At 47.1% G+C, this 143,164-nt stretch overlaps 3 protein-coding genes across 7 annotated transcripts; 1 reads left to right on the top strand and 2 right to left on the bottom strand.

Annotated features, from left to right (window-relative positions):
- Nucleotides 1-27,189: 27,189 nt before the first annotated feature.
- On the bottom strand, nt 27,190-44,787 carry METTL6 (methyltransferase 6, tRNA N3-cytidine). 4 transcript variants are annotated; one of them, XM_082654424.1, is made up of 7 exons: nt 44,610-44,787; nt 43,698-44,110; nt 42,681-42,812; nt 35,962-36,132; nt 29,735-29,876; nt 28,814-28,969; nt 27,190-27,538 (listed from the first exon to the last, which is right to left on the bottom strand). In XM_082654424.1, the coding sequence occupies exons 2-7, from the start codon at nt 43,920-43,922 to the stop codon at nt 27,357-27,359; spliced, it is 1,008 nt and encodes a 335-aa protein (XP_082510550.1). In that variant the 5' UTR covers nt 43,923-44,110; nt 44,610-44,787; the 3' UTR covers nt 27,190-27,356. The 4 variants fall into 4 exon arrangements, 3 of the variants coding, with proteins under 3 accessions (XP_082510550.1, XP_082510551.1, XP_082510552.1); XM_082654425.1 differs by lacking the exon at nt 28,814-28,969; XR_014296748.1 differs by lacking the exon at nt 27,190-27,538 and having other exon boundaries at nt 28,899-28,969; nt 29,386-29,876.
- A 133-nt stretch (nt 44,788-44,920) lies between these two features.
- On the top strand, nt 44,921-56,456 carry EAF1 (ELL associated factor 1). The gene is made up of 6 exons (XM_082655542.1): nt 44,921-45,123; nt 46,975-47,069; nt 48,885-49,021; nt 51,098-51,288; nt 52,968-53,201; nt 56,005-56,456. Exons 1-6 carry the CDS (start codon nt 45,021-45,023, stop codon nt 56,049-56,051), a joined length of 807 nt encoding a protein of 268 aa, XP_082511668.1. The 5' UTR covers nt 44,921-45,020; the 3' UTR covers nt 56,052-56,456.
- Nucleotides 56,457-64,210: 7,754 nt separating this feature from the next.
- Nucleotides 64,211-130,333, bottom strand: COLQ (collagen like tail subunit of asymmetric acetylcholinesterase). Of its 2 annotated transcripts, XM_082655707.1 has the most exons (17): nt 130,152-130,333; nt 96,972-97,084; nt 95,765-95,866; nt 91,056-91,100; nt 90,701-90,727; nt 88,865-88,936; nt 87,020-87,082; nt 86,490-86,516; nt 85,784-85,828; nt 84,254-84,289; nt 81,556-81,636; nt 76,599-76,704; nt 70,522-70,661; nt 69,191-69,310; nt 68,731-68,851; nt 67,266-67,368; nt 64,211-65,620 (listed from the first exon to the last, which is right to left on the bottom strand). In XM_082655707.1, exons 1-17 carry the CDS (start codon nt 130,255-130,257, stop codon nt 65,551-65,553), a joined length of 1,377 nt encoding a protein of 458 aa, XP_082511833.1. In that variant the 5' UTR covers nt 130,258-130,333; the 3' UTR covers nt 64,211-65,550. The 2 variants fall into 2 exon arrangements, with proteins under 2 accessions (XP_082511833.1, XP_082511834.1); XM_082655708.1 differs by lacking the exon at nt 64,211-65,620 and having other exon boundaries at nt 67,295-67,368; nt 68,731-68,882.
- Nucleotides 130,334-143,164: the final 12,831 nt, after the last annotated feature.

The following is a 143,164-nucleotide window of genomic DNA, read 5'->3' as shown; positions in this document are numbered from 1 at the left end:
CTAAGTGCACATAACTCTCTCCACATGCCTCTACCATAGCATAAGTAACACGTGATGTTATAGTGTCTGTGGGCATATATTCTGGCTTACTACATGAACAATACCTTGTTCATCTTAAACAGGACCCAGTGGAATATCTAGCCCAGGATGAGAATTCAGTTAATGTTGGTTAAAACTGATTTGAGGGTGGGACATGGGTAGTTGATTTGACACAGGTTTGAGATACCCATGAGGACTATCTCAGTATCTGCCAGCAAAGATGATGGATCATTAGGAGTCTGGGAACAAAGCTTGAAGTGATCCACACAGATCATGAAACTTCCTTGAAAATGTGTTATCTTCAAATTTCCTGTAAAACTGACTGTCTCTTTCATAATATATTAACATTTGTTATCAGAGTAATGTCATTGGTTTTGCTCAAATTTTTAAGAAAAATGGACATTCCTAAAAAAAAAAAATCTGTCCTCTTTCTCCTGTTTCTTCTTCTACCCCCTGGCCTGCCAATAATCCCGTGGGTGCAAGTACCCAGGCACCTAGGGCTCCTCTTCCTGACCCGGAGATGAGGGAACCATTTGGCTGACTTTAACCAGAAGTCCCAGGAGAGCTCTCCTCCCACCTCCTCAGGCAGCTGAATGCTAAATACACCGCATCTGGCAGGACTCTGCCTCGCAGTAAGTTCAAGTGAGTAATTATTCCCCAACCTATCCATTTTCTCATCTTCCTCCGAAGTCTTTCAGGGATGACTCACTCCGTGACATGAAACAGCTGGTTGGGCTCTTCCATGATGTCCCTTTGTGTTTGTTACTATTGTTTTCACAGTTCTTTGGTTGCTGTTGGGACTTTATTACCCCTGACTTCCTTGTCCTCAAACTCTTCTTTGACTCAGGAGGGCCTGAGCACGTGCTCAAGTTTTCCACTTTTATTTGAGTTTGATCTACTTCCTTACGTTTTAACTATGGTGAAGTGGAAAGAGCATGGGTTTTTCAGCCAAGTAAAGCTGGTTGCAGTCCTGGGTCTGCTACTCACTGGCTATATAACAGCATGCAGACAGTATCACCTCTTCTAGCTGCAATATACTCATCAGTAAACATGGGAACAATCAAACCTATTTTACAGGATGTCACAAGAGCTAAAGGTTAGGTGTGTAGATGCACCTTATACAGTATCTGGCGCAGAGTAAATGATAAATGAGAATTTTCATTTCCTTCCTTCTACTAGAGAGAGAGTCTAGTTCTGTGGTCTGAAAGTCTGGTTAGTGGTGGTGCCGAGTGAAGAGCCAGTGGCAGTGAAATCTGCAGGTGGCCATGCCCCTGGGGGGTTCGGTGCCCTTGCCTCAGTATCTCCAGCTCCTAGCCAGGTGGCATATAGTCGTGCTTCAACAAATACCTGTTGACTGAATGAATGAATAAATGGATAAAGGAACGAGTGGATACATTCCTCCAGAATGATAAAGGATTGGAGATGAATAACCAAGTTACGTCAAAGCAATCAAATAATTTGTAATATGTGACGCTTATTTCCAATAATCCGTCTGCTCCCCGCACCTCTGACACTGCACGATGGCAAGTCGGCAGTGGAGGTCCACCACGCTAGCAGGGGGAGAGGCGGGCAGAGGTGGCCGAGGCCTGGGGGGATCAAGCGGCCCATAAAGCCAGAGCAGGTGGGCCAAGCAGATCCCGCCCCTGCAGGAAGTAGGCTGTCAGGGCGATCAGGAGTCAGCAGGGATGGCTGAAGAGGCGCTGCCCTGTAATCACTATTGTTTCAGCATAAATACATGTTATTGTTGTTTTGTTCTGGCAGGTGACTGCTGTGTTTCTGGGCTGCAGCGACGGTTCTGACTGTGGAGGTGTCTTTGAGGAGCGAGCTCAGATGACTACGCTTGGCTTGGCGTCACCATGGCTTCCCGCGGCCGGCGTCCCTGGCCTCCCAGCCCGTGTCCTGCCTCTGGCTGCGCCATCCCAGTCCCTTCTCCACACCGCGGCCACAGCGACCTCTCCAGCCCCGATCAGATCTTATCAACCTCCCTGCCTCCCAGCCCCCACCCCTATTTCCATGAGAAGCCGAATCCCACCGCCTCAGTGCTCAGCACCCAGCCCCTTGGTGACCTAGGCCCTGCGCAACAACACTGCACACTGGCTCCCCAGACACTCCAAGCCCACGCCCCTCACGGCCTCTGCGGCTCCCTGGGTCTGCAGAGCTCTTCCCGCCCGTCCTCACAGGGCTGGTCCTTCCTCCTCACTCAGCTCTCAGATCGGTTCCTTCCCCACAATGCCCTTCCCTGACTTTCTGAGCTCTCTCCCGCCTCCTCTCTGTGCCTCTACATTCTTACTTTCTCAATACCCTTATGCCCACCGAAGATCACCTCATTTTTAAATTTTTTTAGTCTGTTTTTTGTTCACTTTCCCTTCCCCTGATGAAATACAGGGCTTAGGGGTTTACATCCAACTCATTCACTGCTCTGTCCCCAGCACAAAGTGGCCCTAATAGGTGCTCAATCATTCTTTGTTTGGTGATTAATAAATAAAACCTGTCCCACTGAGAATAAACAAGCTCATGTGGCAGAATCCCTGCCAGCTTCTCGCCATTGTTCCTGCAAGGTGGAGAGGGCAGTGTGTGGAGGAAGAGCTCACAGGCTGGCCAGCGTTCTCCCCGGAACATAAGAGGCAATGACTGCGCACAGCCCAGTGATTCCAGGAGCTCTTTAGGAATCCCTGAAACCACAAGGTGACCTGGAAGAGCTGGCAAACCCAGAAGCTGCTGATGATCCCACTGCCACGGAATCCTATTACAAGGCCCAGAAAATGACTTTGGTAATTGTCACCACAGCTGACATGAACACCAATAAGCATTCCCGCACTAGGCAGTCCTCTCAGTTAAGAGTGATGGTATTGTCCAGGAATAGTTCAGCAGCAATGAAAATGGACTCTGGGTGTCTCAATAAAATGGGAATTTACTAGAACGATATCAGAGGCTCATAGTTCCAGAAGGAGAAATGGACTGGCATGATTAAGCCAAGGAAGCAAGGAAACACAGGGCAGAATAGATGAACCACATGAAGACTAGCGGAGAACGCTGCAGGGGCAGGAAACCCATCCCGTTTCCCAGGGATACTAGGTGGGCCCTGCCTTCTCTCTTCCATTCGTTTCAGGGTTGGGAAAGGGCAACCTTGTCTGAAGCAGGATGTCTGAGGATTTAGGAAGCAGTGCACTTTCCCCTGCCAGATCTGCCCGTTGAAGAATAGAGGTGACGGTCACGTCTTCATCACCCACCTCCAAAGGACCTGATCAAGCCTGGGCCTTGCCAGGACCACAGGGGCATAGTGGCCCCAGCAAGTCTGGGCTAGGCCCATCCTGGCAGCCAAGCAGGTGTCAGAAAGTCACATGTCTTCAGGGACCAGTGGGTCGGGCACCCGAGTGAAGCCAGTTAGGTGAGAGACAACACAGGGATGCGGCCTGGGCCTGTGTGGAGATGGAGCCCACCCGAGACATCCCATCCTGAGCGCACTTGTGATGTGACATTCTTTAATGTCACGTGTTACTCTTCTCTAATGTACTGACAGAATGGATTCACTGGTGGATTTTCTCACTTTGAATCAACCTCTAGTGGTGTGAGGCAGCGAGCTCTCATCAGATTGTGAGAGCCAGTTGTTTAATTTTCAGGAATTTTCAAGCCAGTTGAGGTCATGGTGGTAGCTTAAAATTAACTACGCTTAAAATTAGTCTTAGTAGGAGTATTTACACCACAGGAATTGACAAATGCTACAAATCAGGCCTTTTTAATCTATCTTTCCCAGAGAGCTGGTTATTAAACCAGCATACTACTGTTTGTATTCCTGAAATAAACTCTGCTTGGTCTTACTGTATTTTTATCATTACTGGATTTTATTTTTAATCATAAATGAGATTTGTCTATAGTTTCATTTTGTTTTTTGCTTTGTGGGTACATTCTTTGTCAGCTTTATTTCTTAAAGCTTTCCATATTGTTCTATGGCCCAGTTTAAATCTCTGATTTTCAATCATCTGGGGAGTATTTTTAAATGCAGATGCCCAGGCAATGTACCTGATTAATTAAATCAGAATCTCTGGGGGTGGGATTCAAATGCCAGTATTTTTTTTTTTTTTTTTTTTTTTTTTGCGGTACACGGGCCTCTCACTGCCGTGGCCTCTCCCGTTGCAGAGCACAGGCTCCGGACACGCAGGCCCAGCAGCCATGGCTCGGGCCCAGCCACTCCGCGGCATGTGGGATCTTCCTGGACCGGGACACGAACCTGTGTCCCCTGCATCGGCGGGCGGACTCTCAACCACTGCGCCACCAGGGAAGCCCCAAATGCCAGTATTTTTAAAACTCCTCAGTTAATTCCAATATTCAGCCAGGGCTGAGAACCACTACCCTAGCCCAGTGCTTCTTTTTTTTTTTTTCCCAGTGCTTCTTAATCACTGATATACATGCCATCACCTCTCTAGGTGAGTGAACTCCTGTTAAAATGCAGAATTTAGGACTTCCCTGGTGGCGCAGTGGTTAAGAATCCGCCTGCCAATGCAGGGGACACGGGTTCGAGCCCTGGTCCAGGAAGATCCCACATGCCGCGGAGCAACTAAGCCCGTGAGCCACAACTGCTGAGCCTGTGCTCTACAGCCCGCGAGCCACACCTACTGAGCCCACGTGCCACAACTACTGAAGCTCGTGCACCTAGAGCCCGTGCTCCGCATCAAGAGAAGTCACCGCAATGAGAAGCCCGCGCACTGCAACAAAGAGTAGCCCCCGCTCATGGCAACTAGAGAAAGCCTGCGCGCAGCAGCGAAGACCCAACTCAGCCAAAAATAAATAAATAAATTTTTTTATTTAGAAAAAAAAATGCAGAATTTAGTTTAGTAGGTGGGAATGGGGGCAAACAAGCTCCCAGGGATGCTGATGCTGCTGGCCCATGGACCACACCTTGAGTAGCAAGGATTTAAATAACATGGTAATTATCTGTATTTTAAAGGTTAGATAAAATTCAGTTATGCAGCCATTTCATCCTGATGCCTTTTCAACATCAAATCTCATTACTTTTCTAATCTCTTCTATAATAACTGATTTATTTAAATTTTCCAACTTTTCCTATGTCAATTTTTGGTATTTTACATTTTGTGAGAAATCTTTTTTCTAGGTTTTCAAATTTGCTACCATAGAGTGACATTTAAGTCTCTTTTATGATTTTAAACTCTCCTGTATCCGTAATTACAGCAATTCAAAATCAATAGTTTAAAAAATATTCATTCAATCAGCTAAACATCTGTGGGCTGACTGATCCTTGAGTTTCCAATTTGAGACCCTGCCAAAGACTCCCAATTACTCCAATCATTTCTCCAGTTTTTGAGTTGAGCTTTTGACTCTGTTAAGGCATGCTACCAAAGAGGCAATCTCAGAAACAGTTTCCAAGCTCAATTATGTTTAACACTGTGTATTGATAATTCAATCACTTTATATACCGATGGGGAAACTGAGGCCCAGAGAGGCATATGACTTACACCTCTGATAGAAGCCCAATCAGAGGTAGAAGATATATCGCCTCTACGTCCTCAGCATAACTCCTACAGTTCAACAACTTAAGAACATCACCAAATGTGAATGATGTATAAGGCACCCAAGGCCTTTTATATCCAGACCGCTTTTGTGATGTTCACACCTTTTTCCCATGGCCCAAGGAGGAAGTGCTGTTATTAAGAAACCAATGACTGGAACTCATGTACCATCTGTGGGAATGTAAAATGGTACAGCCACTGTAAATATTGTAAAAAACAATATGGTTCCTCAAAAACTTGAAAATATACCGTATGATCCAGCAATCCACTTCTGGGTGTATACCCAAAAGATGTGAAAGCTGAGTCTCAAAGAGATATTTGCGAACCCATGCTCATAGCAGCATTATTTACAACAGCTAAAACGTGAAAGTAACACAAGTGTCCATCAACAGATGAATGGATAAGCAAGACATAGCATATACATATAATGGAATATTATCCAGCCTTAAAAAGGAAGGAAATTCTGACATACGTGCAACACAGAGGAAAGTGGGGAGAGTAGCTGTATGCAGAGCCCACAGGCACGCCCTCATTCGCCAATGACACATCAAAGTGTGGCTGCTGCTGCCCCGACCATTAAAATCACTTCTTCTCGGGAATTCCCTGGCAGTCCAGTGGTTAGGACTCCATGCTCCCACTGCCAAGGGCCTGGGTTGATCCCTGATTGGGGAACTAAGATCCTGCAAGCTGCACAGCACAGCCGAAAAAAAAAATCACTGCCTCTCCTGTTGAGTAAAAAGCCAAAGCCACCGGTTCATGCTACTGAAACTGCCACCAGAGTTGGGGAGCCTGTGGTCACCTAGCCCCCCACTGCTGCCCCACCCCAGCACCCACCAGTGCAGAGCCCACAACCCATTAGCACAGCTGCTGATGTCATAAACAGGGAGAACAAATGTTTCTTCCTTCCTCCTGCGTTCCAATCAACCTCACACTGGTGCCCTGCACTCGCAGAACCTAACTGGCAAGGAACCCAGCTGGCAAGGAAGTTCGGGAAATGCATTTTCCAGGCGGCCAGCCCCCGAGATACAGAGTAGAATGTGGAAAGGCAGGAACCAGGCTGAAGAGGCCCAGACAATATCCGGGTACAGGCACCGAGAGGAAGGGGTGAGGCAAGCATGTGGCAGCTGAAAGTCAAGTCTTAGGGTTCAAACGTGTCCCATCAAGAACCAACCAGCAGTGGAGGTATCACAAATTCCATCTGGCACAGTCTTTTTATCTGGTCTTCCGACAAAAATGACCTAGCCCAGAGGAGGTTCTCCTCTCCTGGTCTCTGGGACGGCTGAAAATTGCTGAGCACACCCAGAGGGAGATCTCTGTGGGCCGAAGTTCTCCTGTTAACGTAGAGGCAGTTGGCCTAGAAATGGAGGCTCGATTCATTCCAAGAGTCGTGTTCATCAGCTCAGGCTGCCAAAATGAAGCACCACAGACTGGGCAGCTTGAACAACAGGCATTTATCTTTTCACAGTCTGGAGGCTGGAAGTTCAAGATGAAGGTGCCGGCAGTTTGGTTTCTCCCGAGGCCTCTCCCTGGCTTGCAGACGGCCGCCTTCCTGCTTTTCTCTTCAAACATATCCCCAGCGTCTCTTCCTCTTCTTCTAAGGTCACCAGTCCTATTGGATTAGGGTCCCACCTTACGACCTTATTTAATCTTAATTAGCCCTTTCAAGGCCCTGTCTCCAAATATAGTCATATCAGGGGCTAGGGTTTCAGTTCATGAATTGGGGTGGGGGTGGGGTGGGGTGGGAGACACAATTCAGTTCATAACAGGAGACAAGTGGATATTTGCAATTCTGAGAATAAACAGAGACCTGGGTTTAAGGCCTGGTCAGGAATACGCTGAGTCACCCCCTGCCCCCAGTCGCCTTACCCCACCATTAAATTTATTTTGTCCTTCCATTCATTTATATCTCAAACATTAATTGAGTTTCAGCTGTGCCAGGCACTGTGCTGATACTGGAGACAGGGTTTTGCCATCCGGGAGACATCACAGTGCTGGGGGGTCAGAGGCACTGATGACAGAGATTCCAAGAAAGGCTTCCTGGAGGCGGTGACCCTGCCCAGCCCTGAAATATCATCCCATCAAGGAGGAGGAGGCTTGTTTAACCAGCAAGCCTCCAAAGGCTCCAAAGCATCCCTATTTGCCTAGACCCACCTGGGAGGGGAGCTTATGTTCAAAGTTTCTACTCAAACTGTGGGCCATGGTTCAGTACTGGAATCACCTGGGAGCTTCTTAAACAGCCACAGAATCTCAGAGCCGATCCCAGACTCACCGAATCAAAACCCACAGCTTAACAAGATCCCTAGGGGATCTGTGTGACCATTAAAAACTGGGAAACACTGATCAAACACAATGCTGTTGTTTCACAGCTGGAGAAACCAAGGCCCAGAGAGAGGAAGTGATCCTTCCATGATGATGACACAGCATTTAGAACAAAAAAAAAAAAAGTCCCAAATCTAAGCCCCCAATCTCCAGCTTGCAAACGCCATGGACTGGCATGTCTGAGACATTCATATCACATATTGATGCGATATTTCTATACAAAAAGCCCTGGAGGACTCACTAGGAGCTCTAACCAATCAGGTGAGCACTTGGGGACCCCAAAATTTTCCTCTGTTGACAGTGTTCTGCCTGCTGTTTGGGGCGGTTTGACTGATTTCTGGCAGGCTCCCACCATGTCCGTATTCTCCTGGGAGTTCACTATTCTCCCTGCCCTTGTTGACACAATTGCTGCTGCTACACAGAAGAAATTAAGTGCGTCCTATAGCCTGCAATCCCAGGGACAACCTCTGGCTGCAGCATGCTCTCATCTTCCATATTAAATGCGTGTGTGTTTCTCTCATTTCCTTGGTTCATTTCTTCATATGGTAGACACTGTTAATTGTCTGGGTCAGGGAATATCAATCCTTGAATTTGATTGAAGGTGATCTGAGACTCTTGGTGCCTATATACCTTGCAGGAGCAAATGCAAATACTTCTTGAAGGAAGGAACATTCAATATAAGCCTCAAATAATTCAACAAGGCAAGTTAACAAGGCAGGTTTGTTGATATCTTTGGGAATAGGAAACTCCATCATGTGACATAGTCTTCCCAGAGCTAAGTAGAACTTCTAACAAAAAAAAATGCAATAACCAAAATACCTACCTACATACATACATACTAACCTCAATGGAAGCTTCACAGCAAAATAAATACAACTGAAGAAGGAATTAGAGAATTGGAAGACAGATCTGAAGAAATGATCCAGAGTGTCATTACAAGAGACAAAAAGATGGAAAATATAGAAGACACATAGAAAACGTATTTTAAAGCCTAACCATACATTTTATCAGAGGCCTGAAAGGAGAAAGACGTAGTGAAGGTCTGACAAGGTGACCTTTATAGCACTGACTGAGCCAAGAGCCTGCTGAAAAGAAACAGGTAGTCTCCATGCTTGTGCCTATGGATGAATTCCTTCTCCTTGGAATCAGAGAAGCACATCAAAGGGCTGAGTTCCACCTCTAGTCTCATCCTTGGCTACAGCATTTCCCCTCCAGATGTCTTTTTATTTCTTTTTCATCTATTTCCAGTAGGTCCTTATTCTATGTGTGAAAATTTTTTTTAATCCAGTGTTTATTTTGGATTTTACACACATGGCAGACAAAGTTCCTAGGCAAAAAAATAAATATATAGTTCAGTGAATATGAAAGTGTTTTCTTTTTTCTGGCATTGCTGATGTTAGAGACATCTGGGACAGAAAACAAATCCTTTGGAGTCTGAGTGGCAGGCCTGCCCACCACCAATGGTTGTGTGGTTTGTGTACCACATGAAAATACCTGCTAAGAGGATGGGAGCCTGGAAAACAGCCACAGCTCTGCTTGCCAAGCTGTGTCCCCTAGCGAGGAGCTCTGTCTGCCAGAGGGCACCTTCTACACAAAGGTACTACCCCGAGCTACACTCTAGCTGCATTTGCCCAGATAAATACCTTTATCTATTTTGCATAAAAGTACTCATTCATTAATGGGGTTCCACCAAACTGTCCACTGGAGAAGTGTCTAATAAAAGATGAATTCATTCTCAGTTACCTCAAAGGCCTGCCAAAGCTAGGTAGCCATGTGTGTGTGTGTGTGTGTGTGTGTGTGTGTGTAAGAGTATGGCTTGTAGGGTAACTAATTGCCCAGATTACCTGGTACTGAGGGTCCTGTGATACAGGACTGTGATGCTAAAGCCAGGACAGTCCTGGCAAACTGGCATCGCTGGTCACCCTACTTTGGGGAATTTCCTCAAGTTGGGCACCTTTGGACTGTCATTACATGAAGGACTGAAATTCCTGGCATTTCCCCTTTCTCTTCCTCTGTGGTTCCCTTGCCTTGTGCCAACCCTTATGTTTAAAGGGCATAGACCATGTCACAGTGGGCAGAAGTCTTCCCCTTCAAAGTATGCCTCTAGTGGGGATGTTCCAGTGTCAACTCCTCAGACATCTTGGCTGACTTAGAAGGTCACTTCTTTTCTCCTCACCCCTCTGTCCCAAAGGTACTGGCTTGACTTCTACTCATTTCCTCTTATTCTTATTGCACCATTATGTTCTTTTCTCCTAACTCTACCCTGCATGCCCTCAGAGCACTATTTCTCTGCTCTTTGGATCACCGAAGAGTGACCCCCAAGTCTACCTCTGAGCTCCTGGTTGTTTTATTTAATTGCCTTCCTCCCCTCCCTTATTATAAAAGTATGTATATATATATATATATATATATATATATATATATATATATATATATATATTTGTTGTAAAATATTGAGAGTACAGAAAAGTAGTAACATTTTATGGTACTGAATTTCTTACCAGTATTTTTTCTATGAATATTTTTACATAGTTCAGAACAGACTGTATAATTTTATATTTGGATTTTCTTTTTTTAACTTAACATTACGACATGAACATTCTATTAAAATCCTAAAAACATTTTCCTATGAGAGTCACATCAGCAAGATAGCAGACTAGGAAGCTACAGGCCCTCCTTCCCTCACAGAGACACCTACAACATATGAAACAGAATACCTCTGTGAGAACTCTAGAGACCAGCTGAGAAGCTACAACACCCAGGCCACTGTAAAACCAAGAAGGGATTCCAGCAAAAGGGGATGCTAGAATATATAAAGAACTCCTATAATTCAACACAAAAAAGTCAAATAACCCAACTAAAATTGGGTAAAGACTAGAAGAGACATTTTCCCAAAAGTGATATATAAATGGCCAATAAGCATAGGAAAAAATATTCAACTTCACTAATCGTCAGAGAAATATAAATCAAAATCAAAATGAGATATCACCTCACATCCATTAGGATGGCTGCTATCAAAAATACACAAAATAACAAGTGTTGCCAAGAATATGGAGAAATTGGAATCCTTGTTCCAACTGGTGGGATTGTAAAATGTTTCAACTACTGAGTTCCAGATCAATATGCAAGAGTAGGAAGATTATGCGCTCAACTCCTCCCACAGACACACCAAAACTACAACTACATATAGAACAACTATCTCTGAGAATGACCCAAAGATGAGCAGAACAGATTTCCTATGACTAAGGATATAAAGAAAAGGCCACGCAGAGATGGGTAAGCAGAGCAGAGATGCAGTCTAGTCAGCACCCACACCCCCGGTGCAGCAACCTACAAGCAGGAGGTATATCACAACCATGGAGTTCCCTGCTGAGGAGCAAGGGATTCAAGCCCAACACTGGGCTGTTCAACCTGGGGGACCTACACTGGGAAGATGAGTCTCCATAATGTCTGGCTTTCAAAACCAGCAGGGCTTACATCTGGGACAGCAGAGGGCATTGGGAAATTGATACTCCACTCTTGAAAGACTCGTGTACAAACTCACTGGCCTTATGTCACAGTGCAGAGGCAGCAGCTTGAAAAGCGCCTGGGTCATACAAGAAGAAGATTCATTGACTGATCTTAGGATGTGTGTTGCTGAGGTAGGGATCTGGTGGAACTTTCTCTGGGGATGGAAGTGCTGGCAGACACCATTTTTTTAAACTGGTTTTCCATATAGCTGGGCCAGTGCTGGCAGGCGCCATATCTATCACTCTCCATCAGTCTAGCTAAAACCATGCACCTCACCCCAGTGATCCCGAGGACCTGTCCCACCTAAAGCAGCTCCCACCCCACCACACCTGGTGGGTGGCCCCAGCTGAAACCAGGCCCCTCCAAAGTGGCTTCTGTTCTGGGGGCCAGCCCTGCACACTAGCACGCTCACATCAATTGTGGCCCAACCACAACAGGAGGGCACATGTGGCCCACACAGGGAATACCACTGGAGCACCTGGCTCTGGTGACCGGAATGGCAGGGAGGAGGGTTGTGCCACTGAACTCCACAGGGCACTTTCTATGTAAAGCCATTCTTTCAAGACCAGGAGACACAGCTGATATACCTGATACATAGAAACAAACACAGAAAGTTAGGCAAAATGAGGAGATGAAAAATACCTTCTGAAAGAAAGAACAAGACAAAACCTCAGAAAAAGAGCTAAACGAAACAGAGATAAACAACTTACCAGATAGAGTTCAAAATAATAGTCACAAATATGCTTACCAAATTGGGAGAAGAATGGACGAACTCAGTGAGAACTTCAACAAAGAGATGAAAATATAAAAAAGAACTAGTCAGAACTGAAGCATACAATAACTGAAATGAAAAACACATGAGAGGGGCTTCCCTGGTGGCGCAGTGGTTGAGAGTCCGCCTGCCGATGCAGGGGACACGGGTTCTGCCCCGGTTTGGGAAGATCCCACATGCCGCGGAGTGGCTAGGCCCATGAGCCATGGCTGCTGAGCCTGCGCGTCCAGAGCCTGTGCTCCGCAACGGGAGAGGCCACAACAGTGAGAGGCCCACGTACCATAAAAAAAAAAACACATGAGAAGGAATCAACAGCAGTTTAGAGCAGCAGTCCCCAACCTTTTGGGCAGCAGGGAACAGTTTCATGGAAGACAATTTTTCCATGGACGGGGTGGGGAGGGATGGTTCAGGTGGTAATGCGAGCGATGGGGAGCAGCAGGTGAAGCTTTGCTCGCTCACCCGCCACTCACCTCCTGCTGTGTGGCCCAGTTCCTAACAGGCTATGGATGGCCCGGGGGTTGGGGACCCCTTGTTTAGAGGATGCAGAGGAATGAGTCAGCAATCTGGAAGACAGGGTAATGGAAATGACCCAACTGGAACAGAAAAAAGACTTTTTAAAAATGAGGATAGTTTAAGGGATCTCTGGGAAAACATCAAGCATACTAACATTCACAGTATAGGGATCCCAGAAGGAGAAGAGAGAGACAGAAAGGGACAGAAAACCTATCTGAAGAAATAATGGCTGAAAATTTCTCTAAACTGGGGAAGGAAACACATCCAAGTCCAGGGATGAAACAAAATGAACTGGTTCAAACAAAATGAACCGAAAGATCCACACCAAGACATATTATAATTAAAATATCAAAGGTTAAAAATAAAGAGAGAATCTTAAAAGCAGTAAGAGAAAAACTAGTTACATACAAGGGAATACCCAAAAGACTATCAACTAACTTTTCAGTAGAGACTTTATAGGCCAGAAGGGACTGGAATGATATATTTAAAGTGGTGAAAGGAAACATCTACAACCAAGAGTACTCTACCTGGCAAGGTTATGATTCAGATTTGAAGGAGAGATTTAGAGTTTCCCAGATGAGCAAAAGCTAAAGGAGTTCATCACCACTAAACTGGTCTTACAAAACAAATGTTAAAGGGACTTATTTAAACAGAAAACAAAGGCCAAAACTAGAAACAAGAAAATTATGAAAGAAAAAAAATCTCACTGGTAAAGGCAAACATATAGAAAAGGTGGTGGATCAACTACCTATAAAGCTAGTATGAAGGTTAAAGGACAAATGTAGTAAAATCATGTCTAAAATAATCAGTTAAGTGATATACAAAATAAAAAGATATAAGTATGACATTAAAACATAAAATGTGATGGGGAGGGTAGTAAAACTGTAGTGCTTTTAGGATGCACTCAAACTGAAGCGACCATCAACTTAAAAAAGACTGCTGTGTACACAGATTGTTATATATGAACCTCATGGTAACCACAAACCAAAAACGTATGACAGACATGTAGGAAAAGAGAAATGAATCCAAACATACCACTAAAGATAGTCATTAAATCACAAGAGAAGAGAGCAAAAGAAGAAAGGAACAAAAAATAGCTACAAAAACAACCCTAAAACAATGAATAAAATGACAAATGAGTACATACTTATCAATAGTAACTTTAAATGTAAATGGACTAAATGCTCCAATCAAAAGACATCAGGTAGCTGAATGAATAAAAAACAAAACCCATATACATGCTGCCTATAAAAGACTCACTTCAGATCTCACACAGAGACTGAAAATGAAGGGAAGGAAAAAGATATTCTATGCAAATAGAAACAAAAAGGCAGCTAGGGTAGCAATACTTACATCAGACAAAATAAACTCTAAAACAAAGACTTTAACAAGAGAAAAAGGAGGGCATTACAAAGTGATAAAACAATCAACCCAACAAGAGGCTATAACATTTGTAAATATCTATGCACCCAACATAGGAGCACCTAGATGCAAAAAGCAAATATTAATAGACATAAAGGGAGAAACAGAGAGCAATATAATAATAGTACGGAACTTTAACACCCCACTTAAATCAAAGAATAGATCATCCATATGGAAAATCAATAAGGAAACATTGGTCTTAAATGATGCATTAGACCAGATGGACTTAATAGATATCTACAGAACATTCCACCAGAATACAATAGAATACACATTCTTTTCAATACACATTCTTTTCTACACAATAGAATACACATTCTATTCAATAGAATACACATTATTTTCAAAGAATACACATTCTTTCCAAGATCTATCCTGGAAAGTTCTCCAGGATAGGTCACATGACAGGCTACAAAACAAGTTTCAGAGAATTTAAGAAACTGAAATCACATCAAGGATCTTTTCTGACCACAATGGTATGAAATTAGAAACCAACTACAAGGAAATAACTGCAACACGCCCAACACATGTAGGCTAAACAACATACTTCTGAACAACCAATGAGTCAACAAAAAACAAAGAGAAATCAAAAAATACCTTGAGGGCTTCCCTGGTGGCGCAGTGGTTGAGAGTCTGCCTGCCAATGCAGGGGACGTGGGTTCATGCCCCAGTCCAGGAAGATCCCACATGCCGTGGAGTGGCTGGGCCCGTGAACCACGGTCGTTGAGCCTGCACGTCCAGAGCCTGCACATCCAGAGCCTGTGCTCAACGGGAGAGGCCACAACAGTGAGAGGCCCGCGTACCGCAAAAAAAAAAAAAAAAAAAAAAACCTAGAGACAAATGAAAATGGAAACACAACGTTCCAAAATTTATGGGACACAGCAAAAGCAGTTCTAAGAGGGAGGTTTATAGTGATACAGATCTCCAACAGGAAACAAGAAAAACCTCAAATAAACAATCTAACCTTACACCTAAAGGAACTAGAAAAAGAAGAACAAACGAAGCCCAAAGTTAACAGATGGAAGGAAATAATAAAGATCAGAATGGAAATAAATGAAATAGAAACTAAAAAAGAAAATAAAAGATCAACGAAACTAAGAGCTGGTTCTTTGAGAAAATAAACAAAATTGATAAACCTTTGGCTAGACTTATCAAGAAAAAAAGAGAAAGGGCTCAAATAAATAAGATCAGCAATGAAAGAGAAGTTACAACTGACACCACAGAAATATTAAGGGTCATAGGAGGTTAATACAAACAATTACACCCCAACAAATTGGACAATCTAGAAGAAATGGATAAATTCCTAGAAACATACACTCTTCCAAGGCTGAATAAAGAAGAATTAGAAAATCTGAACAGACTGACCACTAGTAATGAAACTGAATCAGTAATTTAAAAATTCCCAAAAACAAAGGTCCAGGACCAGATAGCTTTACAGGTGAATTCTACCAAACTTTTAAAGGAGTTAATACCTATTCTTTGCAAACTACAGTTGACCCTTGAACAACACAGGTTTGAAATGCATGGGTCCACTTATATGAAGATATTTTTCAATAGTAAATACTACAGTACTACATGGCCTGTGTTTGGGTGAATCCACGTATGTGGAGGAGCCCTGAATATGGAGGGCCGACTATAAGTTATATGTGAATTAACCCCCATATTATTCAAGGGTCAACTGTATTCCAAAAAATTGAAGAGGAAGTAATGCTTCCAAACTCATGTTACAGGGCCAGCATTACCCTGATACCAAAACCAGATAGACACTACCAAAAGAAAATATAGGCCCAAATCCCTCATGAACATATATGCAAAAATTCTCAAGAAAATATTAGCAAATCAAATTCAACAATAAAGTAAAAGAATCATACACCATGATCAAGTAGGATTTATTCCAGAGATGCAAGGATGGTTCAATATCCACAAATCAATCAACATGATACCCACATTAACAAAATGAATGATAAAAATCACTTGATCGTCTCAATAGATGCAGAAAAAGCATGTGACAAAATTCAACACCCATTTATGGTAAAAACTCTCAACAAAGTGGGTATAGAGGGAACACACCTCAACATAATAAAGGCCATATATACAAATCTATGGCCAGCATCATACTCAACAGTGAAATGCTAAAAGCTTTTTCTCTGAGATCAGGAACAAGATAAGAATACCCGTTCTTGCCACTTTTATGCAACATAGTATTGGAAGTCCTAGCAAGAGCAATCAGATAAGAAAAAAAAAAAAAAAAGGATAAAAAGCATCCAAATTAGAAAAGAAATAAAACTGTCACTATACAGATGGCATGATACGATATATAGAAAACCCTAAAGACTCCACAAAAATACTATTAGAACTAATAAATGAATTCAGTAAAGCTGTAGGATATAAAATCAATGTACAGAAATCTGTTGTATTTCTATACACTAATAATGAAATGTCAGAGAAATTAAGAAAACAATCCCATTTATAACTGCATCAAAAAGAATAAAATACCTAAAATAAATTTAACCAAGGAGGTGAAGGACCTGTACTTGGAAAATGATAAGACATTGATGAAAGAAATTGAAGATGACACAAATAAATGGAAAGACATATTGTACTCATGGATTGGAAGAATTAATATTGTTAAAATGTCCAAACTACCCAAGTCAATCTACAGATTCAGTGCAATCCCTATCAATATACCAATGACATTTTCCACAGAAGTAGAACAAATAATCCTAAAATTTGCATGGAACTACAAAAGACTCCAAATAGCCAAAGCAATCTTAAGGATGAACAAAACTGGGTATATCATGCTCACTGATTTCAAACTATACTACAAAGCTATAGTAATCAAAACTATGGTACCAGCACAAAAAGACATAGATCAATTGAACACAATAGACAGCTCAGAAACAAACCCATGTGTACATGGTCAATTAATTTACAACAGAGGAGGGGGGAAGAGATGGTCTTTTTAATAAATGATGCTGGGAAAACTAGACAGCTACATGCAAAAAAGAAAAGAAAAAAACTGTACCACTCTCTTACACCATATACAAAAATAAACTCAAAATGGATTAAAGACTTAAATGTAAGACTTGAAACCATAAAACTCATGAAAGAAAACATAGCCAGTATGGTCTTTGACATTGGTGTTAGCAATATTTTTTTTGGATTTGTCTCCTCAGGCAAGGGGAACAAAAACAAAGATAAACAAATGGGACTACATCAAACTAAAAAGCTTTTGCACAAGAAGGCCAACAGACACATGAAAAGATGCTCAAAAGCACTAATCATCAAGGAAATGCAAATCAAAACCACAAGGAGATATCACCTCACACCTGTCAGAACGTTCTTATCTGTTATTCTATTATCAAAAAGACAAATATGTTTTGTCAAGGATGTGGAGAAAAGGGAAACCACATGCACTGTTGGTGGGAATGTAAATTGGTGCAGCCACTATGGAAGACAGTATGGAGGTTCCTCAAAAAACTAAAAATAGAACTACCATATACTCCAGCAGTTTCACTTCTGGGTACTTATCTGAAAAAAATGAAAATGCTAATTCAAAAAGATATATTCACTCCTTCATTCATTGCAGCATTATTTACAATAGCCAAGATATGGAAGCAACTTAAGTGTCCATCCACAGATGAATGGATAAAGAAGATGTGGTATATACAGTTGAACCTTGTAAAACATGGGTTTGAACTGCATGGGTCCACTTATACACAATTTTTTTTCAATAAATAACTACTATAGTACTACATAATATGCAGTTGGTTGAATCTATGGATTCACCTGTGGATTGAACTGTGGATACAGAGGGCCAACTCAAAAGTTATACATGGATTTTCAACCGCACAGAGGGGTGGTACCTGTAACCCCTGGGGTTGTTCAAGGGTCAACTCTATACACAAGGGTATATTACTCAGCCATAAAAAAGAATGAAATCTTGACATTTGTGACAACATGGATGGATTTAGTATTATTCTAAGTGAAATAAGTCAGACAGAGAAAGACAAATACTGTATGATTTCACTTATATGTGGAATCTAAAAAACAAAGGAAACAAACAAGCACAACAAAACAGAAACAGGCTCATAGATACAGAGAACAAACTGGTGGTGGCCAGAGGGGAGCAGGTGGGGAGTTGTGCAAAATTGGTGAAGGTGATTAAGAGGTACACACTTCTACTTATAAGATAAATAAGTTACAGGGATGTAATGTACAGCATAGGGAATACAGTCAATAATACTGTAATGACTTTTTAGGGTGGCAGACGGTTATTAGACTTATCGTGGTGATCAATTTGTATTGCATATAAATGTCAAACCACTATGCTGTCCACCTGGAACTAAAAATATTGTATGTCACCTATACTTCAATAAAAAGGTGGGGGGAATGGCACAATTACTATGGAAAATAGCAGTAAGGTTCCTCAAAAAATTAAAAATAGAACTACTGTATGATCCAGCCACGCTACACTTGGGTTTATAGCCAAAAGAATTGGAAGCAGGGTCTCACAGAAATATTTGTACACCCATGTTCCTAGCAGCATTATTCACAATAGCCAAAAGGCAGAAGCAACCCAAATACCTATTGATGGATGAACAAAGTGTGGTATATACGTAAAATGGAGTTTTATTCAGCCTTAAGAAGGAAGGAAATTCTGTCACATGCTACAACATGGATGAAGCTGGAGGACACTATGCTAAGTGAAATAAGCCAGTAACAAAAAGACAAAACTTGCATGATTCCACTCATCTGAGGCATCTAAAGTATTCAAATTCATAGAAACAGAAATTAGAATACCAGGCTGGGGAAAGGGAAATGTTATTTAATGGGTAGAGAGTTTCAGTTTTGCAAGATGAAGCTCTGTTTAACTACAATGTGAACATAGTTAACACTATTGAACTGTACACTTCAAAATGGTTAAGAAGGTAAATTTTATGTTATGTGGGTTTTTTTTACAGTAAGTATTTAGGCTTTGCTGGCCATAGTCTCTGCTGTTATAGCAGGAAAGGAGACATAAACGATATGTACTTGGGGGTGGCTGTGCTTGAGCACAACTCCATCTACAAAAGTAGGAGGAGGGCTGGATTTGACCAATGGGCCATCATTTGTTAAGCCCTGGTTTAGACTGTTTCTAATATTTGGTATTATAAAAATACTGCTAATGAACATCTTTGGGGAAAAGTCCATATATACACATATGTATACTTTCCTAAGAGAAGCTACTATATATATATATATATATATACATATATATATATATATATATATACACACACACTAATAAATATATATAAGCTTCTCTCTTAGGCAAGAATCCTAAGAATGAAGTTAATGGAAAAAAAGCATGGCTATTTCTAAGGTCCTTGATGCATACATTGGGATACGACTTGAAGCAGCTCTCTGAATAGTTACCCAATCCTGATTCAGCAACACCTTGGACTCTGTCAAGGCAATACCTGGAACGAACCTTTTTTAAGTTCGAAGCACATACCACCAGTTCAGCTCCCCTGAGTTGCCTCCGCCCCTCCAGATCTGTCAGGCCCTTTACCCTTGGCAACCATGCCAATCTACTCCCTGCTCAAATTGTCCACCAGTCTGTGTGCTACCTTTTCCTTCCCAACCCAACTGACTAATTAGTCTGCATGTACAGACTAAGCACATGTACTTATTTCAGCTCCTTCTGGAAACCCCACTAAAATAACAAAAGGATTCTTTACTGCACAAAACCATAAAGAGATGATAAAATGTGGGAGGCTTGAACACAGGAGGATGAATAGCAGCTGACTTGTAGATGAGAAGCTGAACCTTAAGCCCATAGTGAGGAAAAACAAAGAGCAACTCAGTTTGCATTGAGAACTCCCACAGGCTCTGTGGCCCAGGACTTGGCGGCACCAGCTATTTCTAGAAGTGTGGGTGCAGATGGGACTAAAAACAGGAGAACTGGTTGAAAATCATTAAAGAGCATCTATACTCCCAACCCCCTCCCAATGCACACAGAGCCAGACAACTGTATGTCCCCAACCCCACAACAAGACTAGTGGCTAAAAACAAAAGTCTCTGGATAACGGCACACCAGGCAACCTTAAGGACGGGGCACTGTTCTGAAGGTAGTACTAAAGATTTTCACAGTGAACTAGGAGAAAGCTTACATGCTGAACACTGAGATTTTCCCCACCCCCTCACTGGCTTGGCTCCCAGATCACGGGTAGCTAGGATGGCATCTTCCAGGCAGGGACTGGAAGATTATTTTCTGGAGAGATCTAAAGATAGCAAAATGTGGGTTATATAAAGCAACAGGCAGATTGCCATACAGAGAAGCCCACATTGACAACTCCTGATGCTCAGCGTTCTAACCAGCTTTTAGCTTCCCATTTAAAAATATGAATGGAGGGCTTCCCTGGTGGCGCAGTGGTTGAGAGTCCGCCTGCCGATGCAGGGGACACGGGTTCTTGCTCCAGTCCAGGAAGATCTCACATGCCGCGGAGTGGCTGGGTCCGTGAGCCATGGCCGCTGAGCCTGCGCGTCCGGAGCCTGTGCTCCGCAACGGGAGAGGCCACAACAGTAAGGGGCCCGCGTACCGCAAAAAAAAAAAAAAAAAAAAAAAGAATGGAAAACCAAGGATCACCACAAACCTGAGGACAGCCCCTAACAATAAAGGTTTAGACCAAAACAGGAAAGAAAGAAAAAAAAAAAAAAAGGAAATGGAGTGTGATGACTGGGCCTCAGAATACCCAGATAGGTTAAACATCATTTCTGACTGTGTCTGTGAGGCTGTTTCTGGATGAGGTTAATGTTTCAATCAGTAGACTGAGTAATGCAGGTTGCCCTCCCCAGTGTGGGTGGGCCTCATTCAATCTGTTAAAGGCCTGAATAGAATAAAAGGCTGAGTAAAAATGAATTTTCCTCTCTGCCTGTCTTTGACCTGGGACATTGGTCTTCTCCTGCTTTCAGACTCAGACTCAGACTTGAACTTAAACCATCAACAATCTTGCTTCTTAGGCCGTCAGACTTGGACTGGAACTATACTCTCTGCTCCCCTGAGCCTCCAGCTTGATAACTGTAGATCCTGGACTTCTCAGCCTCCATAACTGTGTAAGCCAATTCCTTATAGTAAACCAATCCTGTGTGAGCCAATTCCTTATAGTAAACCAGTCTCTCTCTCTCTCTCTCCTTATTTAGTTACTTATTTATTTTTAAATTACCCATCTCTTTGCTTTTTTTGTGAATTTCTCATTCCACTTGTTTTTCCCTCTCTAAATGTCAGACACTTATTGTTTTGCTATCAGTTTACATTATCCTTAATATACCCCCAAATCCATCCATTTGTCTGTCTATTAAATGTCTCCACTTGGTTGAGTGGATAAAGAACTTGAACATCTAACTGTGTGGATAAAATCAAATAACAAAATCATAATAAAAAGCTGACTAAGGAAAAAATATACAATTATGTATTTATGTTATGTAATTATATAATGTATACATATATTATTATACATACAATATATAATTATATATATTGGTTCTGTTTCTCTGGAGAATCTAGACTGATAGGGAGACTATATAGGGAGATGAAAACTAAACTACATCTCTAAGGAGAAAAATTAGAATCAAAACTTATTTTTTCCTAATGACAGAAATTAAATATTAAAGAATATGATTTTGTCAAATATGGTTGAGTTTTGGAGGGCCGCAATTTATTGTAATATCTAATATTGTAATATCTAATATTTTTTGCCAACCCCCAAAGAACCGATTTTTGCCCCTTTGGGGGACAACTTTGCCCCTGTGGAAAGTATATGCCTTAGATCAGAGAAGACTTCTTCATTGCTTCCATGAAACATGACTAAATTGCTATTTTAAAAATGGACAGGGCTTTCCTGGTGGCACAGTGGTTAAGAATCCGCCTGCAAATGCAGGGGACCCGGACGGGTTCATGCCCCGGTCCGGGAAGATTCCACATGCCATGGAGTAACTAAGCCCATACGCCACAACTACTGAGCCTGTGCTCTAGAGCCCATGAGCCACAACTACTGAGCCCACAAGCTGCAACTACTGAAGCCCGCGCACCTAGAGCCTGGGCTCCGCAACAAGTGAAGCCACTGCAATAAGGAGCCCGCACACTGCAACGAAGAGTAACCCCTGCTCGCCGCAACTAGAGAAAGCCCATGTGCAGCAATGAAGACCCAATGCAGCCAAAAATAAATAAATAAGTAAGTAAAATAAATTATAAAAACATTGTTAAAAAAAAAAAAAGGACATTGAGGGCTTCCTTGGTGGCACAGTGTTTAAGAACCTGCCTGCCAATGCAGGGGACACGGGTTCGAGCCCTGGTCTGGGAAGATCCCACATGCCACGGAGCAACTAAGTCCGTGCACCACAACTATGGAGCCTGCGCTCTAGGGCCCGTGAGCCACAACTAGTGAGATTGTGTGCCACAACTACTGAAGCCTGCATGCCTAGAGCCGTTGCTCTGCAACAAGAGAAGCCACCACAATGAGAAGCCCGCACACCGCAATGAAGAGCAGCCCCCGCTCGACACAACTAAAGAAAGCCCGCGTGCAGCAAAGAAGACCCAATGTACCCAAAATAAATAAATACATACATACATAAATACATAAATAAATTTATAAAATAAAATGGACACTGAAAGAATAAAAAAGGTTCTTGGAAATTAAAATTGTGAAAGCAGAAATTTAAAAACTCAATGAAAGGACTGTGAGCTAAATCTCCCAGAAAGCAAAATGTTAAGAAAGAGAGATGGCAGAGAAGGAGAGAACAGATTGTAAAATTATGGCATGAGTTCAGGAAGTGAAACATTTTAATAAGAGTTCCAGAAAGAGAGAAAATACATGTGGGGTGTTTGTATGTGTGTGTTGGTAGTGGTGAGGAATAACTAAATAAAAATTTCGAGTAAAATTCCCCAAGGAACTGAAGGATATGCATTTCCAAATTCAAAGCAGCCATGGAGGGCCCAGCCCAACAGATGAAAATCCCCCATCCAAGGCACCTCCCCATGAGTCCAGAGCACTGGGAACAAAAAGAATATCCTAAGATACCCATTCTCTTACTCCTGGGAGGTGTCTTCTAGTTCCTGGTGGGTAAGAATCTTAAAGGTTAAAAAGGTATTTCTAGCAGATTTGTCACAAGGATTTTAGTTCATTTAACTTACGAGGTTTTCAAAGGAGTTCTGAGGATGCTAGATTACTTTTTTTCTTAATGTAAAAGCAATATATGCTCATTACAGAAATCATGGAAACTTCAGAAAAGTATAAAGAAGAAAAAGTATCAGCTGTAGTTGAACAAATCTGAACATCTATTTCTTTACCAGCGTGGAGTATTGTTTTTTAAGCTTTATCCATTTGGTAGGAAAAAGGAGAGTCTCAGTTTAATTTGTGATTATTTCTAACTAGAGTTGACCATATTTTTAGCAGTTATAATTCCTCTGGGAATTGTCTCATTTTGCTAGTCTTGATGTTTTTCTAGATGTGCTTGGTAAGATACTCTAAAGGAGCCGTGTGTCACGTTCTCATCTTCACGGCTATGCCCCAGACCACAGCGTATGATGCCTCTACTGTGAAAATGTGGAAATATTCTTTCTAAATGATGACGGTTGTCACGCTCAGGTTTCCCATAGCCTTTCCTCCTGTTTCTCTTTCCTCTGGTGGTTGTGTTTGTATTTGGTTTCCTAGCTGTCTTGCTTTGGCTGAGTGAAGACTCGGCCAGGGCTACCTCTCAGTATGTGCCCGCACTGCCTCCCTTCCCAATCCTGTACTCCAGCCACAGTGACCCCACGGGACCCTGTGCCCAGCCGGTACCTACTGAATACTATCTAATGAAATGCCACACATCTGAGAAGGGCAGAAAGGAAAAGTGAAAACACAGCTAATTTTATTTTTGGTTTCATTAATGGAGCCTATTTAAGTTTCTGTTAAATATTTGCTCCCCAACAGCAAACCTGGTCCTGGAAAACACTCTCTTGGTAGACACGATTTACTTCACAATTTTCCCTCCCTTGATTGACAGCTGTGAAATAGAGAACCGAAGCCTGTCAAAGATAACTGAATAATGTGTGAGGCAAACAAGTGTCCACGCTGCAGTCCCTTCTCTTGCTTGAAACCCCGGTAACGTAAAAGCAAGTCCACAGAACCACCTGAGGATGAGGAGGGGTGAGGCCTTGTAGACACTTTCAGAGCCCATTGCCTAAAAATGTTGCCTTCACCAGGCAAAGTAGAATGAGTGCTGGAGAAGAGCACCCTTGCTTTCTTATCCCCACTGTGAGGCCAAAATTGATCTTATGAGCTAAAGTTGACCTAGAAAACACATTTGCAAGCATTTCCCTTCCTCTTCAAAGACAATAAAAATGGACACACTTTAACTGCAATTAAGATTGGGGCCCAGCTGAGGCTAGTGGGAATATCTGGCACCTAGCGCCACCTTGTGGTGGCTCATCCAAATCCTGGGCCCTTTCAAAGGGCCCTGTCAGATTAAATATGACCGCTTCGTGAAGAGGAGTATGGATTAAGTCATTTTCTTGGGGAATACAAACTAATAGAAATAACAAGCACTTGACTGTAACTCTATAGTAAATGAAGCACTCATTTAATCTGGTAGCAGTCCTGTGCTACAGATAACAGGATCTCAGTCTTAGAAATGGGAAGACTGAGGCTTGGAGAAGTTGACTACTTGTATGGGCCAAGTCCTGGACTTGAACCCAGATGTTTATATTCCAAATAGCGTTATTGTTGTATGTAGTATATATCAAAAACTCGAATGAAGTTAATAGTACCATATAGTATCGTATACAGTATACACTGAATAGTATAATATATATATTCTATACTATATATGGTATATATACCTTACTAAAGAGCACTATAGTACTTACGCTATTTTCTATAGCACTGTAAACCAGTACTCACTACCCTTCTGGGGCTATTTTCTGCCTGTGAAGACAAGGCAATACTGGTTGACTCTTGACAGTCTATGATTTAGCAAATGCTGTCACAGAGTTTTGCTACTAAACACACTGTGGCCTTGCTTTCCTGGATCTCCCGGGCACCCAACCAGCAGAAGATTCTGCTCCCCTGTCTTAATCTGGGGTGCAGTAATGGAAGTGTCCCAGGGAGAATGAACACGGGGGCACCGAGGCAAGAGAACTGAAGCCATGTTTTTATTATTTCTTACCCCAATCCACTGGCCCAAACCATGATAGACATGTCACTGCATTCATTTAACTAGAAGTATGTTTTACAACCACAGTTTAAAGTGGGGTTACTGAGAGGTTACCTGGCTGGGTGTCAGAGGTGTGCGTGTCATTAGGCCAGCTTTAAATATTCCAGGTGAAAAATCTGCAGCCTTTCCTTTATGGGGCAGGAATTTGGGGCCATCATGGCTCCTGAGGACAGAGACAACTCCAAGTTGTGCTTGGAGGAAACCGTGGGCCTCATTTACAGGCATCCCCTCAGGCAACTCCTGGCAAAGGTAGAGGGGCCTTTTCTTATGGCCAGGTCCTCGTCAGCCCGTGCGGCTTGCTTTAGAGTCACTCCCGTCTCCAGGGCATGTGGTCGGCCAGATCAGCCACCTCTGGTAGGTCTCAGGACCATTATCCATGTCTTACAAGTAAGGAATCTGAGGTTCAAACAGAGTGAGTGGTGAGGCCGCAACTGACTTCTGACAACAAAAGCCCACGCTTACACTACACCACACTGCTCCCCACTTTCTACTTTAAATATCCTGTTTTTATCCAGTTCAGCCACTAAAACCCAGGTGACATTGGTCAGACCTAGTGGAGGAAACAGGTGAAAGGACTTCCGAGGAGGGGGCATTTAGCAGCATTCTGGGGCTGAAGCTGGGTGTGGGATGCACTTGCTGGAGCCACTTGGAGGAAAGAGCTCTGGACTGGAGGCGGGGAGCCTGGGGCTGGTCGAGGCTCTCCCCCAACAAATTGCTCTGGGGGTGGGCTTGCCCCTTGCTCCATGAGGAAGCCCGTGAGTCCCCATCCCCCACCAGGTTCATCTTCTTTACAAGCTGATTTCAAAGGACAACTCTGTACTAGTCCTCATCAGTTCTGCTCTTACCCAGGATAGCCATCCTCCAGCCTTCAAAAGAAGGGGAGAGAACACATAAAGCAACAGACCAGCAACAGACAGGGGCGCCTCTTGCTTCCCCTGCCCCTTAGCGCCCTCCCAAGCAGTCAGGGACAGATGGCAGAGTGAGGACACCCAGCAAGCATGCCGCCTGAGCCTCACTGCCTGTCCCTCTTCTCTCCAGGAGCGGCAGGGCTGACTCTAATTGTATAGAACGGCTATGACTACTGGCCAGCCCCTCCCCACAGGGACCCCTCCCCTTCAAATGTGTTTGGCGTTGAAGGGCCCTAGCTGGCTGTGTGTGCGGTCCAGGCAGTACACTCAAGACAACCATTCTCATGAACAGGAAACATCATGGCCTACAGGATCAGCTTTGTTAGCAGGCCAAAAGAACTCTGATTTCATTTTAAAAGTGAAAGTCATTACACAGGAATGCTTGGGAAACAGGTCAGCAGACCAATCTGAGGATTTTCCCATATGCCACCTCAGCAACTAGCCATGGCAGTCATTGCCTCTTAGCTGCTGCCGCCTCATTTCCCAGTGGGGAGCTGGGACAGGGGATGGCCTTCCCGTCTCCCTCAGGGCACTGTGGCCAGGGACTGGCCCAATTACAGACGGTCTCAAGAACGAAGCAGGGAGCCATGGGGTGTTCCTGAGACCTCCAATGCAAAAGTGGCATTTGTGGACACTGGTCCTAAGGAGGCGCATAAAATGAACCAAAGCAGAGGGAAATGGGCAAACATGAGACACTGGAGAAAGAAGAGAAGAGAACAATCCTTCAAGCTAAAAATACACAGGGCTGGGTTATTTTAGTCTATTTGGCCTCATTTTTCCACAGGGTTGTCTGACATGCTGCCTAGAGACACATTTACAGACTTCAGGAGTAATGAATGACATGGGTCTCTTTAAGTGCTACAGGGCCCTCGTGCTTTCCTCTGTGGAATCTTAAGACAACATGGCTAAATCACTTTATACCATAAAACTTTCCTCTTCAGGTCTTGCAATTTTATTTACAATTCTGTAACACACACACACTTGCTACCTTTTAATATAAAAAGTATATATATTCATTTTAAAAAGTTAAAATATAAAAGTACACAAAATAAAGAGTGACTTTAAACTTTCCTCTTCAAGGGGAGGCACAGACATCAACCTCGTGAAAGGTCAGGACTCGTGGCCCAGGCGCGGGGTCACAGGAGTTGGGTTCTTCAGAGACTTTCGGAACTTGCTCTGAAGGAAAACCCTCGGTACACACAGGCCTTCTTTTTTATTCACCGTCTCACGAAACACATACTCGTTCACCTCTTCTTCGTAACCTGTGTCCATAAAGAGCCGTGCCAGGAATTCTAGAAGACAAGCAGATCGACAGCGCTCGCAGTCTGGACTCCACTGCACCGCTGAGCAGTGGTGAGGGGGGCGGGAGGCTGAGACAGGGCATCCTTAATGGAAGGAGAACCTCAACACTAAAAGGTAAAGGTTTTGTTCTGGAAAGTTAACAAACTCCTACTTCTCCCTGTCAAACAAAAACTCCCAAATAAACAATCAGCAAAAAAGTTTAAGAACAACCTGGAGTACATCCTCCTTGCCCTACTGTGATTCCCCAAGGACAAGAGTCTGAGTAAAAAGAAACACAATTCCAGACTGGCTGTACTCATGCAAAGTGCGTGTGTGCTCAATTTGTTTACATCAAGCACCTCATCTATGCTAACATGAAGGAGGAAAATCAGTGACCAAAGTGGGGAGAAAAAAAATCATCTGATAGTGACATACCTTAAGGAAAAGTTAATCCAAGTAATAATCACTACACATTAAGTGAAACAAACAGAATGGCTACGTAGCAAAAACAAAGACTCTTATCGAGGGCATTACTCCAAAGAATGTGCTCTGAAGCACTTTGCAGATATTATTGCATCTTCTCATTTATAATTGGTTTAATCAGATTTCATGAATCCAAAACATTAAAACAAATTTTTAATTTTCACCGTACATTTTTAATGGTTTTGTAGTTTTAATGGTAATCACTCATTTTTAGCTTTAAGAGAATATTTCACTTCAAGAAATACAAATGTTGTAAAAATTAGAGCTTAAGAAGGTAATTATCTTATGGTTCAGATTATAGGCATACCTCAGAGATATTGTGGGTTCGGTTCCAGACCACCACAATAAAGGCAAATACTGCAATAAAGCGAGCCACACGAATTTTCTGGTTTCTCAGTGCATGTGAAGTTATGTTTACAGTATACTGTAGTATATTAAGTGTGCAGTAGCACTGTGTCTAAAAAAACAATGTGTATACCTTAATTAAAAAATACTGTATTGCTAAAAACTGCTAACCATCATGTGAGCCTATAGTGAGTCTTAGTAGTAACGTCAAAGATCACTGATCACAGATCACCATAGGAAATATAATAATTTATAATAGTTCAAAATATTGCGAGAATTACCAAAATCTGACATAGAGGCATGAAGTGAGCAAATGCTGTGGGAAAAATGGTGCCAATAGACTTGTTCGACACAGGGTTGTCAGAAACATCCCATTTACGAAAAATGCAATATCCACGAAGCACAATAAAACGAGGTATACCTGTATTTAACAGGCTTAAAACTAACGTTCAAAATACCTAAAAGAGGGCTTCCCTGGTGGTGCAGTGGTTTAGAGTCCGCCTGCCGATGCAGGGGACACGGTTCGTGCCCTGGTCCGGGAAGATCCCACATGCCGCGGAGCGGCTGGGCCCATGAGCCACGGTCGCTGAGTCTGCGCATCCGAAGCCTGTGCTCTGCAACGGGAGAGGCCACGACAGTGAGAGGCCCGCATACCGCAAAAAAAAAAAAACTACCTAAAAGACTAAAATCATGTTCGGTGTTTGGATGGTTTTAAAATCATGTTCGGTGTCTGGATGGTTTTCTTATCAAAAATGACCTTTTAAAGACCCCTCTATAGCAACTTTGTGTAAAAAGTTTCAATCACTTTTTTCCTTAAAGATTTTTCTTGATGTGGACCATTTTTGAAATCTTTATTGAATTTGTACAATATTGCTTGTTTTTTGTTTTGATGTTTTGGCCTCGAGGCATGTGGGGTCTTAGCTCCCCAACCAGGGATCGAACCTGCACCCTCTGCATTGAAAGATAAAGTCTTAACCACTGGACCGCCAGGGAAGTCCCTCAATCACTTTTATAGAAAAAGATTTCTTACCTTTGTGAGACTCAAGTAATCTCAAGGCACTACCCTGTCCTATTTGCTTTATGCCTGAGTGAACGAAGTGAAGATTCTGGTTTGCTCTCCCCTCTTTCCAGCGCAGCTCCTGGCGTCATCCACATGGCGGCGCATCAGAGCCTGTCCACTGATCCGGCTCACTAACTGGACACCGTCACCAGAGGCGGCCGGTGAGCTCACAGCCAGGGCTGGTAAGTGGTGCATGTGAGCGGGCTTGTTCTGGGACCTTGTGCTTGTAAGGGGGGTACAGTCACCCCCACTCCAACTGGTACCATAGTGACAATGCAATCAAGGAAACAGCAGTCAAGACAGATTCCAGCAATCTTACCATCAGTGAAAAAATACGATCTGGTTCCATCTTGTCTAACATAAAAGTTTTCTGCAAGTTTGCTGCCGGCTTTAAACCTAAGCATGGCATGATCATACAGCCCATAGTCGCGAAACAAGACACTTTTGCCTGGTTTTAATACCTACGAAACAAAACAGGCTGCACGTAATTCAGGGACCCAGTCAAACAGAGCTTACTATAAAATAAAACCTGATTAATTTAGGGATTAAAATAACTTGCATTTGTGACAGTTATGAAAGGGGCCAGACTGCAATACCCATACTATGAAGAAAAAGGGCCTGATAAGCAAAGGTGTGCTAAGACTTGGCAGTGTCCTGTGCACTGGAGGGGTACTTCCTGAGCACTAATGAGAGCTCTGTGGAAGGTCCAGTGTCACACAATTAAAGTGTTAAAGACATTAGAAGAAACAATCATACCCTCACTAAAGCACGTTCTCCCACCATTTTATTAGCCATCTCCTAATCCATGACCCTGCAGTCAAATTGTTTCTTTAAAAAAATACTATGTCATTTTCACTTTTTACTGGTTTTTTGGGCTTCCTCATCCTGAGTCTCAGCTCTGGTCTCCCACGCTACAATTCTGTATGGCTTGCCCACCACGCTAACAGTGGACGGCCCTCTATAGCTTACCAGACATTTTCTCATTGGGTCTTCACACAATTCTGGGAGGAAGGAAGGAAGGAGTGTGATTATCCTCTGTGAGATAAGGAAACTGGTAGCAGAAGAGGGAAGTGATTTGCCCATGATCATACAAAAGCTACTAAGGAGGGGGGGCAGGACTCAAGCTGGGGTTAAAGGCATCACACTGCAGGATCAGGGATGTTTGTTAGCCCTGGGCAGAGTAGGGGCGGGGGGGTGTCATTCCAATTCTGTCCTCACTACTGACAAGACAAGAGAGGCTGTGAGGGCAGGGGTAACTTGAGTATTCTTCCCACACTGCTGCACTTCTTGATTTGAAGCGAAGCATCCTCACGCTAGTGCAGTGTGTAGAGAAGGGACCAGTGTCAGGCTCCGGTGGGAGTCCCTCACTACAGCCTTTCAGAAATAGCTGTCACAGAGCAGATGTCTCAAAAATTGGAAGGTAAAATTCGCCGGGAGTGGTATAACTGCCCCTCTCTTACACAGCAAATAGCCATATGCTTTTCAGAATGAAAAGAAAGTGGTACTCGCTGTGACACTTGCTTTTTATGCGGGGATTCTTTCAAACTGCGTAACTTTACCAAATAAGAGTGGACTTCCAAAGGGGGCATTGATTTTATTAAATATATTCTGCCCCATCACATCAACAAGATGATTTTTAAGACATGACATGTAGCACCTTTTATAGATTTTTGATGTAATTTGATGTTTCCTCTTCCTGAATAGAATAGGAAAGATTGCCCATAATACTTCCAAGTGTGCTGCAGATTTTCTCATTTAGCAAATTCTTTTGTTTTTGGCCACGCCCCATGGCTTGTGGGATCTTAGTTCCCCATCCAGGGAGCGAACCCGCGCCCTCGGAACTGAAAGCACGGAGTCCTAACCACTGGACTGCCAGGGAATTCCATCATTTAGCGAATTCTTATCAACGCTAGCATGCATTTAAAATATTGTCAGTAAAGTGCCTCTTCGATAAAAACATTCATACCTTGGTCAGAAATGCTAAATTTTAAAATGTGAATAATTGAGAAGGAAAAAGTCTGAAAATTTTAGTCTATGTGAGAAAGAAATCATTCTTAATTTCAGAGGGAAGGAAAGCCTGCATGGGACCCTTGCTCAGGAATTTGGGAAATCCTGGTCCATATCCCAGCTCTTCTGTTAACTGGTTGAATGACCATGGACAACATTTCATCCCTCTGAATGTATTTTCTCGTCCGTAAGACAGTAATTATGGTATAACATCTCCTTTGATGGCGGGGCTGTACAGCCACCGGCTTTCCTCACCCTCCCAACAGCTCCAGGAAGAAAGCAGGTGAGGTCGACCAGACCCACTCCACGTTGAGTGAGGCTCAGAGTACAAGTGACTCGCCTGGGCTTTCAAGGCAAGTCAGTGGCACAGGAAAACCAAAATCTCGTCTTCTGATGACAAATTTGGTCTATTTTTATTTTACCGTTCTATTCCAAAACTGAGGGAATTCAACTTTAAGGCTGCCTTTCAGTGTAAAATTATGTGGTTTTAAAATTTCTCAGGTGTTAACATCCTAGAGTAATTATCTCTACTGTACAACAGCTTATTACTGTAGCTGATCAAGCAAGACTGCAGAGCTGCCCAAAGGGTGCCTGATTGTCAGAGGCTGAGAGCTCGCTTCTTCCAGTAATTTCCTGATGAAGCACATGGTCTCAAATTAATGAACCAGTGACTGACTATGCATGACAGCATCACACTGCTGCCGTGAACTCATTCCAGTTCAGCTGAAAAAGGATTTCTATTGGGTGGTAAAAACAGGAAGACTGCTGAAATGGAATTTGTTACTATAAGAAAGGGGCCAGGTATGGACTGGGACAGCTCAAGTTAACTTTTCTTTTAATATAACACTTCATTATATACTAAATATAGATAACATGCTGTATGTTTCCATTTAAATCAAGAATAGGCATATCCTCATTAATACCCGGCTCTGTCAGACTTAACTTTATTAATCTAATTGTGTCTCATTATGGTTTTATTTTCCATTTCCTGGGTTATTGAGGTTATCTTTTCATATGTTAACTATGTGTGTGTTCTCTTCTGTAACATGACTGTTTGCTCATTTTTCTATTGTCATTCTTACTGTTACTCAGGAATTCCTTATACATTCTGGATACTAGGCCGACCAGGGATCGAAGCCATGCCCCCTACAGTGGAAGCTCGGAATCTTAACCACTAGACCGCCAAGGAAGTCCCTCAGTTGAGTAGATTTTAAGTTACTTTTCCCACCTTGTCTTTTCAATTTCTTTGTATTATACTGTCTTTTGAAGAACAGAAACTTAATTTTTTTTACCATCATCTTTATGCATAGAATGTTTCTGAATCTTTGAGAAAATTTTTCCCTACTCTGAAGTCAAAGATTTTCTCCTATATTTTCTTCTGAAAGGCTTAAACTTTTGTCTTTTCCATTTGTCTTTAAATCCACCTGGAATGACTCTTGTATAGGATGTGAAGTAGGAATACAATTTTGGTTTTCTCTCACGTGGCCTACCAACAGTCCCAGAATCATTTGCTGAGCAGTCCTTTTCCCAGGGATCTTCAATGTCACCTCTATCAACTATCAAATTTCCATATATATATGGATCTGCTTTTAAGCTATCACATTCCATTTGTCAATTTGTCTGTCCCTCTGCCAATACCACTGTGTCTTAATAATTGTAGTTGTAACAAGTCTTTATATCTGGTAGGGTACAAATCTCCCCATTGCCTTCTTCTTCAAGAGTGTTTTGACTCTTTGTTCCTTCATGTAAATTTAAAATCAGCTGTCAATTTCCTCAAAAAAAAAAAAAAGGTCTACCAAAAAACTCAAAATCAAACAAAGAAGTAAAACAAAACACGTAACATGAAGTGGAAAAGTAAGATTGCACAATGCATGTTATTCTCTTTTAAGTGTACAGTTCTGTGGCACTGAGTACATTCATCTTACACTTATGTAATTCTGTTAATATTTTCTCATTAGACAATCATATTATCTGCAAATAATGAGTTCTGTTTCTTTCTCATTCTAAAACCCTTTATTCCTTTTTCTGGTCTTTTCCAGCTGACTAGGACCTCCAGTATAATGATGGATAGAATATTGACAGTGGGCACTCTCGTCCCCAGCAAAGTTCCAGACACTCCTTACTCTGCCCCTATTACCTCCTACTCCTTCCTAATCCCCAAAACCCTCCATCAAATCACGGTATCCTGAACGTCCCCTTCATTCTTGTGCTAACAAAAACCTGACTGTCCCCTGAGGACGCAGTTTTCCCTGCAACCTCTCAAGTCAGGCTGTGTTTTCTCCCATGGTCCTTGTATCACTGGGCGTGGGAAAGGGTCTGGGGTTCTCCTTGCCCCACTGCTACTTTCTGTGCATTCCCCTTTCTCCTCCCCAAGCCTCATGTCTGAATCTCCTGTCATCAGATCACATCACCCACTATCCCTTATTGTTAGTCATCTATTAGTTCCAGGGTCATTTCCCTCCATTTCATGATGAATGCGTCTCCTGGTTTATGCTTTTATCCTCATACTACTCCATTCTTAATTCCCATCAATTTCAACATGCATGCGGATTATGCTTCCAAATATGCTGGCCTCAATGATTTGAGCTTCTCTCTTCCAAAGATCTCGTCCTCCACCCTACCTTAATCACTCGCTCCCACAGTAATGTCCTAAGGTCTTGTCAACACTGTAAAGTATAACCCCTTCATACTCTCAATGTCACACAAGTAACTCTCCGACCACCCCCTCCACCATTTTTCCAGCTCTTTCTCTAACTCCCCATCTTTCATAAACCTTCACCTTCACCTGAGTCATCAAATCAGGGATCCTCCCATCGGTCCCCTCTTCCCTCTTTACCTGGTTTAAGTCCCATGCCTATCTGTGGATATACGCTGGGTTCTCATCTGTTCATATGCCAGGGCAGGGAAAGGAGAGGTAAGGAGGAAAAAAACCTTACAAAACCTCACAAGCAGAGGGCTAAAACCATCTGAATTTTTTAAAAAATTGTTTTCAGTGAGAATAGTTATTCCCTAACAGGTTTCCAGCGTCTTGAAATTTCTACCTCGCTACTCTTTTAAAACCTCACGAACCAGGGTTAAATTTTAATGTACAGCTCTACATATACAGAGGCTCTCAGCTAATGTCCACTTCCTCAGCTTGCTGGACACTTTCCATTCTCTCTGTAAACTGACTGAAGCCACAACCCCCTGAGCAGGTGAGGCTCCCAGGCTCTCTAGATCATGCGCCATTACACTCCAGGGCCTCCCGGGGAGCTGGTGCTCCCATCAGTCACTGGTGTTCATTCCCAAGCTTGCTTGTGCTGTTGTTCTGAGATTTATCATTATATACAAGTATATAAACAATGCAATACGAACGTGAACAGAAGGCAGTTTTATTTCCTATGAAAAGTATGTTGACTACTTTGGAAAGACTTGTTAAACAAGCACTGAACAAACTCTGCTTAATTAAGCGTGGGAGAAGCAACAATGAAAGTCTGGGTAAAAATATAAAAGAATCTGCTCTCATATTACTTTTCAATTGTTTTTAAGTTCTTGCTATAAAGAAACCAAAACTCTATTACATGTGTGATTTATGTAAGATAAATGGCCCCATCCTCAAAGAAAAGGCCTTGGCTCTACATGAAAAGAATGATAAGTGAGTATTAACATATTTTAACTTATAATAAAATATTTACAGTAAGAAGGTACCATTTGTAAAAATCATTTCTCGACTTAGTTGATTTTAAGTTAATCAACATGGTTACCCACTGTTTGTACAGCTAAGAGAGCCTCTATTGTAGTTTACAAAGCACCTCGAACCTGATCTTACCTGCATCTCACAATAACCCCATGAGTGAAAGACACCCCCATTTTACAGACAAGAAAACTGAGGCCCAGAGAAGAATGAAAAGGTGGCCTGTTTTGAGTCACCTGACTTAGGAGTGATGCTTTACTCCCTGAGTGCTGCAGCAGCCTCCTGTTGGCCACAGCAGCTTGGGTTCTCCCCAGTCTAACAACAATGATGGCAGTGACAACAATGACGACCACAGCTGACATTTAAAGAGCACTCACCATTTCTAGGCACTGCACTAAGCACTTAAAACACATCTCATATAATCTCCCCCAAATCCTAAGATCTAGGAACTATTATCTCAACATTCCACAGGTAATGAAATGAAGGCTCAGAAAGGTAAAGGAAGTTGCCTACATTAGGGGAGCCAGATTTGATTCTAGGCACCCTGACTCCAGACTGTGTGCTCTTGTGCACTGAACTATGCTTCCTCTCACTTTACAGCAAGACTCCACATATCCTAGGCAGCTGCAAAATCATCCCTGCTCCAAGGCTGGCCAAGCTCTGAAGGGCAGCGATGGCCACCAGGCAAATGAGAATTTAGGGTGGATGTTTTATGCAGGAGAACTTTCTTCCCTACACTGACTACGCAGCCCACCTCGTGAGAACGGGGAGACTCTGTCAATCGAGACAGCACGTGAACCTCAGAGGGAAGGTAAGTGAAAAGATCAGGACATCTAACCCTCAAGTGCAGGCTCCCAATTACTAACCTTGTAAATGTTTTGTAAGACAAGGTGCATTTTATCAGGGTGAACCGTAGAGAGCACAAATATCAACATGACAACATCCACAGACTCCGGGGGCACGTGTTCCAGAAGGTCATCTTTAGTCAGATCACACTGGAATACCTTGCATCGTTCTGTGTCATATAAAGGATTTTGCTAGAGGGGAGAAAAACACAAAATAATTTTTACACCACATCCACGTTGATACATGGAGAAAAACACAGCATCAAAAGGAGATCCTACTTCTACGTGTACACTGCTGCACAGAAATCAATGATCACTTTGTAACTGTGTAAAACAGTAATGAACCATTTGCACATTAAAGCATGTAATGTTCAATACTGCTACAACAGACAAGATTTCATTTTAACAAATCATTTTTTTCCTTTTAAAAAATTTTATTTTATATTGGAGTATATTTGATTAACAATGTTGTTAGTTTCAGGTATACAGCAGAGTGATTCAGTTATACATATACATGTACCTATTCTTTTTCAAATTCTTTTCCCATTTAGGTTATTACAGAGTATTGAGCAGAGTTCCCTGTGCTATACAGCAGGTCCTTGTTGGTTACCTGTTTTCTATATATTAACCAATCATTTTTAACTGTGTACACAGCGTATCACATATTCCAAACTGAGCATTTTAGAAGCATGTAACTCTAGAGGGATGATAATCCAAAACCAGCCTCTGCTCCCTTAACCCTATGAGAATTCCTTCCAGCTTCCTTTACTGAGATGCTCCCACAGTTCTTCTGGGTATATTTTCCCTTGATGCAGCAAGCTAATAAAACCTAACTTTTTTTTTTTTTTTTAACTACAAGTGTGTTCCCGGTACATTTTGGTTCATTGTTTCAACACATGTATAAGAGCATTATGGAAAAAAATATCAAACTTTTCTTTAATGTAAATAAGGACTTTAATAAATTGAGAGATATACAAAGTTATTGGATGGGAAGGTTCAATGTTGAAAAGATGTCAGTTCTACCTCTTATAAATCCAATGCAATCTCAACTGAATCTCCACAGATTTCTAGAAACTTGACAAGGTAAATTTTATTCATCTGGAAGTGAAAATCTTGAGGAATAGCCAAGATGATTTTTTTTTTTTTTGATAGTGGCCATCCTAATGGCTGTGAGGTGATATCACATTGTGGGGTTTTGTTTTTTTGTTTGTTTTTAATTTATTTATTTTATTGATTTATTTTTTTTGGCTGTGTTGGGTCTTCATTGCTGTGCATGGGCTTTCTCTAGTTGCAGTGAGCGGGGGCTACTCTTCGTTGCGGTGCGCAGGCTTCTCATTGTGGTGGCTTCTCTTGTTGCAGAGTAAGGGCTCTAGGCGCATGGGCTTCAGTAGTTGAAGCATGCAGGCTCAGTAGTTGTGGCTCGCGGGCTCTAGAGCACAGGCTCAGTAGTTGTGGCACACGGGCTTAGCTGCTCTGCGGCATGTGGGATCTTCCCAGACCAGGGCTTGAACCTGTGTCCCCTGCATTGGCAGGTGGATTCTTAACCACTGTGCCAACAGAGAAGCCTGCCAAGACGATTTTTAAATGAAGAACAATGGAAGAGGAGGCACACTACTGGACATCAAAACACATTACAAAATGAAGCACTAAAACTGTGTGGTTTGAGAATGGGGACAAATAGATCACTGAGACAGAACAGAGTCCCCAAACAGACCCATGTATAAAGAGGGATCAGTAGTGTATATGACAGAAGAGAGATGACAAAAATGACAATTAGATTTAAAAAAAGGTAGATAATAGGGACTTCCCTGGTGGCGCAGTGGTTAAGAATCCACCTGCCAATGCAGGGGACATGGGTTCAAGCCCTGGTCCGGGAAGACCCCACAGGCTGTGGAGCAACTAAACTCGTGCACCAAAACTACTGAGACTGTGCTCTAGAGTCCACAAGCCATAGCTACTGAGCCCATGTGCCACAACTACTGAAGCCCGTGTGCCTAGAGCCCGTACTCCGCAACAAGAGAAGCCAGTGCAATGAGAAGCCTGTGCACCGCAACAAAGAGTAGCCCCCTCTCTCCACAACTAGAGAAAGCCTGCGCACAGCAACAAAGACCCAATGTGGCCAAAAGTAAATTTAAAAAAAAAAGGAGATAATACAGGTGACAATTATCAGGAATGGAAAACTAATTTCTCACTCAATTCACTGTTTGAACAGCTAGCTCTATCCACTTGTGTTAGAGGACAGCAGACCACTTGGAGTAATAAAAGACTTGCAGCTCCAGTGCAGAGATGTAGAGAGGTGGAGAGACGTAGCTCCCATCCTTATGGGAAACAAGCTGGACAGACAGCAACTTTATGTGAACCCATGAAAGAACAGAGGTCAAAGAACCACCAGCCATCCCCAAATCTGGAGAGGGAACAAGTGCCTTCAGGGAGATGCAGGACCCAAGCGTTTGCTTACCTGAGGCAGTAGCCTTCAGCCTGGAAAGAGAAAATTAGAAATGTGACAAACAGATGAAGCCATCGGGATGTTTCCACCCTTTGCAGGTGTTTCCACCAAGGACATCACCAGGCTCTCACAGAGACAATGGTGCTCTTTCTGGTGCTGGACTTTCTCACCTCCTTTAAGGGAGGAAAGGTTTAACCTGCAGGGGAAAAGTTATCTGAGGCCTGTATCCTTAGGGCACTGGTGGAGTACCACTACCACTGGGGGAGGGCCCTACTCTTCCCAGACCTAGTCTTAATCTGCAGAGAGAATGGCCTCAAGACCACAGAGGATGACAGAGGCGGGGAAGCGATGGGAGAGAAAAGCTCTATTCCTGGAGAAGCAGAAACACTTGTGAGGGCCACACCCCTAAGACACAGGTCCATTATGCAGTTCAAAAACTGAGAATCAGAACATTAGAGAACAGTCTCCTTCCCAACATACTACCAACAAATCTCCAGTAATAACAACAGTGGATTGCTGGGAAAGCTGCAAGAGACAGACTCTTCATGGTGAACAGCACAAAGGGAAGACCCAAAGCCAAGAGGAGCAACAAAAACAAAGTCACCAGAGGAGTTTGAAGTCTCTGAGGCCGATAGCAACAACAAACCTCACAGGTAACTATAGCAACAAGAGACTTCAAATAGAGCCCAACTTCTGTCTAGATTATTACAAATCCTTATTACCTCAGTATCCACTGCCCTATATAACATACCCGGCTTTCAACAAAAAAGAACAAGGCATACCAAAAGGCAAGAAAAAATATGGTCTGAAGAGACAATCAATCATGAGAACCAGACTCAAATATGACACATACGTTGGAACTACAGGTTTGGACATTTAAAATAACTGTGATTAACATATTAAAGGCTCTAAAGGAAAAGGTAGACAACATGCAAGATCAGATAGGTAATTTCACAGAGAGATAGAAACTACAAAACAAATCAACTGGAAATGCTAAAAACAAAAAACTTAGTTACAGAAATGAAGAATGCTTTTGACGGACTCATCAATAGGAATGCCTACTGCCTAAAGAGGAACCAATGAACTTGATGATAGGACAATAAATTACACAAACTGAAGAAAGGAAAAAAAAGTTAAAAACAAACAAAAAACCAGCATCCAAGAGCTGTGAGACAATACAAATGGTATAACATACAAGTAATTGGAATCCTAGAAAGAGAAGAGGAAACAGAGCTGAAGAAATACTTGAAGATATAATGGCCAAACTTTTTCCAGATTGATTAAAAACCATAACCAAAATTTAAAAAAGCATATCTATGTGATTACAGAACTTCTAAACAAGACATAAAACCTTCGTACCTTAAAAGGAAAAGATTATCAGATTGGTTCAAGATGGCAGAGTAGAAGGACGTGCACTCACTCCCTCTTGTGAGAGCACCGGAATCACAACTAACTGCTGAACAATCATCGACAGAAAATATTTGAAGAGATTAGAGTCGAAAACTTCACTAACATGAGAAAGGAAATAGCCACCCAAATCCAGGAAGGGCAGAGTCCCAGGCAGGATAAACCCAAGGAGAAACACACCGAGACACACAGTAATCAAATTGACAAAAATTAAAGACAAAGAAAAATTATTGAAAGCAACAAGGGAAAAAAGACAAATAACATACAAGGGAACTCCCACAAGGTTAACAACTGATTTCTCAGTAACTCTACAAGCCAGAAGGGAGTGGCATGATATATTTAAAGTGATCAAAGAGAAGAACCTACAACCAAGATTACTCTACCCAGCAAGGATCTCATTCAGATTTGACGGAGAAATCAAAAGCTTTACAAACAAGCAAAAGCTAAGAGAATTCAGCACCACCAAACCAGCTCTACAACAAATGCTAAAGGAACTTCTCTAAGTGGGAAACACAAGAGAAGAAAAAGACCTACAAAAACAAACCAATAACAATTAAGAAAATGGTAATAGGAACATATATACCGATAATTACCTTAAACGTGAATGGATTAAATGCTCCAACCAAAAGACACAGGCTCGCTGAATGGATACAAAAACAAGACCTATATATACGCTGTCTACAAGAGACCCACTTGAGACCTAGGGACACATACAGACTGAAAGTGAGGGGATGGAAAAAGATATGCCATGCAAATGGAAATCAAAAGAAAGCTGGAAAAAAAAAAAAAAAGAAAGCTGGAGTAGCAATACTCATATCAGATAAAATAGACTTTAAAATAAAGAATGTTACAAGAGACAAGGAAGGACACTACATAATGATGAAGGGATCAATCCAAGAAGAAGATATAACAATTATAAATATATATGCACCCAACATAGGAGCACCTCAATACATAAGGCAACTGCTAACAGCTATAAAAGAGGAAATTGACAGTAACACAATAATAGTGGGGGACTTCAACACCTCACTTACACCAATGGACAGATCATCCAAACAGAAAACTAATAAGGAAACACAGGCTTTAAATGACATAACAGACCAGATAGATTTAATTGATATTTATAGGACATTCCATCCAAAAACAGCAGATTACACTTTCTTCTCAAGTGCACATGGAACATTCTCCAGGATAGATCACATCCTGGGTCACAGATCAAGCAGGGGATGTGGGTTTGATCCCTGGTCAGGGAACTAAGATCCCACACGCCGTGGGGCAACTAAGCCCACACACCACAACTACCGCGCCCGAGCACCACAACTAGAGAGCCCGCACACCGCAACTACTGAGCCTGCGTGCTCTGGAGCCTGCGCACCACAACTACCGAGAAGCCTGTTCACTGCAACGAAGAGCCCGCATGCCACAACTAAGACGTGACACAGCCAAACATAAATAAATAAATAATTGGAGACAGTACTTTTTGCCCATAAGATTGGAAGATATAAAGAAGACTGATGTCAAATGTTAAGGGCATAGAGGAAAAAATATCTTTATACTATTGGTGAAATTATAAATTGGTATAATTTTCTGGATGGAAGCCTGGCATTATCTACTTAAATTTCAACATGTATCCTTTCTCCAAGGAATTCTATTCTATTATTCACCACAGAAATAAGTGTACACATGTGTTTTGGGGCATGTGTACAATTTTGATCACATTAACCCTACTTGTAAGAGCAAAAAATTAGAAACAATTCGAACAATTACCAACAAGGCAATTGTTACAGTATGGCATATCCGTTCTATGGAATACTACAACAGGTAAATGAAATGCAGTGGACCTACATGTACTAGGATGAAAAACTCGGCAAGATATAACATAGAGCGAAGAAAGCAGGTTATAGTACAATGTGATGACACTATTTAAAAAGTCTAATAGATGCTAAAACTGTGAAAGGTTGGTGGAAAACTACATATCTACATGTTGCCAAAGTATCCCCCACATATCTGTTAGTGACAAAAAGAAAATACCTGTGCAACAAAGGAATTAGGTAGTTACTACCTTAACCCAGCGATCAAAACTAGGATCACTTACAGCGAGATTACACTACTGCCTCCTGATAGGATGCAGTATGAAAGAAACAACATCAGCTATTAAAGTATTTTTGCCCAAAGTATTTTACCTGATTTAAATCTAACTTCTAGTTTACAGGAAATACAGAAACAAGTTAAACAATGATTAAAAGAAACAATCAGACCCAATTTGGCATGTGGGACCTCATTATAGAAAATGGCTTGCTCTCCGAAAATTCAATGTCAGTGGGGAAAAGGTCAAGGGGAAGGGAAGGAATGTTTTAGGCTAAGGAGATCTAAGGTACATAATAAAGTGTAAGATGTAGTCCTTAATTAAATATAGCTATTAAAGACACCTGGGACTATTGGGGGAAATCTGAATCCAGACTGGGTATTAATGACATTAGGGAATTACAGTTATTTTTGTCAGACATGATAAGTATATTGTAGTCATGTAGAAAAAGTCCTCATTTTTTTTTAAGATGTAGGCATACATATATACGAGTGAAGCGTGTCAACATTTGTAACTTACTTTAAAACAGTTCAGCAAGTCTATAAAGCAAAAATAGCAAAATGCTGGCAATCATTAAATCTGGATACAAGGATAAGGATGTTGTTTGGTATTTCTTTCTACTTTTCTGAATACTGCTATGTTTCTGTATGTATTATACATGCATGTAAACAGGAAAACTAGGTTCACAGGGATCATAGCTGGTTAGCTTCAGGGAGAGGACTGAAATTGGGCAAATGGGTGTAGAAGGCAGGTCCAACAAGTCCAGGAAAATATAACAAAACACACAGCTGGTGCACCAACCTTGACATATTCAACTGCTCTTGGAGAAAAATCACAGGCATAGGCAAAGATATTCGGATCTTCTAAAAGCGGGAATAAACAGTTCCCAACCCCACAACCAGCTTCAAGCATAGTCAATTTTTGATCTTCAAACTGAGGAAAGAGAACCCAAAGTTACAGTACACTACATCTACACAATGAAGAAAAAACTAAAAGGTCCAGAACACGAGACAAGGTCTCTGCCCCCATGGAGTAGACAATTAAGTGAACTGATAACCCAAAGCCACTGATACCTCGTCCAAAATTGGGAGTTTGGTGTGGAGAAAACAAAGCATAATGGTTAACAGAATAGGCTCTGAGGTTAAACCGCGTGCACTCAAATCTGGACTCCTCCCCTCGCCCCGGGTTCTATCACTGAACAAATCACTTAAACAGCTTTGTGCCTCAATTTCATCAGCAAGTGGGGATAATACTAACGCCAAACTTCACCATGTTATTATAAGGCTTAAGTTACAGAACACATGTAAAGTTCTAGAAAACGGGCATGATAAAGTGTTCATCATTATTATTATTATGAACCGGCCATTGAAATCATTCATCATGAATTTAATATTTACAACTTTCAGATTAGCTTTAAAAAACAGAAAATGCCCCCCTTTTTTTAAACTTACAAAAAAAGCATACATTTATCTACTTTTCCTTCTCTTGCCATAATACAGAAGCATGATGCTGATGGCCTGATATGTCGGTGTGAAGTGGTTGAAAGCCCCACCAGTCACTGATTTCAAAATTCTGTGACTGGCCTTTGTTAGACAACAGGACTGCAGTTACAGCGTCTTTTCTCCTCTGTATTATACAACTCAGCGACTGCTAAAACTACTTGAGACAAACAGTGTATATCTAAGGTACAAAAATTTATGAAGCCTCTGAGAGGTTTCATAAATTATCTCACACTCCCCCTGGGAATGCAATAAAGCACACCCTCTTCTACACATTCTAAATGAAGAACAGCTCAAATAAGGTGTAATATTAGTTTACCTCTCTACATGATCTGAGCTCCTCAAACTCTCTGGTGGTCCAGTGTCTATCTTTGAAGAAATTAGTGCTATTTCTTTTGTAAAAAAGGTCCCAGTTCTTCTGAGCCTCTTTTTCCAGTTTTTGCTGTTTATAATCAGACACTAAAGCTTGGTCTCTTGTCAGTTTCTCCTCTTCTTCAGAGCTGAGAATCCTCGCCTGAAGCCCTTTCCTTTGCAAAGCAGCCATCTCCTAAGTTGATGGTAATATATTTAACACTGCTGGAGATTCTCCATTCCTGAACAACCTGAGGAATTCAAGCGGATACTGCAGACACAGGCAGGGTTTTCTCAGATGTGGTCCCTCAGGTTGGGTCCAAGCCTCAGGCAGCATCGGGTGTTTCGCAGGAAAAAGAATGAGACTCCGGTTGGGGGGTTCTAGAACAGTTTTTTAAAGATGCTGAGTTAGTGGTCCTACAACAGTTCTTTCACCTAACAGTTCAACTCAGCAAACGTTTACTAGGTGCTGACCTTACACAAATCCCTGCTCCGCTATTGAATACGTCACAAAGACCAAGACACTGCCGCTGCCTTCAGAGGGCTGACATTCAGCGGCCAGGGCTCTCACGCACAGAACTGTAAGGAGAGTCACCGTTTCCAAGGACCGGAGACTCAGTGTTTTTCGGGGAAAACAGAGCTAAGCCCGGGTGGCCTGAGACTCTGAGTCTTACGAACCAGAGGGGGCGTCACTTCCCAGGGACTAAGGCCCTCGCGTCGCCGTCGGCACGCGAAGGGGAGGAAGATACTCAGAGACGCGTGGCGTGGGGTGCCCAGGATACTCGGGATAACCCAGGCCGCCCGGCCGCGAGGGCCTGAGAGGACGGCGTGAACCTAGTCCCTCGCGCGCTGGGGCCCCGTCATCAGTTCCTAGGTTCACCTGGAGGGTGGGGCCGGGCGCGCTGAGCCCTCAGCCAGACCAGCCTCGGAAGCAAAATTTGGGAGCCACAGCGGAATGACCCTTCGAACGGACAAACCGCCCCTGAAGACCTCGAATCGGGCTTCTCAGACGGAGTCCTTCTACCCTGACACTGCCCCCACCATTTCCGCTCCGGACCCAGAAGTCCCTCCTCGGCGCCGGAAGTTCCGGGGCCCCGCTTCCTCAGAGTCGCCCACCTTCCGGACGCGGAGGCCAGGATTTGCTTCCGGCCACGGGTGGTTTCCGGCTCTGTTCCCTGCGCGACCCGGAGCGCTGTCCCGGGAGCGCGGCTGCCCCGGACACCGGTACCGGCAGCTCGGGCCGCGGGCGCGCCAGGAGGGCACCGGTGCGGGCGCGAGGTCCGGGGGGGCCATGAACGGGACGGCCAACCCGCTGCTGGACCGCGAGGAGCACTGCCTGCGGCTCGGGGAGAGCTTCGAGAAGCGGCCGCGGACCTCTTTCCACACCATCCGCTGTGAGTCCGCGCCCCCACGGTCGCCCCTGGCCGCCCTTAGCCCCTCCGGTGTCCAGGGAGCCCTGCCAGCGTCAACTCCCTTCCTCTCAGCCCGGATCCGCCGGAACCTCGGGTTTTTCCCAGCTCACTCCCAAACCAGGACTTTACTACCTTCCCACACTATTTCTCTGCCTCGTGGTACCGAACTCTTATTCCGAAGACCATTGGACCCTTTTCCTGCCGCGTCCAGCCCTCCTGCGCACTGACGCTCCCCCTCTTATTTCTGAAAGGCTGCGACAGCACATCAGGCTCCAGCTCTCCTCTGTGGCCGCCTTTCCGCCATGACCCCACTGGGGGTCTCCACGCTTCAAGGAAACGCTTGTTGTTTTCTCGGGATCCGCGTCCACTCTCTCCTATTCCATTCTCTTCTTCCCTGTTTTCCTCACTTTTCTTCCCTCGTCCGTTTTGGTTCTGCCCTCCCTGACGCAGTGCTTCATCCCCTTTGCAGCCCCAGAATCCACATCCTCTCTGTGCCTCATCAGTCTCCCTCCTCAATGTCTCCATGCTAGCTTTTCGTGTGATTTTGATGTCTTTTGAGGTCACCTGGACTACCCCAACTTTTCCTCGGGACCAAGTCCCTTGTGGGTGAAGAATAAAATTAGGATTTGAGAGCCAGGAATAAGTTAGCGCTTGATCTATGTTTGGAAGCAGGAGCGAGCAGGCCTAAGGAATGTGGAGATAGTCATTATGCTGGACCTCCTTTTTCTCCATGATTACAGACCCTATTGAGAGAGGTCCCTTCCACTCTGTGTCCGGGGTGAAGAATTGGCTGACTGAGCATACCGCTGTGATTCACAGGCTCCTGGTTTCCCTTCCTGGTAGCCCCAATGCTGGTTAAGACTTGTTTTTGTCAGAGGAGCTCCTCCTACACGTGACTCAACACCTTGGAAGAGGGTGTGTTAGATAAATGCAGTTCTATTTTCCTGTGGTCACTTGCCAGGCCATTACTCTTCTTCCTACTGACAACAGGTCAGCCCTTTCAGAGGAAGGGTATTGGGAATATGATAAGAGCGTCATTTCCTGAGCAGTTTACTGATTTGATGTTTTAGCAGAGTGAAGGGCAATGTGGAATGTAAATAAGACACTTCACAGAAGCACCTGGCCTGCCGTTTGAGGCAGGTTTGTGTTAAAAGGGAGTAAGGTGGCTGTTCATGCTGTGCTCTAACTGCAATTCAGAAACATGGCCAGGATTAACCTTTGGAAATACAGTTCAGCCTTCTGCTCCAAACATCTACAGGAGTAATCCTTGTTAAAGCTATGGAACTGGAGTGTGGCAGATCCTAACTTTGCCAGTTCCTGTCAAAATGAAATCAGCTTATATTGTGCTATGGCCTTTCATTTTGGGTTTTACAGTCACAGGATTTTAAAAATATGCTCTGTTCCTTTTGATCCTTATAATAACCCTAGTAAAACACCTCATTGTGGATAATAAAACATTAATTTTTCATCTGTCACTTGGCAGAAGGGGATATCTTTGCTTAATAAAATGTTGTGTAAATTCTAGCCTTTTTTCTTCAAAATAATCCACTGGGAATGAGAAGAAAAGTATGTGGAGGTATAGATGAGACAAGATTGTCCCAGAGCTGGTAATTATTGAAGCTGAGCGATGGTACACACAGCTCATGGTATTATTCTGTCTGCTGTTGTATATGAGAAGCTGTCCACAATGAAATAGCTTTCTGAAAAATTCTAAATGGTGTGTATTTTCCATTTATTTGAGTTATAAAAAATTTCAGTTCTTACATGGGAATGCCCTGCAAACCCTTAGCAAAAGTAACCTGGTGGATAAATGCTTTTCTCCTTTCACTTTAGATGACTTTAAGCCGGCATCTATAGACACTTCCTGTGAAGGAGAGCTTCAGGTCGGCAAAGGAGATGAAGTCACAATTACGCTGCCGCATATCCCTGTAGGTTTTATCCCACTGTTGTTTTTTTTAATGTGGAATCACAGTGAATCCTCATATTCTATGTTATTGCAATTTGATTTTCCTCCTATTTAAATATGTCTAGATTTCTGAAGTGCCAGTATAAGGGAAAAAGGAATTTTGGGGGTAGGGCAGGGTAGAATTCATGCTTCCCAGGTACTTGAGTAAAAATAATTCTTTGTCATTTTCCCCAAGCTCCCTTTTCCCCCATTTGTCCCAAAGTAGACAAGGTTCCTGTGTGGACACCTGGCCCCTCCCTTAGACACACATAGCTTCCCCCCAGCAGCTACAGAGAGAAAGGCCCAGGTGCCCTACGGATGTAAAGCAGCAGCTTAGGAGTGCAGAGGGCAGGAGCAGGGTCGACACGGGTCGTGAGTCTGGCAAGGGGCGATGTGCAGGCTGGTGGTTTCAGCCAGAAACCAGAGGTGTAGAGCCTTCAGCCCATTTAGGGCTGAGGAACCCGGTTAAAAGCTGAATGGAGAAGCCTTGCCCGAGGTGGCGCTCTGATCACAAAGCCCAAAGGATCAGACAGAATACTCTTAATGACCATGGGTCAGTGCATGTCCCAGCCCTGTCCTGGAACATCAGTTCTGGGTAACCAGTGATAGAATGAAAAGGCTCTGGACAGGGAGACCTGGGAAGCTTTGTGCTGGGGAAAACTTATTGTCTGCTAGTTCAAACTGCTATCTCATTACTTGTTGCCTTTGGCAAGTTACATCATCTCCCTGTGGACCTTAGTTTCCCAAATGTAAAATGAAGAGGTTACATCAATGGTCCCTAAGGTCTCTTCCAACTCTTAATTTTTACTGTATGAATAAGGAGTCAAGCAGCCAAGCAGTTTCTGATTCCATACAGAGGATTAAACGCTGTATTTGGCAAATATTAATGACCACCTACTGGATGCTGGCTCACTACTAGGTACTGAGAATACAGTCTTGAACAAAACAAGCACGTTTCTTGCCCTTAGCGAGTTTAAATAAATATAAGAAAGTGTAGCACTTATTTTGGAAAATCTGGGAAGGCTTGCCTGAGGAAGTGACCTTTGAGCAGATTTGAATGTTGAATAATTAAAAGGGAAGGAGAGGGTGGGATGTTGCAGGCAGAAGCCCTGTTAAATCCCTGCAAGAAAGAGCTTGGGTCTGAGAGAAGGCCAGCTCCTTCTGCTCTGGAGCCTGCAGAGCCTGCGGCGAGTGGAGCCGGGCAAGGTGGAAGGGCCAGGTGGCTCGTTTAAAGATTTTCTTCTTTGGCCTTAGAGTGATGGGTAGTGATTCAAGGGCTTAAGCGGGTGAATGGAATGATGTACTTACTGTGAACCAGCCAGAATAACGAGCTGCTGTTGGAGAATGCTCTGTGGTTACTTGGCATGGGGGGAAGCCTGGACTCTCCTATTACAAGGAAGTACGGAGGTCACTCACTAGCTTTACTACTTACAGTGAGAGCTCTTCTCAGTGTCAGACACGTAATGCGTAATTTATGTTTCTCAGTTCACATTTTACCATTATTTGTAACATTTCCCAAATCCCTGGAAAAATGTACAGTAATTTAAAAATTTTATATTTATTTCTTGGTTACTTAGAGCCAGTTGCACAGTCACAGATTCTTGCCGTATTGTTATTTCCTCTTTATTTTTGCTTGGGAAGCCAGCAGGAGTTAAAATACAAATCGGTTCATTCTGTTCCTTTTTGAGTAGCTCTGATAAAAGATGTGATGAGGTAAAGCCACCTGTAAATTCAGTTTTGATGTGCATAACTGGTGTGTTTGGTTTGATTGTCTGAATTGTACTTTTGTGGCTTGTAGGGATCCACACCACCGATGACTGTGTTCAAGGGGAACAAGCGGCCTTACCAGAAGGACTGTGTGCTTATTATCAATCACGACACTGGAGAATATGTGCTGGAAAAGCTCAGCAGCAGCATCCAGGTCAAGAAAACAAGGTATGTGAAGAAGCAGATACAGATCAATGTGCCGTTTCTGTAGATTTACATTATCTATTCAGTTATTTTATAAGGATGTGAGAACCTGGGTGCTTCGTGTTGTTGGCAGTCTCAGCAGCTTCACCTCTCTCTTCTCAGATAAGTCAATAAAATATTTTTTCCTCAAAGGCAATAAAGAGAGATAATGCTTTTAAGACCTGAAACATAGAAAACATTGCGGAAAGGAGTGTACTGTATGATTAAATCAGTTTTATTAATTTCATGATGGTTGATATAGTACCACCAAAGGGATAAGGTTTAAATTTACAGACTCAAAGTTATGAAAGAATAATTTAATAATATATATTCTTGGGCTTCCCTGGTGGTGCAGTGGTTGAGAGTCCGCCTGCCGATGCAGGGGACACGGGTTTGTGCCCCGGTCCGGGAAGATCCCACATGCCGCGGAGCGGCTGGGCCCGTGAGCCATGGCCGCTAAGCCTGCGCGTCCGGAGCCTGTGCTCCGCAACGGGAGAGGCCACAGCAGTGAGAGGCCCGCGTACCGCAAAAAAAAAAAAAAAAAAAAAAAAAAAAAGCAGAAACTAACACACCATTGTAGAGCAATTATACTCCAATAAAGATGTTAAAAATAAATAAAAAAATAAAATAAATAAATTTCTCCAGTAGTAACAAACAAAATGGCCGCTGAGCCTGCGCGTCCGGAGCCTGTGTTCTGCAATGGGAGAGGCCACAACAGTGAGAGGCCCGCGTACAGCAAAAAAATAAATAAATAAAAATTAAAGAAATAATAATAATAATATACTTTATTAGAGTGAAAACATTAAATTTTTACAAGGTACATTTGAGGTCATTATTACACCAAAGTAAAGCTTTGTCTATTTTTTTTGAACAATGAGCTCTCTAATTTTTAATTCAACAGACATTACACGTGTCATGTGAAGCCAATTAGATTTTATTTTAAAGTCAAGTTTCATTCTGTAAATAGAAGTAACCCAGTGGTTCTATTTATATCGTGATACAATAATTATTGTCAATTATTTTAAAGAGAGTATTTAATGTTTTTTTGCTTATGCTTCCTCAAGCCATTTTTCTTTACTCATTCCACAAAAAGTAAAAGTACCTACCATTTATTGAGGGTACTTTATTTATTTATTACCACGTGCCAGGCACTGTGCTAGATGTTTTACGTGCATTATCTAATTTTTACAAATAACTTTTGAAAAGGTAGTGTTGTTACCCTTTCACTCACTCACTCTCTCTCAAACACACACACGCGCGCGCGAGACGAGACTGAGGATCAGTGAGATTGTGACTCACAGTGTGTTTGTGTTGATTACCTCCACCAGCCAGGTGCTGCTCTTAGGCCTGTGAGAGCTGATGATTGTGGGAGTTTGACTTACTACTCAGTGTCATCTGGGACTAGCAGTATTTTATCACTTAGGTGTTTGTTAGAAGTGCAGGATTTCAGGACATACTAAGTCAGAATCTGCACTTTAACAAGATCCCCAGGTGATCTGTGTGGACACCAAAGTTTGAAAAATGCTGAGCTAGTCCATTTACAAAAGAAATTGTTAATAGGTAGCATTTCCTTGGTCTGGGGTGGAGTGCTCTGCCTACCTGCCAGCAAGAGCTGGCCTGTGACAAAATGAGCAAGCAGTAAATAGGTAATGGAAAAAATTGCTAACAGGCCAGTATTTCAAGAGCTAGTTTAATAACTCACGTGTAATTGTAATTTTATACTGCACACAAGGTGAATAGTTACATTTTCCGTTATTAAAATGGGTTCTCGTAATTGCACTATATCCCACCTCTGTGTCTTACCTGCTGCTTGATATAAAATGTGAGCTCCGTGAGGGCAGCGAGTCTGTTTTATTCATCTCTGTGTCTCTGGTGCACGATGCAGAGCTGGAATGCAGTAGAATGAGTAGTTTGTGTGATAAAATTAACAAATATCAGTATTTTGAAGCTGTCTGTAAAGAGCCTGGGCTTCTGCAGAGACTTCCAGGTGCTTGGTAAACGAGGCAAACTTGAGAACCACTGTTCTTGCCCCTCCAGTTTAAAGTCCGTATCTCATTTCAGAGCTGAGGGGAGCAGTAGAATCCAAGCCCGAATGGAACAGCAGCCTGCACGTCCCCCACAGCCATCACAGCCACCACCGCCTCCGCCACCTGTGCCATTCAGAGCTCCAACAAAGCCTCCGGTTGGACCCAAAACCTCTCCCTTGAAGGATAACCCCTCACCTGAACCTCAGCTGGATGATATCAAAAGAGGTAGAGAGCATTTTCTGGAGCCATGGTAGCAACTTGGAGGAGGGTATTGATGTTTTTGTGGAGATCACGAGACCACGTACACGGCGGCGTGGGCATTCTCCGCCATCGTAACAGTTTCCACAGGGCCCGCCGTTCCACAGATGATGGCGGGCGGGGTGGGGCGGGCCGTGGAGGCGAGGTTTACCACTTGGCTCGTTTGACAAGGGAGAGTCCGGGACAGTGACCTGAGCTGTGGCTGTCTTTGCAGCTTTCTGCTTAGAGGCCTGAGGCTTAAACAAGCCTGCCTGCCATCTAAAGGTACATACGGCACACCTTTTAAGGCTTTGAAAGAAGAGAATTACAAGGTACTGGGGGTAAAAACCAAGTGTGCCAATGTTAGTATAGTGTCTAGGTTAAGTTCCACGACCACTGCTTTGTATTGACAAAAGTGCGTAAGTATGATAGCGCCTGGGACACTGGGGACGCTGGCCTAGAAGGACTTAGAGATCTGGTCGGGCTCTCCAAGGTAAAACCAAGACAGAGGCACTCACCTTGGCTCTCTCTCCAACACAGTGGATGGTTTTAGTTGTCCAGACACTTAGAAAGTTATGAAAGTAAGTGTTATATTTCATATTTGTGAAGTTCTGTGAAACAAAGTTAAACCCATAACAGTAGTAAACAGGAAAAGATAAAAAGTTGCCCTTGGGAAGTTTGCCTTTTCCACCCTGTGGAAATACTGTCTTTTCACAAACGAGATCACTCTCTGCGTGGTACACAGTTCTTAAGCCTCTGGATTTTTTTTTTTTTTTTCCTCATGGATATTGGAATGCTGTCTATGGAAGTTTTCACTTTAGTCGAATAGGAATTGGACCACGACAGGTTGTTGTTGCCAGTTATGCTTAAAGGAACCATAGTCATTTAAGGCCTCATGGTAGGTTTGGACAGGAAAATCTGGCATCTTCCTTGCTGTAGCCTATGGTGAATCGTTAATGTACTCACTCACATTAAAATTGTCAGGTAGAACATGTGTTTCCTTCTCTGCTTTACATTTATTAACATTGCGGTACCTGAAGGCATGCTGTAAGTCAAATGTGTATAGCACAGAGGAGGGGTGTCGTCCCGCCATCTTTCTTCAGCCACCGCGGCTCCTCCTGCGAGCCTTGTTTACCTGTGGAACGTGAACGCTGGAAAGGCCCCCAGAGGCTGTCTGCTGTGGCCCTTCCTTTTTCCGGAGCATCTTGGAAAATTCATTGCCTTCCACCTGGGTCTCCCTGCTGGTCAGAGGTGGATCCAGAGCAAGAGCTCAGACCTTCCAGTTCCTGGTCAGGTATTTTTGAGCCCATGAGCAGAATGTTGCTCTTCTCTTATTCGGTGTTTAATCCCATAATTCATAATTCTTTTTTTTAAAAGTAGATAAAGGCAAAATAGACTTAATTCATTTCTCAGAAGAATCATTATCCTGGAGCAGTCTGCTTTTTGGTTATTTTGGGTGAATTAAATGTTTCCATTGTCTCTCTGGAGGTGTGTTAGATGTTTTTGTTTGTTGGTTTTGCTTTGGGTCATTTTGTTTGTTTTTAAGGACTCAAGAAGCAGAAGTTCATTTTCAGTTATTCCTCGTTGCTCTTGGTTTTGCCAGCTTACTGTTTACAGAGGCTTACTGTTTACAGAGGCGCTGACCCCCGTCCCGTCATTTATTCCAGAGCTGAGGGCCGAGGTGGACATCATCGAACAGATGAGCAGCAGCAGTGCAAGCAGCTCCTCAGACTCCGAGAGCTCGTCAGGAAGCGATGACGACAGCTCCAGCAGTGGAGGCGAGGACAGCGGCCCCGTGTCCCCTCCGCAGCCGTCACACCAGCAGCCCTACAACAACAGGCCGGCCGTCGCCAACGGAACCGGCCGGCCGCAAGGAAGCAACCAGCTCATGTGCACCCTCAGTAAGTGCACGCTCCCGCTTCTGGGCGGAGGCGGGGGCTTGGGGTGGGGAGAGGGAATGTCAGGCCAGAGCTGGAACTTCTGTTCATCTTACACCAGAGTCTGTAAACCTGACGGTACTTAAGGCATAAGAAAGGGTCCTGACAAAGGCAATTTGAAGCAGAAAAGAGTAAGTTACCAAACAGTAAAAAAAGAAAAAGCACAAAACTGTTCCATCTCTTTTCTTTTCCTTATTGGCACAAATTAGGTTTTGTGAATTCTGGAAAGTGTTGAAACATGAGCCGCAGAGCTCTGTACTTTTGCATATACCAGGCTTTAGGGGTGCCGCCTGCCCCCACCCAGTCCCCCACCTCCAGGTTTTATACAGTCCTGAGAGCCCAGTGCCATCAGAGTGCGGTATCCCACAGCCCACAGAGTTGGGAACCTGTGCCCTTAGAAGGTGTTTGGCGACCAGCTAGCCTTCGCAGGAGGGAAGGAAGGGACATTATAGCGTCTGGTGGCTTTGAGTGCAGTTGGTGGTAAAGCAAAGCAGGGGAGAACAAAAACAAATGTCTTTGTCTTGGAGGTGGGGAGAGTGCAGGTTCTCTGCGCCCTCCTCTCTCCCGACTCCTGGAGTTGGATGTTCTCTTCCGGTCTGACTTCTGTGAGGAGGCTGGAAGGTCAGGAGGCAGTGGCGGGGAAGCTAGCCTAGGTAACCCTGCTCCTGTGGGCCGGGCAGAGGTCACTCTCAGCCCCACACTGTAGACGTCATGTAAACCCCTGAGGTGAGGCCCGGCCCCAGCCTTGTAGGGCGGTAAAGAGCATCCCTGGCCTCTACCCACTTAGGTGCCGGAGCACCTCCTGCTTTCCTCCAGTGTGTCAACCCAGAATGTCTCCCGGCATTTCCAAGTGCCCCTGTGGCGTTGGAATCAGTGCCAGTGGAGAACCACTGTGCTGGGCCTTGCTCTACTATCTGAGTGAGTTCAACACTTTTGTGACGTCAGTTAAGGCTGTTACCTGCTATCCTGTTAACACAGGCCCAGCTTCTGGATAGCAGGGTATACTTGATGCTCTTCTCAGTTGGCTTGGGAGAGTAAGTTTCACACTGCGAGTTTGGAATTCACAGTGGAGAACGACCAGACAGCTACTGTGGCTATAACTCAGCATCTTCATTTTGCCCAGTCAGTGCTAAACTATTCCTTAGAAAAAAAGAGCCAAAAATGGCTCAGTGCTTCTTACCTACCTACCAGCGCCTTAAACTTCTGTTAGCTCTTCATAGCTCCAAGTCCTCCTGGCCCGCAGCTCTTCCATGGCAAGACCTTAATCTTTGCATACCTCATATACAGTAAAGTACTGGAGTTATTTAAACCAGGATCGTCAACTGGAACCAATTTATAAGCCCTAAAATCACAGTAAATAGCGCAAATTTGGTAAACCCTAATGTGAAAACATACAGAGTAATGATAATATTGTTTTTCTGAATGGTAATGTGTATTGTATCTTCTCCCCCACAAAAAAACAAATGGATCAGTTTGAACCTGGGTCAAATTGATTGCATAAGAAATTTCAGAACTGAGATTTCAGCTCCATTACACTGACCTGTTTATGTGCATGTCACCTTTGTAAGTGATGGCGCTTAGCTCTGCTGATTGGAGGTTGTCAGCTGGTGTTGATCCCATCGCCTTCCCCACGTCTAGAGCAGCAGATGTCACCTTTTTTGGTCTCAGACTTCTTTATGTCGTAAAACTTTTGAGGACCCCAGAGAGCTTTTGTGTGTGTAGCTTATATCTATCAATATTTACCATATTAGAAATTAAAACTGAGAAATACTTAAAATAGTAATTCGTCTAAAAGAACAACAGTAAACCATCACCTGTTAAGAAAAATAACATTTTTATGAAAAATAAATTTTCGAAATAAAAAAAATATTTAATATGAAGAGTAACATTGCTTTAAAAGTTTGCCAATCTCTTTAACATCTGGCTTAGTACAAAGCTGGATTCTTACAACTGCTTCTGCATTCAATCTGTTGCCGTAAGTTGTTTAGGTTGAAGTATATGAAGAAAATGTGGCCTCACATAGATATGTAGTTAGAAAAGAGAGGCCTTCAGGTCGAATCCTTCTGAAAGGGTCTCAGGGACCCCAGGGTTCTCAGAACAAACTTTGAGGAGAGGTGGCCTAGAGATTAGTAATCCAGAAATACAGGAATTCACTTTTCTTCTTTTCCAAGTGGTATCAACTGGGGTCCTGTTATTCTTATCATATTAGATGGAAAAACTTACATTCTTCACTCCTAAAACCTAAATGTCACACACTGGACAAAACTTTGAGGCTTTATAGAGCTCATTAGTTGAGATTTGTGGTATAAGGTAATGGGAAGATTCTGGCCAGAGGGGTCTGGGGGTACTGGATTAGTATATGAGTGGTATGCACAGTATAAATAGTATTCAGCTTCCTTAACAGGAAGCCCAACTTGGTATTATTTTCACTTTTATAAAGCAACTTAATATGAACAATTCTACTAGACAGTGAGTCATTTATAAATATTTTTTGTCATTTATTGACACACGTATGTCTAGCCTATCCCTCCCCTGTTTTATCCCAGAGAGCAGTATTGCTGTGCTTTGCAGATACCAAAAATAGCAATTCCTTTAAAACGTTGACTGCACTAGTTCTGTCACTGAGCCAAATCGGTTTTCCTCCCTAATTAAATGGAACTGGCCTGGTTTTACTGTAGTGTGAGAGCCCAGGCAGTCAACCAAAGAACCGTGGGGAAGTCATTTTTAAATTGGGTACTTTGGGTTTGATTTTGTTTTCTCTTTATAGGAAATGACTTGCAGTTGAGTGAGTCTGGCAGTGACAGTGATGACTAGAGCCGGATCTTTTGAAAGCAACTTTTTGTGCACAGATCTGCTGCGAGACTGGACTGCTTTAGCGTGGAGTCCACGCCGAGAGGAAAACGTGGGGATCAGTGACTGTAGGAGGAGTTGGAGGCTCTGGAGCGCTCAGATGTGCATGTCTTTAACATAGCGGTGATGGGTGATTTTCTTGTGTAATTTTTGAACAATGTCACGTTTCAAAGTTTTAAGTAGATCTATAGCAGAACTAACAGAATTATATCTCTTATTTGGTTAACACTGTTAACGAAAAACAGACAAATGTGCCCTGGTTTAGGTTACTCAAAGGCCATTTCTTCACCTAGCCAGTGATGCAGTTGTAAACCTCAGCAGCCACCAGCTTGGCCAAATGGTCTGCACCAGTGAAATGAAACACAGTCTTTGAGGGGTGGGCAGGGAGGGAAACCTCAAACTGCAGCATAGATGCATGTTTAAACCACTTTCAATTATTGACACAAAGTGGTGAGGAAGTTCTGTCTCACCCAGCCTGAGAAGCCTGTGTAGAAACGGACTTCAGGATGGAGTCCGAGAGGGTCAGCTGGGGGGACCTCGGAGCTCTGCTGGCTCAGCCCCTCGTCTGCGCAGTGCTGGTTTAGGGCAGTGTCTTGCCCCCAGTCCGGGCTTTTCCCACTGCTCCCGCCCTGAATCTCACTTACTAGAACCAGAGATTCTAGTTAAGTACACATGGGACTTAACAGTTGTGCATTGGAGCTTTTATTGGATTCCAAAAGGAAGAAGTGTTGGCTACTTCTAGCTCCAGTTTAGATCCAAACAGTCCCTAAGTACATGAGGCTAGGGGAGCAGATGAAACCAGCAGCCGCTGTGCTGATGCATGTGACTCGATTAAATTGAGGCTTTTAGTTCCATGTGGATCCATAATGAGTGTGTTTCTTTCAGTAGGTTTCAGTGGGGGACTAGGAATGGTAGAGAGGTGAGGTGAAGAAGCCTCTTTGAGCAAATGAACTGGCAGCCGGTTTCCAGACCAGAATCTGGGTAGGAATCGTGCAGTGTGAAACGAGCACATGTTTTGATAAGGTTTTTCTGTTCATGCTTTTGTACCACTGTTTGTGCCTGACTCCCAGACTGATTTGTATTTATTATATGCAGCTAGAAGAAAGTCACAGGTTGCCGTCTGCAGTGTGCAGTTTCCAGATGAATCTGTTGTTGCAGGAAACTGGTGACTAGTAAATGTTCTGTATGCAGCAAATGTGTGATAAGTCGTCCCATAATTAGTATGGAGTAGCCCATTTCTCTAATTAGAATGACTGTGTCCTGAGAAATTTCTGTCTCCTTTGGTTCAGTGGTATAAAGAACATTAAGAGTGATTTTTCTTCCTCAAGGTGGCCTCTCCCTCCCCAGCTAGTGGAGGGAAGCAGTCTGGACCTAGAAAGAAATTAGATGATCCATGGTGGGGGCTTAGAGTTGAGCCTTGCAGAGTCACCTTTTAGACCCGCACAGTGACTCCAGTGAGCTGGAGAAGGGGGCCTGGCAGCACACTCACGCCACTCTGCCAGGTGCCACTCGGGTCCACGCCAGTGCCCTGTGCTGGGTTCTCAGCCTGTTAGGAGACTTCAGTGGATTTCATGGCACGTAGGAACTTACTTATAAGGAATTGATCATTACATTTTAATTCCTTGGTAATGAAAGCTCAGGGAAGCCAAAAGGTCATGGTTGGGAGACTTGAATTGCTACTGGATGTGAGAATTGTTTCACTGCTCTTAACTTGCTCGCTGGGGCAGGTTCCAGGAACTTGAACTATAAATACCTATTTAAGCCTCTCTCTTTCTTTTTTTTTCCCCTCCCAGAGTCTTGATATATGTAGACAAAACTGCGGTTTGGGGCCTGTTGGGTCAAGATGTTTGTTTCTATAGGAAGTGCTTGCAGGTGGCAGTGGGCTTGGCGAGTTAGGCTCGCTGAGCTCAGACCCTCTCCCCGGCATCCATCCTGCCCGGCCCTGCACAGTGGTAACATCTGCTAGCACAGCTCCCGTTTTGTTCTCTGCACAAAAGCTTTTGGAGGTTCCCTCCCCAAGCCCTCCGGCTTTACCCAGCAGAGTAAGGAATCTTTTCTTTTTGGAAATGAAGAATCTGGCCTCGTAAACTACTTCTCACGAGTGCCCTCCTGCCAGCCAAACTGGACTTGTTCTTCCTGCCTCCGTGCCTTGCCACTCTCCCCTCCACCAGCCCCACTCAGGGGTCTCTGTGGGTGCCCCCTTCATGGACTCCTCCTCTGTTGGTTTCACCAGCTGGAGTACTGTGTGCACACACGGACCTTCCTCTTGCTCGAGCTCTGGTTGGTGTGAACTCCTTCAAAGCAGGCACCGTCGTGGTCATCTCTGTTCCCTGGAGGATGCCCAGGAACAGACCTGTAGATGCTCACAGCCTGGTGGGAAGGGAGCAGAGCACCAGCCAGTGGAGCACAGAGGGCAGACGTAGAGGAAACATTCCAGGTGTTTGGAGACAGCTGGAAGCTATCCATGCTGATTTTCGTGGTTTTGAAGTCTCTAACTGAGTTGTTAAAATTGCCTTTTCTTTGTTCTGTGTAACGTCTGCCGCGCTGTGGTTCGAACGGCGAGGTGTGAAGACTTAAGTCCAAAGCACCTGAGGAGCCATGGCAAGCAAGCCACAGTAAAGATGTGATTTGGGGAAACTTAACAAGCTAGAGGTTTCTCATGATGCCACTCATTTCTGTAGCAGAGTCATATTTTTCTATGTGTGGTATTAATATGTATGTGCTTCAGTGGTGGGAAAACTTGAAAATTCCAAAATCCTTATTACTTCTCTATTTGAGAGGCTGGTTAAGTAGGGTGTGGTGCGGTGTGTGTGTGCGTGTGATGTATTTATTACATTATTTTGAGAGAGTAACCGTCTGTTATGTGGATATACATTGGGTACAGCCAAATTGAATATTTCCATTTGGCGAGGAAGGTAGGATTCATGAAACTCAGGCCTTAACCAGCAGGCTGGATGACAAGACCAATTGAAGCGTTATGAAATGTCTTTTTGTTGCTCCTGTTATCTTTGTCTTGGGTTCATTGTCTCATTCTTTAATGATTATTAAAATCATGTGCCTGAAAGTTTATTTTGCTTGATTATGAGGTAGACATGCACGTTTATATTTATGTAAAGTATTTGCTGTAAAGTGTTTTTGGTTTATTCTCTTAAAAGATCACTATATTTAAGTAAAAAATGAAGGTCAGCAATACACTTCATGTCTTGGTGGGTTTTATTTTCTTACTAGAAATCAATCTAGGAATCAGTGAAAAATGTAGGGTTCTTTTAAGAATCCTTTGTGCTTAAGCCTAATTACCTAAATTGATTCCCTTTTAATTTGGTGTTTATGATCGTTAGGATGTACACTTCAGTTTTAAAAGGTGTGAAGTTCAAAACTAAAGGGTGGCTTTAGCAAGGCACATGGCACCTGAGGCCTTTTTACTGGGTCTGGAAAGGTAGGCTTTTAGCTTTGGGTCTGGGAACCATGCAGGGGTATCCCTAGACATGTATCCTAGTCATTTTAGCTCGCTAGAGTCCTTCCATCTGGAATGCCACGCTGCACAGAAGGACACGTGTACACCTCTGACCCCCAGTCGACACTCACAGTCTGGAAATGGTCCTGCCTCCTGCTTGCCCTCCGCACCTTGGATACAGCGACGCCCACACCTATCTTGTGGTCTTGGCGCCCGGATAGCTGTAAATCCCTACGTGGGAAGTGACCATGTTCTTTTAAATTCTCTGTGGCGTCTTTTACCTATTGGGTGCTCAGTAGATTTGGATTGAAGACAATTACGCGTTCAGAGAACTAGGCCCGGAATCCTCTGCTGCTTATCCTATACCCGGCTCCCTTGTCTTCCGGTGGAAATGGGAGACTTGAGCCAGGACTCTCAGTGGGGAAGCGGTGGTGCATGTCCATCACCTAAGGGACTGTTGATCCTCAGGTAACTATTGCCACCACAACAGTGTGTAACAAACCATCCCAAAGCTTGAAGCTTAACAGAATAAGCGTTTATTCTGCAATTTAGGCTGGACGTGGCTGGACAGTTCTGGTCTTGACTGGGCTCCTTCCTGTGCCTGGGATTTGACAGGTTTAGCTGGTCTAGGATGACCTCAGCCCTCACAGCTAGGGCAGCTCAGGTGGACTCCATGTCTCTCATCCTCAGCAGCCTGGCCTGGGCATGTTGTCACAGCAGAAGCTGAGGAGCTAGATGAGAGGAGACTGCCCCTGTCACAATTGCTGACATCTCATTGGCCAAAGCGAGTCACAGGGCCAAGTTCAGAATCAAGGGGCTGGTGGGCAGGTACACTCCAGCAGTCGATGTGAGGAGTGGCAAAGTTCTTTGGATCCCGGGAGGTGTGGGAATTGGGGCAGTTACTGCAATCAATCTGCTGCCTCCATGGACCCCATGTCTCCACCTTGGTTGAGAACCCTGGGCTGCACGATCACTAAGGCCCCTCAGGGCTCTGGCTTTTCTCCTGGCCAGAGGGATAAAAGTGCGGAAGAGGTAAGAAAGACAGCTTTGTGTTCGTGGTTCCTGCAGAGGGCGCCAAGCCCAAGCCAGTGGCTCCTCTAGGCGGGCACTTCACTCTGTACACTGCGTGTAGTTTGCTAACCTACCCTTTCCAACCCAAAGCACCACTCTAGTTACCTATCGCTAAACGACAAACTGCCCCGAAACTTAGTGGCTTAAAACAACCACCATTTGATCTGATGGAATCTTTTGGTTAAGAATTAGGACAGAGCTTGGCTGGGCAATCCTGCTTCTTGTGACTTCAACTGAGTCACTCAGTTGGCAGATGGGCAGGCGTGGCGAGTCCAAGCTGGCCTCACTCACATGTCTGGCATGGTGGGTGGCTGGAAGCAGGCTCATTTGGGGCCATACATGGCCTCTGTAGCAAGGCCATCTCAGGGAGGCCATCTTACGCGCTGGCTGCCTCCCCCTAGGACAGGTGTTCTGAAAAGCTGCGTGGCCTTTTATGACCTAGCCCAGAAGGCACAGGCATCACCACCGCAGTGTTCTATTGGTCAAAAGCTCACCTAGATTCAAGAGGAAGGGACATAGACCTCCCCCCGGCTTTAATGACGAGTATAAAAAAGCCACCCACCCGAAGTCCCCAACTGTCTTCCCTGTGTTTTTTGCCTAGTCTTCTGCAGTTGTTCTCAGATGAGACATCTCCCCAGGGCAGGCTCTTAGGTCCCTGGTCTAGCAGCATCAGCATCCCCTGAGACCTTGTTAGAAACCCAGATTTTCAGGCCCCACCCCAGACCTGCTGAGTCAGAATGACAAGCCCTTCGAGTCATTCTGATGAACCCTAAAGCTTGAGAACCACTGCTCCAGGACACAGCACCCTTGGTGAGTGATGACCCATGACCACGATGACTGCCTTGAACTTCCCATCTAGGTAGGTGTTGGATGAGGGTGACTTGGGGTGGGGCACCCATGGAGTGTGGTTCTTTGTATGGGTTGGAACATCAAAGACAAAATTCATCGTTGCCTTTGAAGAAGTTACTGGGGGCAGAAGTTCACTGTGACGTGGGCCCCTTTACCTTCCTGTGAAGGGAGTGGGGCAGGGGGAAGAGAGGGCAGGGGAAATAGCTACTTCCTTCCTTTGGTGAGGTTTCTCGGAGACTTGTCTAAAAGTCCGCCGCCTGGGGCTGAAAGGAACTCAAATGAGCCACAAGAGAGAATGCCCCTCTGACACAGGCAGTGTGAGTCCTCTTGCTCTATTTCTTGGGCAGGCGGGTTGGATGAGGTGGGCTGGGGAATCCTTAACTCATCACTCTCGTGTGGTTTGCACCCCTCCCAGAATGGTTAAGAATGAATATGCGGGTGGGGGACCAGCCCACACCCTGGACCCTCTGTGCCCATGGTGGTAACTGGGCTGCTCTAGTATAATAATCTCCCTGGTGCATCGCCAGGGACCTCGAGCTGTGTGTGAGCCCATTGCTACCACACAAATGGAGGATCTGCGTTTCGTTGAAAATTTAAATTGAGGAGGGCTGGGGCAGACAACCCAAGTAAAGCAGTCACTGGGGTGTAAGCTGGCCCACTGATTATAATGAGGTTTGGAGAATCTTAAGCAATTTGACCCATGTGTGCCCTCCACACCCCTACCTATTAGGGTGATGGATGGACCCATGTGTCTGCCCCAAGACGCTCAGAAACTTTGTCCTACCATCTTCCCAGGCACTGGTTCCTATATCTCAGTTACCAAGTTCCCTTCAGAGACCTTACTTAGCTTACAAGTTTGTCACATTTGCCCCATTCCTGCTCCCCAATATATCCGGTCCAGCAGCCACCCCTTCCCCGCACAGCCTATATGCTTCTGGCGAATCCCCAGGGGGTGCGCTAAGGGCAATCTTAAAACCTTTGCCACCCTGGGTTCAGGAACCCAGCTGTGATCTGATCAGCAGGCAGCGTTCTGACAACAGGAACCGGTTCACGAATGGGCATGTGACCTAAAACATGCCAACAAGGCTCAAGGCAAGATTTGCTGGGGACTCCTGGGGGGAAAAAACTTCTTGAGAGCCACTGGAATAGATGTTCTCTCTTCCTGTGGACGTTACAAGGTCCAGATGTTAGCCTGAAACCGTAGTAGTCAGCTTGTGACCACCCTAAGGACTGAATTAACAGGAGAGATGCAAATAGCTGAGAGGCTAAATAAATCAAGCCGAGAAATGGAGTGGAAGCCTTGGTTGAACCTTGCCTGATCGCCACTCCACTCCTGGAACTTATGAGTTATGTGAGCCAATAAATTCTATGGTATGGTATGGTTTATATCATACTTAAGTTGGATTTTCTGCTACTTGCCAACAAAAGCATCTGGACTGACACTGCCTCCTTTGGTGACAATATCTGAAGGCCCTGTCATAGTCTCAGCCATGCCACGTGACAGCTTGAGAGTAGCCAACGGAATCCATCACCCCTCCAAGGACATACCCCGTCACAGCTGGAGGGCAGAATCCACACTCACCAGCGGTTAGAGTTGGAAAATTCAACCTCTGTCTCAAGTCTCTCAGGTGAGGAAACTGAGGCTGTGGGAAGTGATGACCCAAGTATGAACGGGTAAGGGGCCTCCCACCAGCAGATGATCCCAGGAGGTGTTTCTGCGGCTGCCTGGCCTGCTGACAGGTGTCCGTGCTCCTGGCAAAGCTGCTCCCTACGCCGCGGAGTTAATGTTTCAGGGGAGGCACGGGTCCACCTTCCCCGATCTTTCATCTTTTCATTTCAGAATGCTGAAGGGGGAGAATGACTATTACTATATATATTCTCAACACATCTGACCTTGAATCCTTTCATTTCCTGAGCCTTTCAGAACACTCCCTAGACATAGCTGGAGGCGGCCCCCCTCTAATACTGCAGGGTCCAGGGACAAGAGCACAGATGGTGGCTGCCACACGAAATGTCTGAGTATTCACATTAGGATCAAACTGACAAACTGTTACGCATTAAATAGGTTCTGCTAACACTTTCGTGAAGACTGGAATTTTTAGATTCCTCAAAGTTTTCTGTGGCAGCACCAGGAGAGCGGGCCTCCCTGCCCCTGGCCCGTCTCACGCCAGGATGTGCGGCCTGTGTCTCCAAGCTCCATCTACCACCCCTGCAAAACAGCTTGTCCCTGGCCACCCCTCACGCCTACAGGTGTATGCGAGCCACAGTCAGGAGGACAGGCGCGGAGAGAGGGCTGTGTGGCCCCGGAAGCAGGCTCAGGACCACTCGGGTGGAGAGTTAGGGTTTCCTGGGACCTGCAGCATGGCGTGTGCAAGTGTCACTGTGGCCCCGTGGGGAGGGTCATGGCCAGAGGAAGGCCAGAGTAGTGCCCTCCAAGGAGTGGGACCCAGGACTGGGCCACTCTTGGCCAGGTCCAAGGGCAGTACTGGACTTCCACTCTGTCCTATGCAAGATCATAAAGCAAGGCTGGGGGTGAGCAAGACCCGGCTTGGTGACCTTGGACCTCAGTTTCCTCCCTCGTCCCTGAGGGAGCAGGACTGCTTCCCATTCTAGAACCCTCTGTCGAGTCTGGAAGCAGATTGGATTTCAGAGCCCATATCCCATCCAGCAGTTCTGGGACACCAGCCCCAAACCCCCAGGGAAGAGAGCGCCACAGTAGGGAGGAACACCGCCTTTATTTCTTGATTTCCCATCCGGAGATGCCAGGAGGAAGGTGGTGGCTTCACATGGGACAGACGTGGGCCATGGAACATCAGTCCGGGACTTGCAGTAGAGGCGGAGGGAGCCAGACTGACCCATGTGTCCACCCACCCCGGGGCTGATTCGCCCACGACTGGCCACCAGCACAATGCCAAGTGCCCAAGACACAGGCCTTGTACACAGGCCCAGGAGTGTCCCTCCATCTGGTAGCAAATGGGCAAATCCCACCTGAGGTCTGCCGTGGGGAAGACGTCTTTCCCAAACAAAGCTAAGCCTCACTCAGGAAATATGGTGATGAAAGGCAGCTCACAGACACGCAGGGCTAACGATCCTGTAGAAACGGGGGCTCGGGCGCACGCACACGAGGACAAGACTATGCACCACGAAGACAGGGAGGGAGGTCACAGGGCTCACGGGAGTCAGCAGGCAGCCAGGAGCTGGCGCCCAGGACAGATGCCGTCTCTGCCCGGAGCATGTACTCAATCGTGGGGCCCAGACGGGAAACCAGGCGGCAGTTTCCAAAGGACTCAGGAAACACCAGTGGCCGGCCCGCTAGCCAATGTCCTGAAGGAGAAATGGACACGTGGGACATTCACAGGACGGAGGTCCAAGTGCGCAGAGCCAGGAGGTCAGGGTGGTACCGGGGATGGGGAGGCCCCGAGAGCAGCCCCTTCGGGAAACGTCGAAAAGAAGGCCACTGCTCTGCTTTCGTCTACACGGTGAGCACCCCAGCACCCCAGGGTTTGGCGGCGGTCTCGGTACTTATTCACAGTTGGGGCTCTGCCTGGGGAAGCTGCATCCACACGAGGCCGCGCTGGGCTGTGGTTAGCTGCGGGGTGGGGGGGCTCCATAGTTGGGCCGCCCCCAAAGAACAGGCCCACTTCCCTGCTCTGTGGTTCCCAGGCCCGGGGAGCCCCGGCCAGCTGCCAGGTGAGAATGCCCACGTTTCCAGAGGTCAGAGGAGACGAGAGGCCTGCGCCCCAGATGCCCCCAGCGGACGGGAGCAACCTCCAACAGTCTGTGTGCCTAACAGTGCAAAGCCAAGTCCACGATATTCGGAAGGGAGGGCCCCACAGGCCGTCGGCCTGGCCGGAGGGTCGCGATGGGCATGTGGAGGAGGCCCGGTACTCGGGGTTAAGACAGGATGCAGTGGTCCTAGGTTCTTCCAGTCGGACTGCGTTAAAAGCACATCTTAGCAGCAAGAGTTTGTCCTTGTTTCTGTTGCATGAAGGTGGTGGAAACCGGACCAGGACAGGGCGAGGTCAGTCTGCCGAGGGTGGAGAAGCTACTGCCAGTTCCGTGGGTGCAGCCGCCTCCTCCCGGTGGCCCTCAGGTGAAGTAGCGACAGGGCGTAGAGTCGATGTAGCAGTACAGGGTGCACCGCAGGTCTCCGTACGACCTGAGGGGGACAGACACGGGGCAGTGGGCAGGAGCCCCAAGGACACAGCCATGTTCTCAAAGGCCTCCTCTCGCGACTCTGGTCAAACCTCATCTGAGAGCTGCCCTACTGCCACCCTCCTAAGGGCGAGGGGCTCCAAGGTGAGGGGCTTGGGGCAGCTGAGTCCAGGCCTCTGGGGCTTCTCGCCTTGAGTCCATCTGAGGGATGTGGGGGAAAGGGGTTTGTAGGTAGCCTGGCTCTGAACGCAGCCTCTCAGAGAGAATCGGCCCTTTCTCCAGCGCTGTCCAGTAGACCACACTGCACTATTTCTGTGGCACCCACTGGCCATATGTGGCTATTGAACTCTTGAAATAAGGTTAGTGTGAATGAAGAATCGGATATTTAACTTTATTTAAATAGCTACGTGTGGCCGGGGGCTACCACATTGGAGAGCACAGCCTACACGTCTGTAAGCCCAAGCGCTAATTCCGAGGCTGTGTTGTATTGATACACCACGCCCACATTCGCAAGCATCCCCTGAGGCTTCTCGGGACTAAAGAGTAACCACAGAGAGCGGCGGGGTAAGCCCTGGGCCCCACGTGTCCCTGTACCCCAGGTCCGACTGTCTATACTCAGCGGTGTCCTTCCGTCAACTCTTTGGCAGGGGCCTGGCAGGAGCCTCCCTACTTCAGGGAGGGGCAGTGAACACAGACACACAGATGCAGTGGAGTTCTGGCCCAGCCTACAGTGCTTGGAGTTTGGGGTCTGAGCTCCCCCAGCCCGGTTTGATTTGTTGCCCTGCGTTTGGGGGTGGGCATTGAGGCGACCTCCTTGGAGGAGAGAGACAGGCCTTGGGTCCTGGGTCCAAGCCTACAGAGGAGTGGGGCTGGAGGGAACGGCTGGACAGATGGACTCCTGAGGAGCCAGGGATCCACTCTGGGGCCAAGGGAGAAGCAGGATGTGGACTGGAAGAGGAGCGGCCTCCCTACCTTCCCTACAAGCTACGCAACTCTGGTCCTGTGAGCACTGGGGGAACAGAGCCCAGGAGAGCCCATTCTGGGCATGGGATCATGCCTCACAGGGCAGAGGCCCTCAGCGGGCTTGGGAGATGTCCTCATGAAGGCCAGGACACTCAGGATACTGAGCCACGTGAACACCCACTGAGGGGTCTCAGAAACAACTGCAGGGGGTGCTTGAAGGGAAGACTCCATTCCTGGGGTTTTCTGGGAGGACTTTGGAGCCACCAAAGTTAGATACTAAGGCTGGTGGGATCTCATGTGTACCCACAGGCCTGCCCGGTGGTTCCAGAGAATTCAGGTTACAGATGCTTAGATTCTCTGAAATGCCCGGACACCTCCCCCCTCCACCGGCCCCCCCTCCCAGGCAGGCCCACTCCCAGGAGACCAGTGTGGTCACGGGAGCGACGGAGCTGCGGGCCCAGGCGGAGCTGGGGGCGGGCGACTGCTCTGAGTGGCATGTGGGTTTCTGTGTTTAGCACTGTCCCCCTGCCAGAGCAGGGACCATGCATGTGTTCCATGTCACCATACCTCAGAGTCCAGAAAGCCCCAGGAACACAGAGGCATTCAGGAATATTTGTGAAGGAGAGAGGAGTAGGCAGGAGGGAGGGAGGCCGGGGTGTGGTCACAGCCCTCGAGGTGGTCCCTACCCGGGGAGATAGGTCTCGCAGGTCAGGTGGCCGAAGTCAGAGCCGTCACAGTCCTCCACGCCCCTGTGCCGGTGACCATCTCCACAGTAGGCCCGGCGACAGCCTGAGGGGACACAGGAGGTGAAGCCCTGAGAGGGGGGCGGGGTGGGGGACAGCCTGGTAGGACCATGTGGCCTGAAGGAGCCCCCCCCATCCCACAGAGCCTGAACCCTCCTGCAGGGATGTCCACAAAGCTTCAGACCCCAATCCCACGGGAGGACACTGTTTCTGTCGCAGGACCACCACGGGGGGTTCCCGTGAGGTGAGGGTAGGGAGACGGGCACGTCACAGCCTTGGTGGCGCTTGTCTGTCTGCAGGGAGCTTCCTGTGTCCCTCGGGAGCCAGACCGTCTTCCACGGGGTCTCTGTTCTCACACCAGGGGAGGGGCCAGGAGTATGAACCCACCCTCATTTTTATAGGGCTTTGAGACTAGCTATTAGTTCCTTCCTGCTGTGTCATCTCCACGAGGGGCAGGGGGACTCCAGGCAGAGCCAGCATCCTAGGAATCACCGCCCAGGAACTGTCGCGGGAAGTGCAGCTACACGGAGAGAACCAGACACTTCGTCCTGCGCCTGCCCCTGCGCACTCTCAACCTCCTCTGAGCTCCTTGCTGGCGAGGAACCCACCTTTGCACCTACACGTCCCCAGCCCTGGCTTCTCATAGCAGGACTTTAAAAATAACGCAGTGAAGGGATGTCGAGCCTTCATGGCACCCAGACAATCCATGCGCACGTCAGCTCACAGAATCTCACAGAATCTAAAGGCTTGAGTGTTCGGTGCGGTCGTACCCATTTTTCAGTTGGGGAAAGTGAGGCCCTCCATCACCCCACTCACCGTGTAGCCTCCTCCCTGAGCCTGAGGGTGACTCAGTGGCTTCCAGAGCCTGTGTCCAAACTCTATCTGAATCTAAAGCTCACGCTTTCCACCTCACCTCCTGCTTTTGTCACTTGATTTTTTTTAAAAAAAAAGAAAAAACGACGCTTCAGCCCTATGCTGCCTGCCTGTCCCGGTAGCATCCATAAGCCTGAAGGTAGCCCAGGCGCCCAATCCCCAAAACAGAGCTCTGCTATGAGGACTCTGTCTGCTAAAAGTGAGTCCTGAGTCAGATTCTTGCCTTCTCCCGTCTGCCTCTCAGCCCTGCGTCACCTTTATCTTTTGATAAGAACTTGAATTAGAACGTGGGTTTTGCCAAGAAGTAAGATTCAAAAGAAAGGGAGGGCCCGGTGGCTTCTCTGGGGCCAAGATCCTTGACAGCAACCCCATCGCCATGCTTGGACGGTTGGGAGGGCTCACATTTGGCCTGAGTGGGGAGGGTCGTCCCCCCAGCAGCCCAGCTCTGGCTCTAGAACTGTCCCAAACCAGCACAGCTGGTGTCCAGGGCTTGGCCTGACCCCACCCGGCAGCGGTTCAAGCTGGGGCCACTCACGGATGCAGTCGTCACCCACATCGCCGTTCCCGTCATCACACTCCTCCCCCGGCTGCAGGACCCCGTCCCCGCAGGAGCCGCGGTGGTCTACGGGGTAGTCCACAGGGTAGAAAGGCGTCAGCTGGCCAGAGAAACACAGCACGCACGGTTACCTGTACGGTGGGACAGGTAGCCAGGCACCGGGGACGGAGGGTCTGGGCGGGGGCAGGGCAGTGGGGGAAGGGCACGCCTCCCCTGTAGCCAGAGCTCTGTGGTTGGCAGGAAGGCTGTGCGGGGCTGGGAGCCTGTCTGGAGCCTTGGCCCAGAGCAGAGCTCCACGTGGGGAGCCAGGGCATGGCAAGCTCTCAGAGGCGGGCTGAGGGAGGGCACTCAGACTTCCATGGAAAGCTGTGCGCCAGGCCTCTCCTTCCTTTGGAGATGCGTCCCTCTGCTGATGGGGTGGGTGCTGAGCGCCCCGTACCTGGATGGGGAGCCAGCCAAGGCTGTCCTTGAAGTACAGAGACCTCTGGTCTCTGCGGAAGGCAATGGCATGTTGGGTGTTCAATCTCTCAAGCTCCTCCTGGTTGTTGACCACAAATATCTGCCGGAGGAAACATTGGTGAGGATTCCAGGAAACACTTCTACGGAGGGCAGGGGAAGAGCCAGAGGAGGAAACAATCCCTGACCTTGGGCTGGTGATCAGTGGGAAGGGCAGTTTGCTTTTACACGCCTGCATCCCTCCTGAAGTGGTGACCAATGTCTTGATTCCCACACCTTCCCAATCCAGTTCCTAATGTCTGAGTTTGAAATAAAAATATCTACCATGGTTTAAAATTTATAACATTTAAAATGTTACAAAGACTTGGGGACTTCCCTGGTGGTCCAGTGGTTAAGAATCCGCCTTCCAAGGCAGGGGACGCACGTTGGATCACTGTTTGGGGAACTAGAATCCCACGTGCCGTGGGGCAACTAAGCCTGCGCGCCGCAACGAAGATCCCGCGTGCCGCAAATAAGACCCGACACGGCCAAATAAATAAATATTTTTAAAAAAATGTTACAAGGACGTAAATAAAAAGGTGATGTCATCTAATCAAGTAATTCAACACCTGGAAATGATTCTTAACAAAAATCCTATACTCAAAGTGTTCATTACAGTGTTATTTATATCAGGGAAAAGCTTGGGAGCACCTGATACCTATCTGACAATTGGGCTCTGGTTAAGTAAACCACAGCACAGCCACATGATGGACAGAGTATTACCTACCCATTCAAATTATGAATTGATGTCCGGGTTTACTTTAAAATAATCTAAGGTAGGTAGGCTGTCCTGAGTAAGTGTAAAAAGGAAACAAGATTAGCCGGGAGTTGATAATTGTTGAACTTGGGTAAAGAGTACAAAGAGGTTCCTTACGCTATTTGTTCTGCTTTTGTATTTATTTGCAGTTTTCTATAATTTTTTTTTTTCTTAGAAAAGACAAAGAAGGGAATTCCCTGGCAGTCCGGTGGTTAGGACTCTGCGCTCTCACTGCCAAGGCCTGGGTTCAATCCCTGGTCGGGGAACTAAGATCCTGCAAGACATACGGCACAGCCACACACACAAAAAAAAGACAAAGAAAATACTCCAAAATAGACCCACAACCTTGGTTTTCTTCTTTTGATTTTCCCTTATTTTCCAATTTCCTGTAACGAGCTTGTGCCCAGTATAACAGAGGAAATAAGTTTTACTAAAAGGCTTTTACAAAGCCCGGGGAGCATCAATCCCGGAGAGTCCTGAGGGATGACCACCCCAGATTCCGCCCAGAAGAGCCTTACCACAGGAACTCGTGGGGAACTGGGCCCATACGCAGACTCCCCATAGGAAGGGTTATTCACATTCATGGGAGGGCCACAAAGACATCTTCCTGGAGGCCCAGGAAATCCTCTTTCCCCTTTGGGTCCCATTACAAGGTGTCCTAGGAAGCAACAGACTGCTGTTACTAGCAAAGGAAGAGAAAACCAAACAGCCCAGGGAGGTGTCAGCAACCTTCATGACAGAAGTTTGAAGTCCACAGTGTGGACTTCAGGGAGGCCTGGAGGAGAGGTCCAGAGAGACATTTCTGGTTCAAGGTGTGGGTCCCTTAACCACACTGGGTGTGGCAACACCTTCCCCAACCCTCTTCCTCCCTTCCCTCTCTCTATACCTTGGAGACCAGACAGATGGGCATTCTACTTCCCAGACACCCTCGCTCCTGGAGGTGACTGTGTGCCACAGTGTCAGCCAATGTAAGATCCGTGGTGGGAGAAGGGTGAGTGTCTGGGGAAGTCTATCCTGATAAGGGAGAAGCATAGCTGGAGGGAGACACAGCTTCCTCCTTCTTCCTGTCTGGAAGACAGACAAGATATCTGGTGCTGCAGCAGCTGTGCTGCAGTAACAAGTGTGAGAAGAGAAGCCAGATCGCAGGGAAGACCAGGGCCTCATGGGGCCTGGGGCCCTGAGAGCGAGACCTAGAGGCTGAACTAAAGCCAGCCACTGTCCACCTCTGGATTTCTTTGTCGTAGGAGGGAAACAATCCCTATTTATATTTAGACCATTATTAATGGGGACGTCTTCCTGATGAGTGCACTGCTGGCTGATAACTTTCATCATTTTTTTACTCATTTTATTTTGTTCTTATATATAGGAATTTAACAAAGGGATTTCTGAATGTGGGTTTCTTTGATTTCTTCTGGAAGAAATGGAATGTTTGAAAACGCTCAGCCTATTTGTTCTTACCTGATTCTGAGAAAAGTGTCCGGAAAAGATATGATCAGGAAATTCACTCTTTGAAAGGCAGGAGGCCTACTAGGGTAGTAGTTCTCACCTTGACTTATAAAGGCCCTGATGCCCAGGCCACACTCCAGACCACTTCCATCAGGACTGCTGAGAATGGAGCACAGGCATCCGTGCTTTTCAAAGCTCTCACAAGTGAGCACCGAGGTTGAGAGCCGTTGGTCTCGGGAAATGGTCTTTGCACAAAACCCCCACCAGGCTATCTTCCTCTTCATCCACCATCCCTCCCTTCCCAGGCACCTCCTGGCTCACTCCTGATCTGGGTTCCTACATCACTTCCTCAGGGAAGCCTTTCTGAATCCTCACACTCCGTCCTGTTCACACTGAGTACAGTTTCTTAGTTCGCCAGGCCTTTTCTTCCTGGCACTTATCTCTGTGATTCTATTCACTGTGAGATTATCCAGGCCAGCTGGATCTCCCCCAGGAGAATGTCAGCTCCACAAAGGCAGGTGGATGCCTGTTTGCACTCATCAGGGCGTGGCACAAAGTAGGGGCACAGTACATGTTTGATAACTGAATGAATGAATGCAGACTAACTGGAAAGGGAAGGTCTTCAGAAAAGACTAGAGGTCCCATTCCAGCTGGCAGAAAAGTGCTAGAGCCAGAGCCACCAACAGGGAGAGAAGAAAGAGAGGAAAAGATGGGCACTGAAAACAGAAATAAGTAAGTACCCCTCCTGCTGGGAAAATAAGGGGGAGCTTGGAGATCAGCCAGTCATTGGTTTCAGGTTGTTTTACTGTATCGAGGGCAGTCAGCAATTGGGGACATGGTTTGCAGATCCCACAAGGGTGGGGAAAAAAATGACCCCAGGGGGAGAGGTCTGGTCAGAACCCCGAGGAAGCAGCTGCAACTGGAGGAGGAGACCCCAGCAGGAATGCCCACACCCTGAGCCTTCCTGAGCCGGTGGACAGATGTGTCCAAGATGGGGATGCTGCCAGCCCGCCGGGAAGGGAGGCTTGCCAGCATCTTACACCAAGTTATGGTCGCTCGTTCTAACAAGAAATACAAATACAATCTGGGAGGAACGCCAGTCTCATGCTTGGAGGGACAGAGACCCCACCAGCTCAGGAATGTCTTGGGGAGTTAACCAAGGATGGGAGAGCATGGGAGCCGCCTTCCAGCAGGCTCTGTGACCGCCAACTTCTCCTCCAGAACCACAGCCTCAGAGAGGCTCAGGAGTTTGTCCCATTATCCAGCTAATTAGTGGTGAGGCTGAGATTTGAGTTCATGTTTGACTTAACACTATGCCATTCAAAAGACACATGTCCAGGAATACTGATGCTCGCAGGAAGCTGGCAATTCCCAGGTACCACAGTGATTCACTTATGCCCTGTCTGGGGTCAGGAAGGACTCAGCCAAATTTGTAATCTGGTTATTGCAAATTACATCCTAAAGGCATTTTACTGTGGTTCCCTCCCCCGTCCCCAGGCCCTCTTTCTTGGTTAACTTGGGTAATGAGAAGCTCCTGCCCCCTCCATCTCCCCAGAACCATCCCGCCCCCGGGCACCAGGCACCAGAAGCAGAGGTGGCCTCCAGATAGGAAGACAGGATGTGGCAAGGAGCCTGCTTCCTGCCCCCCTCCCCCCCGCCATCATTTCCCTGCCGCTTCCTCCCAGCTGTCCAAGGGCATCCATTACCCCTGCCTGCTTCCTGCCAGGCTGCACTGAAGGGCACAGCAACCCAAACTTCCCCAACTCAGCCCCTCGGAGCTTGTCCAGCGGGCAGCCTCTCCCCCATCCCCGGCAGCCGGAGGACCCAGCTCTGCATCTTTGCTCAGGGAGCCTCCCATCTCCACTGGCCACTGCAGTGGGAGCAGGTCCGAGGGGTAACCTGGGAGAAGGCAGAGGAACAATGGAGTCGTCTCCATGTCACCCCCATCCCACTCTACCCCGGCAGAAGCTGCATGGCTACGTGGGAGGGTCTCGGGACCAGGAGTCACAAGCCAATTCTGGACCAGGAGTGGCCACCAGTCGGCTCTGTGACCTTGGGGAATCTCTGTGATCTCTGAGGCTCAAAGTTCTCATCTATAAAGAAAAGGATGGACCAGACCAGGCAGTTTAACCCGGGGTCCACAGAGCCTGAAGATATCCCAAGATGGATCGGGGGCAGGGCGTCTGGAGCTCTGGGAAGCAGTGAGCAGAATCTTGGGTGTAGGTGGACACATTTTTTTCCTGAGAGTGGAACTTTATCAGGCTCTCAAAGGTAGTCTCAGAAATCGCTATGGAGGCCTGTTCCAACTCCTGAGGATGACCCAGCTGGTCCTGGGCACAGGAAGGTCTCTTTTAAATTCCTCCCCCTCCTTCTCTACCCATCCCCCCAAAACCATTTCTAAAGAGCAGAATTCTTGCCCCATTTTCTTCAGCAGCCTCACTCTGGGAGGTTCCCCAGAGGGGAAATGACCCAAAGGAAGGCACAGGGAGGGGACATCAGTCAAAGAGCTGGCCCGCATCCTGCTTGCCTGCCGTGCAATAATCCAGGTGGGACAGTCCGAGAGTCAAAGTAGACCAGGTGTGTGAGCACCTGCAGGGGCCAGCCCCACGCACCCCACCTGCCCGGCGCCATGCGGATGCAAAGCTGACTTGGCCAAGACCCTACCTCAAGGACCTGCCATCTAGAAGAAAGAGGAAACACATCCTCAGAAAACAGTTAACAGTGGAGGGGCCATAGCAGATGCAATGTGGGACTGGGGCCCAAGGGAAGGAGACTCATCCCGTTAGGGACCAAGAAGGCCTTATTGAAGAGAGTGCTTTGAAGGAAGGAGAGGAGTTGGTGGGGTGGACCAGAGCAGCGGTCCCCAACGTTTTTGGCACCAGGGACCGGTTTCCTGGAAGACAATTTTTCCACGGACCCGGCGGGTAGGGGTAGGGGGATGCTCCAGGCGGTAATGCGAGTGATGGCGAGTGGCAGATGAAGCTTCACTAGCTCGCCACTCACCTCCTGGCTCCTAACAGGTCTGGGGGTTGGGGACTCCTGGACCAGAGGATGACGGGAACACTATTTCAGGCCACGTGGACCCAGAGGGACTGTAGGAATATGCTCCAGCTCAACAGACAGCAGAGTCCACTGGAGGGCAGAGGGCACTGAGGCTGGGATCCGGCAGAGGACGGGGTGGTAGAGAGAGAAGAGGGTGGGCATACCAGGCTGAAAGACAAGGTGCCAGAGGACCAAGGAGAGAAAATAGGATTACGTTGGCCCTGCTACAGGGATGGGGCTGGCAACACAAAAAGCGGGCATCTGAGGGAGCTGCTGAGGGTCTCCAGGCCCTGCCCTTCTCACCCCACCCCAGGCCCTAGGAGGGAAACGGGATTCAAGTCAGATACACACAGTGAGACCAGTAAGGTCTTAGTTTGCTGAGGACACCCCCCCAACCGCATACCTCCTGGCTATTCCTCAGTTTTACGAGCTCCTAAATACCCCCAAGGGTCAAGAGCATCCCTTCCAAAGGCAAAACCCGGGCTTCAGGCCACGCTCCCAGCCTCTGGGGTCGGCAGCTCAGGGTCATGGGCTCAAGTGGAACGTTATGCGTCCGAACGGAGGAGGGAAAGGACTGGCTGGAAGAACCTTCATCCAGATCATCGATTCAATGCAGGGAAACAGGGTCTGGGCATGGACACAGGGCCTGAGGTGCATCTCAATTCAGCTCCCCTAACAGTTAGAAATAAGGGTGGCAGGATAACTCGTCACAGTAATTGATGTTTGTTCTTCCATTATTTTTTCGTTCCTGACTTCAAGGAGGTGGCAAGACTTTGTGCTTTCTTGCTTTTGCTGAGAAACAGGTACTGTTTGAAGACTTCTGCCTTCTGTTCTCAAAAGAGAAAAGCTCCTAAGGGGGCGGCGCTGTATGAGGAGTGTGAGGAGGGAGGGGCTGGAGGACAGAAAAGGAAGGATCACCCCAGATGTGGGAGCACAGGGACCCCCAAATCCTGGAGGAGAGCCAAGGTCTCAGGAGGGACAGCTGTGGGGCCTTCCTGGGAAGGTTGAGCCTTGGGGAGCAGGATTCTCAGGCTTGGAGATGATCTGATAGCCAAGCCTGGCGTGAGGAAGGTGGTCACGTGTCTGACCGTGTGGCCTTGGGCAACAGGCATTTCAGAGGTGAATGGGGCAGATCAAGGGCTGGTCACCTCCCGTGATGTCTATCTGCCATAACTCCCCAGGATCTTTGCCCCACGGTTCTGTGGCAGTTGAAGAAGTGGAGAGAACCCCATTAATGCCTGAGACTGAATTTCCCTGGCATCCTAGCAGGTTGGAGTCTCAGAGCCAGTTTTCATTTGGTTTTAAGGATTAACAAAATGACATTTCTTGACCTTCCCATGATGTGGTTGTAAACACTTCCCCACAGTGGGGAAAAGTGCACTTTGGGATTTTTAAATGCCTTCATTTTCTTAAGAAAAGAATTAGAATAAAAATTTTGATTCCTTTCATATAACTGAGGACAAAGAATCTTGCACAGTCAGTAAACAGTATTCTTGGACCTAGAGCTGCTGTGCTTATATAGATGGTGTGCTATGAAGGCCTTCCTCTGAGCTGACAAACTAAATAAAAGGCTTAGCTCCTCAAATTAAGCAAGGTAAAACAAGGTAGCAGTGTACCTGTACCCTCTTCAATGGTAGACTTTTATTCCTTTATAGTGGTTTCTTTCTATATTCGATGCACATCTGTAAGGACTCTTTTATAACACTGTGTAAGACAGAAAAATTTGCAATGTCATCTTTACTTCTAGGTTTAAGAGCATTGCTTGGAGCCATGAAACGTTCTTCTAGAAAAGGGTGTTAGTTGATGCAATACTTGCCTGTTATTTTTCACTTAAAGTGTAAATGACATCACCAATGTGATTTTTTTTTTCTTTTTCACTCCTCTATTTGTTCTCCCAAATCCCAAAACAAAGCCAGAATAGTGTTTATCTCTCTCATGTAAAATTTGACTGGGTCTAATTGTGGATAAATTAGAAATATATTGAAATGCTTCAGGCATTTTCCAACTCAGAACACAAGGCAGGCCTCTGCTGACATCTCCCCGTGCTCTCTGGGAGGCTGGCCAGGAGGGCAACAGCGTGGATCAGGTGAAGCAGTGTAGCTCTTACCTGCAGACGGGGGACCCGGGGGTCCTGGGGCGCCCGGACGGCCAGGTTGACCAGAAGGCCCAGGTTTGCCTGGTGGGCCCATAACTCCACTATCTCCCTTCTGCCCCTGACAGAGAGAAAGGCAGAGCCCGTTATAAGAGCAGGACATGGCAAACCTCCTCCCCCGTTCATCTCTAAATTGCACTTTGGAGCAAGTACCAGGGGGAGGATGCAGTCGCAGAGGTCCCAGAGGGAACAGCAAGCTCCTAAAAACCTCAGGGCAAGTGACATTTGAGACAGTGATGGATGCATGTTTATAGACATTACTTTTTTTTAAAAAAATGAAGTATAGTTGATTTACAATATTGTGTTAGTTTCAGGTGTACATCGTAGTGATTTGGTGGGGTTTTCTTGGAGATTATATTCCATTATAGGTCATTAAAAAATATTGAGTATAGCTCCCTGTGCTACACGGTAAATCCTCGCTGCTTATCTATTTTATGTATAGTAGTGTGTATCTGTTAATCCCATACCCCTAATATGCCCCTCCCCCACCCCTCCCCTCGGGTAACAGTCAGTTTGTTTTCTACAGACATCACTTCTTGCTCTGTCCTAGACACATAGGAACCAATCCAAACCACACTCCTCACTGGGCAGGTGAGGAAAGAAAGGCTCAGGAAAGAGCAGGGATTTAGGCCAGTCACCTGGCATCAGGCTCTGCCTGCTCATCAGCAGGCTCTGCCTGCTCATCAGGACAATTTCTTGTCTCAGCACAAGAGCTGTTCCCACTCCGTGGCCTCTTGCTGCTATCAGGATAAAGACCCAGCTCCTTACTGGAGCCTCCACAGCCCTGCACGGCCAGGCTTTCCACGCGTGGCCCAGGCTTTTGGCGTTCTTGGTCTTCAACAGCACCATTCCTTTTCTTTCCCTTCTCCAGACTCTTCTCTCGGCCCCGAACCCCTCTTCCCACCCTTCTGCCTAGCTAACTCCCTCCCATCCTTCAGCTCCCAGCTAAAATACAGTTGCGGCAAAGCCTTCCTTGACCTTGCCTGACCAAGTCAGTTCTCCCTATCATGGGCCCTTTTCCTTCACGGCCTTTATCCCTGATCATAACTACCATTGTTCGTGTGGTCATTTCCTCTGTGTCTCTCCAGGAGACAGAAGCTCCCTGCGGGCCAGAATCTGTTTTGTTCACCTCCTTTCCCCAGACCAAATGGGGAAGGAGGAGAAGCTGAACACACAAAGCGGATGTAGTTTGTTGGCTCTAGGTCGAGAGATCTAGGTTTTCATCTTGGCCATGAGACCCTGGGTAACTCATGTTGTTGCTCTGTGCCTCAGTTTTCTCATCTGTGAAATGGGGCCAGGCAATATACACCTGCACAGGCTTGCTGTGAGGCTAACAGAGATCTCAAAGGTGAAAAAGTGGTTTGCACAGAATCAAGGGCTTTGTGGGCCAAGCTGATTATCATAGCAACTGGCTCGGTTTCATCTTTTTCCCACAGTTAGAAAAGTCCTGATTCTTAATGAAAGGCACACCTGCAGGTATAGTCTTTCCACACAGCATGTCCTCTTTGCTGTCTGCTCTGAGAGGGTTAAGAGCACACATCTCCCCCCAGAGCTGCCCTTAGGCATGACCCCAGAAACCAAGGATGGCACACCTGTAGATCCTTCCCCTAAGCCATTTGCTAACTGTCCACTCGTGCCCGGGGCCCGACCAGGACAGTGACTGATGCCTGATGGCTTTGGCCTGGTCCCCTTCATACCCTTGTGCTGTGGCTACCTCGCCCACCTAATGAAACATAACCTTCGCCAAGCCTGGGGAACAGGCAGGCCGGGCACGCCTTTCACCACCATGTGATGTGTGACCTGCTGCCTTGTCTACATGGCCCTGGGGGCTCTCTCGGCAATGTCCAAGGAGTTCTTAAACACTTAATGCGGGATCGTGAGGTCAGAGTTTGTCTCCAGTTCCACCCTCATGGAGGGAGTCTTAAGCCTTGCCTTAGCATTCCGTGGGGCAACCAAGATGGGTCCCAGATGGCAAAGGAAGTCACACCGTCTTAATATAGCCACAGCGAAGGCCTGCTCTTCTAAGAGCCACATCAGCTGGCTCTGAGCACAGGAAGTGCCACAGCTTGAAGGAGCTGGGAACGCTCCTTGTTCTGACCTCAGCGGTAATCAGATATTCTGCTGCTCAGTCATCTATTCAGAACAGCCTCGTCCCTGTGAGCGGGACTCACTGAGCAGTGCTTTCCAGGAAAAGCATTCTTTTTTTTTTTTTTTTGCGGTACGCGAGCCTCTCACTGTTGTGGCCTCTGCCATTGCGGAGCACAGGCTCCGGACGCGCAGGCTCAGCAGCCACGGCTCACTGGCCCAGCCGCTCCGCGGCATGTGGGATCTTCCCGGACCGGGGCACGAACCCGTGTCCCCTGCATCGGCAGGCGGACTCTCAATCACTGCGCCACCAGGGAAGCCCGAAAAGCATTCTTTATTCCTTTACTGCCACCAAGTCTGGTGATTCCCGTCAAGGAAGTTGTGTCTCCGTGACTGAAGATTTGTGTGATAAAGTCAAGAGCTGCTGTCCTGGGTCTGCCCAGAGGCCAGGCCTGAAGCAGGAGGGTGATGTGAAGATTGCTGTGGAGAAGCTGGTCTCAGATCTCCAGGTTCTAACCCTGCTTGGAAGCTGGCTTGGCTGGGGGTCCTGGGTGGTCAGGCCACTTCCCTGGCCCCCGGTTTTCTGGTGACTACATGCAGGGAATTGGGTCGGTGGTCTCTAAAGTCCTTCTGGATCTGCAGTTCTTACTCCTGGATCCCCTTCCAGATTTCTGATTCCAGGATTTGGGTTGACTTTCCATAACCTCCAGAGACTCTTAGCATCATGGCTCAACAAACACCCTGTATGTAAGACTCTACTAGGCAATTAATTCATGACAAAAGAAAGTATCATGGTCCGCTCCCAAGGCTGACGAGTCCAGTCCAGGCTGGAGCACACTCGGGTGTCTGTAATGTCTCTGGAGGAAGATGGGCTCATTTCCCTAACTTCTCTGTTTCTGGTGTCGTTTTTAAGATTGCCCCAACGAAATCATTCTCAACAGGGTCAAGAAAGAGCCTTGGCTTCGGCCCTAACCAGGACAAGACAAACACTGCCCAAGGAAAGAACTAGATGACAGAAGCCAACCGGCTTCTCAAACCCCAAGCATAACACATTCTGGATGGAATGCAGCAGTAGTGGAGAAAACGATTTTTTTGAAAAGATTTTTCCTTTTTTCTTCTTTTTCTGAACCTAGTTTTTAGGAAATTAGTATCTGTGGCATCATTGTGAAGCCACCCATGGCCATGCCACCAACTGTAAATCTTTAAAAATTAAACTGGAACATTGTGACTTCAAAAGTCATCATGGGGGCTTCCCTGGTGGCACAGTGGTTGAGAGTCCGCCTGCCGATGCAGGGGACACGGGTTCGTGCCCCGGTCCAGGAGGATCCCACATGCCACGGAGCGGCTGGGCCCGTGAGCCATGGCTGCTGGGCCTGCGCGTCCGGAGCCTGTGCTCCACAACAGGAGAGGCCACAACAGTGAGAGGCCCGCGTAATGCAAAAAAAAAAAAAAAAAAAAGTCATCATGGAAGCTGATTCATCAGGTTGGAGTCTATGTCTTTCCTAAGTTCATTTCGAAAAGACCAGAATTGGCTTTGTAGTGTTACCGTGGTTCTGAATCCCGGTGCACATTAGATTCATGTGGGGCTTTAAAAACAACAACAACCCATGCCGCAGCCCCAGTTGTATCAGAGTCTTTGGGAAGTAAGGTCTCGACATTGGGGAAGAGGAGAGGCACACTTGGGACCACCACCAGTGCACCAGGGGAAGGGAATCTGTATTTAATCGGCCCCCAAGATGATTCTGATGGAAGCCAGAGTCTGAAAGCCACAGATCTAGCCTAAGGAAAGAATGGAAATGTGCCCAAACACGTTCACTTCTCAGCATTATTTATAATTTGGTTAGGCTTCTCTTGTCCAAGCTATCTACTCTGGTTACTTATTTACCAAAATCGATGCAGAGATTTAAAAAAAATGTTTAAGAGTAAGAGTGCTTAATGAAGGCAGTAACAAGTTAAAATGTGTGTGTTGTGATTTTTAAGTTAAAAATTTAGGATACAATAAGTATATATCAGATATAAAAGGAACAAATGACTAGAAAGCCCACGGAAGCAATAATACTGGAAGGAAGTGTACATACATGGTAACATAGTTGTACCTGGGTGTTAGGTCTTTAGATGATTTCCTTACTAGTTTTCTGAATTTTCTGTTTTCTGTGATGATCATATATTACATGTATAATGGGAAAGGAGGTAAAAAGCCAACAGACTGGCAAACAAAAGAGTAGGGGTCACACACGTCTCATTCGAGCAAAAGGGAGAGGTTCTCTGAGGCCCTGGGGACAGCTCACATCACATGGTTTGACACAAGAGCCTGCTGACCAGGGGAATTCAGAATGAAAACTTTCCCTAAACCCTGAATAGTACCAATAAAGGGGTCATTTACAAATGGGGATCTTGAGTGAGGAGAAAGCACCCTATTGTTGAGACCCAGCAGATCCTTGAACAGCAGGGAAATATCTGGGCTGATTCCAGAACTCCGTCTGCATCTGGGGCACTGAGGCAAAAAGCAGATTTTTCTGGGCGAACGAGCAGACCTGATTTCCACTCCCAGTTGCCTTGGATAAGACAGACCTGTTCTTATGAACCGAAGACCCACTCCTGCCTCTAGCCTTGACACAGCTGGACGGACGTCCTACCCCATCCGCCTCGCACTCCCGCCTCGGTGGAGAGCCCAGGCGCCCCGGAAGGGGTGCTGCTACTGCCCCCCAGCCCAGAGGATGCTGGAGACTGTGTGCCCGCAACGTCCCTGACCTGTCCGCCCCGCCCTGCCCACCTCCCTACACCCGCACCCCAGCTCAGGAGGTCCGGTGAGCCCTGGGATCCATACCTGCTTGCCTCGTTTTCCTGGTCTTCCTGTGGGCCCCCGGTGGCCTGCTATCCCGGGCTCGCCCTTTGGTCCCATTTCACCCTGGAAAGAAGAAAGAGAAGCAAGAGAGGAACGAGGAAACAAGGAGCAATCTCAGCTCCAGGTCGATCCAATCTCCGGCCACGGGGCCTCTCCTTGCTCACTCCCAGTCTTTTCCAGGCGGGCTGCTCTGGGAGGTTGGGAGAGCGATGAGGTCGTGTGAAGGGAGAGAAGTTTTTCAAGGAAGAGGACAGGAAGGAGAATGTTACCGTGGGTGGGGAGGTCACTATCTGAGAGAGACAGCTGCCGGGCAGCACACATTTTGGTCCCTAAATCCCCATCCAGAGAGGCTAGGGTGGGAGGCGCCTGCATTTCAGTCCCCTGTGCCTGGGACACCAATGGGGGAAATGCCTTCTCTCTTAGTTGAAATTGTATGCTGTGCTTTGCTTTGTTTTTAGCACAAATTCAGATCTATGGGTTTTTGAATGATTGGACACAGTTTTGACGACTATCATCTTTGGGAAGTTTCTGCTCATGTTATATAATTCCCCACTCTTCAGTAAAAAGCTGGTTTGAGTTCCACCTCACTCCCATTTGATTCAGATAAAAACTCTTAGTGGGAGAGATGTTCCAGACACATGTTCACATACTCAATCTAGTTATTGTAAAAGGCACGGAAAGCAGCGTAAGCAACAGTCCTAATTGAAAAGCTCTCTTTGGAACCATCGGAACCACATGTACCAACTGCAGAGTTCCAGAGTTTAAGGCCAGCCTTTTGTAAAACCTGTCTCTCCATTTTGGTTCATCCCTCCTTCCCCGTGCTCTTCCAGGATTCCAGGCCCACTGGTGGCTTCTTCGGCTCATGAACCCACCCCACAGGGCATCCTTCCTACCCCCAGTAACCCCTCCATAGCCCAGAAGGCACCACACCAGCTAAGCTTAGCAACAGCAGCCATGAGAGTTTCTGTTAGGCCACAGCTGGTGCCCGTGAAGAGCTGACCGGGCCACTCAGACGAGGATAAACGCCCGGATGACTTCTCCCAGGGAGGCCAGAGGAGGTACAACACAATGGAAAATTCCAGGGAACACCAATACACAGTAAGGACCTGAAATTACCTGTTGGCTCAGCCAGTATAATGAATTTGTCAAGCTACCAGCATTTCGCCTCACCGAGAATTGTCCCTAAACCTACGATTTCTTTCCCGTCCATCACGTCCTTCGGCCTGCTAGGATAGGGTGGATTCTCTGTGGCCATGGAGATGTTTGCATAATTTTCCTTGGCTGTTTACAGGGGGCTGAGAGGTATCTTGTTCGGCTGGGAGAAAACAGCAGCATAAACAGCATAATTTTTTGGAAAAGATCATCTGAAGAAAGTGTGGTCCTTCTCTTCACCAGCTGGAAGCAGCCAGTAATGTCTTGATCTAATTTCTCTCCAAAGACCTAATTATGGTCATCACATCAGCTCTGTCTTAAACAGGCTGCCCTGAGAGGGAGAGAGAACTCTGTATGGCAAGTCTAGTAAATGGTGCAGAGACCAGAGAAGCTGTCATACTTAATTTTACAGGAATGTATGTCCACTGTTGCACTGAATGAAAACCTAGACTAAGTGTTTTAAAATAAAATTATTTGTCTCTCTTAATGTTTCCTTTCACTTGCTTATATAATGAATCTATTTATTTTTAACCCAACACTCTATGTAGGTAGCAGAGACAGAGGTTTTGACAGCTTTAGGCAGTGATAAATTATAATCATGTCGGATGATTGAAATTATTTAAATATGATCTACTGACAAGAGAAAGTCAGATAAAAACTGTTCATTCAGGTTTGGAAAATAAAATTTTAAGGCGAACTTGAAAACAATTTAGAGTTCTAAGAAAGCATCCCATTTGCCTGTTTGAAGAATATCATGCTCTGAGGCTTAGGCAAAAATAAATTTCCAATGTCAGTGCCTTACAGCATGAGGAACCATCATTGTGATGGTGGTTGTCCTAAGTGATCATTCAAGCACCCTTTCTCTGACACTCCCCTCGCCCCCCCATACCTCTTCCTTAACCTTAAGTAAAAGTTAAAAAAATGTCTGTCACTAGTTGCCACTTTCACAGTTTTTATCACATCTGCACACCATTCTATTGTTATTCACTGAATATTTTTTCTTTAAGTCAACCAAACTAACTCCTTTTTTATTAAGCCTTGTCCCAAGCAAATCCCACTAAATACTTAAATAGATAATAAATTTACCTATCAAATAAAAAATGTTTTAGCTGTCACCCACTAAAATAACTCTGTGGGCCTCCAGCAGTGCATGTGCCCCCTTGAAGGAGCGCTGAGCTGGGTGCAGGCAGAGTGGTCTCAAACCCACGCCAGGGCCCTTGAGCACTGCTGCTCCAGTCTGAGTGCCCGGGCACAAAGCTTTCTGATTTTGAACAGTCCCATAGCCCTCTGACAGACAGAAGATGCAGGGAACGCCTCTCTGCCCTCAGACGGGGAATCCCTTCCCCCCACTGAGCTGGAGGGAGGTCCCACTGATGCATTCAACAACTTGCTCCCCTTTCAAACCAGAAACTTCCACAGTGAAACCCGCTTTTCATGCCTGATGAATGGAGAGGCAGACCTCTTTTTGCTGTGCTTGGAAGGTCTAATTTGTTACTGAGACCTATTTTTACTACTTCTAGTTACTTACTTTCTGCCCCAACATTCCAGGAAGTCCTGGGAAACCCTGTGAAGAGAACAACAAACACAGTGACTGCCTCTGAAATAATGCTTGAAAGGGCTGAGGAAGGGTTTGGTCAGCTCTTCAAGATAAAGTCCTGTCAGTCAGCCAGCCAGCCGGTTAGCCAGTCGGTCAGTCAGCCAGTCAGTCAGCCAGCCAGCCAGCCAGCCAGTCAGTCAGTCAGACAGTCAGACAGTCAGACAGTCAGTCAGTCAGCCAGCCAGCCAGCCAGCCAGCCAGTCAGTCAGTCAGACAGTCAGACAGTCAGACAGTCAGTCAGTCAGCCAGCCAGCCAGTCAGTCAGTCAGCCAGCCAGCCATCCAGTCAGCCAGTCAGTCAGTCAGTCAGTCAGCCAGTCGGTCAGTCAGCCAGCCAGCCAGCCAGTCAGACAGTCAGCCAGTCAGTCAGTCAGTCAGTCAGCCAGTCGGTCAGTCAGCCAGTCGGTCAGTCAGCCAGTCAGTCAGTCAGCCAGTCGGCCAGTTGGTCAGTCAGCCAGTCAGTCAGTCAGCCAGCCAGCCAGCCAGTCAGACAGTCAGACAGTCAGTCAGCCAGCCAGCCAGCCAGCCAGTCAGCCAGTCAGTCAGCCAGCCAGTCAGCCAGTCAGTCAGTCAGCCAGTCAGACAGTCAATCAGTCAGCCAGCCAGCCAGCCAGTCAGACAGTCAGACAGTCAGTCAGTCAGCCAGCCAGTCAGTCAGCCAGCCAGCCAGTCAGTCAGTCAGTCAGTCAGCCAGTCGGTCAGTCAGCCAGTCGGTCAGTCAGCCAGTCAGTCAGTCAGCCAGTCGGCCAGTTGGTCAGTCAGCCAGTCAGTCAGTCAGCCAGCCAGCCAGCCAGTCAGACAGTCAGACAGTCAGTCAGTCAGCCAGCCAGCCAGCCAGTCAGCCAGTCAGTCAGCCAGCCAGTCAGCCAGTCAGTCAGTCAGCCAGTCAGACAGTCAATCAGTCAGCCAGCCAGCCAGCCAGTCAGACAGTCAGACAGTCAGCCAGCCAGTCAGCCAGTCAGTCAGTCAGACAGTCGGTCAGTCAGCCAGCCAGCCAGCCAGTCAGTCAGTCAGACAGTCAGACATTCAGACAGTTGGTCAGTCAGTCAGTCAGTCAGATAGCCAGTCAGTCAGACAGACAACCAGTCAGTCAGCCAGCCAGTCAGACAGCCAGCCAGCCAGCCAGCCAGCCATCAGCCAGTTGGTCAGTCAGCCAGTCAGCTAGCCAGTGAGTCGGACAGACAGACAGACAGTCAGCCAGTCGGTCAGTCAGTCAATGTCAGTCAGTTAGCCACTCAGTCAGTTGGTCAATCAGTCAGTCAGTCAGTCAGACAAACAGCCAGTCAGCCAGTCAGCCAGCCAGCTAGTCAGTCAGAGAGTCAGTTGGTTAGTCATTCTGACAGTCAGTCAGTCAGTCAGCCATTCATTCATTCATTCATTCAGCCAGTCAGCCTGCAAGGTGGGGGTGGGCAGGGGCTGCCACTTCTGTTGAAGTTTATCATTTTTATGCAATGCCCATTACCTTTTCTCCTTTGGGACCCAAGTCACCCCTTTCACCTCTGGATCCCTAGGAGGAAACCACAGGAGAGAGTCAATGAGTTAACTCCATTGGGGGGGAGGGGGAACTGGAGCATTTCAAACTGAAAGCTCCATAGGTCAGCACCCTCACTTCCCAGGCAAAGAAACAGGCTCAGAGGTTAGGAGACTGGCCCAGGGAAGGCATGCTTTGTGAGATAAACTTCTATTTTGACCTCAAAGACCTCTACACTAATAAAGGACAACCCACAGAAAATTCCGGGTCCCAGATTTTCTCTTATCCTCTAGGAAATTTGTCCCCAGGGTCTGGCTGGGTTTTCTGGATTTTGCTCCGTTTTTGACAGACAAGAAGGTTGTGTGGTAGAAGCTTGTTCTAAGAACACATCTGCCATTTTTGTGCAGCACCCCATGTCAGCTGTGTTCACGCTGCACCTGGCACAACTTTCAGCTCTCACTGCCCCGCCTGAGGGGCTTCCACCTCCTCCGGGAGCTCCTCCCTAACCCACTTGCCCTGGCTAGGAGGCCCCTCACTCCTGTCTCGCAGCCCCCTGACAAAGGACAGGGTAATATCTAGGAGTGGTGGCTGCAGTCGCTGACTAAAGAGACCCCTGGGCCCATCCTCTGCTCATCACTGACCCCAGACCCAACAGCCCAGACCAGGCTCTGGGGAGCCATCAGAGACAAGCACCAACCTTTTCCCCTCTGGATCCAGGGTAGCCCTAAAAGAAAGCACAAGGTGAATTGACAATCAGCCCTGTAGGACCTTTGGGTTTGGTGCAAGAGTGGAAGCCATCCCTGTATGTGGTGGTGAGATGTGTCTCCACATTGGGCTGCACGTTTTTTGGGGGGCGTGGGGGAGTTGCAGCAGTAAATACAAAGATGTCCCTGAGGGTTGTGTTTAAACCAGGGCTAAAAAGAACACTGCTTTTCTTAGTCTCCCAAAGGTCTGAACAAAGGTTTCCATCTGCTTTGTTGTCCAGGGGCTTGACCCTTGCTGCCCAAGATAATGGCAGGAATGGCATCCCTCTGCCCCTGTGTCCCAGGACACGATGTCCCCCAAAGGGCTGGTAAAGATAAGCACACTCTGGCAAGGGGCTCTCCAATATCTGTGACAATCCCCAGCCCAGGACGGCAGCCACACAGTCCCCACTTTATAGACATCAGCTGCTCCAGAACCTTAGTAAGAAGACCTGGAAAAATCTATCTGGACCAACACACTGACCTTGGAGCCCATTGGTCCTCTTGACCCTGGCAAGCCCATCATCCCCAGGTCACCTTTTTCACCCTGTGGGAATCAGAAGAAGGGGGAAAAAAGACATACAGTGACATTTCCTAGAGAAACTGAACCAGGAAAGGCGTGGGCAAGATCCGGATAGAACTGGGGACACTGGGGCTGGCCTGTGAATCTGAGGACCCCAAATCCTCCCTTGCTGGCTCCCAGGGGCCCAAGACTACAGACTCCACACTTCATTCTGGTATTTGACATGAAACATAGAATGAAATTGTCCAAGGTAGAGCAGATCTTCAAACTAAATGCTCACTAACATGTTGTAAATTGACTGATGTTTGATCTTCTCCCAGAGAAGGCTGGGAAAGGGAGGGGGAGAGAGCATGCAGGCACTGGGGCCTCAAAGGACAAGGTATCCGCACCCCCAAAAAACTACATCTGCTCTACTCTTTGCATAGTGAGGGCCTTTCTGATGTTTCCATATACTCTTACCCTACGTTTGCAGCCAAGCAGAGTGAACATCAGCCTCTGGGTGTATACTACGGAGGCAGGGGACTAGGATTCATAGGTGGGATCTGTTACCCCTCAGAATGGTTTACAGTTGGAACTTTCAGTGCCCTTTGTGCTAAAATACTTTAACCAGCGCTAAACGGTAGAAATATAAGGTGAACAACATGCTTAATATTAAACTTCTTTTAGAAGTCACATTAAAAGTAAAACTAAACAGATGGAATTAACTTTAACAACATATTTTATTTACTCTAATTAATTTAATCTAATTATCATTTTAAACATGCCATCAATGTAAAAATTACTCATGAGAGGTTTACAATCCATTCTTCATAATAAATATTTGAAATCTGTTGTGTATTTTACATTTAAATCACATCTCAATTCAGGTGCTAAATTTTCATCTAAAATACTTGATCTGTATTTAGATTTCAAAAAATTTATAGTTAAAAAAGCAGATTCACATACTCAATTTACTCCAAAATACTTATATATTTTCAACTAACTGAATTGAGTACAGGTTTTTAAATGCAAACTTAAATTCATTAAAATTAAATATTCAGTTCCTCAGTGGCACTAGGCATGTTTCAAGGGTTCAGTAGCCACATGTGGCTAGTGGCTGCCATATTGGACGGCTCAGCTCTATACAGTGGATTTTTAAAGAAATATCCTTGGGACTTTTCCTAAGAGGACTGGGAACAATTTTCTATTCTCAGAATAAATACAGCCAATAAGTGAGTCAGAGCAGACAGTGACATTCACCTGCTCACCCCTGACTTCTGCAGGTCAAAGTTCGGAGTCGTGGCCTCTGCACCCAATAGTCTATGACCAAAGTGTGTAAAAAGACATGGGTGTGGATGTATTAGCTTTTCCTAACCTGTCTGAGGACGGGGATTTCACCAGCATTTGGCAATCCCTCTGTGAATATAGGATTTCCGTTGTTCCAGCCCCCAACTCCCATGCCCTCACCCTCCACCCCCTGCATGACAGGCCAACAGCTTCCCAGGCACAAGCCCCTCTTGCGTCATCTCAGGGAACCAAAGAATTGCACACTAACTCTCAGGACAAAGGAGGACAGGGCCCCTGGGAAAGAGGTGGCAGCCCCTCGTTTCTCCTCTCACAGAAGCTGAGCTGTGGGACTGACCAAGTTCTTGCCGTCCAAGCAAAGGAGGAAGTGTTTAGGGACCTCGGGTCAGTCCTCAGGCTCTCTCCTTCCTTCCCATCTGGAGGAAGTGAGTTTCACCGACAATGTGCCAGGGGCCTGGGGAGCCGCCATCTTCTCCCCTCCAGTTCTGATGCCACTGGAGCCCTGAGAGCTGCCACACTTACCCTGGGGCCTTCAGGGCCGGGCCAGCCAACAGGCCCAGGCATGCCAGGAACACCTGGGGGGCCGGGTCTGCCCTTCAAAGACAGAGAACAAAAGTCAGGACAACTGGGTTTGTTTCCCTCCCTCTAAAAACACACATTTGTCTCTGTGGCCTAGAGGGGAGTATGGGGCCTCCAAGCATGGCCCCAGGACCCTCATCCCCACCCTCCAAAGACTGATGGCCTAGAAAGTTGGGCCACTCGGGTATGAGTTAAAGCCCTTGGTGTCACATTATGTCGACACACAAGACTTTTCTATTCAAGAAATGGAAGGTGGTAGGGAAGGGATTCTAAACTTCTTTGTTCTTCGATCGTTATCATCTCTACCCATCCACCCAAATGTCCCCTGCATTCCCATAGGTTCTCCCCAAGGAGGCAGTGTAGGAGGGGAGAGGATTATGTTTGGAGAACAGCAGCAGATGCTGGGGGTACTCCCTCAAGGTCTTTCCCCGCTGCTCAGCATGCCCATTTCCCAGGGGCTACCTTCCTTGCTGTACCAACACTTTCCTTCTTACAACCTGCAAGTGTGGGTTTGCCGGGGGCAATTGGAGCTGCCCAGCAATTGATGTACCTCCCCTTCCTGCAGCCAACAGCCCAGCCCCCTTACATCAAGGTAAGGCAGGACAAATTCTCTGGTGCCATTCACACTCCAGAGCTCCCCTAGGGATCAGACTGAAGTTGGATGTCATCTGATACCACCCCACGCTGGGTTTCTTTCCCTGCCCCATCTGGGTCTCCCCTCCCCTCAGGCTCCTCTGGAAAGAGCTCCCTTAATCATTAATTCACTTACACATGGCATGGACCATCTCTATCTCTGTGTCTAGGGAATCCAACATAAGCCAAGGAGCTATGGAAGAGTAAGCCCTGCAAGAGAGCATGGGCGCAGCGACTTGGGGTCTATGTTGACCTCTGCACCCACTGGCTAATTTCAGTTAGCCAAGCTGGAGATGTGGAAGGCTCAGCCCCTACCCAGACATCACAGGCACTGGCATGTATACTAGTTCCTGCTCCTGACTTCCTCATCCATGGCAGACATCACTAATCAATCACGGCCCTTGTTAGTCCTGAGCATGGAGACGATGGCAGAATCCTCCCAGCCCAGCACTTCAGTCGACCGCTGGGCCTTGACTGGAGTGGTCAGCTGTGCCTTAAAGGGTTGGAACTTTGCCTTACAAAGGTCTGTTTGAGGCTCTTATTGATAGTGAAAGTATTTGAATAAAACACTTAACGGGGAAAATAGTAATTTATATTTAGAACCAGAGGCATCTTTCTTGGCCAAAGTTTTGAACCTTCTTCTATATCACCAAGACCTACAATTTCAGTGCCAGCATCCATTGACTACAGCAAGCGGCAGGGGGTTGACTCCTTCCTGACACTAATGAGAACCTTAATAACATGTGTTTGGTTTACTGAGTCCCTGTGACCTGAAGTAACTGCCATTTATTTCAGCTGGGCCGTAAAGCAAAGCCATTTGTTTCTGTCTGACACTTTACTCCACTTTAATCAAATTGACAGTGAGAGTCATTTGGTGCCACTGGCTGAGGCCTTGGAGGGTTTCTCTGATGGATGGCAGGATGAGGTGGCGTGAGGCTGGGGGAAATCTGGCCAGGCTTGGCAGCCTCTGGCAGAAGTCCGAATGCCAGTCACTACTGTCCTCATCGGATGGCAGTGCTGTCATCAGCCATCTGGGTATCAGGGCCGTGGAGGTGGGCAGCTGGTCCCCACCCCTAGGAGTGCGCACACTCATGCACACCGAGCACAGCTGCCCGCGTAATGCTGACAGAACAGCATGGACCATACCTTCCTTCCCGGTCGGCCAAGCTCCCCCTGTGGATGGAGAAGACAGGTAAGCAGAGGCTGCTTTGGAGGAAAAGTTCTGGAATCAAGGGCTTAGCAGGGCTGATGAGCGGGCATGCCCATGCGGCTTGGTCACCTGGCGGTTCACAGCACCCCCGCCACGTCAGGGGGCACCCCCAGATGCACCGGCGGGGTCCCACACCTTCAGCAGCCCAGTCACCCCGGAGCCCATCCTCACGCACTAAGGCAGGATTAGCACGTGCTTTGAAATCTGAACTTGCAAACCCTCAGTGGCGCCCCCAGAAAACAGGCTGGAACTACCAAGAAGAGGTGGGGTGAAGACACAGGTGGTTCGTACCTTTTCTCCCTTTGGTCCTGTCTTGCCGGGAAGCCCAGGCGGGCCCTACACGATCAAGATAAGAAGTGAAGAAAGCATGCATGAGCCCAAGGCAGGCCGGTGGGAGGAAGCCAAGGCCGGGAGGCGCTCCTTGGGCCCTAGCTCCTCAGCAGCCTCCTTCTCTCTGCAGATTCAGGGCTCCAGACACGGCAGGAAGGACACTCCACACTCTCCAGCCTAGGCCCCTCCTCCCTAGGCCCCCTCTTCTTGCTTTCTCTAGGCTGTTTCCAGCAGCACCATTGTAATGAATGGTCACACACCTACTCTCTGTGATTTTCATTTTCTCCCTGGAATTCTTGGGTTGCCTGAAACATCCTGAGTGCTTGGTGAGAGCAGCTAAAGAGACGTGAAGATATGCTATTTGCTGACAACGAGATGCTGCACCAGCTCTCACGTCTTTTCGGCTGCTCTTACCAAGTTTCCCTGGGGCCCAGACAAGACGGAAGTTAGGCTTTGCTCGCAGGAGCAGCTGACACAGAAATTCCCATGGTGGATCTATGGGTACCAGGTACAGCAAAAGTCTTCTGTTTTAAGATGTGAAGAGTGCGTTTTTGTCCCACGGCCCGGCCACGGGAGTGGGGCTGAGTCCAGCTCAGGGACTCCGGGGCCCGTCGCACTAAAGCTTGACACCCCCTATGGCAGGACGCAGCTGCCTTCAGCGTACGCGCCTATGAAATGCTCAGTTGGCCAACTGTCTTCCAAGCTCCCCAGGACAGCAGAGAGGAATCCACCAAAACCCCCAGGCCACCACTTCATCCCCAAGATCTGCAGGTGAGCACGCCTCACGCAAAGCCTGTCTGAAACAGGATTTCTATGAGGCTTGTCCAGATGACCAACAATCCCTCAGCCAGGGGTTCCTAAGCCTCTCTGCACATTAGAAACCCCTGGGGATCTTTTAAAATTCCCGAGGGACACAGGAATCCCAGGGGATTCTAATGTGCAGAAAAGTTTGGGAACCACTATCTTTGGTTTACTCTCCTGTTTTAGGGACGGGAGGAGGGAGAGTTTCAGTTCCATTCTTTTTTCTTTTCCAAGCCTCACTTTTTTGCATTTTCTTGAAATGGACGAGAACTATGTATCAGGCCGTTGTGCTCTCCCTAGCTCAGCACTTCCCAAACTTTGATATGGACTGATTTCCTCTGGAGGGTCTTGTTAAAATGCAGATTCTGGTTGAAGGATGTGGGATGGAGGAGGGGAGGGTGAGATTCTGCGTTTCCAGCAAGTTCCCAGGTGACGCCAGTGTTGCTGGTCCTCACACTGTGTCCCCAGAGTTGGCAGCACAGCCTCGGAGTGACACACGTGGGATTGCACGAGGTTGGAGGCATGCATATGGGGCTGGACACCGAAGTCTGGGGGCAGCAGGAACCCCCTTCCCATGGGTTCGCTGTGGGTTCTGAAACCGAGCGGGGCCTGTGGTGGTCCCAGGCACGGAAACCTTTTTTTGTCCCCTGTTTCTTTTTTTTTAACATCTTCTTTGGAGTATAATTGCTTTACAATGGTGTGTTAGTTTCTGCTCTATAACAAAGTGAATCAGTTATACATATACATATATCCCCATATCTCTTCCCTCTTGCGTCTCCCTCCCTCCCACCCTCCCTATCCCACCCCTCTAGGTGGTCACAAAGCACCAAGCGATCTCCCCGTGCTATGCGGCTGCTTCCCACTAGCTATCTATTTTACGTTTGGTAGTGTATATATGTCCATGCCACTCTCTCGCTTTGTCACAGCTTACCCTTCTCCCCTCCCTGTGTCCTTAAGTCCATTCTCTACGTCTGCGTCTTTATTCCTGTCCTGCCCCTAGGTTCTTCAGAACCTTTTTTTTTTTTTTTTTAGATTCCATATATATGTGTTAGCATACAGTATTTGTTTTTCTATTTCTGACTTACTTCACTCTGTATGACAGACTCTAGGTCCTTCCACCTCACCACAAATAACTCAATTTCGTTTCTTTTTATGGCTGAGTAATGTTCCATTGTATATATGTGCCACATCTTTATCCATTTATCTGTCGATGGACACTTAGGTTGCTTCCATGTCCTGGCTATTTAGAGCTGCAGTGAACATTGTGGTACATGACTCTTCTCAAATTATGGTTGTCTCAGGGTATATGCGCAGCAGTGGGATTGCTAGGTCGTATGGTAGTTCTGTTTTTAGTTTTTTAAGGAACATCCATACTGTTCTCCATAGTGACCGTATCAATATACATTCCCACCGACAGTGCAAGAGGGTTCCCTTTTCTCCACACCCTCTCCAGCATTTATTGTTTGTAGATTTTTTGATGATGACCAATCTGACTGATGTGAGGTGATACCTCATTGTAGTTTTGATTTTCGTTTCTCTAATGATTAGTGCTGTTGCGCATCCTTTCATGTGTTTGTTGGCAATCTGTATATCTTCTTTGCAGAAATGTCTGTTTAGGTTTTCTGTCCATTTTTGGAATGGGTTGTGTGTTTCTTTGATATTGAGCTGTATGAACTGCTTGTAAATTTTGGAGACTAATCCTTTGTCAGTTGCTTCATATGCAAATATTTTCTCCCATTCTGAGGGTTGTTTTTTCATCTTGTTTATGGTTTCCTTTGCTGTGCAAAAGCTTTGAAGTTTCATTAGGTCCCATTTGCTTATTTTTGGTTTTATTTCCATTTCTCTAGGAAGGGGGTCAAAAAGGATCTTGCTGTGATTTATGTCATAGTGTGTTCTGCCTATGTTTTCCTCTAAGAGCTTTATAGTGTCTGGCCTTACTGTCCCCTGTTTCTTGTAGGCAAGACTCCAGCCTCTATGACCTTCCCTGAGTTCCAAAGGGTGGATTCGAACAAAGGACGAGCAGCCAGGAGACCACCTGAGGCAAGATTAAAGGGACCAGAGAAGCTCATCAAGGTGAGGAGATGAGGTTAAAGGAGGGTAGGCCCTGCTCACACCCTAATCTTGTCAGAGACCCCACCCTTGAACCACTGTTATAAAACTCTTCATCCAGTCGTCTGGGGTTGGGACACACAGTTCTGAGGGCATTAGCCCGCTGTGGCCCCCTTTGCCTGGCAAGGTAATAAAGCTGTCCTCTTCTACTTCACCCAAAACTCTGTCTCTGAGATTTGATTCGGCACCAGTGCAGGGAGGCTGAGCTTTCAGCATCGTTTCTCATGTGCTATCACTTGCTGTCAGCATGGACTTCAAGGCTGGGAAGATAGAAATCCCCCCAGAGCTGACCCTCGGGTGCCCACCATGCCTTTATGCAGACCCCCCAGCCCCTCTGTGGCAGCTCTGGTCCACCTGTTTTCCTCATTGCATTCAACAAATATTGATGGGGAAGCTCTACACCCCGGGCACTGGTGTGGGCTGGGCACACAGCATGAGCAAGGTAGACAATGTCCCTGCTCGCAAGACCAGGGGTCAGTTTACTGGTTCTGTAAGAAGCCAGATAGGAGGTATCTTAGGCTGTGGCTCTGATATAGCAATTCTGTCACAACTACTCAACTCTACCCGTTAGTGCAAAAGCAGCCAGAGACGATAATATTTAACTACAAAAAAAAGCCAGATTGGACCCCTGGCCATAGTTTGCCAACCCCAGCCATAGAGCTGACATTTTATGAAAGGGAGACCAAAGGAACAAAAACTAAGAAAACCGTAACAACGTGAGAAAACTCTGCCGAGAAAGAAAATAGGTCATTGGGTGGAGAGTGACGGGGAGGGTACTGCAGGCGGAGTGGCTGAGCAGACGTGTCTGAGGAGGTGGCGGGCACACTGAGTGCTGAGGGACAAAGGAGCTGGCCATGGTGAAAATCAGAAGGCAGAGCGTGCCAAACAGCCAGAGCCACAAGCCTCAGGGCCCTAAGGCTGGAGCAAGCTTCGGGTGCTTGAGCACTCAACAGGTGCACTGTGGCTACATTGAGTGGGCAGTGGTGGTCATTTGAGCTGATGCAGGAGATAACGGGTCCCCGCGTGTGGGGCTTTGCTCCCAGGGTGAGGAGTTTGTCTGGTCTTCTTCCCATGATGGAAAGCCACAGGAGGGGTTCCCCAGGAAGGGTGACATAATTCCTCTTTCCCGTCCCCATGGCAGGCCCAGACCCCAGGCTGAGGGATGTTCCTCCTTGATGGACCCCCTCTCCCAGGCCGGCCAGAGGGGCCAGGAGTCCGTGAGACAGGGTCTCTGGAGGGTACTCTTTGTCTGCCTAGAAAATCCTTTCTCTAGCATTTTGCCTGCTTCTCACTCTTACTTGAGCTTTGGTGGGGTGAGGTCAGCTACGTGGTGCCAGTATCTGGGGGCCAAACTGAGCTCAGCGTAACAAGTTCCCTGTTACCTCCATTTTTCTGGCCTGAATGCAGGTACCTCTGGGTCCACTGGTGGGGTCACATTGTCATCAAATGTTTGTCTGGTGATAACTATAATAATAACCACACCCATTATCACCACTTTGGGGGGTGCCCAAGCGACCAAGCAGCTCACTTTGTCACCCCCCAAATCCAGTACTGGAAGGGAAGTTATTATCCCCATTGTGTGGAGGAGGTCGTCAAGGCTGGGAGGCAGAATCCCCCAGAGATAAACCAGTGTTCTGTCCATGTGGTTCCTCCAGGGCAGGAAGACAACCCCATGTCACCTGAAAAGGGGCAGCTCTGCCCAGAGGGCATCCCTGCTCTTAACAGAGGGCAGCAGGGTAGGGCCTGGGGGATGCACCGACCTGGGGCCCCGGAGGCCCGGGGGAGCTGAGCGACCCTTGCACGCATGGGGGCCGTGTGGTCTCCAGTTCCAGGACGAGATTCTTCATGTCTGGGGAGAGAAGCTTCAAGGCAAAGCGACACAGGTTACAGGTCAGACTTGGGGGACAGAAGAATGGTTACCTCTTGGACACAGACCTGTTCTATAGCCCAGCCCCTGAGGCTGGCGTTTCCCTGACACCCAGTGGGCATCTCAAGAAGGTGACCTCTGGGTCCCCAGTTTCCATTCTCTCATCTGCTCTGAGACGAACCTGGTTTGAATGGATTACAGAGAGATAATGACCTCTCGGATGGAGTTAGGAAGCTCACTCAGGGGCCTTTATCCAATGTCCAGGACAGCACCATCCAAGAGAAATATAATGTGAGCCACCAATGCGAGACATCCTATATAGTTCAAAATTTCCTGGTAGCCACATAAAAAAGGTAAAAGGAAGCAAGTGAAATCAATTTTAATAAGTATTTTATCTTACCCAATATATCCCAAGTATTATTATTTCAATGTATATTCAATGTAAAAAAATTACTGAGATATTTTACATTCTTATAAAATGCATCCAATGTGTATTTTACACTCAGCACATCTCAACTGGAGCTGGTCACATAGGGCCAGTGGTTACTGTACTGGAGGGTACAGGTCTAAGAGGTTCTGGAGCATCTCAAATCCCTGAAATGCCCTGGCCAGCTATCTTCTAGGTCAGCTTCTCCGACCCTGCTCTTTCCTCACCTTTTCCTCTCTCCCCACTTCCGTTCCCTCTCACAGGACTGTTTCCTGTGTCACCTCATGGATATGGTGTAAGTTCAGTTCGGGCTGTGGAAGGGAATTTCACAAGCACTTGGGCAGAAGAAAGACAGAAGGGAAAATTCCATGTCCGAGCCGATAGGAGCCCAGAAAGTTATAAATTCACCTCAGTGTTTTTGAGAGGATGGGACACCTTGCCAAGTCCAATTCCCTGCTGAGAAGCATTTCCCTTCATCACTTGTTTAAGGTGGTGGGAGAACAGACACGTACCAGAAACAGCTAAATGTCCAATCTGGGCTCCGCGTGCCACGTGAGGGCAGAGAGCTAGATCCCTCCGGACAGACTCCCACTGAGCAGTGGGGGAGAAGGTGAGCTGTGTGGTGGCCCTGGGACCTGCATGTCTGCTCTCTCATGAGCCCAAAGCTACTCACCGGACTTCGGCCCCCTCTGAAGAACGGTGGTGGGAACAGAGGGGGTGGCGGGGGGGTCAGCAGGCAGCATGCTCTGTGGCCGCCACGCTTCTTCTGATCCAGGCCGGGAAGGGCTGTTCAGAGAAAACAATGCTCATTAGCGTGGGGTCAGTGCTAGGGCCTCTGGGTGTCCACCGCGCCCGGGAAGACTACATCTCATTTTCGAGTCTCATTTCCAGGCTGTTGGGTGTAAGCACACCTCCTGCCTATACCTGATCTAGCCCTCCCCTGCCTTCACTGGATAAATGAACAGATGGTGTGGCCACTGTGACCATCACGAGGTCCAGGGCTGCTTCTCCAGACACTGACTGGTCACTCTGTAGATGGGACAAGGAATGCCAAGTTCAAACTTACTCATAAGGTACCCCCAACAGTTGGGGAGAAGGCAGTGTCTGTTAATACCCTTGATGCTGTGCCCAGAAGGAACTGTTCTGAGGGGGGAGGCAGCAGGGCTGGGGGCAGCGCTGATCAGACCCAGAGCCAGGATTTCAAACGTAGATTTGACTCCAGACTCTACACAGACATTCGAGGTCACCCATGCTCACTGGAGAGCTAAGGTTTAATGTCTCCAGACACAGGTGTGAGGAGATGAAGAGAGGACCCTGGATACTTACAGCTTCCTTGTCACATGCCCGTGTTCAGTGTTAGTACATGTTCAGTGTTGAAGTGTACCTGGCAGGAAGGACACAGATCCTAAGTGTACAGCCCACTGGATTCCTGCAAAGGGGACACACCCTAGAAGCCAGCACTTGGGTGGAGACACAGAACTCCCTGGCCTCTAGAAGCCCTTTCAGCTCCTGTCCAGTCTCTGCACTGCTCCCTGTACACCACCCTGGCTGCTAGCCCTGGGGAGTCCTTGTGCCTGTATTTGAACTTTATATGAACGGGAATTCTTGTGTCCTTCTTTTGCTCTACATAGTGTCTGTGAGGGGCTTCCTGGTCATTGCTTGTCGTTTTTATGCTGCTGAATAGGGTTCCCATTCAGGCTCATGCATTGGCTGGTGGGAGTGGAAATTGCTTCAACCTCTTTGGAAAACTCTCGGCATTGTCTACTAAAGCTGAACATAGGCACATACGATAGCTCGGCAACTCACTCCTAGGCGTTTACCGATGGAAAAGTGAGTATGTGTTCACCCAACACACGTACTAGAACATTCATAGCAGTGAGATCCATGATCGCCCAAAGCTGTAATTTTCCAGCTCCCAGTTTTGGTCTTGTGATGGTACCTCCATCTCCACCCTTTCTCCAAACCTCGGATCTCACAGAACATGGGCGGGTTTCCCCCCACCCCCTGCATTCCTCTTGCCCTGAACCCAGTTTTCAGTGTTGTCTCCCAGGGGACAGTGCTAGCCTTCTCTTTCCACCCTGGGATCCAAGACTTGCCTCACACACCAGGCAACCAGTAGGTGCTCCCCAGAAGGCACCCAGTGTGGGGCGGCTTGTGTCAGCTCCAGCGCCCCGGGAATCACTGCCCTGAGCACACCTACACCCTCACACCCAGCAGAGGAGCATCCACTGGCAGGGCCAGTGGTCCTCAGCGCCCTCAGACACAATGTCCCCATTGGCAAGGAACATTTTTAAAGACACCTTTGTTATCCTAAAATGAAATTCATACATAATACAACATACCTATACAATTAAAAAATCAATATAGTGCTCTGAATATAATATAAAAGAGAACTCTCAGAAAAGTGATTTATGATATAAACAGGCATATTTTGACTATAAGTGGTCAGGCACTAGCACATCAGGAAACATGATGATGTAGTTAGATGCTTGCACCTATATGCGAAACCGCAGTGAATGCACAAGGTGCAGTAGAGGCAACACAGATGCTTCAAGTGACGTGCCCGCTGTGCAATGTGATTTTCTCAAATGATGAAAAACACTGGGTAAAATCCCAACCAAACAAAGCACAGTCATTACTCAGCAGTTGTAGTCTCAGAAAACTCAGTTTCATACTACAACCGTTCAACAAATTTGATGTCAAAGAGAATCAGTTTCTAGGATGAGATAATTATACAGGGTATGTATCATCCATGTGACATTTCAGAGTCATGTGGGACATGGAATCACTCTTCATGTATGATTCTGTCCCACTCTTTGCGGGAAACCTCTCACCTCAGCCACTGTGACAACTGAAAATGAAAATTTCCAACGTGGCCCCACGAAATACTCTCTGACATAAATTGTAGCAATGTTTTCTTAGGTCAGTCTCCCAAGGCAATAGAAATAAAAGCAAAAATAAATAAATGGGACTTAATCAAACTAATAAGCTTTTGCACAGCGAAGGAAACCATAAACAAAACAAAAAGACAACCTACAGAATGGGAGAAAATATTTGCAAATGATGCGACCAACTAGGGATTAATTTCCAAAATACACAAACAATTCATACAGCTCAACAACAAAAAAACAAACAACCCAATCAAAAAATGGGCAGAAGACCTAAATAGACATTTCTCCAAAGAAGATATACAGATTGCCAATAGGCACATGAGAAGATGCTCAACATCACCACTTATTAGAGAAATGCAAATCAAAACTACAATGAGGCACCATTTCACACCAGTCAGAATGACCATCATCAAAAAGTCTACAAATAACAAATGCTGGAGAGGGTGTGGAGAAAAGGGAACCCTCCTACACTGTTGGTGGGAATGTAAATGGGTACAGCCACTATGGAGAACAGTATGGAGTTTCCTTAAAAAGCTAAAAATAGAGCTACCATGTGATCTAGCAATCCCACTCCTGGGTATATACCTAGATAAAACTCTAATTCAAAAAGATGCATGCACCCCTACGTTCATCGCAGCACTATTTACAATTGCCAAGACATGGAAGCAACGTAAATGTCCACTGATGGATGGATAAAGAAGATGTGGTACATGTATACAATGGAATACTACTCGGCCATAAAAGAGAATGAAATAATGCCATCTGCAGCAACATGGATGGACATAGAGATTATCATACTAAGTGACGTAAGTCAGAGTAAGACAAATATATCACTTGTATGTGGAATCTAAAAAAATGATACAAGTGAACTTATTTACAAAACAGAAACAGACTCTCAGACACAGAAAACAAATTTATGGTTACCAAAGGGGAAAGATGGGGGAGGGATAAATTAGGAGTCTGGGATTAGCAGATACAAACTACTATATATAAAGTGGATAAACAACAAGGTCCTTCTGTATAGCACAGAAACTATATTCAATATCCTGTAATAAACCATAATAGAAAAGAATCTGATATATATATGTATATATCATATATATATGAATATATATTCATATTCATATATATATATATGAATCACTTTGCTGTATACCAAAAACTAACACAACTTTGTAATTCAATAAAATACTTCAATAAAAATAAAAAAATAACAAACAAACAAACAAAATGGCCCCATTAGAAACTGTTGGCTTATCCCATGTTTGGAGACTGGCTTGGTCATGAACAGTCCACAGAATCTGGTTCCCACACAAAAGCAGCATCTGCCCCAGGCCAGGTAAGTTAACAAGGAACTGAGGGAATTCAGAGAAGCAAGGAAGAGGTGATGACCAGCTGGGAGGGACATGGGAGCCTTTCTGGAGGAGGTGGCATTCCTGCTAGCTCTGGAAGATTGGGGAAGATTCAGACAGGAAGTCTTCTAGACCCAGGAACTGTCTAGGGCAGTCAGGGGCACTAGAGCTAGGCCTTGAAGGACTGGATGGGGCAGGGGTGATGGAGGAGGAAGGCTCCCCAGAGGGAGGGAGGAAAAGCAGGTAGAGACAACGTTCTATTCAGGCCACTTTGACTGCCAGAAGCAGAAGTTCATTCACACCGGCTCAGGTGGGAGAAAAGGGAGGTTCATCATAAAGCTGCCAAATGTTAGGAAGAGCAGGAACTGAAACTCCTGGCACTCCTCTTCTCCTCCCCCCTCCTCTCTCTTCCCCTCTCCTTCCCCTCCCTCCCCTCTCTCCTCTCCCCCTCCCACCTCCTCTCTCTCCCTCTCTCCCCCTCCCCCTCCTCTTCTCCCCCTCTCCTCTCTTATGCTTCCTTCTGTGCATCTGTTCACCCTGTCTTTTTTTAATTTCCTCTTTGATTTCTTCAGTGATCCATTGGTTGTTCAGCAGCATATTGTTTAGCCTCCACATGTTTGTGTTTTTTACAGTTTTTTTCTTGTAGTAGATTTCTAATCTCACAGTGTTGTGGTCAGAAAAATGCTTGATATGATTTCAATTTTCTTAAATCTACCAAGGCTTCCTTTGTGGCCCAGCATGTGATCAATCCTGGAGAATGTTTCATGTGCACTTGAGAGGAATGTGTATTCTGTGGCTTTTGGGTAGAGGGATCAATAAATATCAGTCAGGTCCAGCTGGTCTAATGTGTCATTTAAGGCCTGTGTTTCCTTATTGATCTTCTGTCTGGATGATCTGTCCATTGATGAAAGTGGGGTGTTAAAGTCTCCCACTATTATTGTGTTACTATTGGTTTCTCATTTTATGTCTGTTAGTATTTGCCTTATATATTGGGGTGCTCCTATATTGGGTGCATATATACTTACAATTGTTATATCTTCTTCTTGGATTGATCCCTTGATCATTATGCAGTGTCCTTCTTTGTCTCTTGTAACAGTCTTTATTTTAAAGTCTATTTTATCTGATATGAGTATTGCTATTCCAGCTTTCTTTTGATTTCCATTTGCATGGAATACCTTTTTCCATCCCCTCACTTTCAGTCTGTATGTGTCCCTAGATCTGAAGTGGGTCTCTTGTAGACAGCATATATACAGGTCTTGTTTTTGTATCCATTCAGCCAGTCTATCTATGTCTTTTGGTTGGAGCATATAATCCATTTACATTTAAGGTAATTATCGATATGTATGTTCCTAGTGCCATTTTCTTAATTGTTTTGGATTTGTTTTTGCAGGTCCTTTTCCTTCCCTTCCTCTTTTGTTCTCTTCTCTTGTGACTTGACAACTAACTTTAATGTTGTGTTTGGATTCCTTTTTGTGTGCGTATCTATTGTAGATTTTTGGTTTGCAGTTACCATGAGGTTTTGATATAGCAGTCTGTATATAAACAAGATTGTTTTAAGTTGCTGGTCTTTTAATTTCAAATGCATTTCCAGTATCCTGCACTTGTACTCTCCCTTCTCACAATTGCTGATTTTGATAGCATATTTTTGCACAGATGATTTCCTTCTTTTACTTTATGTTTGCCTTTACTGGTGAGCTTTTCCATTTGTAATTTTCTTGTTTCTAGTCATGGCATTTTCTTTTCCGCTTAGAGAAGTTCATTTAGCATTTGGTGCAAAGCTGATCTTGTGGTGGTGAATTCTCTTAGCTTTTGCTTGTCTGTAAAGCTTTTGATTTCTCCGTCGAATCTGAATGAGAGCCTTGCTGAATAGAGAATTCTTGGTTGTAGGTCCTAGCCTTTCATCACTTTAAATATATTGTGCCCCTCCCTTCTGACCTGCAGAGCTTCTGCTGAGAAATCAGCTGATAACCTTATGGGAGTTCCCTTGTATGTTATCTGCTGCTTTTCCCTTATTGCTTTTAATATTCTTTCTTGGTCTTTAATTTTTGTCAGTTTGACTACTATGTGTCTTGGCATTTTCCTCCTTGGGTTTATCCTGCCTGGGACTCTCTGTGCTTCCTGGACTTGGGTGACTGTTTCCTGTCCCATGTTAGGGAAGTTTTCAGCTATTACTCTTCAAATATTTTCTCAGGTCTTTTCTCTCTCTCTTCTCCTTCTGGGACCCCTATAATGCAAATGTTGGTGCATTTAATGTTGTCCCAGAGGTCTCTTAGACTGTCTTCATTTCTTTTCATTCTTTCTTCCTTTATTCTGTTCTATGGCAGTGATTTCCACCATTCTGTCTTGCAGCTCACTTATCCGTTCTTCTGCCTCAGTTACTCTGCTATTGATTCCTCTTAGTGTCTTTTTCATTTCAGTTATTGTATTGTTCATCTCTGTTTGTTTGTTCTTTAGTTCTTCTAGGTCTTTGTTAAACATTGCTTGCATCTTCTCAGTCTGTGCCTCCATTCTTTTTCTGAGATCTTGGATCATCTTCACTATCGTTACTCTGAATTCTTTTTCTGGCAGATTGCCTGTCTCCATTTACTTATTTGTTCTTCTGGGGCTTTAGCTTCTTCCTTCATCTGGGACATAGTCCTCTGCTGTTTCATTCTGTCTGACTTTTTGTGATTATGGTTTCTGCTCTGCAGGCTCACGGATTGTAGTTCTTCTTGCTTCTGCTGTCTGCCCGCTGGTGGACAAGGCTATCCAAGAGGCTTGTGCAGGCTTCCTGATGCGAGGGGCTGGCTCCTGCCCACTGGTGGGTGGAGCTGGGTCTTGTTCCTCTGGTGGGCAGGGCTGTGCTCAGGAAGACTTTAAGCAGCCTGTCTGCTGATGGGTGGGGCTGTGTTCTCACCCTGTTGGTTGTCTGGCCTGAGGCGTCCCAGCACTGGGGCCTATAGGCTGTTGGGTGGGGCTAGGTCTTGGGGAGGAAGTGGCAGCCTCCAGGAGGGTTCACACCAATGAGTACATGCCAGAGCTGCTCCTTCCAGTGTCTTTGTCCCCACAGTGAGCCACAGCTGCCCCCCGCCTCCACAGGAGACCCTCCAATACTAGCAGGTAGGTCTGTCCCAGTTTCTTATGAGGTCACTGCTTTTTCCCCTGGGTCCTGGTGGACACGTGACCTTGTGTGCCCTCCAAGAGTGGAGTTTCCATTTCCCCCAGTCCTGTGGAACTCCTGCAATCAAACCCTGATGGCCTTCAGAGCCAGATTCTCTGGGGGCTCCTCCTCCCATTGCCAGACCCCCAGGCTGGGAAGCCGGACGTGGGGCTCAGAACTTTCACTGCTGTGGGAGAACCACTGTGGTATAATTGTTTTCCAGTTTGTGGGTCGCCCACACAGTGGGTATGGGATTTGATTTTATTGTGCTTGCACCCCTCCTACCATCTTGTTTTGGCTTCTTCTTTGTCTTTGGATGTAGGGTACTTTTTTGGTAGGTTCCAGCGGTTTTTTTGTCAATGGTTGTTCAGTTGTGATTTCAGTGTTTTTTTAAGAAGGGGTGAGCTCACGTCCTTCTACTCTGCCATCTTGCTGGCCGTAACTAAGAAGTCCTCAGGCAGATGGCTTCTGTCAGGGCTGTACCTGGAATTCCATGACATCAGCAGGAATCGTCTCTCCCGACCTCTCGGCTCTGCTTACTGGTGTCATCCTCACTCAGGTGGCTCTGCCTTTATTTTATGAGAGCAAGATGGGCACTACCTGCCACAGGCTGACCCACCCTGTCTTTTTTTGCATCTTTACTCCCCCATCACTGCATGATGGCTGACCCGGTCTCACCTCAAATCGTTTACCTCCAGCATCTGTTTTGCCTGGAACATCCCTTTGTGGCTCTTGTTTCAAATATCCATGACGGGGATTCTGATGGCCCTACACATTTTTTTCCAGTCAAGTGACAGGTCCCTGGGGTGGCTGTGCAGACCCACCCAGGACCAGGCCCAATCTTCAGCATCATCTCAGTGTGTTGCCAGCTCCACTGAGGCTATGGGAGAAGGTTCTCTGGAAGGGAGCAAGGGAAGGCAGACCCTGTAAATAAGTTAAATAGAGCACAGAAGCAAGAAGTTTTAAGGTGTAGGTCTAATGGGAGGGGAGGTTCTGGAAAGAAGAGCTGGAAAGTTAGTTTGGGGCTAGATCACGCAGTTTTGGATCCCCCACCAAAGGGTTTGGGTTTTATTCAAAGTGTAGTAGGGGGGCTTCCCTGGTGGCACAGTGGTTAAGAATCCGCCTGCCGATGCAGGGGACACGGGTTCAAGCCCTGGTCCGGGAAGATCCCACATGCTGTGGAGCAGCTAAGCCCGTGAGCCACAACTACTGAGCCTGTGCTCTAGAGCCTGTGCTCCACAACAAGAGAAGCCACCACAATGAGAAGCCCATGCACCACAACGAAGAGTAGCCCCTGCTCGCTGCAACCAAAGAAAGCCCACGCACAGCAACGAAGACCTAACGCAACCAAAAATAAATAAATAGATAAGAGAGTTAACATAAATTTTTTAAAAAATGTAGTAGGGAGCCACAGAAGGTGCTGAGTGAAGGAGTAATAGGATCAACACGGTGCTGGGAAAGACGGTGTAGAGGCAAGGTGGGCAAGGAGAGCTCAGAGAACGGCAGGCAGCAAGCAGGCTGCAGGCCGGGTGTGGAGATATGCTATCAGGGCCTGCAGTGGTATGGAAGCAGTGAGGGCCGGAAGGAAGGGGCCACACAAACATCCTGGGGAGAAAGAGACTGGGGGTCAGTGCACGGCAGGGGTGAAAGAGGAGGAAGGATCAGGGTGATTCTGATGTTGCAGGGCACCTGGGGCAACAGTGGTCCGAGTTTAAGATAGAATAGTCAGAGAAGGCACTGGTTTGGAGGAAAGCTTCCAGCTTTAGTGTGAGACATTTGTTCATCTGTGCGTGTGCTTTGCCAGGCACTGGACTAGGCCTTGTGGGGGCAGAGCGGTGCCTAAATGTGCCCCTGTCTGTAGGCAGCTGCCGCGCCCTCTGCTCAGGGCCCACTCTGCCCTCCCACACCCAGCCCCATCCTGGAGACTCTTACTCTACAGCAAGAACTGTCAGGTTCACCCTCCACCAAGAAGCTTTCCGTGATTCCCAGGCCAAGACGGAGGGATCCTGCTATGCTTTCTCCAGGTTTACCCCATGTTAGCTCTTATCCATGGGGTGTTTCCTTGTGCTCTCTGTGAGGATGGGCATCAGTTTTGATCCATAGGGTCTAGCACAGCACCTGGCATACACTGGATATTCCGAAAATGTTTGCTGAATTAATTTTTAAAATTTACTACATGCCAGGCACCATTTAAATGCTTCACACATATAAATTCACCTAATCCTCAGAGAAACCCTGAGAGTTAAGTACTATTATTACCATGATCATCATCCCCATTTTACAGATCCGGTAGCTGAGGCAAAGAGGTGAAGCAACTTGCCCAAGGTCATACAACTAGTAAGCGAGAGAGCCAGGATTTGAACTCTGGTTCCAGAGTCCTTCCTGTTGATCTGGACACTATGACTGCATGTGTGTGGAAATAAAGATTGGGAGCTAAGAAGAAGGCCAGGGGTGTTCCTGGAACAACCACCTGCGATAGAAAGTGCCTCATTGCCATGAGGGAGGACGCACACTAGGGGACCCATCGGCATCTCAGTAAGAGGCCGTGAGAAAGGATTTATTCTAGGAGTTGGGCTTTTGCTTCGTGATGCTGGCGGGAGCTTATGGGGAAGCCAAGTCTGGCCTTGCTCTGGACTGGCTGCTGTCAGGACATGAGGGTTAGTCTATGACTTCATCTTTTTTTTTTTAAATAAATTTATTTATTTATTTGTTTGTTTGGCTGTGTTGGGTCTTCGTTGCTGCACAGGGGCTTTCTCTAGTTGCGGCAAGCAGGGGCTACTCTTTGTTGCAGTACGCGGGCTTCTCATTGCTCTGGCTTCTCTTGTTGCAGAGCACAGGCTCTGGGTGCGCGGGTTTCAGTAGTTGCAGCACTCGGGCTCAGTAGTTGTGGCTCGCGGGCTTAGTTGCTCTGCGGCATGTGGGATCTTCCCGGACCAGGGCTTGAACCCGTGTCCCCTGCATTGGCAGGCAGATTCTTAACCACTGGACCACCAGGGAAGTCCTGTGGCTACATCTTAATTTTCATCCAGAAGAAGAGGAGACAGGAGCTGTGGGCATAAAGCAGCAGCACGGTTACCCACGTGAGCAACGACAGAGGGCCCGCTGGCTGCGGGATAGTGTTGTTGTGTCCGTGTCTGGCATGGTGACAGAGTAGCCTTGTTTTTATCTTGATCCATCACGGTCACAGAGTGGCCCCGTTGGCTGTCGTTCTGTGAGGTTGTTTGTGTCCAAGAAGAGGAGCCGCAGCCGAGCCGGAGGGCAGGCAGCCAGGTCGCTGTGTTGTTACAAGACTTGACGTCAGCAGCAATGGCACTCCTCTCCCCGTTTCTCTCCTAGAGTGTAAGCCGCTGCGGCTGGCCTGGGGCAGGCGGGCAGCTCTCCAGAGCCCTTCCCCGGCCCCAGCTGCAGCCTCTCCTCCGCCTCGGTTGGGCCTCAGCAAGGGCTGAGCTGTGGTTCTATGCATGGCCTCTCCCAGCCAGGGGCACCTGGGGGGCGGCAGGTTCGCGAGCTGAAGGCGCACTGCTCATCGCTCCTGTTTCCAGACCATATAGGGCCCCAGTGCTTCCTGCAGTCTGCACCCTCTGCAGCCTCCACTGATGAAAGACCCTGGCCCCTTAGAGCCGTCCCTCCTTCACTCCCTCCTGGAGGCTGGAGCTCCCTTAGGGAAGACACACTACCAGCTGCTCCTGCCAAGCCTACTGCACTGTCCACCCCTCCCCCTCCCTCTGTCCCCTCCCCCTCCCCCCACTTCATCTTCAGCAGGTGAGGACCATCTATTTCTGCCTGCCCCCCAGCTCCCTGGAGAGGTTTGTTTTTAGCGCCGTCTAGTTTATTTCCAGCTCATTCCAGCTCAGAGTATTTCCATCAGGTGGACGTGTTTGGGAACAGCTTCCCCTCGCCTCTTCCTCCCAATCACTAAAACAGGCCTTCACATGTCTATTTTGGTGTCATCTGAGTGGCCTCCAGGTCTCTCCGGACTAGGCTGCCTCCGTGGAATCGTGTTTGAGCTCGGGTCCAGCCTGGAAAGCCCCAGAGGCTCTGTTGTAATGGAAACAATCCTGTGTGTGTGTGTGTACACGGCGCCTGCAGAAACCTGGGTGCCCCAAGTGGCTCAGCCCCAGGCAGCTGCCTTGGAAATGCCAACCCCCGTGGAGTTTCGGGACTGCCCCCCCTGACTTACAGACACCAAAGCCATTTTGTGCGTGGCCACTGCAGGGCCACATCACAGGTAGAAACAATGCTGAGTGTAATGCAGGCTTTCGGCAAACATTTGGGGTTTTTTTCTTTTTGCTGTTGTTGATGCTGTTTTTGCCCTTTGGACAAACTACGCACTTGAGTCTGGTGCATATCCTTGGAAAGTGATTCACTCCGACCTACTCTTGGAAACATAGGGACTTGGATCAAAATGTGAGTCCAGGTGCAAGTGACCATGGGACCCGGCGCGACTCCCTTCTTCAACCTGAGGATCCCCACCTGCACCACAAGGAATTTGGCCCAAACCACCTCCAAAGTCCTTTTTTTACACATATGACCCCAGGATCACCACTGTGTCCAGCTGGGTCTCTCACTCACCAGACCAGCCCATCAGTAGGGCACTAGAGACAGCCTTTTCTGTTTCTGCCCCCCTTTTTTGCATCAAGCAGCAACCCCTCAAATCAAGCAAATGTGTCATTAGAAGGCAGCAAAGGAAAGACGTGACACACACATCCTGCCTTTGCAGGTTGGGAAAATTACAGGTGCAGCCATGCACTAACTGCTCCACAGCTGCTAGGGCTCATTACTTCCGCCCCCTCCGCTCTGGGCCTCCCCTGCCTGTTGGAACTTGTGCTCGCAAGAGCCCAAGGAGAGGAGAGGTGAGGGCACACGCTCGTGGCATCACTAAGGGTTCTGACCGTGAGTCAGATGGCTCAGCTACAACCAAGTTCTCACCCTGACCAGCGGCAGTTTGCCTGGTTTTCCCCCATTCACAGATTCCAGAGAAGGCTGCACCTTACAACTTTCTTCACACCAACCCCACTCATACCACATACACCTTGAGAAAAATATTCTGATCCTAGAGCTTGAAGGTATTTGAACGTCTCTGAAAAACCATGTTAGGAGTTTGCTGTCTTGCGATTTGACTGAGCAGGCCTGGGAGGCAGGTGAGAACACAACCTACAGAGAAGACATTTGCCCCTGGGATGACAGTGACCTGCATGACCCAGCCTGGAGCTGCCAGCCAGCCTGGAGAGAGATGGAGAGTGTCTTGGCCACCCAGTGCCAGGGTGGCCCCGGACCACAGAATACCATGCTACTTCAAAGCCAAGGGAGCAGCAGCTGCCAGCCTGCCACTCAAGGTCACAAGAGAGGCACACACACACACACACACACACACACACGCGTGCCAAGATCCCCATCAGCTCCAATGTCAAGCCCCTTTACATTGCAATTCCAACACCAGCGGAGGAGTTTAAAATTTAAAGGCTGCTGAAACCTCCAGAACAAGTTTGCTTTCCAAGAGCCTTTTTTCCAAAACAACAAACACACACACACTCACACAACTCACCCAAGCAGCAAGCTGAGTAACAGAGCAGTCCTGAAATGGTGAGCAGATGAGCGAGGCTGAGGGATGGCCCCGTCATCGCGGGCAAGGCCCCGGCGGACTGGCCGGGGGACACCCGCTGGAGGCTGGCTGAGATTTGTCACGCCCCCAGCGCTCCCAGCGCCTGGCCTGCTGGGCATTTGGGGTGGGAGTCGGACAATCCCTGCTCTGGTGTCGCTTCTGCCCCGGATGCCAGGGGTCCGGAGGCCAGTCCTGAGCTCCCGGGAGCAGGAACGGGAGGCAGAGCTCTGGCCTCTCAGGAGGATGCACTGGGGGTGGCTTGGGAGAGGAAGAGTTCCCCAGGGAGAGCCCAGGGGAGGAGGTGGGGCTGGAGCCCAGGATACTGATGCCCCTGCAGCAGAGGGGAAACGGAAGGTAACCCGTGAAACAGGCTGCTTTGCACTCTGGCAAGCCTCACAGGGCCATCCTCACTGTCACCCCAGCCGCCGTGGGTGTGGGGTGGGGGGGAGTCTGCCTGCCTCCGCTCCAGGGAAGGTCACCACATCTATGCCAGTGCTGGCAACAAAGCTAAACTTAATTAAAAAAAATATATATATATATATTTCCAAAGGGCCCATGAGGCAAACTTTTTTAGATGAAGCTTCCCTGTAAAATGATTAAGTGACATATACCAAATACACGTGGAAATCTGACACTTTATAGGCACCCAAGGCACAAGCATGCGCACAAACATACAGAATATTCTAGATCATAAAAGCAGTAAGCACTGCTGTTTTAACCAGCTTAGTAAGGACCATGAGCTATAGCAGGAGTTGGCAAACTTTTTCTGGAAATGGCCGGATAGTGTTTTAGGCTCTACGGGCCTCATGGCCTCTGCTGCAACGCAACTCTGCCATGGTGCGTGAAAGCAGCATAGACAACACAGGAAGGAATGCGTGTGGTTGTGTTGCAATGAAACTTTATTTACAAAAATAGGAGGCAAGCTGGATTTGGCTCCCAGGCTGTAGTTTGCCGACCACTGAGCTACAACCTTCAAAAGAAAGGATACTTCTTGTATTCATTCACTCATCTGCTGTTTCATTCATTCAGAAATACACAGTGAGTGAGTGCCAAATGCCTACAAGACACAATGACTAGACACAGTCTCTGCCCTCGGAACGTCTCAGTCAGTGTTGTGGAAAGAGTACAAGCCCTAGAGTCAGGCAAACTTGGGCTGCAGCCCTGCTTTTGCCACTTACTGGCTATCTGAACTTGAGGAACTTACTCACTCTCTCAGAGTCTCGGCTTACTTACCTGTCAAGTGGGTATGGCGAAACTCACCTAGCTCATTCGTTGTAAGGATTAGAGCAAGGCTTTTGGAGTTCCTAGCACAGAATAGGGGCTCTTTTATCAACATTTTCATAGATAACTTGTACGAGGTGGAAAAATAAAAGCGGCTAACGTGGCACTGGGGTGTCTGGAGGGATTTACAAGAAGTGATGGGTACCAGTTGGGGCAGGGGATACAAGTGAGAAATCAGGGAAAGCTTCCTGGAAGAGGTGGCATTTGGGCTGTGCTTTGAAAGTTGAGAAGATCTGCTGGGGAACTTCCCTGGTGGTCCAGTGGGTAAGACTCCACACTCCCAGTGCAGAGGGCCTGGGTTCGAGCCCTGCTTGGGGAACTAGATACCACATGCATGCCACAACTAAATGCTGCAACTAAGAGTTCACATGCCTCAACTCAGAAGTCCTCATGCTGTGGCTGAAAGATCCCGCATGCCACAACTAAGACCCAGTGCAGCCTAAATAAATAAATAAATATTAAAAAGTATATATATCTGCTGGTACCATGATGGGAGGAATGAGGGAGGAGAGGGTTAGGCTCTGTTCCTTCTCTGGAGCAACTCCCTCTGTTCACAGAAACATCAGGGAAGACAGCACAGAGGGCATGGAGTCCTGAAACCCAGCCCAGGGCAGAAAGGTCTTCTGCGTCACATTTACCCAGATCCTCTGGTGCCAGGGCCTGTTCCTGCAGCTCTTCAATTTTTCAAGCCTCATTTCAAAAACCCTTAGAGATGGAAGTTTTGCCATTTTAAGCACCTGAAGCATTTATTTTTTTACCATTCCACTTCAAACTTCTCCTCGAAAGATTTACACAAGTAAACCACTCAGCTATACTTTGTTTCATGATTGTCAGAACGAAGGTGGCTGACTAGAGGATCACTGAGGTCCTGTCCAGCCCTGCAGGTGTCCGCGTCTCTACTCCCAACCTCAGGCTCACCAATGTCTCTTTCTGTCTCCCTCCTTCTGCAACTCTCTCTCCTGCCTCGATCCCATTCTCTCTCTGTCTCGCTGTCTCTAACTTGGTCTCATTCTCTGTCTCCGTCTCTCCAGGCACTAGCAGTTGAATTTCTTTAAGTCAAATGCCTGGAGGTGTGCTCACTGCCTAACTGCCCCTCGGCCAAGCGTGCCAGCTTGAGATCAGGAGTCCTGGCCTCCAGTGCTGTGTGGCCAGTAACTTGCAGCGTGACCTTGGAGAACTCACATCTGTGCTGGGGGTTGGTTTTCCCAAATGTAAATGGGAGCTTTGGCCAGATGCGCTCTAAGCCCATTCCAGCCCCTGCTTCTCCCAGGGGAGATGGTTCCTGACACTCTCCTCTCTTCTCCCCTGGAGAGCAGTCCTTGCCCTCGACGCAGCCTCTTGTTGGCCCAAGCACTAGCTCACCCAGCAGAGCTGCCTGCAAAATCTAATTCATAGTAAAAGTTTCCGGGGCCTTCCTGCAGCTGTCAGCAGGTGTCATCTTCACAGTATTTTGTCTTAATCGCAGCTCTGGGATTCATCACCCAGGCCAGAAGACCTTTCTGGAATACTGCCTCCCAGGCACCAGGCCAGCACCCCTGTCCCCACTGCTGCCACATGCAGGCCTGTTTCCTGATGAGCCTCCCAAAGTGGGGTCTGCTTTGCATCTTCCCTTGGCCATGTCTCCCACCCCTGCTGCCCAGAGAGGCTGTGTGGCCTGGCTAACTCGGCACCCTTCCCAAGGACTCAGACTCCCCAGAAGTAGGCTGGAGGACCTGGGGTCTGTCTTCTCACTGCCAGACACGCTCTCCTTGACCAAACTTTGGTCAGGCTCTGAACCAGGCCCCCACCTTGGGCTTCCTTGCTGAGTCCAGTTTTAGGAAGAAGCCTGCTAAATCGGTTTAGAGAGAATCGCCACCCTTGAGATCCGTTCACCCTTGATATCTGATCAAATTCCTCATCTCCCCCACCCCTGATACCTTATCACGTGGCCTGCCTTCAGCGAGAATCCTGTTAAGTGGCTTAAGCAAGATCCCCCTACCCTTGAGGTCTCTTGGTAATTTTCCATCTACCAACCCCTCGATCTGCTCCTTGACTACAAATCCCGACTTGTTCCTGTTCAATTCAGAATTGAGCACAATCTCTCTCCCCTCTCGAGAGAGTCTTGCCACCCACGGCAATAGTCTCCATCAGGGTCTCCCTTACGCTTTCAACAAGCATCAGAATCATTTTTTCTTTGACACAGATCCAATGTTTTGCCCACAGCAGAGCCCTGTAACAGATCCTACTTCAGCCCACAAACACTTATTGAACACGTACTATGTGTCAAGCCCTTGCTATGCCACCAGGATGGAGAGACAAAAACGCCCACGGTCTAGCCTCTGGAGGGCAAAGAGTTTTCATATCATCTGCTAACGCCAACGATTGGTGCAGATTTCCTGGAACACTGTGTTGAGAAGGACCCTGAGGAAAGAGGGTCACGACTTATTGGTATTGCCTCCCAGAGATGAAAGGAAGGAGTGGCATCTGCGCTGCTTACTTGCTGGGCCTTGTTTAGCAAAATCCATGAAACGATGACAACACTGGACTCAGCACATCCCACGCATTATCGCACTGAATCCTCAGAGTATGATTACCCTCGATTTACAGAGGAGAAACCTGTATATTTAAGATTGGTCCAGGCCACACGGCTAGGACCGGGGTCAGAGTTCAACAGGACTCTCGTGCAGCCCTGGGAGAAGGTGGCCTCCTGGTGGCCGCTTCCCCAGCCCCGGGGGATGGCTCCCCATCAGACTGCCCTCCCCACTCCTGCTGCTTTCCCTGCTCTTGCGGGCCAGGCGGCTGCCCTCCGACCTGGCCCTTCCCTGGTGGCTGGCTCTCTCTACTCTTAACCCCCAGCTGCTGACTTTACATCCCAGGACCTCCTCAGAGTTGGGGCTGTGAGGAGAAGGCTTGGACTCCCCCAGAATGTGTGCTCCCCGCCACCCCATAGGCCAGAGCTATCCCTGAGAAGCGGTGGCACTGCCCAGCTCCCCCACAGTGAGGGTAGCTGGGGCGTGTGGCTACATGACTCTTCTCACCGATGGTTCTGCCTGGATGCAGAAGACTCCAGCCCTGGGTGATGCTGGAGCCAGGACAGAAAGGGCCTGCATCTCTGGATGCCAGTGAGGAGGCCGGCCACCCCCAACCAGGGCCACTGGACTCTTGGGCGAGCAGAAAATGAATTTTGACTAGACAAAGTCATGGACATGTTGGTGTTTGTTTGTCACAGCAGGTGGCATTACCCCAACAGGGGGTGAAGCGCCAGCCACAGGAACATTCGTGAGCATTCGGTACCCTTCCCTGGTCCCCACAGCCACTGCACACGGTGATATCAGTACCATCAGCCTCGTCTCCAGACGACGGTCAAGATCTAAGGATGCGCCTGAGGTCGCACACAGCTGGTAGGTAGTTGGCCAGATGTCTTGAATTGAAGACATCAGCTGAATCCAGATGTCTGACCCTGGAGACTACTGGAGGTGACCAGCACAAAGTGGTGACCTTGCCCCACACCCTCACCAGCCGGCAAGAATGAGCAGGGAACCTCAGACAAACGCAGGTGTGTCCCAGCCAGCTGGGCTTGGAGGCATTTCCAACACCCAGTCCCATGTCTTTCTAACCAAACCTCATGATCACTCATCTTCAGGTCCTAGTTTCCTGGCTGGTAAACGCAATCCGACCTCCCTGACTATCCTGGCCGCAGAGAGGGTTCAGTCATGTGTGCATTTACTTTCTCTGTTGAATAGGTTACTCTTCAAGGTGGGCAAGGGATCTGCAACTCATTTTGAAATTCATCGAATAAAATAAGGTGGATAAACAGATAGAGTAAATATAGCAAAATGATAACGACTGCAGAATCTATGTGCTGGGTGTATTTGTTTGCTAGGGCTGCCATAGTAAAGTACCTGGGTGGCTGAAATAACAGAAATACATTTTTCACAGTCTGGGAAGCTAGACGTCCAAGACGAAGGTATCATAAGGTTTGGTTTCTTCCAAGGCTTCTCTCCTTGGCTTGCAGATGGCTACCTTCTCCCTGTGTCCTCACATGGCCTTTGCTCTTTTTAAGCATCCCCGGTGTCTCTTTGTGTGTCCAGGTCTCCTCTTCTTATAAGGACACCAGTCAGATTGGACCAGAGCCATTGCTATGACCTCACTTAACCTTAGTCACCTCTCTAAAGGCCTATCTCCAAATACAGTCACATGCTGAGGTAATGGGGGTTGGGACTCCAATATACGCATTTTGGGGGAGGTGGGAGATGCAAGGCAGCCCATAACAGTAGGCATACTGGTGTTCCCTGGACAATTCTTTCCACTTTTTTTTTGAATGTTTGGGATTTTCCCTAATAAAAAAGAATAAACTTTAAAAAATTTAAGTAGGCAACAGAGAACCAGAAGTTACCTCCACAGGGTTAGGATTGGGGGTGGGCCATCCAACACCCTTGCTAGCAAATATCTGGGGGCTCTGGAGCTGCACACAGAACCAGGACACCAGTGTCGCCTGGAGGAGCCTGTAGCCATTAATCAGGAGACCTTGAGCAAGTAACCAAATCCTCAGGAAAGACATGAGGTGGACATCCCCTTCTGTACCCCACCCCCCCGATAAGGCTGCCCAGGCCACAAGGATGAAGGAAAATCACCTCACACTGGCCATTAATTTGTAGTAAGTCATGTATCAGAAGTGACTGCTTTGTGCGTAGATCTAAGGAGACAAACCCATCTCTCCTTCCTCCCACAAGAGAATTTTTTGGATGTTATCTAAAGGAAGGCATCTGCTTTTCTGAGTTCAAGTTCTAATTTGACCAAATGGCATGTGGTAAATGGAGAGGAAGAAGGAGGCAATGTTATTAGGAGCTGAGGGAACATCAAGAAACCTCCTCAGGGCTGGCTGTGCCTTGGCTCTGAATTTGATTATGGCGGCCAGGATAAATCAGCGAGTCCTATTAACTCTTCTGCTTTGGCTTGATAGGGGGAGGCCAAGTTTCTAGAGTTATTCGGGAGATCTGGCCACAGGTTAGAGATGAAACCCTCCAGCTGCATTGAGCCCAAAGGGTGGGCTGTTTCAAACATGTGCTGACAACCGGGGCTGAGTGGAAATACCCTGTATTTCCACCAGCTATGTTCCCACACTTTCATTTATCCATGGTGACATTTTAGCTCTACGGATGCTTGTGATTCGAAACCATGTGGCTCACTTAGCCCTTTCCCTAGAGCCTCCATCCCTGCCCCATCACCTCCAGTAATTGTTATCCGAGGGTCCACAGCAGGTGGGGAAGAGGGAAGCAGGGTCCCTGGGTGCCCGTGGCTGCCCACTGGCACAGTGAACACTTCTACCCATTGGTCTCATGAGTCACTGAAATCCCTGGATTCCAGAAAGTGGGGGGCCTTGAGTTGACCCCCTTGAACTCAACTGAGCCATAGAGCTTACTGACTGAACAAGTTGGCAAAAGGAACCTTATAAACACTGCTATAACTATGTGATTCTACCATTCTGGAAAGTCTCTGAGATCTCAATTCCTTTTGCTAATTTGGGTCTAACGGACTTTTAAAGACAGAAAAATCCCATTCTGTGCTCCAGATGAGAGGCTCTGTTTTGTATGTATATATGGGATTTTGTCTAATTGTTTAGAAAAGGTAATACATTCATGTGATTCAAAATTCAAAAAGTATAAATGCGTACACTTGAAAACGCTCCTACCCTGTCCCAGTTCCAATTATTTATTATCAATTAGTCTCCTGTGTATTCTTGCATGAATATTTTCTGCATACAGAAGCAAATAAGTGGTATAATATTTCCCTCTCTTGCTCAAATGGCTACCTGTAATATAACACTATACCTGTGATACTTCACAGTATTTCTAAGAGTATTCTGTATTACTGCATAAAATGCATACACGTTCCTTCCTATGGCTATGTAATATTCCTTCATTCGGAAGAACCGTAATTTGTTCACCCTGCCCTGTACTAATGTGCATTTGGTTGATTTGCAAACATTTGCTGATATAAACAATGATACACCAAAAATTTATATGGAATTATAACAGACCCAGAATTGCTAGAGCAATCCTGAGGAAAGAAAAAAAAGCAGGAGGCATAACTCTCCCAGACTTCAGACAATACTACAAAGCTACAGTAATCAAAACAGTGTGGAGTTGGTACAAAAACAGGCATAACGATAAACATAACAGAATAGAGAACCCTGAGATAAACCCACACACCTACAGTCAATCTTCGACAAAGTAGGCAAGAATATAAAATGGGAAAAAGACAGTCTCTTCAACAAGTGGTGCTGGGAAAGTTGGACAGCTGCATGTAAATCAATGAAGTTAGAACACACCCTCACACCCTACAAAAATAAACTCAAAATGGCTTAAAGACTTAAACATAATACACGATGGCATAAAACTCCTAGAAGAGGACATAGGCAAAACATTCTCTGACATAAATTGTACCAATGTTTTCTTAGGTCAGTCTCCCAAGGCAATAGAAATAAAAACAAAAATAAACAAATGGGACTTAATTAAACTTACAAGCTTTTGCACAGCAAAGGAAACCATAAAAAAAAAAAAAAAGAAAAGACAACCTATGGAATGGGAGAAAATATTTGCAAATGATGCTACAGACAAGTGCTTAATCTCCAAAATACACAAACAGCTGATACAACTCAACAACAACAACAAAAAAAAACAAACAACCCAATCGAAAAATGGGCAGAAGACCTTAATACACATTTCTCCAAAGAAGACATACAAATGGTCAAGAGGCACATGAAAAGCTGCTCAACATCACTAATCATTAGAGAAATGAAAATCAAAACTACAATGAGGTACCACCCCACACCAGTCAGAATAGCCATCATTTAAAAGTCTACAAATAGCAAATGCTGGAGAGGGTATGGAGAAAAGGGAACCCTACTACACTATTGGTGGGAATGTAAGTTGGTACAGCTAATATGGAGAACAGTATGGAGGTGCCTCAGAAAATTAAAAATAGAATTACCATATGATCCAGCAATCCCACTCCTGGGAATATACCCAGACAAAACTATAATTCAAAAAGATACATGCACCCCTCTGTTCATAGAAGCACTATTCACAATAGCCAAGACATGGAAACTACCTAAACGTCCATCAACAGATGAAGGGATAAAGAAGACGTGGTACACATATACAATGGGATACTACTCAGCCATAAAAAGAATGAAATAATGCTATTTGCAGCAACATGGATGCAACTAGAGATTATCATACTAAGTGAAGTAAGTCAAAAAGAGAAAGAAAAATACCATATGATATCATTTACCTATGGAATCTAAAATATAACACAAATGGGGACTTCCCTGGTGGTGCAGTGGTTAAGAATCCACCTGCCAATGCAGGGGACATGGGTTCGAGCCCTGGTCTGGGAAGATCCCACATGCCGTGGAGCAACTAAGCCCTTGTGCCACAACTACTGAGCCTGCGAGCCACAACTACTGAAGCCCATGCACCTAGAGTCGTTGCTCTGCAACAAGAGAAGCCACCGCAATAAGAAGCCCGTGCGCCGCAACGAAGAGTAGCCCTCGCTCGCCACAACTAGAGAAAGCCCACGTGCAGCAACGAAGACCCAACGGAGCCATAAATAAATAAATACATACATTTATTTTAAATAAATTAATTAATTAAATTAAATTAAATATAACACAAATGAACTTATCTATGAAACAGAAACAGACTCACAGACATAGAGAACAGACTTGTGGTTGCCAAGGGGGAGGGAGAGGGGAAGGATGGACTGGGAGTTTGGGATTAGCAGGTGCAAACTATTATATACAGAATGGATAAAAAACAAGGTCCTACTGTACAGCACAGGGAACTATATTCAGTATCCTGGGATAAGCCATAATGGAAAAGAATATGAAAAAAGAATGTCTGAATGTATATAACTGAGTCACTTTGCTCTACAGCAGAGACTGGCACAACCTTGTAAATCAACTACGCTTCAAAAAAACCCAACAAAACAATGATACAATAGAATAACCTTTTGCATGCATCTTTGTATATGTTGTTAAGCATGTCCATTGGATGAATTTCTAGAATAGAATTGCTGGGTCTAATAGTGTGTGCATTTGTAGTTTTTACACATGATGCCTAATTCATCTCCACAAAGTCTCCATCAATTCACATTCCGTCCCACAAGCAGAGGATGAGGGTATCTATTTCCACATACCCTCACCAGCACACGTGATGTCAGACCTTTTGAATTTCACCCATCTGATGGATGAAAAATGGCACTTCAGTGTGGTTTTAATGTGCATTTCTCTTACGGTGAATGAGGCTGGGATATTTTCACATGTTTTAGAGCCCTATGTATTTATTCCATTTTTCCATTAGGTTGTTGGTCTTCCATTATAAATTTTTTTAAATATATTTTAAAAAGCATCATTTTATGATGACTTGCAGATATTTCCCCCAGTTTGTTTTGATCTTTTGACATTGTTTTTTTTAATTGTTTTTCCCATACACAAATTTTTTCTTTTTATCTGGTAGAATCGATTGTAAAAGCCTTTTTTGATGGCTTCTGGGTTCCCCCCCCACTAAAATTACCCCCCAAATCCCTCAAGGTCTCTTCTAATAATTTTATGCTTTCATATCTTATGTTTAAATCTTAATTGATTTGTGCTTAATTCTGGTATAAGATGTAAGTTTGTTTGTTTGCTTGTTTTCCAGGAGATGTTTTATCTGTGACCTAAAGCAGGAAACACAAACATTCTCTAAACTATGAAACCTGCAAACGTCAACTATCACAACACTCGGTAACATGAGTAACATGCACGGTGGGAGTGGGACTTGAACCCAGATCAACTTATCTTCACTGCTCTGTTCATTCAAATGCCAACCACCTGTGCACCCCAGATACTGCTACCGTGACCCACTTCACTTCTCATTTATTATTTCATTTGTGTGTGTGTGTGTGTGTGTGTGTGTGTGTGTGTGTGTGTGTTTGGCTACACCATGAGGCATGGGGGATCTTAGTTCCCAGACCAGGGATTGAAACTGTGCCCCCTGCATTGAGAGCGCCAAAGTCTTAACCACTGGACCACCAGGGAAGTCCCATCCATTTGTGTTATTTTAATGTCACAAACAGACTATGGGCTCCTTGTGTTAGTTTGTCTTCTGAATCTTCTTGTTCAATATAATAGTTAAGTATATAGTAGGAGATGCAATAAAAATTGGTCATTTGATTAATGGGATGTGTATCAAAAGCTACATTTATCAAGTAATAGTCATAATTAATTCAGAGACAGAGACAGATTTAAACATGCTAATGATGAGGATGAGGATGAGGATGGTCTGAATCCATTCAAATGGATTTTATTGCCTCATGTAGGAAAAAAAAATCAAACAAAATACAAAGTGGCAGCAGATGGGTATGCGGCCAGAAAACTGAGCATCTTTGTCAAGTCAGCCACCATTTGCTGGCATTCTGTTTGAAATTTTCATGTTTAATAATCTGCCTCTGATTTCCCAGGAGGACCCACACTGGCAGGCCTGGTGATTTGACATTGCTGTCCATTTGGAAGGGCGCAAGACTGTTATTCCATACAAGGCAGATGCCACGTGGACTGAGGGCCCCATTCTCCTGACTCGGATGAATTGGATATGGGAAGTGACTTGTCTACCAGCTGGATCCACGCAGGGTTGCACAACTTCCAGTGGGGGGAATGCCCTCAGGCTGCAGCACCCTGGGGGCTCCTAGTGTGCTCACCTTGTCTGGGGAGGTGAGAGCTTTCTCCCTCACAGCTCGGGGAGGCGTCTGTGGGTGGACTTTGCCCATCAGCTCAGGACTCAGTAGCTAAGGCATCATCCTCAGGTATGAGCCCGTGCTTTCCAGATCGTGCCCTCCCATGCTTCCTCCTTTGATTCTCAGCACAATCCCTTGAATTACTCTCTATTGTGCCCCCCTTTTCCAGATGAGGAAAACTGAGGCTCTGACAGTTAAAGTCCTATGGAGCTGGGCTTCTGAGCCCAGACCTCCGGTTCCGAAGCCCACACACTGTGATGGTTCCCGCTCAGTGCAGGCTTTCGATGGAGACTCTGACTTCTGCAACTCTTCAGCACCAGGAGCAAACCTGTCCAGCCACTGAATAACAGCAGGTGGAATTATAGTAAAAACGAATCATCCCGGGAGAAGGCAAGCAGCCTGGATTCCAACACTCTCACTGCCATTTGGCATAATGGTTGCAACCACTGACTGAGAGCTTAACTATGTTCCAGGCACAGTGCAAAGCTCTGTACCTACTACACTGCCATCTGATGAGGCAGGTACTCTTACTAACCCCATTCTACAGAGGTGGAAACCGAGGTGCTAAGAAATAAAACCAAGACCACTTGGCCAAGATCACTCAGCTAGTGGGTCACAAAGATGTCACTCAAGTCCACAGCTGTCTGAACCTGAACCCCACGCCTTTTCCTGCCACGTCGTGAGTTCTCAGGTGCCAAGGCTCGGAAGAGAAACATGTGCTGAGACCCCTGCTTTGTGGAGGAGCTAATTCTGTAAATTAGCAAGTGACTTGCGAGCCACAGAGTCAAAGAAAGTCTACGGCTAAGAGGATTTTTGGAATCTGGTCCATCCCTTCATTTTACAGATGAGAAAAATGAGTCTCACAGACAGCAAATGGCTGGTCCAACAGTACACACGTCCTAGAGTCAGTGGCAGGTCAGAGAGAGATCCCAGGTTTCCCGAGTTCCACCTCAGTGCCTTAGCACCACCACTGTTTCCTCTCAGGGAACATCAGTAAACAGGCAGGTGGCCAAGCCCGCTGGCTAACCGTCCCCACGCCGCCGCCTTCTAGTTGGACCTAGACTTGAGCAGCAGGTCCCATGCCGGTCAGGCAGGCGCCCTCTCGCTTTCCTGACTGTGCAGCAGAGGAAGCGCGGGCTGGACAGTCAACTCGGATATTGAAGGAAAAAAAAGAAAAGAAATCATTTACTCAGACACTTTGCGGAAAGCGCTGCCAGGGCCTGAATCGTCCAGACAGCCTTTCGGCCTCCCGGTGTTCACTTCGTGGGCAGCCACGGAGCGTGGAAGAGCGCCACCCAGACCCAAGGCCTTCGCTCAGGACACTCGTGCCCACCGTTGACTTTCTCCGCCACGACCTGCCCAACACAGCTCTCAGGAAGGCGGACAGGAGGGAAAGGGTTGTCCTCATTTGGAACGCCCCTAAATCCTGAACACTAACCTCAGCAGCGGAGAATCTGGTTTCTGGATGACCACAGAGGATCTGGAGGCCTTTTGGGGGCCACCCTGTGAGGTCCACCCCAATGCAGATGATCTCAGAAACCGAGCCAGTTCAGTTCGGGCAAAAAGGGCAGCCTGGTTTGAACTCTCGACAATAATGACACACCTGGCAGGCCCCTCATACCTCCTCAAACACTTGAAGAAACCCCGAGTCACAGTAAAGTAAGAAAGCCCCAGTCCGGCAGGTAGGCCTCCACAGGTGGGATGGCCACCATCACCCATCCCCCTTCTGCCTGGGTCCCCAAGACCCCCATGCCAGGTCTCAGAAGGTCCTTCCTGGAGCATGTGTCCCAAGAGAAATCTACCAGCTGCAGCAGGAAAGCTCCAGTGCTCTCTCCAGGCTTCTCAGAAAGATACCAAGAAGACCAGGTGAGCGGTGGCAGGATGCGTGAGGAAAGGAGCAGGGAGACCCAGGAGGGGAGGAGCCTGTCCAGTTCCCGTTCACAGTTCCTTCTTTTCTTTCCTCTCTTTTTTCAGACCTCAGCTGGTTCACGGTGCAAGCCCTCAGCAGCCACCAGGCCTCCTCTGCAGCTGTCGCAGCTCCCAGCACCTGCCTCCCGCTTGTGCTTATGTTGGTTGCCGTGGAGACATAAGGGCGGGCTTGAATGGAGTCGAAATCTCCGGGCTGGGCGATGGAATAGGGCCAGGTGCATTTTTAAAGCCATCTGGGAAAGCTGGTCATCACGAGAAGAGCCTCCTTCCCTGGTCAATGGGTCCCTGCTTTAGGGACTGGTTCACAAATGCAAAACGGATAAAAGCTGAGCCCCTCTTTTGGCCTTAACCCACTGGATATTTTAAGCAAAAAGTTACTGTCTGTATTGTATTTGGGACTTTTGCCTTTTGACACCAATGCACCTTAGGGGAAATCATGACCTCCCGGCATGTGTAGAGACAGCGTGGGGTCCTGAACATAATGAGAGAAAAGGTTTATACATCACACACCAGGCACTTTTTTACAGTTCTTCGTGTTCATAATTAGCCCACTTAATCTTCACAACTGCTTTGTGAGTGAAACCCTACTCTGAGCCCCGTTTTACAGGCAGGGAAACTGAGGCACATAGAAGGCACTTTGCCTGCCCAGCATCACAAAGCTAAGGGAGACACAAGATTTGAACCCAGAGGTCCCCCTTCTAATCAATAGGCTGTTCTGCCTCTGCAATAGTTTGGGGCCCAGAAGTCCTGATTTGGAAACTTGGCCCTGGCACTATGTGACCTCAGGCAAGTGACTGCATCTCTCTGAATGGTAGTTCCCTCTTTGGTAAAACTGGGGTACTAATGTCTTGTGAAATTGTTGTGAAGATTAGAAGTCAGGTACGTAAAGAGTCTAGTAAGCAGTGCTCTATGCAAGGTAACTTTATTAGTGTTAGTGGGGGCTCCCTTAGCTACTGGACCCCAGCTCTGGTATCACAGCAGGGGGGTGCCGAGCTGTAACCACCGCTGCCCAGAGGGGGCGGGTGGGCAAGCAACTGCAAAAGGGCCAGCAGGACCACAGCTGCTGGGAGATGTTGCTGCTTCCCTGCCATAGGCCTCCGCACTCGCCAGGCCCTGTGGGCTGCCAGCTCCGGTCACAAGCACCTGTACCTATGCCAGAAGGCTTCCCCAGTCGTGGAAGTTGCCTGGGGAAGCATGTCCGCAGGAGCTGGTGGATCAATATCCCAGTCCCCTGTCTCCCTGAGGTCCCAGGAGATCTGAGCCCCAGCTGCCCACAGCAGGAATCGGCTCGTGAACTCCCCCAGGACTGACAGCCTTCCCTTCCCTGTCTCGGTTTCCCAATGCCCTACCGGGATCACCTCCCAAGCACACCACTTGCCCCCAAATCCTTGTCTCAGGGTCGGCTCTGGAAAGGGATCCAAATGACGACAGTATTCATGCCTGTGCCTCTGATCCTGAGGTCCTTAAAGAAAGCACTCGGGGGACACCTGACCCAGTGCAAAAGGCAACTGTAGGAGAATAACTGATTAATGGCCCCCAAAGAGGTCCAGACCCTAATTCCTGGAACCTGTAAAGGTTACCTTATACAACAAAAAGAACTTTGCAGGTGGGATTAAATTAAGATATTTAGGAGGGGGAGATTATCTGGGTGGGCCCTAAATGTAGTCGCAAGTGTCCTTATAAGAGAGAGGCAGAGGAAGACTGACACGGAAGAAGAAGACAGTGTGACCACTGAGTGGCCATAGGAAACTAATACAGGAACTCAGGGGCAACCGTAAGCAGTGGTCCTCAAAGTGTGGCCCATGCACCTGCAGCATCAGCAGTGCTTGAGATCTTATTAGAAGTGCAGACTCATGGGCGCCGCTCCAGACCCACTGCATCAGAAATTCTGGGGGTGGGCCCAGCAGTCTCTCTTAACAAACCTTCCTGGCAGGCCCCTCACAGAGGCCCCTCATACCTCCTCAAACACTTGAAGAAACCCCGAGTCACAGTAAAGTAAGAAAGCCACAGTCTGGGGGGGCTACAATGGTTAGGCACGGCGTTAGAATCACCTGGGGAGCTCTCAACACTCTCAGTGCCCGATCCCATGCCCTGGAGAGTCTGATGAAATTGGTCTGTTCAGCCTGGACGCTGGGCTCCTGTAAAGCATCCCAGGTGATTCTCGTCTATCCAGAGCTGAGAACCAGTGCTGTAGTTTGAGAACCACCGATCCAGAACATTAAGTTTCAAACTGAGCTTTGCAGAGTTTGGGAAGTCTGGAAAAATGCCTAGACTGCTAAAGAAGGATGAGGCAGGGTCCAAACCAGCAGGGCTTCTGACCCAGATGGTCCAGATAGGCAGAGGTAACGAGGAAGGCAGCCCGGGTGTGAGACGGGCACGTGCAGTGGGGACTCGGGAGCTGCTCCATGCCAAACAGTCGCTGTGGTGTGGGTCAGGACTGCCAGGTTGCCCTGGTTTCCAAGAGGTTTTTTGGTTTTTAAGAGTCATCAGAAATATATTTTAAAATTTTGTTAAATCACTTGAGTTTTAAATGTTAGCAACTAAGGCAATTTAAAAAATTTTCTCTGTCTCTCTCTTTTTTAAGTACTGCAACATGATGGCTGAGTACAGCTCCACGTGAAGACTGGACTCGGTCCTTGGGCAGCTGGTTTGCGAGCTCCAGCTCTACTGCAAGGGTCTTTCATTCACCCCTTGAGCCCAGCAGACTAGTCTTCTCAGGGTGATGACAGGAACTCCATGTGGGCAGGATGTTTTTGTCTGCTCACTGCTGCATCCCAGTTCCAGGTACCAGAGTTGGGACTTACTAAGTGTTTGTTGAATGAATAAGTGCTCATAGCAATCCTGTGAGACTACTATACCCATTTTACAGATGAGGGAGTTGGGGCTCACACCACAGTTACAGTGTGAGCGTCCCACAATCACCCAGAGGCAGGATTTAGACCCAAGGCTCCCACAGCAGGGACAACTGTGAAGAGCAAATACACAGCAGCTATGAAAAAGCTTGGCAAGATAAGGGGTTTGGGGGCACTTGGTACCAATTATAAGAGCAATGCAAGCAGTAGTTACGACGTGAACTGCGTTTCAGGAAGACGGGTCCCCAGCCTACTTTGTGACTCACACAAGTCAGAGGGGTTTCTGTTCCTTCTGGATCTGTGTCATTTTTGTATGGTCGTGGGTCTGAGGAAGGAAGGCTTGGGTGTGGTGAGTGACAGTGTCGGTGCTTGGCCTGGATCTCTGGAGAGAAAGTCCTTGTCTCTCACACCCACCCCTCTGTGAGCTGGAGAGGGGTCCACTGTTTCATTCCGAGGCTTGGGGTGGGGTGAAGTGGGCAAGGTGGGACCCCTGGAGGGCACTTTAATTTAAGAAGCCTCTCTGATTATATTATCCAGAGGAAATATGGGGAGCTAAATCGGAGGAGATGGCTGGGAAGTACATTACAGAACATTAAACAATAGCCGACCAGCATCAGACACAAATAAATGGCCCATAATCTACTGCCAAGAACATGATTGGTCCCAAGCAGTGGCCTGGCTGGCTTCCAGTCAGGGGAGTGCAGGGCTGGACACCACGTACTATAGGCCACAAAACGCCTGCCCTGGTCACGTCCCAGCACCCACAGGAGAAGATTGCAGCACCCAGACAGAACTCATAAGCTTCCACAAGATGTCACTCTCCAGGACTGGAGGTGGGTCTTCTCTCCATCTTGTCCTGAGCCCTGGACCCAAACATCATCGGGAGAGTTCCTGCCTGCCTGAGAAATCCCATGTTGGAGAAGAGAAGCCACGTGTGTCTGTGGGCATAGGGTCGTTTGGCTCACACCCCTGAAGACAATGTCTGTGAAATGGGGTTCCCCTGGCTCCAGGAAGCCTCATTCCCCAAAATGAGCAGGTTGAAGCTCATCTCACTAGAGCCTCCTTTAGCTTAGATCTTTAACTCCTGTTACAATACAAGTACCTCCAAAGAAAGATAAACCAGTACCCTGGCAAGTCATGCACCCTTTAGTATGAAGTCCTCGTCTCAATCGTTTGCTGAGAGCTTCAGGCACTGATGTCCTGAAGAGAAGGCAGGAGAGTGCAGAGAATAAAGACCTGAAGCTGGGTTTTTGGAGGCTGGGGTACAGGACCTTAAAAGCTACTATCACTGTTTATCCATGGCCATAGCAGATTTGGTCTACGTTGGTAAGAGCCCTGGACTTAGAGTCAGCGGGCAGGGTTCCAGTCTCCAGCTCTCCCCACACGAGCTGTGCCATCTTGGGCAAGTCACTTAACCTCTCTGAGCCTTCATTTCTCCATCTGAAGATCGGGAGTGAGGCCACCCCCATCCTGGGTGCTGTGAGAGACTGAAGTGTGCAGAAGGCCTTTCATTCTATAAATATCACTGTCCTTGGGTCTGTGCCACCACATTCTACATCCGTGGATGGACCCTGGGGCTGAGTCAGTGCACAGACCACAGCGAGTCCAGCCAGGCCCGCCAAACCCAGGCCAGATCAGCTGGCCCTTAGCTGATCCACAGACACATGAACTTCAACAATAAACAACTGTTGCTCAGCCACTGGGTGTTAGGGTGGTATATCACCCGGCAGGGGTTAAAAGACGCCAAAGTTAGGGCTCCTGACACTTTAAATCTTAGGGCCATGTTCAATAGAAATTAATATATATGACACATCTCTGCCTTCTTAGGCAAAATGAAGTGAGTACAAGTCTGTCTTCACTGGGTCATTTCCGCTCTCACAGTGCAAACCAGTCAACGAGCGGTAAGTCAGTGGCGCCTTCAGGGGATACATACAGAAGGGAGGCTCTAGAAATAGTTCCAATCGGCTATCCTTTCCCCTCTCAGAACTATTCCCTGGTTCTTTGCCATTTTTCTTGTCATCAGTTTTATCAGCTGCCTTTGTTGTTCTTGTTGTCACTGTGTCTGTCTTAAGCAGCAGTCCCCTCCCCAATCTACTGTGCTGCGGCTACGTCACCGCCCTCAAGAGGCCTGCTCACTGAGCTGCGAGGATGATGGCCCACGTAAGAGTTCACAGGTTTGGAGTGAGGGCCTGAGCTAGTTTTCTCTGTATCCAGGGCAGGTGCTTTAGTGCTGGGATTGCTATCATCAATTTTGGTCTCTATGATGCTTTTTGCTCCCTCCTCCACTCAGGGACCCGATAGTGGAGGCTGCCAGGCAATGAACATCTGACCCAGAGAGCTGTGCTGTGTCTGGCGTTGCTGGAATCCAGTCTCTTCTGAAGAGAGTGAAGGAAAGAAGCAGCCCACAGGCCTGTAAGAGCGCTTCCTCCGTCCCAGCCCGTCTCTGGGGCCTGTGCTGCGCATCCTGCTTGTCTTGTGTCCCCTGCAGCCACTTCGCACAGTGCCAGGCGCACAGTAGGCGCTCACTAAGCTACGGTGGGTGGGATGAAAAGACTTCCTGGTGGCACTTTTCACTATGTGCACAGGGCTGGGATTCCTCAGAAGAGGTAAGAATCTATGAGCTTCTGAATACAGACTATTTCACATCAGATTGTGGGAAACTACTTTGAAAGGATTAAAGTTCTCCCGTGTTAAGGAACAGTTCCCGTTTCAGGGCATAAGTTTATTTCTGAACTGTGCTATCAGGAAGCCCTGGCGACAAGAAGAAGGGGACAAAGCAAAGTGAGAAGCAGGAGGAAGCAGATGTCTTTTTTGCTCTGTTGAGCGGACACCTTAGTGGTTCCCCCCAGAGCTACCCCACTGTTTTACCAAATGTTTAAAGAGCACATTCCCCACCAGAAGACCTGGATGTAGCAGTTTACCAAGAAGTGCCTATGGACAGGTGGGCTACCTCTTCTCAGTTCCCTCTCCCTTCACTCAGCCAGGGGCTGACCCCCATGACTGCATCAAGGGGCTCCCCTGCCCCGGCTTCCGGTTGGGTTTGGCCGTGAGAGGCATTGCCAAGAGGTGGTCGGATTGGAGGGGAGAGCGGTCGGGGTATTTCTTCTGCGCTTGCTCTCTGCTTTGGGTTCCCTTGTGACCAAGGCTCCTCTCAGCCGCCCCTCCTCCAAGGTCCCAAATCTCCCCAGGATCCAGTTCCCCACTTGGTCCTCTTGTCTCCTCAAGCCCCGGGGTGGTAAAGGCTTCCCTCAGCTGCTCATTGCTCAACCTTCCTTCTTGGCGCCCCTAAGCCCACCCACACCCCTGAAAGCGGGCCCCTCATTCCAGTCTTTTCTTGAACCATCGGAGTTACTTCTCCTTCCTGCTGTTACCCTGACTGGAACAGTCTGTACCGAGTCTTGCCTAAGAGATGTCTAAGCTATGCTGAGGCTCTCTCGAGGGCAAGGAGCTCGAAGAAAATCGGAGGTCCTCTTCCCTCCAGCTTTCAGAACTCATTAGCCATTGTGGCTGTATCTAAATTAAGTGGTACAAAATGATGGCAGACTCCAATCTACAGATGAGAAAAGTTTTCATTCCTTCACGCACTCATCCATTCACCAACTACTTACTGGGCATCTACCCGATATTCCCCCACGTGACTAGTGATAATGGCCAAGACAGACACAGTCCCTGCCCGCGTGGTGCTTACAGTCTACCGCCAGCCACCTGCCAGAAGCCAGAGAGCCCGCCAGAGGCAGGGCTGGGACCAGAAGACTGAGTTTCTTTGAGTCCTGAGCCTTTGGCAGATCCTCCAAGGAAGCTATGGCCCAAACAAGGTTAAGAACCACCAAGCAGACCAAATTAACTATGAAGCTTCCCCCCTGAATAACGACCCACTCACTCCCAGAAGCTTGGCGCTCTCAGCCTGAACCGGGGGTGGGACATGCCGGACCGTCCACCTTTCCTGCCCCCCACCTCCAACATTCTCCGCAAACTGCCTGCACTCCTCCCTCCCGTCACACGTTTATAATTAGCCCCGCGCCCTCCTCTGCGTCCCTCCCTCAGGGCCCACAGATGCTGGCAGCTCCACGGGTCACTGAGCCATTCTTATGAATGGAGAGGGCTGGGGACTGCATCCAGAGCTGTGCCCTCCCTCCTGGAGAGCCTGCGCCCAGCAAAGGCGGTGGGAGTGAAACTTCTGCCTCAACTCAAGTACCTCGGAGCTGCGTGCTGGAGGGTGTGACGGAAACGGCTTTTTCTGGGGAGAGCCAGGGGTGACCGAGGAGAACTGAGGGGGGCTGTGATGGGACCGGCTGCCAAGCCTGGGGTCTGTCCGCCCCCCTCAAGCCCTCCGGAAACATCCGAGTTTCCTCAGAAAGCTTTAAAGAAGCCGTGCGGGTAACTCAATACTTCCCCTGCCCGGGGTCGGGCAGGACAAGGGCAAAGCCTGGAGCCCTCAGGAGAGGTTGCCAGGCTGGGGCGGAAGGAGCCCTCTCCCCACCCCCAGCGCTACGCCCAGCTCCGGGTCCACCTGCCCCCTGCAGCCCTTCCACCTCCTCTCTTCGCTGAGGCCGAAGAGAAGCCCACCTCGGGGAGAAAGCCCAGCAGGAAAGCCCACGGGGCCGGAGAGACGGAGACCTGGTCCTGAGGCTGCAGGGGCCCCCGGACCCGGCACAACCAACGGGACTCCCTCCCGGTCAGCACGCTGCACAGCATCCCCTGTGGGCCGAGCCCCCCCGGATAGGGTTCAGGGGTGTATTTATCGAAATGTCTGGACGACTCACTTGCCTTCCTCTCTGCCTCTGTTAAGCTCCCCACAATTCCCGACCCAAACGCAACCCTGCAGCCAGTGAGGGGAAGAAACAGTCTGTTCAAGGGTCTCTGGCTTTGAGCAGCTGGGCGGGGACAAGGACATAAGGGGCGTCCCAACGGGGGCTGGCCGGGTGACCGGAGGCTGCTGCGGCCGGCTCCCTCCCAGCCTCCCTCCACCCCAGGGGAACGGCTGCAGAATAGCCCTTCTCCCTCCCCCTGCCCGACACAGGGGAGACAGGGAAGTTGTGGTCCTGCTTTACCTGCTGAAATCGGAAGCACACTGGTGAGGAAAGTGGGCTGAGACACGATGAAACGGAAGAAAAGCTGAAGATAAATTCCCAGGGTCACTGGATTCAGGACAACCATGCTGGCTGCGGTCTGGAAAGTGTCAAGTTCTCAACGAAGGGCTGCAAGGAGCCTCGCTTATCTGTGCTTTGTCTTCCCCACGCTGTTTGCCTCTCTCTCCCTCTCTCTCTCCCTCACTCTCTCTGCCTCTCTCTCTCTCTCCCTCACTCTCTCTCCCTCTCTCTCCTTTTCCCCATGCCTTTACCAAGAAAGAATGCCAACCATTTCCCACTAAACCTTCTCCGTACTACACAGGGTTATATTTATCTTGAGCACTGGATCAAATGCCCTCATTAAAATTAAGATATCTGAATTTTCTTCTGTGGTGACTGAGGTAAGAGGCCATTGAAGAGGTGATTAAAAAGGCAGCCAGATCTCGAATGTCCACTAGAAGCAGTCCTCAAGGGCAGACAGATTTCCTCATTGATCATTCACCAGTGCCTATCGCCTCGCAGCTGAGGTGTCCAGCAGCATCACAGAATCCATTCGAACCTCTGGATTCAAACTGAATTTCCGTGGAGACAATTCCTTCTGCTGTCAGTCTGTGACATTTTTACCCACTGGGGGACAAATGTAAAGCTGACCCTGGATTTTTTTTTCTTTAATCATCCAATAAAACGCGGAGGTGTGGGTGGGGAGATTTTATAGTTTCCAAAAGAGCTTTCTCCATAAAAAAGTGTTTATCTCTCTCCAGAATCTGCAGCCTTTATCCCATGCAAAGCAGCGCATGAAAAATGAAAAGAGTCAATGGATTGCAAAGTGAATGATTATTGATCAAACTGCATTTGGGAAACAACATCATTGACTTGACCTTTGGCTAGACAAAATTCTTCAAATAAAAAGTGTCACATCCTTCGATGAATCCTCTTATGAGTTTATAAAGACTGTTATAGAGATCCTTAGGTCTCTCTATATAAATAATTAAAATAATAACCCACATTTTGCTTTGATCTACATAACATACTCCCAGGGCCTCATGGGAGCTAATTCAGAAATGGTGTGGTAGCTCCTGACTCTGGGGTCCAGTAGCTGAGCCTCACTCTGGGGGAAGGTGGGGTTGGGTGAAAGCATAGGATGAGGTGATACCCACAGCACCAGCACCAGAGGGGCTTGACTCCAGCTCTGCTGTGACTGTGGACAAATTGCTTGATCTCTCTAAGCCTCAGGTTTCTCATACAATGGAGGCGTTCCCCTTTAAAGCCTTGTTGGAAAGGTTAAATTAGGTAACGCGGGATGACTCATACATGAATTTAAAATGGTGTATAGAGACAGCCAAAATAAAACCCGTGGAGCCATGGTAAATGGGCGGCAGATATGGCCACCAACAATCTCTCCCAACCCTGTATGTACACTCCACTCTTCCCAACAAGAGGCGGGGTCTGTTTCCCCTCCCGTCCAGTCTAGGTTGGCCTTGTGACTAGCTTTGACCAACAGAATGTGGCTGAAGTGACACTGTGCCATTTCCAGGCCTAGGCCTTAACAGATCTGGCAGCTTTTGCTTTTGCCTTTTCTTGGAAACCAGCTGCCACATTAAAAAGTCTGGACTATTGAATAGGCCACAGGGAGGGGGAAGCAGCAGGCCCCTGGCTGTCTGGTCATCTCAGAAAAGGCACTAGAGAGTGAGGTCAGTTTGGATCATCTGGCCTCATTCAGGTCCCCAGATGATGGCAGTCACAGAAGTGACCAGGGGAGACCAGCTGAAGAACTACACAGATGAACGCAGCCCAAATTACAGATTCATGAGCAAATGAGATGGCTGTTGTTTTTGCCTTCAGTGTCCGGAAGCCACTAGGTCTTAAGGTGATTTGTTATGCAGCAACAGCTAACTGATACAGGATTTATAAGAAAAGCATGAAGAATATACTTGAGTTACAGTCAAAATTAACAGGGCAGTTTAAAGAGGGGGTACGCCATGTCACTGTTCCCAAAATTTTTAACAGAAGGATCGTGATTGTTGGCCAAATCCAACCAGGGAATTCTCAGGCTTGTTCTCATTAACTCTGGAAACCTCTGGCCCCAGCAGTGGGCTTTGGGTGGCTTGGAGAAGATGCAGGCTACGTAGGGGGAAGCTAACTTTTGAGTAACTTGGTGCCGGAATCTGAACTTTTACCGTCCAGCTCTGATTCCTCCTGTGAGAAGCAAAGGGATTTCTCTTTCTCTCAGCGCACAGATTTCACCACTGACCGTGCAGTTGGCACAGATTATGTCACTATGTCCTGCCCATGACACCTGCTGGTATTGTTTTTGAACTGCTTCTAAACCACCGTATGTTGCTATTTAACCTGTGTTAACGTCTCTAAAGATGAGAGACTGGGTCTTCCCTGGTGGTCCAGCAGCTAAGACTCCGCGCTCCCAATGCAGGGGGCCCGGGTTTGATCCCTGGTCAGGGAACTACATCCCACGTGCTGCAGCTAAGAGTTCATGTGCCACAACTAAAGATCCTGCACGCGACAACGAAGATCCTGCATGCCGAAACTAAGGCCCGGTGCAGACAAATAAATAAATAAATATTTTTAAAAAATATATGGGGGACTGCTCCAGAGCTCTGTGCACCCCTGCAGGCCCCAGGACAGTCCTCGTCACCTAATAGATCCTCAACAATGTCAGTTAATGTGATCCAATCACACCATTGTAAGATGAAAAGAAAGTAGGAAAAGTGACATAAACTTATGCTCCAGCCATACTAAGCTGTGGGCCAGGGCCTTGTCCAGGGAGGGCTGGGGCGAGCGTGGAGACTGTGGACAGTGGCCTGCATACAGGAGGCTGAATGTACACTCAGGCCACCGGGGGGAAGTCACTACTGATGTAACGTTACGACGGGAACCTGTACCCTCTGGGGAGGCCCCAGCACAGAGGTATTTATAAGCCCCCAATATTTATTAAATCATGTTTTGTAAATTTCCGTGTCCCATGGACCATGTGTTTTATGAGCCTATTTCACATCAGGTTACCTTAACTGACTGAGGCAGAAATTATTATCTCTCTTCAAACCCTTCTGGAAGGGCTCTGAATCTTTCAGAATCTAATAACACAAGCTATTAGATTTTTCCAGAAAGAAATTATCTGAGATTTGTGAAAGGCTTACACCAATAAAGCCAATCAAAGTTAGAGCCTTCCACCCCAAGCCTTGTAGGTGGGGGGGATACTAAGAAACAATCTGAGGTCCCCATCACTTAACACTTAACATGCACATGCCATTTCACCCAGAGATTCCACAGAAATACTCATTCAACTGCCCAGTGGTTTAGATGCAAGGATATTCATCACAGTCTCAGATTTGAAACAGGCTTTCACTCCATTCAGTGAAACATTATACAGTCTTTACAAAGAATAAGGTAGTCTCTGCAACAAATGATGCTGGAAAATTGGTCTTCCATATGCAAAACAAACAAGAATGAACCATAACCCTTACACTGCCCCCTACATAAAAATTAGCTCAAAGTAGATCAGAGACCTAAATGTAAAAGCTAAAATCATTAAACTTTTAGAAGAAAACAGGAGAAAATCTTAGTGGCCTTGGATTAGGCAAATATTTCTCTTTTTAAAAAAATTCTATATATTTAAGGTGTAACAACATGATTTTTTTGATGTACATATACATTGTGAAATGATTACTACAGTCAAGCTAATTAACATATTCATTACCTCACATGGTTATTTATTTTCTAGTGAGAACATTTAAGAAGTACTCTCTTAGAAAATTTCAAGTGTACACTACAGTATTATTAACTATAGTCACCATGCTGTGCATTATAACTCTAGAACTTTTTCATCCTACATAACTAAAACTTTGTTCCCTTTGACCAATATCTTCCCATTCCCCCCTTCACCCCTAGTGATCATCCCTGCTTCTGTGAAAAAAGATTTCTTAAATAGGACACAAAAAGCACAAACAATAAAAGAAAAAAATTTTTCATTGACTCATCAAAATTTTTAAACTTCTGCTCTTCAAAAGACAATGTTAAATTGAAAAGACAAGCCAAAAACTAGAAAAGAACACTTGCAAAACACATATATGATAAGGGACTTGTATTCAAAATACATAAAGAACTTTTACAACTCAGTAATAATGAAATGACCCAATTAAAATAAATGGGCAAAAGGTGTGAATGGATACTTTACCAAAGAAGATAAATGCATGGCAAACAAGCACATGAAAATATGCTCAACATCATTAGTCATTAGGAAAATGTAAATGAAAACCATAGTGAAATACCAGTACATACTACTAGAAGGGCTAAAATTAAAAAGACTGACAATTCCAAGAGTCGGTGAGGATGTGGAGCAACTGGAACGCTCCTAGTTGCTCGTGGGAATGCAAAATGGCACAACCATTTTGGAAAACAGTTTGGCAGTTTCTTATAAAGTTAAATATATACTTACTACACTACCCAACAATTCTACTCTTTGGTATTTGTTTAAAAGAAATGAAACATATTTCCACCCAAAGACTAGTATGTATGTGCATGTTCATAACCACTTTATTTGTAATAACCAAAAGCTAGAAACAACCCAAGTGGCCATTAACTGGTGACTAGATAAACAAACTGTGTACAAGGCAACCGTAGTCAGTAACATGTGATGAACTGCTGAAACGAGGGACATGGCTGAATCTCAGACGCATCATGCAAAGTGGAAGGAGCCAACACAAAACGCTAATCCTGCTTAATTCCATGTACACAGCCTTCTGGGAAAGAGAAAACTCTAGGGATGGAGAACAGATCAGTGGTTGCCAGGAGTTAGGGTTGTGAGGAGAAAGTTGACTGCAAAGGGAACTTTTGGTGGTGACAGCAGTGTTCTCTATCTTGACTGGAGTGGTTGTCTCCTATGTCAAAACACAGCAAACTGTTCTCTTAAAAACAGTAAGTTTTACTTTATGTAAATTTTCCCTCAGATTGGGACTTCCCTGGTGGTCCAGTGGTTGAGACTCTGCACTTCCACTGCAGGGGGCATGGGTTCGATCCCTGGTTGGGGAACTAAGATCCCACAAGCCACGTGTCACAGCCAAAAAAAAAAAAATTTTCCCTCTATAAACGTGACTTTAAAACATAAGAAAAAGATAGTTCCCATTTATGCACTGACATGGAAGCTTGTCCATGTTGAGTGAAACTGGAAAGTTGCAGTGAATCTGACCAAAAAAGCAAATCTATTTATCAATTATGTATATGTGCAAAGAGAAAGGCAAAGAGAACACCTAGAACAATGTACACTACACACTTGGGGATGGAAGCATGTGGGCTAAGGGGAAAAAGAGGGAAACTTTCCTTTTCAATCTTATACAAATAACACCTTCTTAGCCTTCTATACCTTTTAAACTTTATACAAATCATATTTGTATTAGTGGAAATTTTTACAGTGAGCATTACTTACTTTGCAATTTAAAAATAAAAGGATTTTTTTCCCGAAATCAAAGTCTTGGCTATCTTAGGAGTACAGAAGAAAGAAGAAAGGGAAAAGGTGTCTTTCCTGCATGTCCAAGGTCCAAGAAGTCCCTGCCGACGTGCTGAGCGGGGCAGACAGACCATTATTGTCTGGTCCTGGCAGAGAACAGAGCTGTGAGCCTGGTCTTTCTGGCCCAGCATGAAGGATGATTCACTTACACCAAGGCCCCGGCCACCCCCGCCAGCAGCTGCGCCAGCAGCAGGCAGACAAGACAGGGCAGCTGGGAAGCCCGGGAGAGCCCTTCCTCACAGCCCTGTCCCGCAGCAAAGGCTGAAGTCGGAGCCAGAACTGATGGAGTCTCGCAGCGCAATGGAAAGCTCGGCTGAGAAAGCTGCTAGTAAGTCTAAGGCGCCTAGCCGGACTCCCCCAGGCCGTGAGCCCGCTGGTCCTCTCCAGGGCAGGAGGTGTGGTGCCCTCACTTTCAGGGAAGAGATTTGCACTGGGCGGGCCTTGAGCCACTGAATCTGCAGTGCAGTCACAGCAGTGACAATAACCTTACAACACAGCCTTCCCCCAAGCTGAGCTGGAGGTGCACCAATTCTAACTCCGTTTTTAAAAAGCAGACGAGTTTAAATAAATTGAGAAATGCGGCCTATTGTATGTTCCTCTTGGCAATGTATACTATATACTAGCATACCAAAGACCCTGGGAAGTTCTGCAGAAAAGAAACCCATTTACTTTGCTTTTTCCCCTAAAAGGACCTTGACCCCAAATCTATTTTTATTTAATTCCTATTATTTAATCCCCCCTTTTACTTCTGTTTTATACAATAAACATGTCATTGGTGTGCTAAATAAATAATTGTGATGTAGGGTTTTACTTTTTTTTTAAGTGAATATATACATGTTTCTGTAATAAATTTATTTATTATTTATTTTTGGCTGCATTGGGTCTTCGTTGCTGCCCACGGGCTTTCTCTGGTTGCGGCCAGCGGGGGCTACTCTTTGTTGCGGTGCATGGGCTTCTCATTGCGGGGACTTCTCTTGTTGCAGAGCACGGGCTCTAGACATGTGGGCTTCAGTAGTTGTGGCACGTGGGCTCAGTAGTTGTGGCTCGCGGGCTCTAGAGCACAGGCTCAGTAGTTGTGGCCCATGGGCTTAGTTGCTCTGTGGCATATGGGATCCTCAGAACCAGGGCTCGAAGCCATGACCCCTGCATTGGCAGGCGGATTCTTAACCACTGCGCCACCAGGGAAGTCCCAGGGCTTTACTTTTTATAAAATCTTGTTTAACAGTTGTTTTTTTTTTTTTTTTTTCATTTGACGGTCACGAGCAAGGCAGCAGGACTAAAGTTAATAATTCCTGTTTTACAGATGAGAAAATTGAGGCTTCTGTGAGGCTCCAGGGGCAGCAGCAGAGATTCAGGCCACTGTCCGGCAGGCGGAGCGATCACTGGCAAGACTGGACCTGAACCCCTCACGCTGACACCCGAGCCAGATGCCACGGTTGCTCCAAGGCCTCAGGCCAGACTTGCTCCCCAAGGGAATATCATCAGTCAACCTCGTCTCTACCAGACTCAGAAATGCTGTGGGTCCAAGAATCATTCAGCTATGAAGAGGGGAAACCACATTCTTGGTAGGGAAATGGGAAGGTCGCAGCTTTAAGACAGGAAGTCAGAGAAGGCTTGAGATGCCGGAGGAGACCCCCAAATCATCTGTGACAACCAAGGATGGATGGAGCTTGAACTGAAGCCCACAGGCAGGGAAAACATCCTGAATCCTGAGCAAAGCCAGTTTCCTGATGTTACATGTTTCAAGAATCACAGAAATAAAAGAGCTCAAAAGAATTGTTAAGCCACCAAAGGCTTACATGTAACAAAATACATACCTACACAACAGACCTCAGCTCCACTCTCGCAGGTGGGGTGGTGGGTCTGCCTGAGGTTTCCCAGAGGGTGAGCCCTCAAAAACATAGCTGATATTCATTTCATCGTCTACTAGCCAGACCAAATGCATGTTCCTAGTTTACTGTCTGTACTGGCCATGATATCTTTATTCCGAGAACGTTATCACTCCCGACCCCGTCACCTCCCCGACCTCATACCCCTCCCCAGCACCAGTACCCTCCCACCTCGGATTCCAAGAGATTGGATGGGGTGGGGAGGAAGGCCGTGCCATAATTTGACCTGGTCCAAGGTAAAGGCAAAGCATCGGTCTCAAAGCTTGGATCTAGTCTCTGTGCAGCTGAAGGTGGAGATCGAGGGCATGGGGCTGTGCTGTTTGCTGAGGCCCTGGAACAGGACGGCTCGCTCCTAACACACTGCTAGGCCAGGGCTGCCCAGGACTCCACAGGGTGGGAAAGGAGCACGGCCTCAGCTCTGTAAAATTATGCACATGCCCACCCCTGTTGTGGGAAGGGACATCTTGGCCAATGCAAGCAATACCAGCAGCTGCTGAGGGATGTTTGAGAACCACAGACTTTAGGAAAAAATAACCTGAGAGACAGAGCAGAACACCCACAGGCATGGCAGCCCCTCGCCGCTTTGGGGTTTGCGTTCAGTGAGGCCCTGTGGTTCGTGCAACCAGGAGGTTCCCCATCCTGCAGGCTGTGTGGGAACAAACTGCGCAAACCGGGGCCTCAGCACGTGCCGTATTTAATCCCCTCCTTAAAGTCTTAAAGTGCTTTAAAAATGCTCAGCCACAGGGAAAGGGCTAACTGCAAGGCCAAAATATATACCTACACAATCTGGGTTAAGAGAGCAGTGATTTTTTTTTTTTTTTAAGCACTAGAGAGATTAAAAAAAAAATGTTCCATGCGGTTACCATGGATTATGTGATAACCTGTTTCCTTATATACAGTAGTTACCAAATGTTTTGCAAACACACGTGTCCTTAGGACGTGGATGGACAAGGCTAAACTGGAGAAGATGGAAATGGAAAAAAAATGATTCAGGAAGGTAAGAGAGAGGTCAGAGGGTTTATTCACTCAACAAATAATTACTGAGTTCCTGCTGTGTCCCATGCAAAGATCTAAGAGTTAGGGATTTAACGTGAACTGAATATATAAAATTCCTTGCCCTCAGGAAATTGCAATCTAGTGAAAGTGTCAAGACAGACAAGAAGCGTAGTCCAGGCGTAGTCCAGGCATTCAGCGTGATGCAGAATGGAGAGAGAACTAATCAGGGAGGGCCTCCCTGAGGAGGTGACATCTTGGCAGAGACCCGAGGGGACGTGGTGTGTCTCAGGTGCGGAAAGGAGGCCCCTGTGGCTGGAGTAGAATAAGCAGGGATGGGTGAGGGAGAAAGGGTGGGAGAAGCCACAGGGGCCAGGTCATGTAGAGTCTGGGCTTTGTTTTAAGGTGGAAGCCAGTGGAGGGTTTTGAACAGAGGAGCAACAAGCTCTGACTCTTGTTTTAACGGGATCACCCTGGCATATAAATGGCAAGAAAGGAACTCAGAAATGGACGTGGGAGGATGCAGGAGGCCCCTTAGGAGGGTCCTGAAGGTGGAGATGAGGGAGACAGTGAATAACGACCAGATTGGGTGTATTTCTAGGGTGGAGTGTGGCCGATTGTGTTTTCCCAAGGCAGCCGCACCAATCTGCACGTCCTACACCTCCTCGTTACAGTGTGATGCTGCCACACCTCTGCTGAGCCCGGACCCCTAGCCTCTCCTCAGCCCTCTGGACGGCTTTATCTTTCTCACATCACACTGGCCCCAGTCAAAGGCCTCCCCACCCCCCAGGTCTTTATAAAGTTACTAGAACCGATGAAGGGCACATTTCTCACAGATGCTGGGCTGGTGTAGGACAAAGTAGAGACTGGGCAGGATAGAAAAGCCTTTCCTCGGAATCTGCAGAAGTGCTGAGGAGACTTGGAGTGACCAGGACTGTGGAACCGGGGTCAGAGGTGATCTGGGGAGGGCCCACCGCTGTCTAGATTACAGGAATTTGGCAGGAGGCGTGCCAGAGCCGATGAGGAAGGTAAGAGGTGAGATTTGACTGTAGTTCTCAGGGAGGGATTCATGGAAGACTCTGAGGCCTTTCTGATCTTAAGGGATAAAAACACTGATGCCAATCACCGGTCATCAAACACCTATTATACTTGCACGCCTGTTATTTCTTTCTTTTTTTTTTTTTTTTTTTTGCCGTACCTGGGTCTCCCACTGTTGTGGCCTCTCCTGTTGCGGAGCACAGGCTCCGGACGCGCAGGCCCAGCGGCCATGGCTCACAGGCCCAGCCGCTCTGTGGCATGTGGGATCTTCCCGGACCGGGGCACGAACCCACGTCCCCTGCATCGGTAGGCTGCCTCACAGCAACTCTGGGAGGTAGCTGTCACTCCCTGCATGTTACAGATGCAGAAACAGAGGCCAATGAAGGCAGCTTAGGTGACCTGCCCAGGGCCACAGAGCTAGAACACAAGTACCCCAAAGCCTGCATTCTATACACCACCAGCCCCAGTTCAGACACCACAGGGAATGGGGAGGCACCTGAGGGGACCGCCCCGGGCACAGGGTGGGTGTGACCATGGCCCTTCGGGGGCCAGTGGCAGGGCCTCATGGCCAGAGAGTCCTCACAGGAAAGAGAACAAGCTAAGATGCTGGATGCAGATCTTGGTGGCCTGGAACACAGGCGGTCGCTTCCCAGTGTGAATGGCTGGGCGATGCGGGAAGATTCTCCATGTGTGCAGGGCATTCCAGCTCCTACTGCGAGCTGCCAGCAGGGAATGCTGGCCTCACGTTTCTCTCCTATTCCACCTATTCCAGAATCCCTGCTCTCCCCTCCACTGGGAAAGGCCCCCTCCCTGCATGTCCAAATCCTCCCAGATCTCCCAAGTTTAAATGTTCCCTCCTCCATGAAAACTCTGCCAGGAGGGATGCATTTGCTCCTGCGACCGTCCCCGCTTGTTCCTTCATTTTCATTCTTGCACTTAGAGGGCAGTGTGCATGGTGGCAACAGCACTACGGTTTCAAGTCAAACGGTAGCTGGTTGGAATCCCGGCTTGGCCACTCACCAGCTGAGGAAACTTCTCAGAGCTCAGGAGAGATAACATCCCTTATGGGGCTCTGAGGAAGGGTCGGGGATGAACCCTGAGATTCCCTGTACTAGGAACAGCCAACCTCAGGACTCACCTCTCCCCACTCAGGACCTGACTAGGGGGCTGCATGCAAGTCTCAGCACCCAAGTGGGAACTGGGGACACTTTATTAATTGTGGTAACAACCAAGATGGATTCTGGCAAAGGCTGAGCTGGGGAATGTGGGTCAGACCTGGAAGCCACAGAGGGTTCTTCTTCCTCCCCAGGGAATTGAGACGACCAGCCCTTCTTTGGGCTTCTGCTCCCCTCCCCTCCAGAGACAAGAATGAGGGGTGGGGGGGACAAGGCCAGACCTGGTGAGCAGCCCCCAGGAATTCTCAGGAGGCCACAGAGCTGATCTTTAAGGCAGAGTGAGCCCACCCATGAGCAACACGGTCCTGTGAGGATCCTGGGTTCTGACCCATCAGACCGATAACTTCTTTTTTTTGGAGGGCATGGGCACATGGCCTTAGAAGGAGTGGTCCAGGGTATAAGTGTGGGGAGAGGGGTCTCCTCTTCCACGCTATGGATTCAATATACCACTTCTATCCCTTTTTTTTTTTTTTTTGGCCGCGCCATGCAACATGCAGGATCTTAGTTCCCCAACCAGGGATTGAACACTTGCCCTCTGCATTGGGAGCGTGGACTCTTAACCACTGGGCCGTCAGGGAAGTCCCTCAATGTACCACTTCTAAAATGCCTTATACAATGCCTTGCCATGCGGTAGGAGACATTTAAACTATTCAAAAAGAAGAATACTTATGTTCGTGTGTATGTATATGTGCTAATATAAAGGGAGTTCTACTCTGTGCTTTCAACCTTGCAATATAGTTATTTTGATACATGTCTTATTTCTCTGAGTAGATTATTAATTCCTTGAACACAAGGCCCATGACTGGTTCTTCTCTTTATCCGCCCAAGTGTCAAATCTGACACACAGTAGACGTTCAATAAACATTAAATGAACTAATGAATGGATTTCCATGGTATATGCAAAATGGTAAACTACATTGCAAGATATCCAAAATCCCTAAGAGTAATTCAGCCTGGGTCAAGATTCCCCTTGCAAAGTCTCAGAACAGACTTGCCTCTTGCCAAGGGAAATGCAAGTTTGCAGCTGTAGAGGCTTTAGCTGTAAACGAAGTGACATGTGTAAGGCACTTTCACACAGTCTGGCCTATAAATGTTAGGTTCCAGAGCCCCCTGTGTAAGGTGAGGGCTGGGTGAATGCATTCTCCCCCCACCTCCCCCAGGCTCTCTCCACCATGTGCCAGACACCTCCCACATCAGGCCTGCACCTAGCTGGGAACAAAACAACTAGCTCTGTCCAGCTCTGGCTTCCATGCCTCAATGCCATGTCAACAACTCCTGAAAAATAGTCTTCAGAGGAGAAGATGCTGACATATCCTCAATTACAGTCTGTGATTCTGCACATGCTGTCTGGAAAATGCATTAGTCCAGTATATTCATCTGCTAGGGCGGCCATAACCAAAAGACCACAGATTAGGTGGTTTAAACAACAAACGTATTTTCTCACAGTTCTGGAGGCTAGAAGTCCGAGATCAAGGTGTCTGCAGGTTTGGTTTCCTCTGAGGCCTCTCTCCTTGGCTTGCAGATGGCCACCTTCCAGCTGCATCCTCACATGGCCTTTCCTCTGTGCATGGACATCCCTGTTGTCTATGTGTCCAAATATCCTCTCCTTATAAGGATAGCAGTCAGATTGAATTAGGGCCCAGCCATAAGGCCCTATCTCCAAATACAGTCACAGTTTGAAGTATTGGGGGTTATAGTTTCAGGATACAAATTTGGGAGTGGATACAATTCAGAAGAACTGGATTCAAGTCCATTTCCTGGTTGTGTGATCATAGGCAAGTTGCTAAGCCTCTCTGAGCTTGTGCTTCCTCATTTGCAAACTGGGCTCCGGGGTTTTGCGAGAATGAAAGGAATTACCATGTGGCAAGTGCCTGGCACACAGCGGGTGCTTAAGGAATGCTGGTTTCCCTCTCAGCCTATATGTGGGAATGTTTAGACTCTTGTATATACAAGACATGTTGCTTATGGACCTGGTGGGGTGGGAGGAGAGGACTGCTCATGGCTTCTTTTAGTCCTGTACTACCCCATGAAGAAAGAAGGCTGTTACAGAGCAGATGCATTAGGACGTTTTCCGACCACTGTGATGGTGCAGGGCACAGGAAACAGATCAGGTGTCAAGCATATAAGAGAGCATCAGTAACTCTCTTTAGGTGTGGGCACCTAACACCCCTTGGCATTTGAACTGGATGAGAGGTTGAAGTTTTGGTATAGATTGAGCTGGACTTTCTAAAGCCTGAAAATGAGAGTTGGTTTATACCTGAAACTGACGGCAAAAGCTATGATTCCTGTTTGAACTATTGCCTGGGATCTGTGAAAGGGGGATGTGATAGAGCTTGTTTAAGAACCTAAAGCTTTCTGGGACTTCCTTGGTGGTCCAGTGGT

Source organism: Grampus griseus (genome assembly GCF_964374135.1).
Source record: "Grampus griseus genome assembly, chromosome: 5".
Taxonomy (NCBI): domain Eukaryota; kingdom Metazoa; phylum Chordata; class Mammalia; order Artiodactyla; family Delphinidae; genus Grampus; species Grampus griseus.
Note: the sequence above shows the minus strand (reverse complement) of the source record. Positions and strands in the feature narration are given on the sequence as shown.

Bases quoted from the DNA above. Each gene is read 5' to 3' on its own strand.
- METTL6 (XM_082654424.1), bottom strand. From the start codon at position 43,922: ATGGCTGCTTTGCAAAGGAAAGGGCTTCAGGCGAGGATTCTCAGCTCT. The intron at 29,877-35,961 runs GTTAGTAATTGG...TTTGTTTCGTAG, and splicing joins TCTTACAAAACATTTACAAG to GTATTAAAACCAGGCAAAAG. The intron at 28,970-29,734 runs GTAAGATTGCTG...CTCCCGTTGCAG, and splicing joins ATCGTATTTTTTCACTGATG to AGCACAGGCTTCGGATGCGC.
- EAF1 (XM_082655542.1), top strand. From the start codon at position 45,021: ATGAACGGGACGGCCAACCCGCTGCTGGACCGCGAGGAGCACTGCCTG. The intron at 45,124-46,974 runs GTGAGTCCGCGC...CTTTCACTTTAG, and splicing joins CTCTTTCCACACCATCCGCT to ATGACTTTAAGCCGGCATCT. The intron at 49,022-51,097 runs GTATGTGAAGAA...ATCTCATTTCAG, and splicing joins ATCCAGGTCAAGAAAACAAG to AGCTGAGGGGAGCAGTAGAA.
- COLQ (XM_082655707.1), bottom strand. From the start codon at position 130,257: ATGGTTGTCCTGAATCCAGTGACCCTGGGAATTTATCTTCAGCTTTTC. The intron at 88,937-90,700 runs GTATGGTCCATG...CTGTCTTTGAAG, and splicing joins TTGGCCGACCGGGAAGGAAG to GGCAGACCCGGCCCCCCAGG. The intron at 81,637-84,253 runs GTAAGTAACTAG...TCTTCTTTCCAG, and splicing joins CTGGAATGTTGGGGCAGAAA to GGTGAAATGGGACCAAAGGG.